General features: G+C 44.9%; 4 protein-coding genes and 1 long non-coding RNA gene across 6 annotated transcripts; 2 read left to right on the plus strand and 3 right to left on the minus strand.

Annotated features, from left to right (window-relative positions):
* Positions 1–610: 610 nt before the first annotated feature.
* On the plus strand, positions 611–7,010 carry CHADL (chondroadherin like). Its single transcript, XM_026100618.2, has 6 exons — positions 611–779; positions 1,010–1,175; positions 1,723–1,899; positions 2,369–4,042; positions 4,822–4,988; positions 5,561–7,010. Exons 3-6 carry the CDS (start codon positions 1,732–1,734, stop codon positions 5,784–5,786), a joined length of 2,235 nt encoding a protein of 744 aa, XP_025956403.1. The 5' UTR covers positions 611–779; positions 1,010–1,175; positions 1,723–1,731; the 3' UTR covers positions 5,787–7,010.
* Positions 7,011–8,142: 1,132 nt separating this feature from the next.
* Positions 8,143–26,829, minus strand: L3MBTL2 (L3MBTL histone methyl-lysine binding protein 2). 2 transcript variants are annotated; one of them, XM_026101564.2, is made up of 17 exons: positions 26,735–26,829; positions 24,815–25,085; positions 24,423–24,556; positions 23,962–24,085; positions 22,889–22,968; positions 21,861–21,978; positions 21,363–21,497; positions 20,593–20,681; positions 18,679–18,910; positions 17,855–17,934; positions 17,160–17,264; positions 15,793–15,940; positions 14,836–14,918; positions 13,859–14,093; positions 13,016–13,081; positions 11,963–12,085; positions 8,143–11,076 (listed from the first exon to the last, which is right to left on the minus strand). In XM_026101564.2, exons 1-17 carry the CDS (start codon positions 26,753–26,755, stop codon positions 10,967–10,969), a joined length of 2,154 nt encoding a protein of 717 aa, XP_025957349.2. In that variant the 5' UTR covers positions 26,756–26,829; the 3' UTR covers positions 8,143–10,966. The 2 variants fall into 2 exon arrangements, with proteins under 2 accessions (XP_025957349.2, XP_025957365.2); XM_026101580.2 differs by lacking the exon at positions 13,016–13,081.
* Positions 26,830–29,938: 3,109 nt separating this feature from the next.
* LOC112984459 (histone acetyltransferase p300-like) lies at positions 29,939–35,480 on the minus strand. The gene is made up of 4 exons (XM_026102347.2): positions 35,195–35,480; positions 34,584–34,701; positions 33,797–33,971; positions 29,939–30,729 (listed from the first exon to the last, which is right to left on the minus strand). The coding sequence occupies exons 1-4, from the start codon at positions 35,347–35,349 to the stop codon at positions 30,686–30,688; spliced, it is 492 nt and encodes a 163-aa protein (XP_025958132.2). The 5' UTR covers positions 35,350–35,480; the 3' UTR covers positions 29,939–30,685.
* A 73-nt stretch (positions 35,481–35,553) lies between these two features.
* On the plus strand, positions 35,554–43,374 carry LOC135328445 (uncharacterized). The gene is made up of 2 exons (XR_010389304.1): positions 35,554–35,734; positions 37,221–43,374. It is a non-coding gene; the product is annotated as an uncharacterized LOC135328445 (long non-coding RNA).
* A 2,256-nt stretch (positions 43,375–45,630) lies between these two features.
* On the minus strand, positions 45,631–112,838 carry EP300 (E1A binding protein p300). The gene is made up of 31 exons (XM_026101594.2): positions 110,865–112,838; positions 95,132–95,790; positions 85,992–86,168; positions 83,564–83,825; positions 82,662–82,775; positions 81,499–81,735; positions 78,831–78,924; positions 77,940–78,074; positions 77,303–77,420; positions 76,516–76,690; positions 74,112–74,189; positions 73,271–73,380; positions 72,596–72,751; positions 71,040–71,480; positions 70,337–70,525; positions 69,461–69,617; positions 68,774–68,892; positions 67,338–67,577; positions 66,653–66,741; positions 64,120–64,200; positions 61,523–61,579; positions 59,851–59,928; positions 58,778–58,845; positions 57,185–57,335; positions 56,677–56,823; positions 56,150–56,263; positions 54,241–54,406; positions 53,393–53,557; positions 51,173–51,334; positions 50,410–50,691; positions 45,631–49,032 (listed from the first exon to the last, which is right to left on the minus strand). The coding sequence occupies exons 1-31, from the start codon at positions 110,956–110,958 to the stop codon at positions 46,789–46,791; spliced, it is 7,359 nt and encodes a 2,452-aa protein (XP_025957379.1). The 5' UTR covers positions 110,959–112,838; the 3' UTR covers positions 45,631–46,788.
* Positions 112,839–139,622: the final 26,784 nt, after the last annotated feature.

Raw genomic sequence — 139,622 nt, forward strand, 5'->3', positions numbered from 1 at the left:
GGCTTGGGAGACGCGGCGCTCCTTTTGCTCAGCCTTCCTGCAGCAGTTGCGATGTCGGATGGATGTTGACTTTCTGCACTGGGCAGTGATATTTCCTGAGAATTATGCAGGAAAGAAAAGGCAGGGCGCAGAAAACGGTGGGCTTAAATCTGCTCCCTGGCCTGGCTGCTCTGGGGGCGCAGGTCCCCTCCGCCAGCGCAGCAGGACGTACCCGCGGGGTCGCTGCCCTCGCCCCAAGGGGCTCGTCCCTTCCTCCCCCCACCCCCGGCCTCCTCCTCCCTCTTTTGCTGGCTCCGTCTGCAAAAGCGGCACAACAGCCCATTCAGCTCTCACTTCTGCACGGAAAAGTAAATAGCAGCGCAGGCACGGGGGCGGTCGCGGGAGCCAGGCGGCTGCCGGACAGCGGGGCACCTCTCTGCTCTCCCTTTGCCGCCTCCTGGGGACGAGGTACCCCCAGCCCCAGGTGAGCGGGAGGGGGCGGCGGGTCCGTGGCGGCTGGCAGCGGCGGCCAGGACACGGGTCAAACCGTGGGGACCAGGCCAGCAGCAGTCACTGCTGCTGTGTCCCATACCTGGGGGGGGCCTGGGCTGCATCCACGGTTCCCAGCGTCACCTCCAGCCTCGCACTGCTGCAGCCTCAGCATCTCCTCCCTGCGGCCTCGCCGCCACCTCCAATTCAGCCTGGCCAAACCCAACCTCGTCCTTCCTGCGTAGGCTCGATTTGCTTTAGGCAGTTTAACGGTGGATATCGTCAGTCCAAAACACTCCAAACAGCTTAAGGTAAGTAAGTTTGGCATCAGCTTAGCACAGTCTGCGGGCAGCGTATGCCCAGCTTGGCTGGCAGCCAGCGCTGAGGGAGCGAGGTGAGCGGGGTTGTGGGAGAGGGGAGATTTACCATTAAGAGAAGGGCTGAAGCTCAGAAAGCCAGCTTGATTACAAATCATGAACCTGCTTGCCTTACAAAGAACGAGCTAGGGTTGTGTTAATAATATTGCTATCATCTCGTACAGCTCGAGAGGATTTTTATGCTAGTGACAAGGAAGAAAGAGGGGCTCTGCTCCAAGCCCCTGCCCCACCACTGACCCTGGACTCCTGCTGAGCCCCTCTTTAAGTGAATCTAGACAACCCAGGCAAAATCTCTTTCCGAAAGGGGACCGGCTATCAGCGATCTTCAAGGTAAAGCTTAAATTTTGACACTAAATATTTATTTTCTCTTTCTTCTGCTTTCTTTCTCATTTACACCCAGTTCTAGAACAAGAGGCTATCAGAGCTGCCCCATGGCTCTGAGTAATGATCCACATGTCCCAGCACTCGGTGGCCCACAGTGGCAGTAGCTGATGCTGTTTTGGGAGAGCGTGGGAGCCTGGCCCCACTCTGCAGTCCCTGCCCGGTGCCCCCACCAGCACCCACAGGGCTAGGGATGGTGGGGACATCCCTGCCTCTTCCCTTTAATAGCATGGCCCTTTGCCACTTTATCCGGTCCCTCTTGACCCTACTGACACCGGCTGCCTCCACCGCCTCCTGGGCCAGCAAAGTCCAGGAGTTCCCAGTTCCCAGCAGCGTAAAAAGTACTTTCTTTTGTCTGGTTGAAACTGTGTCCTGCTAGTGCCCCCTAGGCCTGCTGCTGTAGGATTTGGTGAATAACAGACCTGCACAGATTTCACTGCTGTCAGGAGGGATCCTTCCCTCTCCTCTGTCCTGCCTCACAGCATGTCTCCTCCAGCTGTAGGTGATGTCCACGATGGGGCTTTCCCCAGGCCCCCTCCTGCTCGCTGCTGTGCTTGTGCTCCAGGAAGCAGCTGCCAACCGCTGCCCTCCAGCCTGCATCTGTGACAACATCAGGACCCACGTCCTGTGCCTGAACAGGAACCTCACGGGGATACCTGGCACCATCCCGCAGGTGAAGGTGGGGGGGACGGGGGGGGGGGGGACGGAGGCACATGCAACCTCTGGGCAATCACACCACATGCCACCGTGGTCCTTGTCCTGGCGTATCGGGGTACCTAGCGAGCCTCTTCACCTCGTCCTCTGCATTTGGCACATGGAGGGCTAGGGGGACGGAGGGCGTGAGGCCAGCCAAGTTCGGCCAGGACCGGGCTCATAAAGTGCTGGCAACGGGCACATAATTCAGCTGAACCAAAAAGACAGCTCACCACTTTCCATGCCATGGGTCATCATGGCCCCAGCTTAACCCTGCTGTTATGAGATGGGTGATAAAATAAGCCTAGGACAGGAGGGTGTAGGGACCACACTGATACTACCATAATGAGCCCAGCTCCAACATGTTCGGTCACTTTTGGGCAGGAGATGAAGTGGGGGAAGGTTGGGAGTTTAGCTCTGGAATAAATCCACGCTTGTGTTATCTACAGATCACCAAAAAGCTGGATCTCTGGGGCAACAGCTTCAAGGTCATCCCTGCAGGAGCTTTCCTCAATATCCCATACCTCACACACTTAAATCTACAGCACTGCAAGGTGGAGAGCATCGAGGAAGGAGCTTTCCGGGGACTGGGAAGACTGGTCTACCTCAACCTGGCCTCCAACAGTATAGCCTCCATCTACCAGGAGTCTCTGGATGGGCTGTCTTCCCTCCAGCAGCTCATCCTGGAGAAAAATCGGATTGAGGAGATCCAGCTGGGTGCTTTCAGCCAGTTGGGGTTCCTCAACTTCCTCAACCTTGGCGAGAATGCCCTGGTCTACCTCCCAGATATGGTCTTCCAGGGCCTGCAGGTGATCAGATGGCTCCGCCTGTCCCATAATGCCCTTCATGTCTTGGGCAACGAGGCCTTCGCTGGCTTGCCCACCCTGAGGAGGCTGAGCCTCGACCACAACGAACTGCAGGCGCTACCCAGTGAGGCTCTGTCAAGGCTCTCTGGGACGACACGGCTCGATCTGGGCCACAACCCCATCACCTACATCACCGAGGAGGCCATCGACATGGCCTCATTGAAGCACCTTCTCTTGGACAACGCAGCCCTCCAGGACATTTCGCACAAAGCCTTCGTGAAGAGCCCCCAGCTGCGCACGCTGGACCTCCGCAACAACCAGCTGCAGGGGCTCCAGCCACTGGCTGGACCAGCGAGCGTAGCAAAAATCAACTTGGCTGGGAACCCCCTGCTCTGCTCCTGCCACCTGCGCCCCTTTCGGGAGTGGATGGGGAGGATGCGGGTGCACGTGGAGGCGGCATGCGCTGGCCCCCCTGCACTCCAGGGACAGCAGCTGGAGTTGCTCAGGCCCCTCGAAATGAGGTGTGGAGACCACCTAATAGGGGCCCGGCTGTCCCCCAGCCCCACTTCTCCTGCTGGGCGGCCGAAGGAGGCTGCAAGAAGAAAGTGCCCAGGGGACTGCACCTGCTCCCCAGATTTCCAGCACAGCAACTGTGAGAACAGAAACCTCCGGGAGATCCCCCAGGGCTTCCCCAGCAACACCCAGCTCCTTGACCTGCGCCAAAATGACTTCCAGGCCGTGCCCCGGGACTCCTTCCCCGGCTTGAAGGGCCTGGTCTCGCTCCACCTGCAGAGCTGCAAAATTGCCGTGCTGCACCCCGGTGCACTCCAGGGCCTGGAGAAGTTGGTCTACCTCTACCTCTCCGACAACAACCTCTCTGCCTTGGAGGCCGCTGCCTTTGATGGTGTTCCACAGCTTGCCTATCTGTACCTGGACCACAACAGCTTCACCCGGGTACCCCAGGGTGCCTTCAGGCTCCTTCCCAACCTCTTCTCCCTCCACCTGCAGCACAATGCCATCGGGCAACTGTCCGAGGGTGACTTAGCAGGGGTGGAGAAGCTACGCTGGCTCTACCTGACGGGCAACACCATCAGCAACATATCCCCTGCAGCCCTGCGTCCCACCAAGATGTTGGAGAAATTGCACCTGGATGAAAACCGCCTGGAGGAAGTGCCCACAGGGTCTCTCCGGGGCCTGCCTGCCCTCAGCGAGCTGAAGCTGTCCAAGAACCCCATCAAGTCCATGGGGGTTGGCGCCTTCCTGCCAGTGGCCAGCACCCTGCAGCACCTCTTCCTGGACAACATGGGCCTGGAGCGGGTGTGCACAAGAGGGGGGACCCCTAGAGAAAGGGGCCAGGTTGGCCCCATAAAGCTGATGCACTTAGAAATTGCCACGGGGTCCCATTTCATCCCTCCCTGCAGGGCCAGGCTCCTCTAGGAGCTTCTGCCCTGTGGACATCCCCAAAATGCCACTCGCCACTTTGGGAGAAGTTCCACAGTCCAGCCAAGAGGAGATGCTTCCTCGGGTTTGGCCTGAACGTTGTCTTGGTCCAGCGCTCAGCTCTCCAGGGACGATCTCTTCCTCCGCCTGGCCATGTGGGCAGTCATGGGTCCTCCCACATCCTTCTCCACTCTGTCCACAGTTCCTTAATGAAAACAAACAAATGTACTTGAGATCATTCCCACAGCCCCGCTTCCCCAAAGAATCCCCTTCCCATTTGCCTGGATGTATGTCTCCTTCTCTTGTCACCTATTCTCCAGGACTCTTCACTGCTATTATCCTGAATTTCTCCTTCCTCTCAAGAAACTGATATTATTACTATCCTCTTAAGGACTAGACTCCTTTTACATCACCAAGGGATCACTGCAGTGATTCCCAAAATGTGACCGAAACCGGTCAAGTTAATTAAACTATCCCTTCCTTTCAGTGTATTAAACCTGTGTACTGCTATTTAAAACAGCTTTTTCACGGGACCCCCAGACCCAGCACAGACTTTCACAGCCGCCCCAGGCTGTAGGGATTAGCAGTGCGTGAGCACAGATTTGCTCACCTACTCCCACAGGCACTACCTTTGACTCACCCTTGCTTCATTGCAGATTTCCTCGGGTGCTTTTGCTGGCCTTGGGCCCAAGATCAAAAGTCTCTACTTGGAGAACAACAAAATGAGCCGTATCCCTGACATGCGCAGCTTCACGGGGCTGGAAATCCTCAACCTGCGAGACGTCCCTTTCCGCTGCGACTGCCAGCTCCTTCCCCTGCGCAGGTGAGCTCTGTGAGGTGGCAGGGCCCATGGGGCCCACGGGAAATAGGGAAGGATAAGGAAATAAGGAAGAAACCTTCCCTGGGAGGGTGGTCAGACACTGGTTCAGCAGCCCAGAGCAGCTGTGGGATCTGCATCCTTGGAGATACTCAAAACTCACCTGGCCAAAGCCTTGAGCAACCTCATCTGGCTTTGAAGTGAGCCCTGCTCTGAGCAGGGGTTGGACCAGAGACCCCCACCATCGGTCCCGGCTGACCAAAACCTCTCGGTGGTTTTAAATGGGAGGTATATCAGCTCAGGAAGGACAACGGCTCTGTGCCCTTGTGTTCGCTCTGGGCCATGCCCAGCCATGAGAGCCTTCTGGTGGTCCACACGCGGGGCAGATCTCCCCAAGCCCTGCACGGGCCACCCACTCCTTTGTCAGGCCCAGGGCTGCGGGTCCAGCACTGACACCCCTCAACACTGGTGAGAGGCAGCTGGATCTGGCCCCAGCCTGCACCAGGTCACAGGCACAGAGCTCACCTCTGCCTTCACGCCTTCCCGTTCCTTTCTCTGATTTCCTGCCACCTTTGCAGGTGGATCGACAAACTCAATCTCCGTGTTGGGGCCACCTGCGGGTCCCCTGCTGAAGCTCGGGGCCGGAAGGTGAAGTTTTCCACCATCTTCCAAACCTGCCCTGGCTGGGGCCAGGACAAGGCCACAAGAGCCAGTCCTGACAAGGCCACAACTGTGAGCAAGCCCAGCAAACAAAAGAGATTGGGAAAACCGCCAGCCAAGGGCCCCAAGAAGAGCAAGGCTTAGGAAAAGAGTGCAGGATGCAACGGGGCCTTCCCTACCAGGAAGCAGCTTAGTGGGAGCAATTTTCCTGGACTTGTCTCCGCTGCAGCCACCCAGATATTGTACAGGGTGCAAAGGAGAGAGCTTGGCGCAACTGGACCGATGCTGATTTGTCCTGACCAAGGATCTGGGACCTAGGTCTTGTTTGTGCAGGACAAGACAGAGGCACAATAAGCTGGAAAGAAGTAGGGCAGAAGCTTTGGTAGTGTTTGCAACACGCTTCATCTAGTGACTCAAACTGAGTCAGACAAAACAGGATAATTATTTTCACAAGGCTTCTTCATCGACACAGGACAGGTGCAATCACCAACTGTTTTTTGTTTTTTTTTTTCCTTCACCTTGTAGGACAGGTGTAATCTACAGCAGGTTTTTCTTTATATTGTTTTTAGGGATATTGATGTTTGTGATTTAGCAGCTTCAGAAAACACTGAAGAGCCCTGAGGAGGACAGCAAAAAGCACTGACATAATATCCTGCACTGGCTCAAAACTTAAAAATAAACACCAGAGAAAACATTTCCTGAATTCCCAGAAGCTATTAAGAATTAAAACAAAAGCAGATATAAAACTTTCTATCTTTCTGCAAGATTCGATTAGTTGTTCCCACATCCTTTTCCTAAGTGATGTGCCCGACCTATTCTCCAGAGCATCCCAGGGCTTCCAGGTTTGCATTTCCCCTCTCTCAGGGGAAACACAAGAGGATTCCTTTTTTATTAAGTCAGAAAATCAGCATTTTGTTCAAATCGGGAACACTTTGAAGGCAAACACTTACAGCCATTAAATGAGCACGAGGGGTGTGGAACAGATGTAGCAAAGAACAGCAGAAGAAAGGCTCAAGTCCTTTGGAAGATAACGTGCCGTGGAGACAGCTGGCCTTATCACAAACATGGGGAAAGGTGAAATCACAGAGGGAAGGAAAGAGAGAAATGCCCTAAGGCATCTATTGCAGGCTTGTTACTCAGACCACAGAGCTGGCGAGCGGGCACAGGCAGGCATGCAGCAAGCCTTACTACATGCCTCGGGCAAAACCAGACATAAATGCCACATGCAGGTATTTTTGGAAGGAGAGACACTGCTCTCCATCTGCTGGGGGGAAAGGGAATAAGAGAGTTTATATAAATTTATATAAAATTCATTTATACAGTTTACTTTTTACTAATGTAACAGAATATAAAAGTGCATATAAAAGAATATATACAAAATTCTATATGGAAGTATTTTTCTTTCCCTTTTTCTATTCACTTCTTTTCTACACTAACTTCCAGAAGAAGTTTCAACCAGAAAAGATGTGTCCTTTGGGACCGGTGCTGTTATTTATTATTTAGCTTCAGGAATTTATCGTCACTCCTATTGGAGAAGCCACTTCCCTGCACTGACTGCTCCTCGGCTGTCTGCTACCTCTGACCTCGTGTCCCAAGCCCACCAGCCCTGCCAGGCCCCTTTTGGGGCATCTCCCAGGCCTGGGGCAGTGCAGCGATGAGCCCTTGGCTGGTGGTTCCTCTAGAGCTGGCTTGACAAAATTGTCCCCATTCTTCAACTACTGTTTCGTTGTTGTTTGGCCTATTTTTACACCACAGGCTCTCCCTCAGTTGCTGTACTTTAGTAACACCCCCAGGAGGACAGCGGGAACCAACCTCCTGAGTCTTTACCCCAGGACCCTCCTTGGCCAACAGGGCTGAAAGGCAAGTCTTTCACTCTGCCAGAAATCACTTCGGCTGCTTTAAGCTCTTAACTCTCTGGCTCCTCTTTTTCATTACCACCACACAGTTCAATCTGTGCATTAGGGACCAGGAGGTTTCTTTTTCCACTTGGCCATACCTTCTCCCAGGCACCCCAGTTCTTGCAAACCCCATTCCCATTCTGCTTCAAACACTCTTTCCCTGGCAAATCATCCAGCACAGACAACCACCCCTCCATTTTCCTATGGGAAGATGCCATGCTGCAGGATCACGATGTCCCCCTTGTCCTCGCCCCCCCCCCCCCCCCAGCCCACGTGCTGGTTTGCTTTGCCCTTTCTGAACAGCTTTCCTGACTGCCTTTCCTCCACAGAGAATTTCTCCAGCCCTTCCAGACTCTCTCTTAATCCTAAACAGCAGCGAGCAGCGCTGGCACACACCCACATCTGCCCTCCCTGTCTCTCCTGTCCGCAGCCGATGGCCATGATGAGACTTTCCCTGAGCTTCCTCCTGCTCTCAGCCATGCTCTCACTCGGGGAAAGAGCTGCAGGATGCTGTCCGCTGTTATGGAAATTAGGCTTGTCGGCCACCAGAACAGGGCCCGACCCTAGGTTCCCGCAGAAAAGTTGAGCCAAATCAAAAGAAATTAAATAATTAAATTTTAATGACGCACGTGCAGTAATTACAGCTCGAGCTGGGTGCCTCCAAAGAAGGACCCCGAACAAAGAAAGCCCTGGGCAATTATAGCTTTTTCAAATTAAGTTTCCCACCCCTCACACGGTAGTTCAGACCAATAGTAATTTTTAGGTCTGGGGGTCTCCTGCTCCTTATTGGGTCTCATCGTTGTTCCTAGGCAGGCTGTTTTTCTCCCTTATCTTTACTGTTGCGGTCTCTGCTGACGGTTGTACCTTCGTTTCTTGTTGGGTCTTACTGTTGTCTCTCAAGGTCCTGAGGAGGAGGAGGTGATTCTAAATCATAACAATTAACACTGCCCCAGCAGTGAGCTGAGGCTTTGTCCCTCAAGGTCCTAATGCCCTAATGCCCTGCACTGGTCTTATTTCAAAGCCTTGACACCCTCCCTTTCGGAGTGTGAGACGCAGGAATGCAGACTGCTTGTAACCTCCTTATCTTCCCAGCTGGAACCAGCTCTGAGGCCCTTTCCTTACTGGACTAAGTAAAAGTTCATTATTTTATCTAAGTGCAGCCTAAGGCTTCAGCAAATTTAGCTACTCATGCTAAGCAAGTTTTATATAAGTTGTGCTAAGCAGCTACCTCTAGACAGTTTCAGTTCGCTATTCCTTAACACCCGCCACCCTGCGCCTGCAGTTGCTTCTTCTGCAGAGTGAGGTGTGTGAAAAGGGGCCTGGTGCCTCACAACGTCCCTCAGGTCAGGAGGTGGCAGGGGAGGGATGTTTTGAGATAGGTGGGGGCTGAGTATTTAGCAGAGCCCCTGCCTCACCTTGCACAACATATTTGTGCTACAGGGAAATGGGCTGGAGGAGGCCTGGGAGGCTCCCAGCAGAGAGAGGCTAGAGAAAGCTCAGCTGCCAGCTGGAGGCAGCTTGAGACCCAGCTCCAAATGCCAAAGGGGTCAGCACAGACACAGCATGTGCAGACCCACCTGTGCTCAGGGCTGCAAAGCTGCAGGTGCTGAGGACCCTCGACCCTCCCAGCTGCTGAGAGCTCAGGGAAGGTGCTAACCAGACAGCCTGAGAGTAGCTCACCCCAGTGCCATGTCAGTGATATGACCCTGCTCTCCTTCTCCTGGGAGGGCTGGGGGGAAAGAATAAAAAAGTTGAGTAAGAAGTAAACTGTGTAAATGAATTGTATATGAATGCAGATAATATAATAGAAGGTCTGAGTGCATATAGAAGAATATATACAAAATTCTATATGGAAGTATTTTTCTTTCCCTTTTTCTTTTCTTACCCTACACTAACTTCCAGATATTTCAACCAGAAATGTGTGTCCTTCGGGCACTGGTGCTATTTTTTATTGATAGCTTCAGGAATTTATCATGATTTCCCCTTGGAGAAGCCACTTGCCTGATTTGTATGTCTGTGCACACATTTCCAATAAATATCCCTTCTTTTCTTTATGACTGACTTGGCTTTTTTCTTTCTCTTCCATCTCCCCTTAGAAAACACACAGGGACTGATTATGTCTTGGTTTCAGTAGTGGGGGTAGTTACGCATGACCCTTTTTTATGGCAACCATACAACCAGCTTCTACCTCCAGTCTCCCCCACTCCAGGGCCAAAACAGTTTAAACCGGTTTCCTGCAGGAAGCAGCAAGCTCAGTCTTTGCCAGCAATTGCCAGGACCTGAGTTTCCTGGGCCAGCTGTGATTCTTGCCTGGAAATTTGTGGGAGTATGGCCAAAGGCAGACACTTTGGGGCAAACCCCCTGCTTGGAGATGCTGTTTTCCTGGGGGCTTCCAAGAGACACTCCTACAACAGCCAGCCAGCACCCAGCCTTGGCTCGGGCAGGTACAGCGCTTTCTCACCTATGCGGCAGGAGGAAACAAATATGGAGGTAGAGGATGGTAACCCAAAGAAGCTGAGCCAGGATTAGAAATGGGTTTGAGGGAGGTTCAGGAAACATGACGTTCTTCGACCACCTGGACAGCTCCAAACTGAGACTTGTGCCCTGTGCTGCCATCCTGTGCCTGAGTTCAGTGGCACTTTGACACTCACGCTGTAATGTCTTCACTTTCAGCCCTCTTCCCCCCCACCTTTGCTAATCCTCGTATTTTGCTGACCCAGCAGGCAATATACAAGCCTTTGGCCTCTTCCTCAGTTTAATCCACAGGGCTTTAGGGTACAGATCATTGGTCAAATCTACAGAGGGCCTGCTAAAAAAGAAAAAATTCAAACTGTGCATCATGTGCTCTGCAGTTCTGGGGTCAACAGCAAGAAATTAAGTTAATCAAAAAAGTCTCTCATTCCCCCAAGAGGCATCATCCTTCCTTTTCCTTTGTTTTTCAGCCCCTTTTGCTCTTCCTATCCCAGCCCTCTCAGGGGTTGCATGGCCTAGAGCAGGGGGCACAGCACAGATGTCCTTTGATGACAGCAGCTGATTTCCTGACTCACAGGACATGCACACAGCTCCTCAGATTGCAGCTCACCACCTCCAGCCACAGCTGATATCCCAAACTGCCCCTCCACGCTGTGGCAGCCCCACTGGGGTCTCCTGCTCAGAAACATGCCTTCGGGGCCAGGCATGCACCACCTCAGCAGTCACTCCGGTCACGTTTGTCAGTAAGCCTGTTGCTTTTCTGGAGTCCGTTTCCCAGGGCTTAAAATTACAAGTCTAGGGGAAATCCTCTTGCACGCCAAGAAAGCAGAGCTGCGATGTTGCAAGGTGATCCGCCTTGACAAGACAGGGCCCTTTTGGTCTCCTGCTCCGCTTTGTCAGGGCCTTCCCCAAAAGAGCCACAAGGTGAAGCACAGGCTGGGGGATGCTCCAGGTTCAGTCTGTGACCTCCTGCTTTATGCTGCTGACAGGAATGGGAAGCTCTGAGGCTCCAAACTCAGCCATGGAGGGGTCGATGGTTTCCTCTTTCACCTGCACAGCAATGACTAGCAAAAGATGGAAAGAGAGATAAATCAACCCATGCTGCCGTGCTCTATCTGCAGCACCCCAGCACCAGCCCTGTTCATACAGACACTCAAATGCCTCTAGTTTCCAGCCCATTTCTTGCAGATCCCTTACAGAAAGCAGTCCCATCCTGTTGGAACAAACCAATTGTTCACAGCAGCAATCAGGATGGGACTGAACCCTGGCAGCATTCGGCTGTCTGCTCCCCAAAACAACCTCTCCCAGGGCTGAGGGAGGAAATGCCAGGGTGGTCCTTTCCATACCTGCATGGGTCCACACAGGGGAAGTTATACCTGTGAGCAACTCAGACCCTCATGAGGCTCTGTCCACATGCATGCGAAGCACCTCACTCCTCCCCACTGCCTGCCAGGTTTGGTGAGTGATCCAGCTGCCAAATGCTTTTCTGGTCACTGCATCCCTGAGCGCTCAGCGTTGTGGACCATGCTCACATGCTGTGACAGCCCCTATAGGAACTGGAATGGGACAGCACATCTTCTGACACCTCTGTTGTCTCTCCTCCCTAATTGATCTTGCACAGGCACAGACTGCTCAATAGGGCAGCCAGGCCCTAAGCAGGCATCAGCAGTGCCAAGGCATCTAGCTATACTGGTGCCATTGAACCTCCTAGGAGGCAAACCACCCCAGGGAGAGCAGGTGGAGGCTTTCATCCACTCTCTCCTCAGCCAAGGCAGCAAAGAGTCCCTGCCTTTGGAAAAGTGGGGAAGGACATGGCATAGCTGGCAGCGTGCTGCCTTTCCCTGCCTGGGGGCACCCATGACTTAGCTGCTAAGAGGCAGCACAGGCCTCAAGATGGCTGGTGGCGTGCAGGCACATGTGCTTGCAGGGTAGAGTCGCTTGCTCCCTTACTCTCATCGGGGGCTGGCTCCGGCAAAGCCTTGCTGGCAGCTTTCGCTTCTCGTTTTGTCTTCGGGCCGGGAGGCTTCTTGACAGTCTGCTTGATGGTGCGGGTTTTGGCAGGTATCTTTTTTCCTTAACAAAGAGATAACAAAGTGTGGGGAAAAGTGTGTTTCTTTTCCCTAGAAAAATCAGCAACCCTGCTCCACTGAGAAACCAGAGGCCAGCATGACTGACCAGCCAACTGCATGGTCATTAGCTGCCAACTCGTTACTCAAAAAAACAGTCTAATGAAAGAAAACCTCTACATTCATCATCTCAAAATTCGCTCCTTCATCTTCTCCCTCATTAAAGGCAAGGTACTTCAGCATGTGCTTAATTTCCAAGGAACAGGTCCTGCTGGAATCTGTTAATAGCTTTGCTTACCTGTCTGGCCTAGCCCTAGGAAATGGGCATGGTGGCTCCAAGGCATGGATACTGTAAGCATTATTATTTTCATTTTTAGATAACAAGCTTTATTTTGGTTGAATGTCTTTAGATGTCTTTTCCTCTCTAACCCCTGGCAAGGAATTTCTTGCCTGTCTACACATGATTTGCCACAGCTAACCCCAAATATGACAGCAACAACAACAACAAATGGAACAATAACATCATCCAGCCCCACCACCGGCATCTTCAGTTGTCTTAAGACCTTCTTTCCCTCAGCACAAAGCAGCCGAGGCTGTTCTCTAGCTACCCGGCAGCTGTGGCAAAGAATCTCCCTCTGACCATGGACACGGTGGGGAAAGCAGCACACCTCATGCCTAGAAGCAAGCTCCACCTACACCAGGGCTGACAGAAAACAGACTACAAAACAGATCCTTCCCACACAAACAGCTCTCAGCTCTCCTAGGCAATGGGGGAAACTAAGAAGGATGAAGCTGTGTTATCAAACCCACAGCTGGCTGAGGGCATCCACAGCAAGACAAGGCCTCTCTCTCCTGCTCTGACAGGACATGGACAGGGTTCCTCTAACTGGGCCCAGCCTGCGAGCGAGCGGGAGGGCGCTAATCAAACATCACTCACTCTTCTTTCCATAGGGTTTCTTCTTCTTCTTGGGCACCTCCTTGGCCTTCACTGGAGTTGTGGGCTCTGTCATGGAGACGAGAGGGAAACGAAAGCCAAGTCCCATAACCAGTAGGTAACTGGGATGAAGTGACATAAGCGAGAGACAAGATATACCCGTTCCCCCCGAGCCAACGCCCTCTCCCCAAGACAACCAGCTGAGGGGATGGCAGGGCCCTAGTGCTGTGGCTGTGCTCTGCTTCCAGGCGAGGGCCCAGGGCAGCAGGCTGGGGCAGCATAGGGGAGAGAGGCCCAATAGAGATTTGGCAGGGGCAGCAGAGAGACAAGTTTTGTAATTTGGAACAAGAAGAAAAACATCTGCAAAGGTGAGGCAGTGTCCCCCTCCATGACAAGGGAAGAAATAAACTCTTGAGAGGGATGCTCTTACCTTTACAGACTTAGTCAGAGATTTGATGGGCAGAGAAAAGGGAGTGGGGACAGAGCTGGCCCTGCTAGCTGGCTGAGGTTGTAGGTATGCTCAGTAAGAGGGAGGCTGTGCAGGGATAGAACCACCTGGAACTCCTACCCAACTTCAGCAGGAGCAATTCTCTGTTGGTGTGCAGGTGGGAAAACAGAGGGAAACCAAAGCCTTAGGCTGTCTTCTCCCCACCATAGAGTCTTCTCTGCCAGCTGCTAGGCTGTGTGGCATCAGAGAAGGACTTGCAGTAGCCAGCACAGATAAAAGAGGTGAGCTTCTCCTCTCCACAAGGCCCAAAAAAGCAGGAGCAACTCACAGAGCAGGAGGAAGGAAACCTTTGCCTCTAGGCTTGAGGTGTAAGAAACCATAGTGAAGCTTTCACTCACCTGCAGAAACAGGTGGTTGAAGCTGGTAACCCGTCAGCTCACACCACCCCACAGGATAAATGTCTGGAGACTCGCAGTCCACCCACTGGTCATACTCGCTGTCCCAGCCATCAAAATGAATGCTGAGGAGACGGTGGACCACACGCTTCACTGTGGCCACACAGATGAGCCGGGGCTCCATCAGGTCCACTGCTTCCACTTTCATGCCTGCCTTGAAGCCATGGTTTGGGCAGTCCTGGATGCAGGGGGAAAAAAAAAAAAAAAAAAAAAGAAAAAAAAACAAACCCAAGGCAATCGCATCCAGTCCAAGCCCCCATCTAGACACCAATGCCCTAGAACAGCTACAGACTTGCCTCCAGTCTAAAGCAAGCAGAGAAAGAACAAGCCCACATCTAAGCAATGCTAGGGACTTCAATTCCCCCATCCAATTTTATAGTAGAAGTGGGCACATGAACAGATCCAAGGCCAGCTGTGTCCTTAGGGAACCTCAGTGCAGCATTAAGAAATGAGAGTCTAAACTAGGAGGAACAGCACGCAGCAGTTAAAGGACATCTGATCAAACCCATAACCTGAGACAGAGCTGGGAAATCAGAAAAAGAGGCATGGGCCTGAGTGCCGCAGCACAGTTTTGCTGATGCCAAGCAGACCTCCTCTACCCAAGTGCCAGCTGCATTTCCACAGGCAACAAGTAGTGCAGAACCCACCAGTAGCCTAGAGCTCTTAGAAACACTATAGAATGGCAGGTCACCCTCAGAGCAACCAACACACTCTTACACCCATGAAGGGATGACCCTGCTCATCACAACCAGCCAAACAAGGACTTTATTAAAGACAGTACACACCTCTGTGACTTGGACTCTCCTCAGAAGTGCTGACTGCTGGCACAGAGGAGCCCAGGAGAAACACCCAGACCTCCTGGGCTTCTCCTTGCTGACTGCAGGCATCCCTGAATATCTCTTCCCTCAGGCACCACTCACCGTGTTGAAGAGCCGTGCTGGAACAGGTCTTGACTTTGTCCTTTCCAGGTAACTTTCCCAGTTGAAGGTCTTTGCATCTTGCCCTGTAGCAGGAAGAAATGGTCAGAGGGAAAAATGCAGTCGCTGGGCAGACAAGTGGGAGAAAAGACAGAATGGGCAGGAAGAAAACACAGCAACCACTTGCGAAGCATTTCATTAATCAGCACATACAGCCTGATGTTGAACATAAATCTATTGCAGACTCCATGGAAGTCCAGCACCCCCACCCAGTGGGGAAACTGAGAAAAGCACAAGCTGCAAACACTGAATACCCACATCCATCATATATCCAGGCCACAGAGAAAGGGAAGGAAGAGACAGAGAAGTAGTATGTTAAAAACACACCACTAAGACCACTCTTTCTCCCACCAGCAGAAACATCAAAAGAAAGGCAGAAGAGCAGGAGAATACTGGACTGAAAATGCTGCCACACAGAAATTCAGAGCAGGCCTTTTGGGGTATGGCCAGATAAGACAGTAAAAAAGCTCCTAAACTGACTGTAACTCCAGATTTTTCAGAAATAAATCAGTCTCACACTTATTCACACAAGAAGAACAGAGGCAGCTCCTGCCATTTGTAAAATGGAGTCATGCAGCAATGGCTCTGCTTAACCCTTCTCACCTTCTTTGTCCTTAAATCTGGAGACAGTACATCTGTCCTGCTCATCCTCCAGGAGCTAGCCCATGGGTCATTAATGCCCTTTGGAGATGTTACTTCCTTCCACTGAGTGCCAAGATTTGGTATATAGGCCAAGCTGAAGTGGACTGGCCTTATGAACCAGCTCCATCTTCCAAAAAAACAGGCAGTTTGGGACATCGTGGTTCTGGTTCATCTGAACCTGACACCTCTCAGAAAAGCACAGCCCAGTGGCTTCTGTGTGCAGGTTTATTCCTGAGGGCAGACGGGTCCAAACCTCACCTTTTGGAGGAGTCAGGTCGATGCTGTTCTTCTGGCAGAAGTTGACAGGGAAGATGGCGTGCGAAGAGGCATGGTAGCAGAACCAGTCAGAGCCATCTGCAGATGTGGCTCCATCAATGCTGATCATAAGATACCCATCCAGGAGGACCTGTGACAGAAGTGAAAGGGCATGAGTAGAGAGCTTAGCTTGCTCTAAAGCCTCTCTTCTCAAAGGATCCCCCAAGAGTCCCCATAGCTGGATCACAATCGCCACTAGGTAGTGCAAAGCAGTATTATATGCTCCAGGATGCGTAGCAGCTTCTCATGATATGTTAGTCAGCACAAGCTAATCCCCAAAGCACCTGTTTCCGCAGGACTGGGACTAACACCAATGTCTTGTAAAAAGAACAGGGATATAGATGATCAGGAGCTCTGTCCTCTCTCAGAAACAGACTTTACTGGCAGCCCAGAGCCCCTCTACACCAGCCAGGTGATGGGTTTGTTAGAGGGCTGAAGGGAAGGGCACCACTTCCAACAGCGTCAGGGCTCATCCCACCCTGTCACTCACTGGTAATTGTTGCCTAGCAAATTTGATAGGCATGACCACCCTAACATCTTCACATTTCAGAGCAGCAGCTGAAGGGAACGTTTTCTGGACACAAAGGACTTTCCTAGCATCCCCTTGCCAAACCCTGTGCATCAAAGTCCTCTGCTGTGGCCTCTACAAGAGTAGACAGCTTCTTGAGGGAGCAGAAAAAGCTCACAGCAATACTACATTTCAAGACATGCAAAGCATCACATTGAGAAAAGCTGGCTGAACCATTTACTCCCTACACTAGCACAGGACCAGAGGTCACTGCCACCTCATGAGCAAATACAGGAGGAGAGGCACCCATCCTTAGCTTCCCACACTGAGGAATGCCGCCCATGAATTTATACACCACTCCCCACACAAAGCTTACTTCACAACCCTTCCCTCAGCCCTTTCTCTCCTCAAGGCAGAATGGCAGAGGCCTCTCTTTAGGCCCTCCAGGAATTGCCAAGAGTCTCCTGTGAGAGCAGATCTTTCCTATTGAGCGTCCGAGGATGAGGGAGAGGTGGTTGCCGACCACACGCTGGACAGTTAGCTTGCAGGCCAAACACACTCATCTTCATGTTGTCCTCCGAGGCGTGCATGGACAACATCAGCCTGTCACACTACTGAGCTAACACCCCAGTCCCCTCCACACACCTGCTGCCTACCTCTGTCTGATAGCCCCTCTTTACGGCCTTCTCCTCTCTCAGAGGAACTCCTACCCAGTCTTGTCTGTTTGCAAAGGTCTGAGGAGAGGCTGGGATGTCTCAGGTAAACACAGCAGAGCCCCTTCCCTGCCCCCAATCAACCTTACCTTACAAACAGTGGCCACACAAATGTTGCCCAGATTGAGGGGGTCAATGGCCTCCAGTTTCATGCCTTCCTCAAACCATCCGCCTTCAGCATAGACAGCCCGTACCTTAGGGAGACCACAGGCATATCATGCGCTATGGGAAAGTACCATCCTGACACCAACCACCCCAAGCGTAAACAGGATTAGAGCTTCTTTAGTTGGCTCAGCCCAAGCTGGAAAGGGAGACAAAGAACAAAAAACCCCAAGAAGTACAAAGAGGGAACCAGCCCAATACTGTCTCTGTGCCAGTCAGCTCCTGCCAAGGCCTTGGCCAGTCACAGAGCCAGGCCCAGTTCTGCTTCACAGCAAAGTAAACCTCCTCCCAGTCTTCATCCTTACTAATATGATCCAACCCCTTTTCCAAACTGGTATCTCCCATGCAATCATCTTCCCTCACCCACTCAGAGCTCCAAACAACTGCTCACCCTTCAACAGAGTCCCTCAATCTGATATTGTCTTTTGGCTCTTTCATCCTTCTGTTTTCACTTACCCTGCCAAATCTCAGCCTTCACACCCCAATTACCTCACTGCCCCATTGCTGTAAGGGGGACAAGCGAGTCACCCTCAACAACCCACAGAGCATCATATACCCAAGGACGAAGTGGTATCATTGCTTTCTTTGCTGTGGCCACCACAGAAAGTGAGGGCTGTCCTACCTTCTTGAAGAGATAGGGGACAGCATCACAGTAAATCTTCCGGAAAGTGGGATGGTTCGCCATGTCACTGCGCTTTTCTTCTGTGAGGAACAAAAGAAAGAGGTGAGAAATGTGAAGCAACTGCAATAACAAAATATCCTGACTATCATCTGGTGAGAGCTCAGCAGCTATAAGAGAGCTAGATCAGAGACCATGATAAGAGTAATAGAAAGAACAAACAGGTCAATCCATCTACACCTTCCCATAACATGGGCTGGGAGGCAGAGCTTGCTCAAAAGCAGATGGCAGCTGGTCTTCCTGAGCACCAGTGATAACACCACTACATGCAGCTGTAATCACCAGGAAGAGACAGCAAGGAAGCGTGGGAGAAAAAACAAAAAGGATCAACAAGGTGAGCAGCTCCAGAGCTCAAGTTTTGCCTTTTCTGGCAGACTAAGCTAAGCAAGAATTCTTCTGTTAAGTCCAGAAAAAAGTCTCAGAAAAACACAACCTGGTGGTATCGTCTTACGGAAACCAGCACGAATTTTCTTAAAAAGACCATAAACATCTTTGATATTGCAGACTATGCACTCTCACACTGCAGGGACAGACTACCTACTTCAGGTGAGAAACCCTACAATCTCTGCGTCTGGACCTGTGACAACAAACTGCTCAGCTTTTGTCTGTCCAGGGGAAAAGGTGGCAGACGTGTGGCTGTGCAGAGGCCTTATCCACCCGGTCTCAAAATAACTGCCTGGCTCCCAGCATGTTGAGACTGGTGCCAATAGCAGGGACCAGGCAGTTCATAGCAAACCAGGAGATGGCTGTGGTGGCCTGATCCCTACCCGTCTTCTTCATGCTGTGGCCCACTCTCCGTGACCAGCCCACAGGATGGATGAGAGGGCTCCACATGTGGCACCAGAAGTCGTCATCGCTGTCACCGTCCTCGTAGAGAAGCCTCAGTCGGCCCCCGATCACTGTGTCCACCACCGCCATGCGTGTCCGGGACACGTGGTTCTTGTCCACCACCTCCACTCGCATGCCTTGCCGGAAAGAGTACTTCATGCTCTCTGCCATCTGGCAACAATCAACAGAGGAGGTGAGATCAATCACCTCTGGTGTCTTCTTCCTCCAAACACCTCAGAGAGCGGCTTTCCCCACAGACATCCTGACTGACTCCCTGCACTGCCCAAAGCTGACTGGCAGACACTTCTGGGAAGGGATGCATGGAAGCAGACTCGTCGAGGGGATGGGAAACTGCTAGCCCCATGCACAGCGGCACGGCTGGCCATTTGCACCCCAAGTCTCCCCTGCCCTATGGCTTCCTAACAACTCCCCCCATCCTTGTGTGGCAGCCATGCTCAGCCAATGCCCTGTGTAAATGTTCTGGAAGGTGAGCAGCAATGAATAGTTCATCTGAAAAGTCGTAAGCATCACTTCTGTTTAGCAGGAACCGGGTGTGGAATTAGGTGCCTTTTTCAGTCATGAAAGCAGCCATAAGAGTTTTAACGCTTGCAGCAGTCAGAGAGGTCTAGCTTCCCAAAGGGCAACGGGATTTTCAGTTGTCTTTTAAAGAGGTCAGGACCTTGCTTTCAACTTTTCACTGTGATCAAGTGTTGAACCAGAAGATAATCCTATCAGCCACCCCACCTCCAATGCCAAAGCTGCTCTACAGACTGACCTAAAGGCCCAAGCGCATGAAGTCACCGGCTGCCTTCTGACAGATTTTTGCAGACCTCTGATTTATTGATACAGCATAGTCCTACCAATCCATAAATACTCAAAGGCATTTATAGAACACCTGACATTTTGGCACTGGAGATCCCAGAATGCTGTGGGGGTGCTGAGAACCACAGCTCAAAATGAATTCAATGGACACATGAACAGGCCCACATTTGAGTCCAGAAAAGTCTGGAAACGAAGGTTCCCCTCTCCCATCTACTGTTCTTCATCAGGTGGGAGTGGGGAAGCTGGGAGGAGAAACATACTGACAGCATTGGTCTCCCTCTAGCACTTCCCTGACATGAGGGGAGCTCTCAGGTACGCAACGCAGCTCAGGAACAAGCAGCTCCAAAAACCTCTCAGCTTCCTGAGAAGCGACAAAGGAAGCACAAACTACACCAAGCTCAGTGTTACCAGTTACCTTGCACAGAGACAAATCCCATCACCTGCTTTCTTGCCTGCTGTCTCTGGGACCATCTTCCTTATTTGCAGTTTCCCAAAGCTGCCAGCCAGGGGAGAATCGCTCCTCTCACTTCTGCCTGGAGAACGTCTAAACTCAGTGTAGACTACACGAAACAACCACAAGAGCCACAAAGCTCACAGGGCCACTCGCACAGCTGTTTCTGTGCACTTTGAGGGAGCCTGTGCCCCTCATTCCCCAGCAGGCTGCTTTTTGGAAAGGTTTTTTGACTTGCATAGCACTGAAACAGGGCAGAATAACTCCAGGTGGAGCTCCATTGGCCTCTCCTTTCAGCAAAAGAAAATTTATGCCCAGTATTTTGCAGCAACTATGTGACAACAGCTTCTACACCCTTCTATGACCCAAAGGAGAAACTGGTGTGCTAACAGGGCCAGGGGACTGTGCCATTACCCACTGCATTGTGACAGATGTATTCTGAGCATAGCCAAGCACTCACTGTCCCCCATCCTCCCCTGAAACTGCTCTCCTGTCCAGGAGTTGCACAGATCAGAATCAGGAGAGATGTTCCACACGTCTCCTGGCTTTGTTTCTACACAAAACAGTCTTCTGCACTTACCTTGATGTGGAAATCCACGGGGATGGTCCTTGCTCCCACCAACTTTTTCATGAGGTAACCCCTCCAGTCAGTGTATTTGGCATGGATACCTATACAGGCACAGGATAAAAAGCGCATCTTTATGACAATCAGAGTTACAGCACTGCACTAGACATTTCCTCCTCTCTGAGGAGAGTCCATCTGCATTAAAAGGCCTTCTTCACACGCAGACCCTGTACCTGCTCTCAGGCAGAGAGATTCCATGCGCTTGCCCCCACACAGGCTCTAAGGAACCATTGTTACAGAACCAAGTGCACCAAGCAGACATCCAACTCCACTGATCGAGATGTGGAAGTGGTATTACAGCAAAAGATAGGAGTTATACCTAACAAATTTCAGTGTTGCCAGAATCCTGCTAAATTAGCATCCCTCTCCTGCTCACTGAGCAGGGACTGTGGCCAGTGTACTCCCAGAGACAACTGCCCAGGATGTAGGGCCACGGAGTTCCCCCAAAGGCTAAGTCTGGCCGCTGTGTGGGTCAGGAGGAACCTGCATTAGTCTCTGTCCACAGGCCTGACACCAGCTCTGCATCCAGCACCCTTTGAGGCAGCCACAGGGAGATGCAGGGGAAGTCCTCCTGCTTCCCAGAAGACTAAATGCTGCTTATAACTCAGAGCACACATGGAGCTGCAGTCCCAGATACAATGGGAATGTCTGTCCCAGTGCGCTAGAGATAAACCAAGGCTTCTCCACACCGAGATAGGCGCTGACCTCTCTCATCCCACACTCACTCTGTGGCGGCACCAGGATTTTGCTGTTGATGGCACACCAGCCAATGGGATGAATATCCACTGTGCCCAAATTGCACCAGAAATCGTGGCCGGCATCGTTCTCAAAGCCTTCATATCGCAGAAGGGCCCTGTACCCTGCCAGGACAGAGCAGACAGCCAGAGAAAGGCATTAAACATCAGGCATTTCTCCTCTCCCCACTGGGTCCGCAGGCTTATTACCTACAACATGGCTTTCAGAACTTTACATAGGTTATCAGGGCTTCTCCAACCCTTCTCCCAGAGGCAAAGCCACCCCCACAAAGAACCCAGAAACCAGAAGAACATCCAGATGCTGGTTTCCTCCCACCCCAAACCATGACATTTCCAGTTCCAAGACTTCTCAACAGTTACAGAGCTCCAAAGAGCTAATATTTTGCCTGACCAGCTATACTCAGCTCTCTAAAGCTTCTCTTTGAAGTTAGCAGTTCCTGGCCACTGGGAGCTATTTTGGAGGCATACCTGCAGTCTGGATGACGGAAGCAATCCAGTATACCCGGCTGGGGAGCACAGCATCACTGTTCAGCACTTCTACTTTCATACCTTTCACCACATCGTCCCACTGATCAAAAAGTGGCACCTGAAGAATTGAGGCAGCCATGAAGGGAGGGAGGCATTTACAGTCAAAGCGGGGCTCAGACCCTCGTTCTAGCTTTCAAAGCCATGTTTTAGGCAGCTATGCTTTCACCAAGTTTGTATGCCTTACTCTTCCCAAATCTGCAGACAGTCTGAAACACAACTGAACTGTCCCAGGCACCTCAGTGGAATGTTAGTGCAGGATCCCAAAAGGCAGAAAACTGTGTAACACCACTTCACTGCCAACTGTCCTATTATCCCAAAGCAGCTGTTGCCATTCCTCTACGGTATCCAAGTCCTTAATCATCAGGAAAACTGCCATGTTTTCCTGACATATCCTCAAGATGCACACAATTTTGTCAATACTACCACAGACTGCAACTCAAAAGGAGTGGAAGAAGTGAGTTTTAATATGCAGAGAGGACAAGGCTGCTGTAACACCTAAGAATTGCCATTCTTTCATTGAATTGCCTTGGCTACTTGGCCCACAAAGACTGCAAATCAATGTGACAGAAAATGGACATACTGGAAGGGCAGCTGCTGCCAGGCCCAGATGAGCAGAGTTCCTCCCTGCATACCACCCTGGGGTGCCTCCATCCACACAACAGGCAAAGGCAGCTGGGAGCTTTCTGCTACCTGACCCCCCCAGGCACCAGAACTGGTTCCGTCCCAGCCAGCACTGACCCATCACCACTGGCAGCGCTTCTGTCAAGTCCCTGTCTGCTTCCTCTCCAGAACTCATGACCCCTCTGTGGGACCCCCATCCTCAGCTGGGAGGAGCCACCAGCTTCCTTCCTTGCATCAGCTGGGGCCCAGTAACTAGCTTCCCCAGTCTCTCCCCACCACTTGTCACAGGAGGAGGACAGGAGAGCCCCGTGCATACATGTCTCAAGACATGGTGAGGAAGGACTCACATGTTTGAAGCAGCTGACAGGAGCTGCCTTGAAGCCGTGCTCCTGCAGGTACTTTCCCCAGTCAAAGCCCAGGACAAGCGCTGTGAGCAGACATGAGAGAAGAATATCAGGTGAGGGGGCTGTAGGAGAGGCACTGAGCACACAGCTACCCCTAGGCTGCAGCTTGCGACCGCACTGGGAGCTGCTCTGGGAGCAGAGTGCTCTGCCCCAGCACACAGGGACTCTGGATTCCAGTGTATTTTCTCTGGAGGGGAACTAGATCCCACAAACCCCTGGGAACCAGCCCCCACAGAGGTCCAAGTAATTATTAATCCCTGCCATCTCTTGCTCTTCTGGGAGGGCAAGAAAAGGGGTCAGAATTCAGCCCAGGGCTGAAGCACTCTGGAGAGAGCAGGGACCACATCCTGCCTGCTCTAAACCACTCTGCAGCTTTGCTTCTCAGTGCCTCCACTGCAGAGCCACATTAGCAGTGCTTGCCCCCCCAGAGGGTGCTGGGGCAGCGAAGCACTCAGATACTATCCCCACAGGCATTCCTGACCCAAGGCCACAGCTTTGCTCCAGCTGCAAAGTCAGCTCAGGAAGCAGTCCCTCCTGCCACTCCAGGGACTCACTTTTGCCAACGTGGCGGTTTGCTACTCTTTGAGCTGTAGTGACGCATCATCTATAGAGCTGACCAGTGAGCTGACTTGAGTTAATAACAACTCCCCCACAGGCAACGGGGCAGTGAACTGTGCAGTGGGACACCTTTAAATCAGCTTTGCCAGCAGGAGCCAGCACCTCGTGGGACTGTGACTACAGAGCTAACACACCAGGACAAGCTCTGGTTAAGGAAACGCGCAACAAGCAAGAAAGGGGCTGCAACAGTGAATGGGCAGCAACCCACTAGTGCTCTGTTAGCACAGGCAGGGAGAGGGAACAGGGACATGCCCTGCATCAGAGTGATCCACACACACAGTTTGGTATAAGGCAGCACACAGAGGGGAGAGAGAGGACTGCAGAATTTACAGCCCTCAAGGAGTTCCCATTTTTGTGGCTTTCACAGCTGCGTCTCCTCTTATATTGCCTACACTCACCATCCTGGCCTGTCAGCGTCCCATCTGCCAGCTGCCCTGTGCCCTGAGAATGGAGGAACGCCCCAATCTTGGCAGACCAGGCTGCCTTGTGCAGGACTTTAGCTTTCTTTGTCGGTGGCTTCCCCTACAAAAGAAGGAAAGTTAGAACCGAGGGGCAGAGGAGGGGAAAGGAAGCCAGACCCTGCAGCTGGCCAGCAGGGGATAAACCTCTATCTTGGAATGATTTTAAAATCACTACAATCTTTACTAATGCTCAAAGAAACAAGAAGAAACAGCAGGTAAAACATAAGTCTGCCCTTCCTTCTAGGAAGGGCCACTTTTCAGCTGTGGTTGGAACCACAGGCCAGCATAATAAGCCACTGGTAATGGCTGTCAGCTATCTTGCTAGAGAGCAAGCACCTCTCCTGTACAGAGGCACATCCTGTTCCATCCCCAGGAAAAAAGGAAAGGTTTTGACTAACCTGCAGCCTGGCCAGGATGCTGGCCTTCTTGGAGTTTGAGGAGTAGCTTCTGGAGCAGGAGACGCTGCAGAAGCGTTTGGTCTTGGAGAAGAAAGCCTCCCTGGTGCCCACGATCCCACACATCTCACATACAGCTGGCAGAAGAGAAGGCGGCACAAGAAAAATGTGAGTAGCTGGCTGGGTTGATGAACCACAAAGACAAAGCTAAGCCCAGGTAACCTTCTTTGCACTTAGTAGTTCCCCCAGGTAACCCAGAAAATGCAGTTTCAATCTAGTTCTGCTCCCAAACCATAGTCAAGATGCAGTCACACGCCCTTTGGCTTCCCCCAACAAGAATTCCAGCCCTTGTCCTATCACAAACACGCTTTAGGAACGGGAAGGCAGCACAGTACCTGGCTCAGAGCCACTGTCCTCTGTTAGCCGGCCTGTGGATGGCGGGTGCTGGTGCAGAGGGGAGGTTGGAAGCTCTCCTGCTTCCCGGTCCACCACCTCATCATCACTAGACTCATCCAGGCATGAACTGCTGTCGCTGCCCATGCTGCTGTTGTAGCCCCGAAAGCTGTCGTAACCTCCAAAGATGTCCAAGTCATCATCCTCATCATCATCATCTTCCTCCTCCATCCGCTCCAAAGATGAAGTCTTGTGGCGGAAGGGAGACACCAACTAGCAAAAGAACCAGTCTGCTTTAAAACAGGTATTTTACACCACACCCCACAACAAGCCAGCCTTCACTGCCAGAACCCCCTGGATCAGGGAGAGGCCTTGGTGAGAGGGGAGTCCATATAACAAACCCAGATGCAAGAGTCTGAATTCACAGCAGGGAAGTTATTCCCCCTCACACAGGTTCCTTTATTGGTATTTCACATGGTGTAGTCTGCTTTCACAGGGAAAACAAATACAGCTGCAGCTACACAGAAAAAGGCTTGAGGAACAGATGAGACTATGCCCTCCCAGGCACTGTCTCTCCCAACAGCAATACAGCAGCGCAGACACCATCAACAATAACAGCTAAGGTCACCACAAGCTTCCAGCACAGAGGACAAAGCTTCAAACTCCGGTGACCATAGCCTACAAAACCACTTCAGCTTGGCTGTCAACAGAACAAACTTGACTTTGGAGAAAGTTCATGTTCTATGGAAATGACTTAGTCCAGAGCTGGCCTAAGTTTAGAAGCTGTATCAGCAGGAAGAAAGAACAACTTTTGTTAACAGTCTTTCCCTATAACCAGATCTGTCTGCATCTACAGATCTTCTAAGGACAGGTCCCAGAGGCAGCAATTGACAAAAAGGCTCAGAAGTGAGTCCAGTGACTATTTTTCAGACTAGAAGAATCCTGAACTGGGCTCCAAATAAGGGCAAAAGAAGCTGGGAAAAGGTGTTAGCAGTTCAGGAAAGAGCAGCAAGAAGTCAGCATCAGCACAGGGAGTGAGGGAAGAGAAAGATGGATTAGAGCAGCAAGATGAGGCACCAGGAGACAGTTGTTCGTCCAAGAAGGCAGCAACTAAGGATCAGCAGCAAATCCATCCCTTTCCAGTGCTAAATTCCCACCAGTTCCTGGCTCCTGGGTAGCATTACAGAGACATAAACAGGAAGATAACAGACTTCGCTCACTGCTGTCTCCCCACATCCTCCTTTGCTTTCACAAAAAGCAAACACAAACTGCCTAGGTTGTTCCTTGAATGTCGGGGCTGCTTTCCTGCAGGTGCACATCCTCAGGTGGTGTTCCTGATGTCTAAAAGGGACTGGACTCTCTCAAAAAGCACATTTCTCTCCATCTCACCCTTTTCCGGGCACTCACCTTCATTCAGTTCATAAGAAACAAATATCTTTGGATCGTTACTCTTCCACCAAACATGACTGAGAACTTGCAGACGCCTTACAAACTCCCAGGGCTGACAAGCGAGGACAGCACCACCCGTAACCCCATCTCAGAGAGGCGAAGCGAGCACAGAGGCCCAGGGCCGGGCAGGCCCCACTCCCCGCACACAGCAGCAGCCCGGCCCCAGGCAGCGCGAAGGCGGAGACGGGGCGAAGAGCCACGCCGGTTACCACAACAATAGGGCGGCCACGAGGAGGAGGAGGAGGAGGAGGAGGAAAAGGAGGCCTGCTCCCCCGGCTCCAGGCAGCCGTTACCCCGCCACCACAGCCCAGGCCTCGCCCCCTCCCTCAGGGCACCGCGTGGCCCAGGCCCCACCGCCCGCTGCTCCAGGGCTTCCCCCAGCACCCGGCAGGCTGCACCGCAGCCGCGGGACCGGCGGCCTTTCCTTGGCCCGGCTCCGGCCCCGGAGGCACCCCCGGCCCGGGGCCTCTCACCTCCCCCCGCTCCTGCTCCATGGCTCCCGCGACGCCGCTAGCCCGCTTCACGCGCGGGGAGCACCTCCCCCGTCCAGCGGCGCAGCTGACTGGCGGGAGGGAGGAGCCAATCAGCGCAGAGGTTGTTCCCGCCGCGCTCCCCGCGAGGCACGACGGGAGTTGTAGTTCAGCAGCTCTCCTTCGCCGGTGCGGGGAAGGGCGGCCATGGCGTCTCACACGGCCCCTCCACCGGGATGTGCCGGCTGCCCCCCCCTGCTGCCGCGCTGTGGGGCCGGGCCGGCGGTGTGGCTGGGGCGCTGACAGCCGGGAGGGGAGGTCCAGGCCCTGCTTTGGAGCTGTCCTAAAGTTATGACTAAATTTTTAACAAGAATGGCTAGGAAGCATCTCTTGAGCCACAGTTCCTCCAGTAGGGCAGGTCTAGGCCACCAGGAGATCTGGGGGGAGAGGGTGAGACTACTCTTACTTAATCCCTTTAAGTTGTATTTAACCTAATTTTCCACTGATACGCGGTACCCAGCCAAACACCCTGCCCACTTTGCCTGGCAAACTGAAGCAAGTAAATATTTCTAAAAGTGCCCCGGAAGGAGACAGCTTCAGCCATGCACACTGGGAAGAGGCTTTGGTGCCAGCGGGGCACCTCTTCCCTTCAAAAAGGATCCCTAAAGAAGCTTTCAGATCTCGCTGGCTCCGTAGCGAAGGTCAGACACCCCTCAACCAGCCAACAGATACTTCTGTACATGTGAACTATATGACCCACAAAAAAATGCATGGCTGTTAAATCCTTTTTTTCATCTGTTCTCATAGTTGTGGAATAGGTATCTCCGGATCCTGCTGACGTTTTTTAGTTTTGACCTGGTTTTCATTACAAAAGTCTCTGGATTAGAGACCACAGTACGTCAGGTTGTGGCTATTCACATCTTGCCTCACCTAAGGTCTTTGCTCCCACAAAGGCAGGAGCACTGTGTCAGTGAAAGCAGTGGCTGAAAAATATATTTCTGCTACGTGCCTGATGCTAAAGCAAGGATAGAGGAAGAATTCCAGAGCTGATGATAGTAGTACAGCTACAGTACAGTACAGACAGTACTAGTACTTGCCTAGCAGTCATACACAGTAACCAGAAATAAACACAGAAGCCTTTTCTCAGATTTACTCATTGATCTACAGATTTTACAGAATATGCTAATGGCAAACTGAGTCTCCAGGAGACAATCTGACAGTGGCTTGTGCTCACGGCACAGGGAGCCAGCAATATGACATTTAGATGAAGATTACCGCACATGCTATGGAGGAAAGCTGGGGTTAAACGAAGGCTGATGAAGTACCTGGGAAGCCACAAGCACCCAGTGAATCTGTCAAGGGCCTGTGCCCAGTTGACTTGGATCAACTGCATTCTTTTAACTGTGGAAAGAAGGACTATTTAGGTGAAGGAAATTAAGGTATTTACTGTATGTATAGAACAGAGTGATAGATAGTGACAGTGATAGATTTATGTGACTAAATGACATAGTGTAATGACTTGAGACATTATATTGTATAGTCTCTGTCTAAATGAAGTCATGCAGCAAGCTCAACGTCTTTTCACACAAAACCACAATGTATTTGTCGCTGTCAGCCAGTCCCAGAAGCTTTTGCAAAAAAAGGAAAAACCCCAATCCACAAAACACTCAAAACCTAGAACTTCATCCCCACAAACATATTTAATGCCCAGTAAGCATCATAATATGGATGCAAATGTAACATTCTTGAAACAAAGTGAGCTCCAGCAGCAGGGCGTATCTAAGCAGATGGCTAGCTAGAGTTCAGTGCCTTAAACACAACTGAGGATGCACAAGATTTCCTAGAAATCTTGATAACTGGGCAAGGGTTTATTTACATATGGGGGGAATGGAGCTGCACAGCACAAGGCAAGATGGGGAAAGAACTAAATGTTACATCGGGTCCAAGTTTAAAATTGTCACAAATTTTCTGGTAGACTGACAGAGGGATGGGAGTGAAAGGAAATGAGAAAAAAAGAAAGGCTATATGGATCAATGGCAGGAGGAGAAAGGAAAAATCAGAAGGGCGGATACCATTGTCCTTTTTCAATCATTGGTGAGCTGGGGAAAACAGGAGGGTTTCAAGTGCAAATTCAGTAGGGAGTTTGGTCGGTCTGTGCTTTAGTCTTTACATATTTTCTTGAGCTTGAATCTGCAACTATGCTAGACTTGTATTAAAGTATCAGAAACCTAAAAGCAATCTTCTGAGGTTACTGTGTTGTATTAAAGTATCAGAAACCAAAAGGCAATCTTCTGAGGTCACTGCTATGGCACTCCACATCCCCTGGGCAGAGTGACTGTGCTTTACATTTAAAATGACCCTTCCTTTGCTAAAAATAAACAATCCTCAACCAAGCCCTGAAAACAAATGCAACATGCTATCCCCCTTGCGAGGAGCAGGTGGTTCCTTGGCCCAAGCACTTGGAGATACCACACAGTGCATCCTGCTGCACAGTCCCTAGGGAGCATGGCTGGGGCTCGTCCTCGAGCAGCGCACGCTGCCGAGCGCAGCCTGACTGCGTCCCCACGGCCTGCTCAGCAGAGGATTAAAGGGGTTCCAGCAGCCGCAAGCCCCTCCGCTGTTCCACTGCTCTTTGCCTGTTTCCTCTGTAGGCACATGTGGAGCCTCTGCCATAGCACATACTTAATGCCACATTAGCAACTCCTTTGTCCCTGTCCCCCACACACTAGGGCTGCAATGAACATGTCACTCAGACTGGGGAGCTGTCAGGGGATCCTGGTAAAACCTGACAGCCAAGTTGAGTGCAGAGGGCAGATACCTCACCTCATTTGCTCCTATCTGGCTCTGCCCCACACCATCAGAAAATACAAATTAAAATCTCCCTAGAATTGGACCTGCCATGCTTTAGGAGTGAGCCAAGTATGGATGTCATTTGGGTTGCACAGGTTATGCCTTCTTTGATACTTCATAAAACACTGTTAGCTCTTCCTAGCAGGCAGCTGGGCTTGCATCGTCTTCTTCCCTTTGGTAGGTCTGCATGTTTAATGACTGTGTGGTGGTACCCACATTAGGGGAATGCATTAGGAAATGAAAGTCCAGAACAATGCCAAAGCTGTTGTGTTAAAGCACCACGTGGTAAATGATCTGCATGTGTTAATTATGCTGCTCCCCATGTCCTCAAATGATCAATTTCACAGATTTCATACATAAATAGATACAGACATTTTATTTGGCAAAAAAGCATCCCCTATGCAGCAGAGCTCTGGAAGTGCTCACTGTACTATGCAACAGGTTTTAAAATTTGTATGCATTTATATCATAGCTTCTTTATAGTACAATGGCTTCTGTCCCTCTTGGGATTTTTTTTTTCCTCCACAGGAAACTACTGTGGTCTTAGCCTTGTTGCTAGCAACATCCCTCATCCCAGCTCACTGTCAAGAACAGCCAAGAAGTAAGTGTCTCTCGGTATGTTTCTGGCAATCATTCTCTTTTAAGAAGAAGGTATGTTCCCTGGAGTTGGTTCTACTTCCCATTCTACTCCTTTTTTTGTTATTGTTATCACCTTCATTCTGCTCACACTGTAAAAAGTAAGTAAATAAATGCCTGCATTGATTTTGTAGTGAGTAGCTGAACAAATGTGTGAAACATGCACAGTTCCTATCTTGCGCATATAATAAAGTGTTAGCTGCGGCCTGAGGTCAAGTAGCAAGAAAAAGCTTAGTTCAAAGTCTTATGTATGTTACAGAGCTATATGGATTGCTGTTTCAGACAATCCAAAGGCTCTAAAACAAGGCTACAGCCTGTCATTCTGTTAGCAAAGGAGAGTTACTATCAGTGCTAATCACATGGAGTATTCTGAGCAGTGATTGGGGCAATATCCTAATTACAGTTTGAGGGTGGCAGTGATCTCTTAAATCCTGCTGCATGCACCTTGATTGGCAGATTTCAGCAGTGTCAGTGATCCTCCAGGCTCAGGTCTCTCAAACAATCCTCCAGAGCTGTTAAGAAACAGAATATTGCTTTTAAAATACTTAATACATTGATACGGAAGTAGATTATAAAGAAAGCTATTCTCTTGCAAATACTGCTACAGACAGTACACTGCATGGACAGGCAACAAAGATGTTTCCAGTTAAGACACAGATACCAAATTAAAGGTTCATTAAATCTTTCTGTTGCAATAATCTTTCATGCAACAAATTATGTGCTATTGCTAATGTGTATCCCCTGCTTCCCAGAGGTGAAAAAACAGGACTGTTCCCTCAGGTCACAGACAGGCTGGCTCAAGGCTTCCTGAAAGCTTAAGCAAAAATCAGTATTATGTTAACACAGCATAGCCTAAAGCAATCCCCACCTCGTGGCTGTTCATATGTTGTTGTTGCTTTTAATAAACCTTTTCAATAAATAAAATTATTTAAGTAATTTCATTGTAATAAGATGAAAATTGGATTAAGGAATGTATTTTCTTTAATGAGAAAAACTTTATTATGTAACATTTATTTGTAATGTTTCTTGCTGGTAGTTGCCACCCATCCAGCAATTCTGTCCAAATATCCACATCTCTGCAGAATAAGTTTGACGCCTCTGTCCTCACCTCTCTCCACCACTCCAAAGCCCTCCCAGTGGTGCAGTACATTCCTGGCACTCCTCTCCGGCCTCCCCAGATCTTGGACTTGGCCCCAATGCCAGCTCCAATGTGGCAATATCAATGGAAAGCTATGGGTGCAACTCTGGCATTGCACCAGTTCTCCTTGTACAAAGCCTTGGCCCAGAAGCTCCTCAGACTTCTCTTAATCAGAATGCATTGATCTGCTCCATAAAGCTAAATTTCTGTTTCTTGAACCAGCCCTGCATCTACTGTCATATAATGAAACCATGACTGTAAAGTCAGATGGTACAAAACCACTCTCCCTAGTGCGTGGTGCTACCAGGAGGTCTGGTTTTGCATCTCACTGTCTTAGCAACACTGTATATTTGTAAAGCCAGCACCTTTCTTTTCACCCTCAAGAAACCAAAACCCAGGACTTAGATTAGACTTCCATTTCTCTGTCTTCTTCCCTACTGCTGTTCTGTACCTGTTCTCTTCTGCTTTGGTGCCATCTAGATGGAGTAGAAGTTTTAGAAAGACCATTATAAAAGGCTGCTGTGGGGTCCAAAGCACAGGAGTACATGGTAAAATGATTATTCCTGCAGACCAGAGGCCAGACTGCTTTCTCAGAGCTGGACACAGATGCTCAGCTCAAAGTTGTAAAGCTGGAGAAGCTTTCTGTACCTCGGCACCTGCTCTGTCCCCAAGCACAACAACTTCCTGCAGGAGCACTGGGACACTGGCTCTTTGTGCTTTTCCACTGCAGCTGCCCCAGTAGCTCACACTCCAGGTTTCCGGACTTTCAAAATTCACCCACTGCCCCTCTGCAGTCTCCTCTCTTAGTTCCCCATTATCCGTCATTTCAAAGAGCCCGTAAGACTCCTGACAGTCCACGGGCCGAGATTCACTCCCAGCACCAAGGAGTAGCAGCTACTCTGGCCACCAGGCAGGCTTCCCTGTTCTTGAGTGCAGTGGGAAGTGGTACACAGTTTTAGTAATGTATTTTTTTCTCACTTCCTATGCATATTTGGTAAGAAAACAACAACCATCACATAGGCTTCACTCCAGTCATCAGCACTGGGGAAGGCAGCCACTTTGTGTGCATTCATTTTTAAGAAAGAAACTATCTCAGTATCCAGAGCTCTCAATCCAGACTCTGAGACACAAAGTTCATTCTAAAGTAGATTTTGATTCAAATAAATGGGGAGAAAAAAAATATTAGTGCTCTTGCAGTTAAACCACAGAGCACAAGGATGCCATTTTACTTAGAGGAATGTATAGATTAAAATCCTGTATTTCAATTAAAGGACTTCATCAACTGGAAAAGTGAGATTACAATGTCAAAGGATGTCCCTCTGATTTTTTAACTAGAAATATCACCTGCAATAATTAGTGTTCTGTTCTACCTCTTACCCAGATAAAACATACCAAATACCTGAGATAGCCTACAGTGCCTCATCGCTTTCTAACGTGTGCAGGGTGCCTGTAAAGAGACACTACAATCTTTAGCAGCATTAGTTTTGATCATTAGGTTCTCGCCATCAAAATCAATTTTATTCTAATGTACTAATGCCTGGTTAGAAGGGAGCCTAATAATAAGCTAGCAGTAAGAGGGTGAATTCAAAGAACAGAACTACTGTGAAAGAGAACACTGTTACATAGAAAAAAGCTGAAAGGTGTTTTTTACTACATGCTGTAAAGGTCATTTGTCCAAAAAACAAATGTGGCATGCAACAACCACTACCTGAACTTTGAAAGGCACGAACACCTAAGCACTCCAACTCATGGTACTCTTTGCTTAGCAACAACATTAAGAGCTGTGATAATTTCAAACACTGCACAACCAAGCATTACAAAAATTCATTTCTTTTGTATTAAATAAAGTTACCTTTAATTGAATTAATTCTAGAGGTACATTAACAAGACTGAAGTTCTACAGTGTTAAGGATGCAACTTAAACTCCATTCTCCCTACCCCCAAAGCAAGTGCAAAGGTCTATGACATTTCAATTAGCTCTTAAGACTGAACTCTTTCACATCTTACACTGTCACTAGCTAACACAAAAGCAAGGCAAAGATTTTGCAGGTACTTCTGAACAAAAAGTATAAACAAGTTCTGCTTAACTCTGAACAACCCAGGTATGCATATTTGGTAAGAAAACAACAACCATCATAGGCTTCACTCCGGTCATCAGCACTGGGGAAGGCAGCCACTTTGAAGAAAAAAATATTTACAGACTTGTAACTCTTGATCATATTTTCATGAGACTGTCCTTTGAAAAGGGAATAGGGGTAAAACAGCTGAGCAAACCAAAAAGCAAACAGAAGAAATTAGAAAACACAACTTCTGTTTAACTTTTGGCAGACTGTAATTTTACAAAGGTACCTGTGAAATAAGGGGGAAACAGTCACCAGCCTACCAAAATGACAGCACGCAATTACCCTGCATCAAGTAGTAAGTAACCCAACCCTTCTTACTTGCAGACATCCCTGGCTGGGGCTGTCCCATGCTGGGCCCTTGATTCATGGGAGCCTGCGGCATGCCCGGTGCATTTGGTATCATGTTTTGCTTCTGCAGCCTGGTCCTTCGTTTTTCTTCTAATTCCTTCTGAATCTTATAGATCTTCTCAGCTAGCAAGTGGTAGTACTCTGCCTGTTGGGCAGGAACACAAGTCAGGAGAGCAGACAAGACATAAAACAAGCAAAGGCAACCAGCACAGTGATCAAAGCCTGGGCCGCGAAACATCCTTCCACGCACACTTTTTAAGTGGGGTGGGGGTGGCTCTCCCTTGCCAGGGGCTGCCGGGGAGATCGGGGGGTGAAAACGGGCACTGTTCAGGGCATTTCTAGAACAACCATTAGGGCACCTCTGGAAGTTTTGCTTCTTGTGTCCAACACTCCTTAGAGAGAACCACAGTGAAGAGCTTCACGCTGCCTTCAGGACACCCTGAGGAGTCTCGGGCACAGCACACCAGCACAGACACCGTCCCCACTCCTGGCACGCCCATGCACAAGCCTGCAGCTGCCTGCCTTCTGGGCCCGAACCAGCAACCCCTTTTACAACACCCCTGAACATGCTCTTCCTCAGCCTGCCACTCTCAGCTACACTTTTCTCTTCTCCTCCTCCCCAACCACAGCATCATTCCCACAGAAACCCTTCAGTTTATATTTCTGCACTCCTCCCACAAAGCCCCACACAAACTCTTCTCAAGGGAAGCAAAGCAGAAGCCCAGGGGAGGGGAGGGGACAGGTGATGGCCTCTCACCCTGCTATTTGCCGATTCATACATATCTCCTTCCACTTTCCGAGCATATGCCACCAGGTTCTCCATACGCCGATCCTTCAGTGCTGCAGGGTCAGGAGTAGGAAATATGGCTTGCACTCTGAAGACAAAAGCAGGCAAGCGGTTAGGACGGCTCCAAACCACGACATGGGCACGAGCACAAGTGTTTCAAAAACAAAGCAGGGAGCAAGTCTTCTGGCAGAGCAAGAGGCTGCTCCTCTTCCCCGGAGACACACTCCCCACAGGGATGGCCTCAACGTAAAGCGGGACACTTCCCGATAGGACAGCCCCAAACCAGCACAGGCCCAGCCCCAAGCCAGCACAGGTGGCTCCATTAAAGACAAGGAAAGGAAGAACATATCGTCTTTCATGCTTCTGCCTTCCCTTCTCAATAACTCTCGTAAAACTCACACCATGGCCCCTTGGTTTTGGTAGATGGACTTCCTTGGGCAACAGAGGCGGACACACACACACACACACACACACACACACACACACACACACACACACACACACACACACACACACACACACACAGAGGCGGACACAGGCAGCAAGTCATCTAACAGGAGGTTTTGGTATTAGCTACTCACAATTTATGAACAAGATGATTTCGGAGATCCTGAGTGATATCTCCATGCCACTGCTTTTGGCCACCTCCGGGTGGGAGCAAGGCTCCCGGCTGGACATGACTGGGCTCAAAGCAATCCGGAAGCACACCGCTGCCGTTAGCCGACAGAGACACCATATTCCCAGCTTGACGGGAAGACGTCGAGAAACTTCCGCAGCAGCCGCCGCTCCAGCCGGAGGGCGGGGGCGGGGGACCGGACGTGGCTCCCCTCAGCAGCTCAGGGGGCGCGCGGCGCCGCCCAACGGTCAGTGGCCAACGGTCGCCGCCTCTGAGGCGAGGGCAGGGGGTAGCCGCGGTCGCGCCCCCCCTCGCCGCCGCCCGGAGCTGCTGTTACCGGCAGGGAGCGTCTAGCGGCTGCCGCCCCTCGGCAGGAGAGACGAATGCCGGGGGCTAGAGGCCAGGCTGGAGGGCGAGCGTGCCAGACCGACCCCCAGCCCACGCCGGCGCTCGGGCTCCTGCTGCCAGTGCCCAGGCCTGGGGCAGCTCACGCCGATGATAGCCGGTGAGGGCCAAGCCGCTCGTTTTTCCCTTTCTGAACCAGCCAACCAAACGCCCCCCTCATTCCCTGGCTGCCACCAGCTTAGAGCCCACAGCAGGGCAGATGGCATCAGTCCTCAGATAGAGGGATGCGATAGTATTTTAATGAATAGTTTTTCACGTGTGACCATTATGCATGCCTGCAAATAATTGAATTCTTGGAAAGCTTTCATGTTTCACAGCAGGTCCCTAAATATACACAAGTCTAAAAAAAAAAAAAAAGAAAAGAAAAACACCCCCAAAAATCTGACATGGGAACAGCAGGTGTCTCCCTCATTCATTCAGGATCCTCAGGCAGAATCTTACTTCTCAAGTGCCATGCAGGCAGCTTGGTGCTTGTGTTTTCTTAAGTGAAGGCACATCCTGCAAAAACACGTAGCAGCCTACTTGGACAGAGGGGAAGATTTAAGCCACTGCTATTTTCAAGTCCTCTCTTACAGACTGCAGAACATACAGAAAACCCTTGTTAGATCATCCTTAATGTTATATTTAAGTTCCTATATATTTACAGTAACTTATCATTAAATCACACTATGTAATAAATACAGCTATTAAACAATTTGTGTGATAAGCAAGTAAAGGTGGAGTCCAACATGAGGGCCAACAAGCAACCCAACTAAGGGCACGGATACTAAGTTACCCTGTCCTTTCATGATATTTTCCTACCATGCTAAGTCTGTCAGTATGTGTCAACAGGGTTCAACATACAAAGAATAAAAACAATTAAAAAAAATGTCAAAATTTTAAAAATATTCTATGCCCAGTTTTTAGGCTGGAATGTATTACTGAATATGTATTTATTTCTCCAAGATGTGCCAACAGTTCTAAGCTTTTTGTTTCTGCAGTTAATACGTTATGTCCTGAGTTTCCTTCCTCGCTAGGAAGCTGTCTTTTAACTACTGTGTCCGTAATACTGTAATTTTCACAGTATTATAATCAAACCATTTTTTTCTCTCAAACTTTTTTTAAGACGGTAAAGAGAATATTTGTGCATAGGCTAAGTTTCCAACCCCTGCACTGTTTGAATCATTGTCCCTTGTTTCTAAACTCCTATCTCCATTGTATGCAAAGGATATATTAAACACCAACCATCTTTACATTTTTAGCCTGAAGAGGAATTTTTTCAGCCACTGCTATTGCCTTTCAAAGTTTTGAAAAATTGTTCTACTTCATGAGAAAAGCTGATTTCATCCATTACAGAGTGGGCAGTGCACTGCAGCAAAGTCTGAGCTCTGCCCTATACCTAGAGTCATATCAATTACAGAGCCTTGCAGTAATAATGAAAGAGAAGGATATGCCCATCTCCTCCTGGGTCCTTTGCTTATAGAAGGAGCCACTTCAGGCTCAGCATACCCCAGGGCTCACCACTGCAGGCTGTCCTGAGAAGGGGAGAAAAGACTGAATTGTCTGGAAGATGAACTTCTTAATTTTAAGTACTTACTCTATTCCAGTGTGGAACAAAAGCTGTCTTTCGAGTGCTGAGCTATGCTCCCTGTTTGACTCTTCTGCAAGCCTGGAAAGTTGTGGGGTGCTGCTATGTCCTGCCAGGCTCCTTCCCCAGCAGAAACAGCATCAGGGAGGACCAGGAAGACCAATTATCAGCAGAAAATGAGAAGTCATGATGTCCATCTGGCCTGGCACGTTATATGCGGTTTACCAGGGTGGAAACCCCTTTCAGATATACTTTCCCAAGTCACAGGTAAGGACCCTCTCTCACTGTGGTCACACTGGAGAGATAGATGATAGAAAAGAGGTTTGAAATCCTGCAGTACAAGCTTGGACTGGGAAAACAGCAAGTAAATGGAAGAACACCTGAGGTCTGTCATTTTCAAACTCATGATTTTGGGGTTCTAACTTCCCCTGACAGCTCTAACCCAGCTGGTGATTCCAGTTACAAGCCATGGCAGCACCTGTGTCCTTAGACCCATGCCCTTCCTCAGCCCTTAGGCTACTCTGGCTTTCAATCAACAGGCCTGGTGAGATATCACTGAATGGCTCCCAAAGCTTCGCTTACCAGGGAGACACTGTATTGTGAGCTCCTTTCAGTGCCACACTCTAGTCTTCACATCTTATTTGACAGAAAAAAGGGGGACCCCCCTCCACAAAATCACTCTGGAAATAAGCCTCCCAATTTTAACTACCCATCCTATTGCAGTGCTGAGCAAAGATTTGCTTCAGAAGAAAAATCTTGTTCTCTGCTATCAAGCCTACCAAATTGCAGAAAACCAGCTATGAGCTTCTGTAATAAGAAACTGGCTGAGCCTAACAGGGAAGTGAAATGCATTAGTCACACCCTCCTGCCACCCCTCACACACTAAGCCCAGAGCTGCAGCAGTACAAACGCACTAAAAACCTCTGTAAGGCTATACAGGTCCCTGCTGGACTACATTCAACTGCACAGGGTGTGATGTACCCCAATGCAGTTGGAAATGAAGGCAGAGGAGGGCACATCTGCTGAAGCCAAGCAGAGACCATAGCGTGAGCAATAAGGAGACATTTTCTTAGGTGGATCACACACATCTCACACTCCACAATGTGGTCTTTGCAGCAAAAGAACCAGCGCCTCCCCAGCATGTACTTGATCCTTTAAACTTACTTCAGCCACTTACATATGGCTGGGGAACACTGAGCTGCATAAAACACATTTCCACTTATCTGCAGAACTTGGGGATGGGTCAAAGTGTCCTGTCACAGGGTGGCCGTGATTTGACCACATGCATCAGTCAAACTCTCCAGCCAGCCCACCTCCCAGGACAGTGACATTTCAAATCAGAAGATGGTAAGTGTCTCTTCCCAAGTTAATTCTCTCTCCTCACTACTGAGGAAAAGCTTAAAATAAAACCAACTCACAAAATAACTAAGAGAATTGTACCACTGTTCTGGAGAGCAGGAGCTGTGCTCTCTCAGCCAGAGGAGCTGGGGCTGGCAAAGCGCATTCATCTTGTAATGCCACTGTCACTCCCTGTCCATTCCTCATTTTGCCCTGGGGACAGCAGGTGCATAGGGAGAGGCAAAACACCTACTGACAGAGCTCATGGTTGTGGCCCTCACGGCTCTGCACTCCCAAGATGCACCAGAGCCTAGCAGAACTCTGCACACTGGGGAAAAATAACAGTTTGAGCCATGCCAGCTTTACCAAGAGCTATGAAGAGCTTCAAAGATGGCTACAGAAGACAGTGCCAACTATAATACCTCCACCTTCTCTAAATCCACTGCACTCCCTAGAACAGGGAGCAACAACAGGAGATGTGGCTCATTGCCCATGAGCTACCCACAGCACCGGTTACAGAACAGGTTTCCCTTTCAAACATCCATGGTGTGCATGATCGCTGCTGGGGAGTTACAACCAAGACCCTATTTTAAAGGAGTGCAACTAAGGCAACTTAAGCAAATCATCAAACTCCCATTTTTCTAAACAAAGTTCCAGATTGAAGTCGGGTCAGGCACATGCCAATGTACGCAATGTGCCTGTCAAGGCTGATGGAGCAGCTCAGTGGCTTTTCAACAGTGACTCAGAAATAGCTGCTGCTGAAGCCACTGAGCCCGTTGTGCTCTCCCACTTTCAGAGCTTGTCTAGCCTCTGTCTCGGTCATGATCTATAGCACATGATCTGTTTTGACAAGCACAGAGAGGAAATGTCTCCTTGTGCAAACTGAGAGTTACCCAAGGGTTGTGTTGTACAAAAGCAGCAGCTAAGAGGATCCTTCACTGCCTTCATCTGTAGAAACAAACATTCCCCAGCCAGGCCAATATATTGCTGTTCTTCAAAGAAAAGCTTATTTTAGGTTAGAAGGCCACTTCATACGCTTAGGCAGAATCAGTCATTAGGAATAGACCCTTTTGACCACTGCTGTCTTCCAACATGAGACCTGCTGCAGGACAGATCGCTCTCTAAAGAGGCTGTGAGAGAGACCTTGAGTTTAATCAGAATTGGGAGCAGCACAAGCAATGACATGGGCTGTGCAAGTATAAAAAGACTGTCTTGGAAACGGAAGGTCAAGCTTCTTGCAGAAGAACTAAGCGTGTGTCAAAGAAGGATCAGAAGAGGCATTGGAAAAGGAACCAGCAACTGGAATGCCTCTCACTGTCGTATCACATCCCCCAGCCTTGTTGTGGTGCTGCCACTGCTTGCATTACGTGAACAACACAAGTCTTGAGCTCCAGGTTTTGCCTGGACTTGCCTTGGTCTGTCTGCAGCTACATTTTAGCTGTAACAGTTATCTAATGACCAGGTGAATATTACCTGCATTGTTTTAGTTTATGTACAATTGTGTGGTGCAACACTTACTGTTATGTATTTTTTTATAACTAATAGATAGCAGGTGCTAGGGAGAGGCCTATATAATTTGCAGGCCGAGAACAGAGCTCCCAGAGCAAAGCTAATAGAAGCAGCCCACAGACCCAGCAGTTTGTGCAGAAAGGCACGCAGAAGGGGGCTAGCATACACGTCCTCAGCAACAGTGGTGACATGCTGCAGGGCACAGTCTCCAAGCCCCCTCCAGAGCAAATGGCCCTGGCACATCAGAGGCCTTGACCCAGGCCAAGCTCCTGAGGAAGGATGCAGCTGTGCAGGCCTGGGGCTGCGGAGCTGCCTGGGGCCTCTGCTGCAGCTGTTGCTGGCAGGGATGTGCTCCTGGCTCACAGGAGGTGTGCGCTGGGGAAGGTCTAGGTCACCAAGGAAAGGAGCTGTGAGGGGAGGTCAGCAGACTGTGCAGTATCAGGAATGACAAAAAAGAGATTGACTGGGTGTTCTCCAAGACCCTGCAACTTCAAGAACCTGAACCCCTGCCTGCACCAAAGGAGGCACAGGCAGCATCTGAGCTTATCCAGGTGGGAAATGAAGACTCCCATGATGAGGAAGGCTGGAAGCTTGTGACTTCTAGCAACAGGAGGGAGCCTTCTGCTCTGCCTACACCTCTGCAACTACAGCATAGGTTCAGTGCCCTTGCAGAAGATGTAGACCTGGGAGTCATATCCAATGAAACGTCCAAACAGGCTGAGCCTGAGCTACACAGCAGCACTGGGAGGAAGCGGAGTGATACTAATAGGAGACTCACTGCTGCAGGGGACCGAGGCCCCCATTTGCCAGCCTGACCTCACTGTTTGCCAGGGGCTCACATCCGGGATGCTGGAGAGGCTGCCTAGGCTTGTCCAGCCCTCAAACCGTTACCCGCTGCTGCTCTTCCTTGTGGGCACTTACAATTACAAAGGGAAAACCTGGAGCATATCAAGCATGACTACATGGCTCTGGAGGCAACAGCCAATGGTGGTTTTCTCATTGATCCCGCTGGTAAGGGGGAAGGGCTTGAGGGTGAACAGATGGGTCCTGCTGGTTGACAACTGGTTACACAGCTGGTGTCAATGAAGGCATTCAGCTTTTATGACCATGGGATGCTCTTTGAGGATCAAGGATTACAAGGAAGAAGTGGGATCCACCTGACCAAATTGGGTAAAAGCATCTTTGTCAAGCTGGCAAAGGCTGGCCAACCTTTGGTGGAAGAGGATCAAGTTAGGGAACACTTAAGCAAACTGAACATAAACAAGTTCACTGGCCTTAAGGGGATGTGCTCGCGAGTGCTGAGGGAGCTGGCCAGTGTCATTGCAAGGCCACTTTTGATCATCTTTGAAAGACTGCAATTGGGGGAAGGCTCCTGAGGCCTGGAAGAAAGCAAATGCCACTCCTATCTTCAAGAGAGCCAAGAAGAAAGAACTGGGGAACTAGAAGCTGGTCACCCTGCCCTCACTGCCTGGGAAGGTGATAGAGCAAATCCTCCTGAAAACCATTTCCAAGTATATTAAGGACAAGAAGGTGATCAGGAGTAGTCAGCCTGAATTTATGAAGTGGAAATCATGCCTGACCAAGCTAAGAGCTTTCTACAGTGAAACAACTGTCTCAGTAGATGGAGGAAGAGCAGCAGATGTTGTTTATCTTGACTTCAGCAAGGTATTTGACTCCATTTCCCATAACATCCTCATAGACGAACTGATGAAGTATGGGCTGAAGAAGTGGACAGTAAGATGGATTGAAAGCCAGCTGACCTACCAGGCTCAAAGGGTTGTGATCAGCAGCACAATGTCCAGCTGGAGGCCAGTCACCAGCAGTATGCCCCATGTGTCAAAACTGGGGCCAATACTGTTTAACATCTTCATTAATGACCTGAATGGTGGGAGAGAGTGCACCCTCAGCAATGTGCAGATGACAAAACTGAGGAGTGCCTGATAGACCAGATTGTAGTGCTGCCATTCAGAAGGACCTGGACAGGCTGAAGAAATGGGCAGAGAGGAACCTCATGAAGTTTAACACAGGGAATTGCAAAGTCCTGCACCTGGGGAGGAATAACCCTGCGCACCAGTACAGGTTGCAGGCTGACCTGCTGGAAAGCTGCTTGGCAGTAAAGGACCTGGGGCTCCTGGTGGACAAGTTGGACATGAGCCAGGAATGTGCCCTCATGGAAAGAAGGCCAACAGCATCCTGGGCTGCATTAGGCAGAGTACTGCCAGCAGGTTAAGGGAGGTGATCCTTTCCCTCTACTCAGCACTAGTGAGGCCACATCTGGAGGGCTGGGTCCAGTTCTGAGCTCCCCAGTACAAGAGAGACACAAGTCCAGCAAAGAATCATGAAGATGATTAAGGGGTTGGAGCATCTGTCGCAGGGGGGAGACACAGAGCTGGGACTGTTCAGCCTGGAGAAGACTCGGGGGGAATCTTATCAATGTGTATAAATAACTGATAGGGGGAGTACCAGAGACAGAACCAGACTCTTCCTAGTGGTATCCAGTGAAAGGACAAGAGGCAATGGGCACAAACTGAAATACAGGAAATTCAATTGAAACATAAGAAAAAAACTTTTTTTTACTGGGAGGGTGGTCAAACACTGGAGCAGGTTGCCCAGAGAAACTGTAGAGTCTCCATCCTTGGAGATGCTCAAAACCCAATCGGACACAGCCCTGAGCAACCAGCCGTAGGTGACTCTGCTCAAAGCAGGTTGGACTAGACAGTCTCCAGAGGTGCCTTCCAACTTCAATGATTCAGTGATTCTATAAATAACAAGTAGTTCTGCAAAGAATGGACTATCTATGAGATGCCAGAATGGAGGAAAAAAAGGGGAAGGGGGTAGAGGCATATGGTCACAGGATGATACTGCAGGCCCTATGCTGTAAGCAACTCACCAGCAGTCAATTGCTGGCTAGAGTAACCGGGAATTGGATAAAACCAGTTTTAGGGATAACGAAGAACAAGTATCCAACATATGTAAAACACTTCATAAACAGTAAGTTTGGATGGGATGTGGAATGGCAAATCAATGAACCCAAGACTGAAGAGAAATAAAGCCATGAACATTGTACTTCCCATGAAGGAGACTGTAAACTCCCTACCTCCAGCTGAAGCTATAGACCTTAGGACCTAAGGGGGCAGTGGAAGGGTGAGCATAACACCAAGGAAAGGAGTAAATACTAGAAAGTTTGCATGTATCATTTAACTGTATAATGATACTAATGCTTATAGTCAAATTATATAACTAGATTAATAATAATTCTTATTAATAATTCTTTGATTAGACTGAAAACTTTAACTAGACCAACAATAAATTCTTAGCTTTGTATATACAGCGAGTTCTTTTCATCTGTAACAAGAGTCTGAGTGTAATAAATAGGTGGGAAGCCAACCGACCTACCCTTAACCCGGATGCAACAAATTAGTAACAGTACATGCTGCACTGATGCAGGTGACATGCCTTTACTTTTGTTACTGTCCTGAAGTCCTACCACTTTCCCAGTCAGCTGCAGCGTTCTCCCAACTGGCAGTTTCTGGTTCTGCACTGGAATCAGGGAGATTTGGGGAAGGAGCGGCAGGGGGAAGGGAACCCCATGCAAACCCAAGACTAATCATCATCCACACCAACTCAAAAAAACATTGGAACTTGGCTCAGTAAGAGCATTTACAAAGAGGAAAGTGGCAGCTGCACTAGCATATAAAATCCCTCAGGGGATTTTTTTTTTTTTTTTTTTTAAGCAAGTCTCCTATTCTGGGGTCCAAATGTGAAAGATCTGTAGCTGTTTGACTCGGAGCTGCTCTTCAAGGGCTTGAGGCTTCTCCGCCTTAGTATGGCCCTGGGCCCAGGTGTTCCCATCCAGGACAGTGCAAATTCAAAATACATTTTTTGTGCTAACACACCAAACAGCTTTCATTGATGTCTGTAAGTTGGCACGTACAAGATGATGACATAAGTCAGAAAGCTGGATACACCTAAAATTTCATGGACCAACAGGCAGTCAAAAATCCTTCCTTTATTTGTGCTCAGGCCTGAGAATCTCCAAGGCTGAAAGTGAAACTAGCCCTTGCTTGGGTGGGAGGAAGAGGAAGGCTTAATTCTGATTGAGGTGGAGAACAACAAAACTGTGCCAAACTGCTGCCCTGGCAATCAACAGATGGCTTTTTGCTTTCCACTCTCCTTTCGAGCAGACCAACAGCAGTCCCTCCTGAGCCAGAAGAAGGAATCCCGAGCTTGGCGCAGAGCTGGTCTGTGCTATGCGGGGGTGAGCAGTACCAGCACTACCAAAGGGAGGATGCCAAAGCACCAAGCTGCTTTCCTTAGGCCTCCCTGGGACTTTCTCCCATCTTGTTAAGGGCTCTTTACTACCAAATATGCTTTTCTATTCCCAGTTTATACTGCTGCACAAGAATCACTTTTCTGTGTTTACATCCAAATATCATCAAGTATCTTACTCCCATCTGACAGCTTTGAACATCCACCCACATCGTGATACATTTGGCACTTGGGTAGGGCCATCATCATCCAGTTTTTTTCCACACACACCAGCCATTTCCTGAGGGCAGCTTGCTCACGTTCTGCAGTTTCCTGGGATTTGTGGACATACACTGACGCTCACAACACAGCTGGTGTTACTACACATTGTGCTCTGGTTACACCCAGGACTTCCTGCTGTAGAGCAGCCCAGCACAAGTTACTCCCTACGCACCCAGCCCTCATACATACACTCCCCCCCCCCCCCCGTAAGGCTGTATTTTGGGAAGCCCTAGATGGACCTACTGCACACGCAGTGCCTGGCCAGAGCACAACACAGGCAACATGCTCTGAAGTGACTGGATTAACTCCATGTGCACATAGCTACCAGCAGCACACACAACTGGGCTTACTACGCACACACTCCACAATTACAGTGAGGTATTTGTTCAGGAAATCCCAAATAGATAGTTTGCATTTGAGACAGCTACCTGCACACCTTACAGCAGGGTTAGACTTACGACACTTCAGTCTTTCTGTGGTAACTTGCTGCACACATCAGGCAGATCACCCTGCCTAAAAGGGGGGGGGGGGGGAGGGGATTACCAAATTCAGCACAATACCACAGGACACCCATGAGCTGCCTCAGCGCAGCACCTACGGGACATCCACACAAGCTTACCTCCCAGGAACATGCTCACGCTTTGGTGCCAAAAGTTGTACAATGTATTCCAAGTGAAATAGGATCTTTTAATATCACATATCCAAACAATAGTTCTCATTTCAAAATGCAAAACAGGTCCTTTGAACATCAGCTGCTCCCAGCCTGTTGGAGCAGGGTGTGGTACAGCTGATTGGCACAATTGCTGAGGCCAGACCTCATTTCTTTGGTAAGATACATGCCATGAACAGATGCAAATGCAGAGTTGTACCAAAAGTATCCATTCATGAAACTAATTATTACTCCACACCCCTTATTATAGATTTGCATTTTAAAAGTCATATACATTAAATAGCTCTCCAACTGCTAAATAGCAAACATTAAAGTAGCATATGGTCTGCTATCCCCCCCTTTTAAGAGCATGTGGGAGAGAAGGGAAACATTAAAAACAGGCTGTCTGTCTCACACAGTTTATTTAACAATAGGTAATAAGAAATCAATTTTTAACAGTCTATACAGTGATCGAAAGTTCATATTTATAAGTAATCAACTTTAATTGCATGATTTACAACATTTGAGGGTTTTTTGCTTTCTATTTTCAAGTTTTACAGAAAGTGGAAGAGGGTGGGAAAGGGGCATGGGAGAGAAAGCAAGCATAAAGAAGAAACCCCAGGAACTTTTTCTCAGGTTAAAATCATCCCCTTGGAATTGTTTCTTACCCTCTTTTTTATTTTTTTCCTGTTAGATGTAAAAATAACAAAAAAAATTCTTTCAAGAAAACAGAAACCACAATATATATACTACATCCATTTGGCAGCTGCCCCTGTGTATTTGCAAAAATGTTGTCTTCTCTCTACATGTACAAATTATTTTAATACTTGAAGTTTTTTTTTAAGCTCAGACTCTTGTATAGAAAATTCTTGGAGGACAAAAGTAGACTTCAGGAGGGGGCTGAGTTATTTAATATTTTTACATTTTTCAAAGAATTGACATATTCCCAACCATAAAGGAAAAGATTGGTATTTATTTTAATATATATATATTTATATATGTAATGTATTTTTAAAGCAACATTAACCCCTTTTGTCCTCCGGTTTTAAGAAAACGTTCTCCTGTAGGTTTTTTTTTCTGTTTTTTTTTTTTGCAGTGACTTGAAGAAAAACCAGAATAGGGAAAATGTTTACCATCTGCCTCAGTAAATAATAACTATCAATATTACATATTTTCATTAATTTAAAAAAAAATAAAACCTATTGGAGGCATGAGTAGGGTGTCATTTGGTGAACAGCCAAAAGACAGCCCTCCTTCCCCGACCTCCCCAACGCACACACGCGAGGAAGAAAAAAAAAAAAAAACAAGAAAAAGGCCTGGTTATGATTCCAGCCATAACAAAAATATATTCTTTGTACTCTACTGTCCCTCAGGTTCATTATTGGTTTGTTTTTAAAACCACAAACTACTACTGCAGAGTTCAGATGTGTTCCAGGGAAAAATGTTGTTTTAGCTAAGAAAGATTCAAAAAAATTTGTCTTCAGTACAAAAAGTCTTGAGAAAATAAGTTTTTTTTTCTTTTTCTTTTTTTTTTTTTTGCTCCCAAAATGCTACAATGTGTCTAGTGTATGTCTAGTGTACTCTGTGAAAGGTTTGAATTCAAGTCTGAGTTCTCGGAGCTGAGCCCCAGTTCCGTGGCGCTTGTACCATGGAGGCCTGCCATGCCGGGATTGCTAGCAAGCTGAGAAAGCATTGCACTCTGGTCCGGGCTGGCAAAGTGCCCTTGATCCATGGGGTTAGCCTGGGCAGCTACCAGTCCTGGATGTGGGGAGCTGGTCTGCGGGGAGACGTGGTGTGGAGAAGGCTGAGGTTGCATCCGGGGGGATGGGCTGGAATGGGGGGGCTGAGACTGGGGCCGTGGTGAGGGTACAGGCTGCGGAGAACGCACTTGATTGGTGAGCGATGAAGGGATCTGCTGGCCCTGTAAGTGTGGGGACTGTGCCTGATTGGGGAGCATGTGCTGCTGGGGGCTCATAGGATTAGGCTGAGCTGGGGACCCCATCTGCTGTTGAAGTAGCCTCTGCTGGAAAGCCTGCTGCAAACTGGCTCCTGTCTCTGCACTCATCGCCTGCGGGAGCTGGCTTATTTGTCCCATGTTTCCTTGCTGCATCTGCTGCATGTGATGCTGCATTCGCTGCTGCTGCTGTTGCTGCTGCTGCTGCTGGGGATACCCAACGCCCTGGGGCTGCTGAAACTGGTTGTGGTTGGCCATCCCGGGCCCCAGGGCCGGGCCTGCTCCTTGCTGCTGCTGTTGCTGCTGGTGGCGCTGCTGCTCAATCATCTGGTGCCGCCTCATGAGGAGGTCTCGGAACTGGGGAGCCATCCCAGAGTGATTCATGTTCATCTGCTGTGCCTGAGGATTCATTCCAGCCATGGCCTGCTGCGGTTGCTGCTGCGGCTGCTGCTGCGGCATGCTGGGCCTCTGCACTCCTGCTTGCATGGGGTTCATGTTCTGCATGGCTGGGTTGGGGTGCACCCCTCCTTGCTGCCCTTGCATGGCCTGCTGTGGCTGGAGCCCCGGCTGACCCTGGGGGATCCCAGCCTGACCTGGCATCCCTTGGGGGTTCTGGGACCCCGCGTACTTGGCAGCTCGCTGCTTGATGAAAGCTGCCAGCAGCTGAGGATTGGAGTGAAGGATGTTAAGCACCTGCTGCTGCTGCATGGGTGAGCTGGGAGACCTGAGAGTCCGCAGTAGGTTTTGTAAGGCCGCCTGGGGCAGAGGTGGTTGCTTGGGTTGAGCCGCGCCAGGTACCTGACCCATCCCTGGCTGAGGTGCCATATTCATGGGCTGCCCTGGCTGGGTTACTGACATCATGGATGGCCTCTGCATTCCTGGCTGCAGCTGCTGTGGTTGGGGTAATCCTCCCTGCACCCACGGTGGCTGCTGCTGGATGCCTGCTGGCCCCATTCCTTGTTCTATATGACTAGGACCTCTGGCCAGCTGTGGAGGGTTCATTCCCATAGGCGGCATCTGGGGCATCTGGTGCTGAATTGGCCTTTGGAAAATCTGAACTTGTGCCATCTGACGCTGGGTCTCTGCTGCCCGCTGGATCTGCATGGCCATTTCCACTGCTGCTGGAGGAGGACCCTGAACTGGTGGTTGAGGTGGCTGAGGTGGAGTTGGAGGAGTCACCTGGCCACCTGCCTTGCCCTGGGACACAGCACTGGGGGGCTGAGTTCTTGGCATGGTGTAGGGTGGCATATTGTTGGGAGGTGCAGGTTGAGGCTGTGAGGCAGGCTGAGGTGGAGGCTGGGGTTGTGGGGTTTGCGGCGTTGGGGGCTGCTGGCCTGTTGGAGTTGTTGGGGTGGCTGGCGTCGGCGAGGGTAATCCTTGCTGCTGGCCTACTACGCCGGTCCTCTGCATACTCGCCATCCGCCTTCGGAGCATCTGTGCCTGTTGCAGACGGTGCTGAAGCTGCTGCTGACGGAGCTTGTGTTTGATGTTGAGGCAAAAGGGCACCGGGCACTTGTTCTCCTGGCAGTGCTTCGCATGGTAGCAGCAAAGAGCAATGAGCTGCTTGCAGATAGGGCACCCTCCGTTGGTTTTGCGCTTGCAGCCTTTGGTGTGCTGGACAACCCGCTTCATCTTCTGACAGGACGGCAGCGAGCAGTTGGCATTGCGACACTGGCAGGCATGGACCAGAGACTGGATACAGCGCTGGATACTCAGGCGGCGGGAATCACCAGGGCTCTGGGTGGTTGCGGTCTGCTGGTTGTTGCTCTCGTCATCTAGACCAAGGCCTAATTTCTCCATCTTGTGGTCATGGTTCTTAGTGTTATAGCAGGTGATGCACAAGTCATAATCCTGGAAAGATAATAAAGGAGCAAGTCAACACTTGCTGCAACTCCATAATAAATACATAAATGGTGTCCCGTCACTTCAAGTTACACCCAGACTTTTCCACACCAATTGTTACAAGAAGGAAAAATCCAACTTTTCAGGCTATGTTGAGGTGGTGGAGAAGGAATAAATCCAAACTATATAGACAGGGCAAGTACGTGAGTGGAAAAATGTCTGAAATTTACACAAATGTATACAGCTTGAAAAACAAGTCTGCTTTGAGCTAATAGGTCACACATGATTCAGCTGGGCCAGAAAATCACTTACTTTCTTGATAGGGAAGGGGGAAAAGAAAGGCAAGGAACAAAATAGCTGCCCATCTGCTGCTGCTTCAATAGAAGGAGGTAAAAATGGCAGGACAGGTACAAATTTTCAAAGATGGAAGGAAAATGCAAGCTGCTTTTTCAGTTTTCAGGTGAGCTAATAAGCAGCAGTGTCCTGACAGAACAACCTGAACAACACTTACATTCAGTGAAAACAGCAGCACAAGACTTAGGGCTCAATACCTGATTTTAAGAAAAAGATGCATGTCCTTAGGATTCATTAATCCTTTGGAAATTTAGTATTCATCTTCTGATACATATGAGGAAATGGGACTGTCACATTTTAATCAGAGGCTTTCAGAACTGAATCTGATGCAGAGTCATTTACTACTAGCAGGCTGAAAATTTAAGTTATAAGTCAGGTTCAAGGCAACTCCAGCTTTGGGAAGGCACAGCACTGACCCAGACCGCTGGACTTGATCTTTAAACACACAGGCATCAGAACAGTTCTGGAGTCAAGAATGTTCTTTGCAACTAGAGAGTAACTGGGAGAATTATCCAAGTATTTATCAGTAATTTAGAAAAGTGCTAAGAACACTGTATTGTTTGCTTTAGTTAGGAGTCTGATTCCTAGCATGGCAAAACCTCCATACCAGTAAACCAGTGGAGAGGCCTAGTTACCAAAGTACCATAGCTCCGCACTTCTGACCGTGTAAGAAGAAATGAGGTATTGCTCTTTAGGAGGAAAAAAAAAAAAATCCCACTAATCCTACCATTAGGGCTTAAGTACTTGCTACACTTCCCAACTGCTTAAGCAGCAGCACCTTAATGAACTACAGCAAATTGAATTCTGCAGCTTCAGTTCTCCACAGCTCAGAAGTAGGAGACATAAACCACCCTGATGACTACTAGTATTGCCTGTTATGTTAAATGTTTCCTCTCCTTTCTTTCCGGACTGCCAAGTGCTGAGTTGTACAGATGTTTTTAATCAGTTTATACTCAGAAATTACTTCAGGTAAAGAACACTCTGGGCACAGAAATGAGGGGACACAAGTAAGGAAAGCTTGACCAAGCATACCTCACAAACAGTGCAGTGCCATCTGGTCTCCACATGATGTTTGCACTCATTGCAGGTATAAACGAAGCGGTCTTGGCTCTGGGTATGCAGTTCCACCAGCATGCACATGGTTGACCACTGAGCCCTTCGTAGTGAGGAGAACTCCAAGTGTTTGTCTCTAGCAAGGGTTAGGAAAGCATCACGCCCATCCATCAGGTCACACGGAATGAGTGGGTCAGGCTCAACGATGGGAGGCAGGGAATTGGCTGCAGGGCCAGCAATGAGACGGATTACAAAGAAGACCTGAAAAGTGAAGTAAAAATAGTTAATGCCAGCACTGATCAAGAGGTCTTAGTCACCAGACTTTGTTATGCAGACTATACAATTCCAGGACTAACCGATACTTGAATGATGTGCTGACAGGGGTGGTGATTTGGAAAATGTGTATGCTCGCAAGACGGGGAAAATTTCAGACCGCTGGATGCATTACAGGTTCACCTTCTTCAGGACTGTTTGGGAAAGAGCACTGGACTGAAGAGTCTAGTTTGCCATGAAAGTTTTACTATTTGGAAGTTCTGTACAGGCACAATTGTATTTACCCCAATGCCCTCACAGCACAGAACACCCAGATGTACAGCTACCCTTGTCCAGTGTGCCACTCTATACAGGTTTGGGCTGAGGATTTTAATTACAGCACATGATTTTGCTGGAAGGCTTTGTATCAAGGCTTTGTACACCTGTCTACTTCAGTAGAATACATATTTCTCACTCTATCAATTCTTACCTCTTTGTGCTTCTCCATAGTTGCATATAGCTTTTGGGATAGATCATTGGACACATTCGGCATGCCAGGCTTCTTCTTATTGCCACGACTCAAGCTACTCTTGTTCTTACTTGTCTTCTTATTGTTCTTCTTTTTGGCATTTTTGCTGTCTCCCTTGCTCACCTATTAATTTTAAAAGCATTTTTTTTTTAACTTGTCAGGTATCTGAGTTACACCACATCAGCATTTTACTGCTTTCACACCTTCTATAATTGAAGGAGTAAACATATTCACAATGATATTTACACTGAAGACAATTACCACAGTCCCCCGAAAGACTAAATTAATTCAACTGGAATCACTCCAGAAGATAACAAGATGAGCAATACATAGTTCTAAAAATACCAAGAGCATAAAGGCTCAGGAGGTGTAAGGGACAAGGGAAGCTAAACAATATTCACCAAAACCTGTTCGTTTACTACAGTTCAATACCGAAGAATGTCTCAGATAATCCCAAAGGGCTTCAGCAGATGGCTTCTCAATGCAATTCAAACTAAAAATAACTGAAAAGCCCAACTGATTCTCCATTAACCAGAGGTAAAAGACTTAATAATTCACCTAGATCTAGTTTCTTAACATTACAGCCATCTGACCCTTGTCATAGACTTTTTATAGACTGCATTGAACTGAACATTATATGAAGCTGTTCTCAGTCCGAAAGGCATTACTAATGCAAATTCTAGTACGCAAGATACAACAGAAAGGTGCAACAGTCAAAACAGGTCAACTTCACTTCTATTATAATCAATTAGCAACGAACAATTTATTCCCCTCTGTATTTCTTAAAGGGGCCCCTTGAGGCTCTAGAGCATAGGATGATCAAGATCCACAGCAATTCTTATTCAAATAAGCTTTTTCCTAAGCTTAAAATAACTTTGATGGGATGGAAGTTTCCAGCAAACATGAATGACTATTTTGTCACTTCATTTAAGAATACGGATCATTACTGCCTGATTTTCAAGTGAGGCATTGGGTAAAGTCTTAAACCTTTGCTATTTAACCATCATTATTAAAAATAATGTGCAGCAAGCTTCCCCCTCCATGGGATTTTGGGCTAAACTGCTGTGAAGAATCAACGTAAGTGTTGACAAATCTCTTATACATGCAGCTAAGTCAAATGCCTCAAGACTGGTTTCTGGTATATTTGAGAGATAGGAAGCTGTAGCTATGCCAAATAAAAAACTTTAAACAGGCCCTTCCTAAGTAAGACACTAGCTAAATTGCAAATTTGATAGACTTGCCTAACTCCTAGGTTGGTCTTGCACTTAAGTCTATTTAAAAGCCTTAAAAGGAGGTATTGCAAAGCAATAAGCCTAACTTTTTTGCTATAGTAATCATGTGAGAAAATAATTCTAAACTCCACAAATCTCTAATATGTAACAAGGTGACAAAACAGCAGTGTTTAAACAGGACTAACAAATGAGAAGTACTGTAAGCAAAACTAACTTCATCCTAGATTCACCTCCTTCTCCATAAAAGCCCAGAAGATCAAAGACTGCCAAATGCATAGAGTTTAGCATCTTTTCCTATTTTCTCTTGAATTAAAGAGTGTATTTTTTTTGTTCCTTTAATGCGGAGTGAGAAAGCACAATTGTTGCATACTCTCCAGAAAATGTGCACAAACAAGATACCGGCAAGAAATTTCTCTACTTTAAGTAGCATAACAACAAATTCTCCACAGTATTTTGTGGGTCAGATCCTCAATGCCTTAAGACTTTCTACTACAAAAATACCCTACACAGACCGAACTACTAAATCAGGGCTGTTACTTTCTCAGAAGGTTCTTCTAAGATCTGTATTATAACATCTAAGTTAGAGGGAGAAGCGTCAGCCACTGTCCAGAAGCTAAAGAATAAGGAGAAAGCTTCAAAGTCAGGCTGAGGTTGCAACACGAACATTAGATAATAACTGGATTTCAGCAGGAAAATACTTAACTAGCAGCTGTTTCAATTTAATTGACTCTGGTAATTAGTTCGGTTTACAGCCAAAAGAACAGCCACTGCTAATAAGAATTAGCTTAGTGATTTTTTTAACAGCTCTAATATAAAATGTAAAATTGGTATTCATCTTGCAACAAAAGTGAAAGAGCCAGTTAACCAGAGAGCCTGGGCACTTCCTTTAATTAGCCACAGGTAGTCACAATTTTTACATTAGATCATGAAACAGCAGAAGCGTTCTTACATCTGTGCTTTCATTGCTAGTGTTTTCTTCTCTCTTCCGTTCTTCCTCCTCTTGCTCTAGTTCCTTAATACTCTCCTCTAGAACATTAGGCCAGAAATCCCCTTCAAAGTATGGTAGCTCTTTTGCACTTGTTAGACGATCTTCTGTTGCCTGCTTAAATATATCCTGAAAAGAACAAAACACTTGGTTAAGACTATTACAAATCAAGTGCGTTGAGGCAACCTTTTAAATAAGTGATAAAAAAAAGGCATAGGGACATCAAGTGCAAGAGATGACTTCATTTTACAATCCAGTTTGAGCACACCATCTAAGCGCAGATTTAACACTGCAAAAGTTACAGACAGTTCCTCAGTTTGCAGTGACGTTTCAAACATTCCCACTCCAAAGAAATAAATCATTAACCATCACTGTAGACTCCAAGTGCACACTTACCAAATGGGACAGTATAATCACTATACTGTCCACACTAGCTGAAGTCGTGATAATTTAGAAGATTTTAAATACTTCCGACTGTGTCAGCAGCCTAACCCTGCAATTTTATTTAACACAGGGAAACTAAAGATTCCAAAAATTGTATTTACATTGATAAAACAAGATTTTTCTCTTACCTAGAATTTCTCAAGAATGTAGTTTTCTTGTGGAAGGTGCATCACCATTTCAAATCTCTTGCTAAAATTATTTCAGAAGCGTATGCTTTAAATACAATGTTTTAACTCTAACCTTGTAGTGCTCATCTCACTAAACTAACACATACACTAAGAATCAAACACGCAATGCATAAGGCAAGGAAAGAACTAAGACTGGTCAACCCCCCCTTCCCCCCAAGTCCAAACATACACTTAACAAACCTTGTAATCATGTACGATGCGCTCCGACACAGATTTGTCCAGCATCTTTTTGTACCACTCTTGCAGTCGCTTGGGCTTCGGTATCTTTTGGTCAGGAGGATGGCAATGGAAGATATAGTCATCTCCTTCACTAGGTGGGCATGCCCAGATATGTCCAGTAGTATACCTAGCACAGTTAAAACAAAAAAGTACATGTGGGCTCTGGCGACTGTTAATTAAGCTTGCTTGCCTCTCTGCCACAAGATGGAGCCACCACAAAATTGGCTGGTGTTACCAGATGGACAATAATTATAGCTCTCCAAGATTTTAATTCTAGTGTTCATTCTAGCTTCATTCATGCATAACATTAGTGTCTTTTCACCAACTTTTAGAAATTCAGAGCTTCATGCAGAGCAATTAATGTAAAGTGTGTATGTTTTCCAGTCTAGAGGTAAAAATCAAAGCCTGATGTACACTTGCAATTACCATCTGCCAATTGGCTAATAATTACATAAGAGAAAGGTGGAGACTAGATATTTTAATAGGAAAATACTGAATTCTTCTTCTTTGAAACAGTGTAGTCACTCATTATCTAGTGGCATTTTAAGAACACATTTACCTAAACATACATTTCACTTTATTGTAACTTGTTTCACAATTAGATTTGGGAATAAAGCAAACCAGTCACTGTCAACTCATGCTACTGGGTACACAATCATAAGTACTGCCAAGACAGAAGGCATCCAAATAGCAGCAGCTGCAGAGAACATAATGCTGCAAAGCTCACTACTACCTCCTCAGTTATTCTCCATCACTTTTGAAACAACTCTAGTAGGAAGAATAACCAGAACTCAAGTTAGAGAAAAATAACCATCCTTGCCCATTCGAGAAACACATCTGTACAGCCCTGCCCAGTCCCTGGAAACTGTAGCCAGCTGTCATTCTTTCTGCCTGAGAAGGGAGAGATGATATTGCACGACCAATATTGTTTTCCCAAAATGAGAACCTGATGTTACCCATTACCACAGAGAACAGCATTAAGTAAAACTGATGCCTGAGCACTATGCAGCAATTTTACAGACTTTCAGGTTAAAAATATATAATTTAAAAAAGCAGAACAAGATGTCTGACACCTGCCTTCAAAGTACTAAGGAAGATATCATCTCACTTGAGTAACTGAAGAGAGTACCACCTCCAATCTGACCCTTAATTTGTCTTTCCTGTGCAGCTAGTCTAAACATAGTCCCTAACTCTTCACCAAGCTATACCAGACACCTTTGGCCATAGATTGATGTTTATTTCACTGCCATTTCTACTTCAGTAACCACGGGTCATCTAGTTTCCAACTTTCTCATTTCTTCAGTTGTTCTATGTTCTCTTTTGGGCTGTCCCTTGCATACTCTCCTCTTGAGCTTCTAACTTTCAAGCTGCTCACAATTTCAACTACTCTTTCCGCAAGAGATTTCTTAGTAGCCTTGCACAACTGTTACATAGTTAATCAGTACAGACAGAATACACTTACCTTTCTCCTCATAAACATGGGACCTTACTTGCAAGCCCCAAGGCATGACCTGTGAAATGCTCCTGCTTTGGTCAAGGATTGTATTATCAACAAGGTCAGCCAAATTTTATGGTCCAGGTAAGCAGGTTCACTTTTTCTACTTGGACTTAAGAAAGTTTTAGATCAGTTCTGAAACTCTTTATACATCTAAAAGATCTGAAGCACAAGCCCACCCTGAAAAACCTACAACCCATTTTTATCTCCTCTTCTCCTTCTCAATTATACGTGGGTATACAAGGCCAATTTATTCTAACACTTGTTGATACTTAGACACTATGTTCTGCACAATAGGGCTCAGTAACTTCGTTTGCACTAGAAATTACTTATCACAAATGATGCACAGAAAAACAACATTAAAAAAAGACTTACCCTAGCTTCTTTACATATTCTAGGTATCCAATTAGTATTTCATGATAGACAGCAGTCCTCAAGCATTTAGGGCGGAAGAAGTGAACACTGTCAAGGTAAGATATATACACTCGCCTGGAAAAAAAAAAAAAAAAGACATACATTATATTATACATTACATATTAATACATTATTTATATATTTGAAGCATCCAGTGCAATACCAATCTTCAAAGACTCTGGTCCTAACTCACTTCTAGAATTTCAGCTTTCTTTTAATAGTCCAGCCTCATCTCTCTGGAACTATCCAATTGCTTCCTTTAGAATACTGACCTCATCTTAAAGTCAACATGTATGCCAGTCAGCCTCTCCAATAAGAAGCGATTCTTACTAAAAAAAATTCCCATTACAGACACTACTGTGTTACTAGAAACTAAGAGAAATTAAAGTCTTTCAATACGCAATACTCAAGATCTTTATAGAACTTCAGAAAGTTCACCCAGCTGAGACAGTACTAAAAATAAAATCAACTTGCATGCAGCTCCTCACCTTTGATTGGGTGGGGGACAATCTGAGCCATACTCCTGTACATGCATCCCAAAGAAGCACAAGTCTACACCATCAATCTCTTCAAAGGCAAAAAGCGCTTTTGTTCGGTAAGGGAAAGATTCAGCCATCTCTCCACTATCTACAAACCTGCAGATTACAGAAAGTAAAGGGGAATACCAAATATGTTCACATATTAAAGAAGACGAGGCAGTAAGTAAAAACAACAATGATGAATGAGGGCTACCGCAAGTATAATTTTAAGCTAATTTTAAAAAACATGCTTAAAGACTACTCAAATACAAGGCACCATCCACTTTTTACTTTGAAAAAAATGACACTGATCACAGCTATCTAATATGCTGTTGCTGTAATATGTTTGCCACGAGCTGGTCAGCAGTGAGGTTTTGAATACAATACAGTCTTTACTTTTTCCAAGTAGTAGCACATAAGAAAATTCAAATAACTTTTTGCTTAGAAAAAAGCAAAATTAGAAGTTGAAAGGACATACCTTGCCTTCATTCCTGGTTTTACTTCTACAGTTTTGTCAGATGCATGTACCACCCTAACCGTAACCTCTCCTGCCTCAGGATGATTCTGTCGCCTTAGGAAATCATTGACTCTGTTCTCCAAGAAGGTACCAAGTCTTGTAGCAGGTAACCCTACAGAAACAATACAACTCTGAATATATACAAAACTGAACAGTTCAAATGGGATCACTCTACTCCAATGTTAAAAGTGTTTTCTAATGCAGCCAGTCATAATTAAGGCTCCTCCTGAACAGAAGCTTTTAATTACTCAAAAAAATTGTGGATTACAAACACTGCTTCCAGATTTAGCTCCAAGAGTTGATGTTGCATTTGGAAATGCATTCTTCCTATAATGTCAGACTAGACAAGTCAGTAACTTTCCTTACCAAAAGAAAATGTAAATATACTTTGTTTAAAAAAGACTACTAAATACTACTGTATCTGTAAGTATATAGTTTGTTGTGATGTTTCTCCTTTCAAACAAAATTCAGACAAAAGAAGTACAAGCAGAAAGTTAGCTGACAGAAGACCTAAAGCTGAAAGGGAATTTAAGACTCTTGGTGTAACAGGGACCGTCTCATCGTCTGCAGCTTCTAGTACAGTTAGAAATCCATCAACTTTTCAATTATTCAATTTGATACCTTTCTGCAAAGCAACACTATACTATGTTGAATATGCAATGCAAATAGGTGGCTAGAAACATCAACTGAGCAAAAAAGAACCCTTGTATTCCGCTAGCATTCTCAGTGAATCCAGAAAGTTTGGATTTTGGAAAGAGACAAAGATGTTGAAACCATCCATTGACTGGTTTGCTTTTGATTTCACAACAACAGTTAAAAAGAACACTTTTATGTCTAAGCCCATCAATCCATCCCCTAAATTTCAAGGCAGCCTTGGCTATCCTCCTTTCTTTTTGTCAAAGCAGCACCTTAGAAAGCAGTCACATACCACTATGTTAACACTTATGTTTAAATCATGTTTAAAACTTGATGCTATTGGTTTTCTTTTTTTAAGCAGAAATGCAACTACCCACTATTTTAAAGAAGTGCACCAAGTTAAAAAAAGCTTTTGAGAGACTTTTGTTTATAGAACAGATGGACAACTGCATAAATTTCCTCCCATAAGGCTTTCAAAACAGCTGCCTTAATCAAGAGGAAACATCTGTAGAGATATTTGTTACCAGCTGATGCAACCTTTGTCTCCAACAAAGCTTTTTAAGAGCAGCAGTGGTCGTAGTGACTTGAACATGTTATCATAAACTTAAGTTAGACTGCAATCACACAGTAACTATTTCCCAATGCTATTAATACTGCAATTGAGATAAAAGGCCATGTATCTTGCATTACCAGGACTCTAAAACAGAACATTAACCCTCTGCAACAGACTATTAACCTGAAAGCACCTGTGAACACAAGTATTCTGAGCATCACAGTATTGAATCTGGTCAAAACCATCCTCCCACTTCTAACTTGAAGAAAATAAGATTAAATAAATGCAAAATAAGCATAAAAGCCACTTCTTCCCCATTCTTAACAAATTATTCAAGATTTGTGGTGTGAGAATCAGAAGCTTACTTTTAGCAGAAAATTTGTTCTCTTTCCTGGTTCGCCCTGTTTTCTTTAGGCAGCCATCACAGACAAAGCTGAAGCAGAAATACAAGAAAGTGAAAGACCATTCCAAATCAAACCATAAGTTCCATAGCATCTGATCATTAGGAGCAAAACCTTTTAACAGAGAAAGTATGGAAAATACCTTAACTGAATTTTGAAGTAAAAACAAAAGACAAAGAACACTGCCAGCAAAAATGGCCCAACTGTTTCAGGGCTGCAAGTAGAGGCTGGGAGCTCAGAGGCTGCATACCCCTTCAGATCCTCCTGCCACCACCTGCCAGCGTGAGCCCAGAAAACACAGTCTTCACTAGGATGCCTAACAACATTGGCTTAAAGTATTCCTTCTCAAACCACTGTATCAGCTGAAGATGAGATAATGAATTATATAACACTGATCATTTTCTTTAAACACCCGAATACACTGTAGCATGTAAATGATGGGCAGATTCATCTGAACTATTCAGAGAGCTTTATTTACTTATGATTTATCTGCCTTTTTAAAGGTTATTAAAGCAATCAGAAAAAACCAGTATTTTAGATGATCCGTAGCTCTTGATCAAGGGGAGTAGAACTTGGTTTTCAGATTTAATCTGATCATTGAGGTAAAAAAAAGCAAATTTATCTGTTAAATTCTTTAGCGGTTACTAAACTTTTATTTGAAGAGGACAAAATCTGAATAGTACAGAAAGCAGATCAGTATGAAACCATTACAAGAACTAAAAGCAGAACTCCTTTTCACAAAGGACTAACAACTTTAAATACAGAATAAGCTTGAAAGGCCCTCTTCCAATTATAGGAATGTTAGAAATATCCAAAAATAAGAACAACTTCACATATGATATGGTAAGATATGATTATTTACATTAGAGTTTACCATATATATGTTCGGCAGAACTTTCAAGTGGCAATGCAACTTTTCCAATTAGATAGGAGGTTTTTTTGGCACGGTTTTACAGGTAATCAAGATAATGAAGTTTAGACAAAAATATTAGTCAATCTATCATATACTGTCTGGTTAAGAAGGAGAAATTCCTCACCCAGAAGGCCAGATTATCTCATTATGAAGAACACAGATCTGATGCATTTTTCTTCCACACTCTATACATTCAACAAATCTGTAGGGGAAAAAAGGAAGGCAGGGAAGTGAGGTTAGCAGCAACATTATTTGGTAGTATATTTTGTAACATCTTAACAGAGGTGCTCTAGCACTTATGCTCTTGAGCCTATTTAACATAAAGACATGTCCATACTGAGAGCAGCCTGCAGACTGATTTAAGGACCAGTCAGATCAAGTCAGGTAGACTGCAGGGACACATTACTACCATTTGCCTGCCTTACTGTCATCTACCTCACTTTATACATAGATATGTACGTACATAAATGTGTGTGTGTGTGTGTGTGTGTGTGTGTGTGTGTGTGTGTGTGTGTGTGTGTGTGTAAAATAGATTATATATATAAAACAAAGCCCTTGTAATGATCAAATCTGTGAACAGCTTGTAACTACATAGATTATATATATATATAAAACAAAGCCCTTGTAATGATCAAATCTGTGAACAGCTTGTAACTACAATGGACAGGAAAATGGATTCACAGGTGGCAGAAGTGAAGAACCAGAAGAAATAGGTTGAGTCTAGTTGCCCCATCACATTTAAAGCCTAGGATACATTGCAGCCTAGGATACATTGCAGGAAGGTGTGTGGGGGGAAAACAGTAGCAAAGTCAAAGTCACATTCAGAAGGCCAGCAGAGGTTTAAGGACAGAGGAACTAAGTTATATGGTCTCCTTCACAGGTGTTAGTTAATATAATTTTCTGAAATACCTAAGGTTGCTTCATGTATCAGGACAGTGACTCCTTTTGAACACATCTATTTATAAGGGTCTAAGACTCAATGAATGACTGTCATTTATGTAGGGCACATTGCATCACACTAAGTTAGGCTTGTATTCTAGTGTTAGACTGCTTCTTCACTATAACAAAAGCAAAGACAAGTTATGAATCAAGTTACTATTCTCTCCCTCCCACAGCCCTTGTGAAATGGAAGAACAAACTGGCTGACCCTTAGAAAGATAGTGTGGGAAGAATACACCTCCCTTCTGCTCATTCATTTGAGAGCAAAGATAACATTTTAGGAGCAGCAGCACAGGTAGATAATGGAGTGCATGAAGTGGCTTCAAAAAAACCTCAGGAATATAGAGTAAAAATCAATCAGGTCACCAACATCTAAACTTTACTGAATGTCTACAGTTCTGCTTCCAGAACAGTGCAGAAGAATCAGCTGATTCAAATTTAACAGATCTTTTCCTTCTAGTACAGCTGCCTGTAAAATATGACAACTAGAAAAGCCAATGGCATCAAAAAAGCTACTGCCAAGTGACACAAACAGTTCTGAGACTTCATGCACTTGCCACAACAAGGTTTCAAAAACGCTGAGTTATATGCATTCATCCTTCTGTTGAACCTACATTCAAATGCACTAATTCAAGCCCACACATTCAGATTTATATTTTTCTCAAAAGCAGATACAGTAATTTGGAATCTCAGGACAGAATGCCAGATATGCTGCTTACAGAGCGGCACCTGCCAGTTAACAAACAGAGCTACACTAAATCACTTGAAAAACAAAGATGGTGATGAATGAATAGCATGCCTTTTCAAAACAGTTATGATGAAGTGAGGATCATTCAAAATGTGACAGCATTACTTACAGTTCAGGGTCCAGTGTATCATTTTTCCTTTTTGAAAACTGTTCTTTGTTTATTGTGCTATGGAGAAACAGGTGATAAAACTCAGTTTTAACACAAAATGACGTATGTTCATGCCATACCACATTCATCTCCACACACCAAGACAAGACCTGCAATCAGGTTTCTTAAACACTCACTAGCACTGTAAGTAAGGGAGTTGGATTTTACAAAGGGGGAGATAACTGAAGTATATGGCACCCTTGACACTCTGCTTGTGGCAAAGATGCTTTTTTATGGGACAATAACTTGCAGAGAAACATTTCTCCCTTATTCAGTTTTACTATAAGATAAATGGGTAGCTTGCTGACATTCAAGTTTTGGACCAGTTTGATCAGTCTTTCATAGTGAAATGACTGTTTGATATGCCTACTTGACATTTCGAAGGCAGAGAATTCCAGTTATCTTTGGCTATAAAGAAAGGTCGATTATCTTATTTTGGATTCCTCTAGCCCTCCCTTCTAGATTAGATTTGAAAGAGAAATTTCAAACTTGCAAGCCTAGCCCAGCCATTACTTTGTACTTGAGCTTGACTTTCCTTTCATCCTTGACAGAGCCAGCAATTCCATCTGTTTGACAGTGAATTCCAGGTATCTTTTACACCAATCTGGTACAAAGTAGTCCAGAACAATTATACAAGCAACATCCAGATCTTTGAGAATCTTCTTTTAGGAGGGAGCTGTATAATCTGAGTTGATCAGTGCATGCTTCCTTCAGAAGTGGTGACAGAGACTCAGTCCAACTTGAATGAGATGCATTTACCTTCCTACCCTTTTATTTAGGTATTTATCCCAAATACAGCCAGCTGCAGAAATCTTCAAGCTTGTTATCCGATGAATCAAGAGGGTTCAATCTCCCAAGTACTTCAAATTGCAGTTTTACGCACTATATTAATAAACAGGACCTTACATGTATGTTCCTGAGCTTTTTTGCTTTTATTCATTTTTAACTATGCGTTGTGGAGACAGAATAAGGGAGTAGGATTTCTCTGCTGCCATAAAATGAGTTCCTGGGACAAAGGCTGTAAGCGGGTGAGGCAACACATTCAAAATATACTTGCTCCTCGTGTGTAGCCTATAGTCTCCATCTTCACCAAGTAACAACCAAGTATTTAAACCAGCTAAGAAAAGGAACTACACCAGGAGCTGGAAGTACTTTCTTACCACTTCATGTGGTAACCAATTATTTATATATTTTTAATATATACATATATATACACACACATACACATAAAAGTATATGTACATATAAGAGAAAAATTTGTATCTAGTATCTGTATTGCCAAATTTAGTGCAAAAATTCAAAAGCACTCTATACCTTCTGACTCAAAGGTTTGTGGCAAACTGCTAATTTATACATAAGACAGATCACACCATATGAGTGGCTAAGGAAAAAATTATATATTAAGTGATTATATTTTGAGATTTTTATAGAGATTTTATTTATACAGATAGTGGCTTCTCTCACATAAGTACTTCATATTCCAGATCTCTCATTAATAAAACTGGACAACATGAATTAAACTCTGGTCCTTGCCTCTAGTAGAGTAGCAATCCATACTATCCCCAGGGACATTGCCCAAAACCCTGACCAGCATACAAATGTCATTTCTTCCTTTCCTCCCAAAGGATAAATGTGCTCCTGTATCTACCTCAGCCCCCATGAATTCTTTCACAACTGTTCTAAACAGACACATCTCTCAGCATGACCAAGATTCGGTTGAGTGCTGCTAAAGATAGCTTCTACTTCCAATGAAAATTAATTCAATCTATCCAATTATTGAACTTCGACAACTCTTCCCTTGGCTTCAGGCTAAGTCCCTTACTTCCTTCTATCTACAGAGTTCTTGCAGCATCCTTCCCACAAAAAGCTTTAACAGCTCAAAGTCTCCAGAGTAACTGCTTGGTACTCAGCTGTCCCTCAAGGGCTTCCTTAGTCACTGAAAATGTTTCAACGCTTTTCAAGAAAGTGTGAGGATAGTACAGTGGAATGAAACACTGTCCAAACAACTTGCTGTTACCACTTGCTGGAAAAGGCAACTAAATCCATGCATGGCTCCGGTGGCATTCCAACAGTAAAGTATCTGAATGGCAAAAGGGGGTCATCTGCTTCCAAGTTACACGAAAATCATAATTTGGAGTTGAATACAAGTTTGATAGTATGTCCAGTCTATAAACAGGACGTTAAGTTTGACTTACTTCGGAAGACGTCTGTCACCTACCTGCCTACAGGCATTGGTTGTTTTTCCCCCCAATAAAATACTTCCACATTTTTTCAGGAGGAAAAAAAAGATTCTCATCTTTTCCCTCTAGTGATATAGTTATGGTTTTAAGTATCAAGTGCTTATTTATTTCTCTTCACTACAGTTCAGTCAATCCAGATTTTAAAGAAAAAAGTTACAGTACAAATGCAAGCTTTTAAAGAAAAGTCTTCTGATCCTCTCTATACCGGCCTAGTGACAGAGGGGGTTGCTTCAAACTAAACTCCTTCCCTTTGAGAAAGCATTTCAGACCACGTTACAGCTTGCACACGCATATCACCAAGCAAACACAACTACTCACGTCTGAGGTTGTGATGGGTCATCCCCCAGAGAAACGCTCTCTCCTTGGATTTCGTTGAAGCACTTCTCACAGAAATGATACCTGTCAGCAAGAAGGCCATATTTGGGTGAACTGCTCCGTCCACACAACACAGCCCAAGTCAAGCAACGGAGCCACCAATCACAGCAGGCCAAGGAAGGGACAGGAGCAGAGAGCCGGGTCATCAACGGCGACAGGGATATTCAATGATGCAGATTTATGGGCCCCACATTGTGTTTGGTTGGTTTGTTTTTTTGGTTTGTTTTGGTTTGGTTTTTTTGCAATCAAAGCCAAGTGCAGACAACGACAAGCATGAAGGAGAAATAAAAAAATAACACACACACAAACAAACAAAGAAATGGGGGTTTGCAGAACAAAAAACAAGAACATAGAAGCAGGACAAGACAACACAAAGCAGAAAGCCAAGGCAAAGCACAGATTAGCATTAAATCTCTCAAATGGGTTCACAAACAGCAAATGATTATAGCAAATTAAACCACCAAAGAGTATTTCATTTTAGCATACCCATACCCTCATTTTAATAATCCATGCCATGTACAGCAAAGAATTAAAATGAGAAAGGGGAAAGAGCAGAAGGAAGGAGAACTACTACTCTGACTTGCATATCAGTGTAGCAATTCTGTTGGCAGGAAAACGTTCAGGAAGGGAAGAGGGGGAGTTTTCCATCTTAAATGTACAAATGCTGAAAGGCCACAGGATTCTCCCCCAGTTGAAAGGGAAAGCTAAACATCAGAATCTTAAAGAACAATAAAATCTTTCCTCAAAAACTTTCATCCGTTAATTTCAAACTGTAAAACTGCATGTTAAGTAAATGCCTAACATTAACTGCACACACAGCACTCTACATTGATATGATTCTGTCATAGTGCAGTTCATGAGCATAGAACAGTCCAGGTATCAATACAGCAAACACTACAGAGAAAGATGTCATTTACACTTGAATGAAATAATGAGTCATTCCAGATTCTACCATAGCCCTCAAAAGTGTATTGAAATTATGACCTCTCCATTACTACAGCACATTAATTGTGTGCAGAAAACATTTAAGAAAAGAAAATTCAAACAAGTTGCAACAGTTTATTATAAAGCAACACGAACTGACACTATAGCAGCTGCTAAGCTAGGAAGACAGGTCAGCTAAGCCTCTCTCCCAGTCTTCATCTAATAACATATGGAACAGTGGTACTTCAGTAATTTTATAAATCCATCTACAGATATGTATGCGCATGTAAACATAATATAATTTACAGATCACATGCATGCACTTTTCTTTTTTCTCCACAAACATTACCAGCGAATGTTTGAAAACATGGAAGCCTGTCAGGTTTTGGAATAATATTCTTTCAATCCATCTGGTGCTGACCAATGGATAAATGTGAGTGGAAAATACTGACTCATGATGTAAAGTGCTCTAAGTTATGCAAGCCCAAATTTACAATAATTTTTATGGGATACAACAAACTTATTTTCCACTTCTTCACTTCTGAATGCTTCCACTCACTACTATAAACCTTCATGAAGCCTAAAAAAGTTAAGATACAACTCCTGTAGTTCTTCAGTGCTTTCACCTGACCAGGTGCTTAATGAACTGCCAGTTTTGCAAAATCTTCTTGATTTCAGGTAAAAGCCTTTTTTTTCCTTTTTGAAAGATGCTGGATAAAACACAAAGCAGGAACTAAATCGATGAAGGTGACATAGCTTGGAGGTAACTAGCTCTCTGCTTTAACAGATGCATTCTGGTGACAAGCCAGGGGACATGGGAGTGTTAAAGCATGTATTTCCTTGTTTCTCTCCCTTTCCACCAACTCCCACTCCCAATAGTAAAAAGGTGCCTTCTCTCAGAAGTCAAATAGGTTTAAATCCTTTAATAAACCACAGGTCAAAAAGATTAGTCAAAAGAGCTGTAGAAGTGTCAACACTTTACGCAGCTACTGACAGCCACTGTAAGACAACTCCCTTAAGGGAACTTAGGGAGAAAAAGAAAGAATCAATCTACACAAGATCTGAACATACAAATCCCCAGTGAAGATTTGCACCACAAAAAGAAAAAATTGGCATGTTCTTCAGTGTAAACATTAGAAAAACAGAAAGACTTGCCGAGTATAATATATATTATGAGCTTAATGTACTCGCTGTATAGCTAAGTCAGAAATGTTCTCCATGAAAAATACAGCTGTATGGTACGGAGCAAAGACAACAGGCTTTTGTATATATGACACCTAGATAACTGAAGATTTATTCAACTGCAGGATAAAAATCTAGTAAACAGCACACATTTCTGCAAACAAAACAGGAAGAGCAAAGACTGCAGCGAGCTTTTGTAGAAAGAACTTATTAACGCACAAGGTAAGCTATTCGAGGGCACTTCCAGCAAGTTTTTGTCTTGTGACCTAGAGGAGTGCACATATAAAGAGGGTGTACATCTGTATACATGCATGCCTTTAACAGATTGATTGCAGCATGCACAAAACTGCACCAAGCGAGTTTTCCTTACCTGTTTTGGTAACTGTAATAAGTGGCATCTCGAGGGATTGTGCATAGCTGTTTGCCATAGCAACACAAAGTCTGTGGCGAGAACTCCAACTGCAAAGAGGAACAGGTCATCTTAGTACTCATACACGTTTTTACTCACTCTCTAAAGAAAGAGAGTGTGACCCAGACAGTGATCATTAGCATCTCATTCTGTGCACAGATCTCACAATACAGCACGAGCATGAAGTGCTAGAGTCATAAAAAACCCCCACACAACACCCTTCAGTGGGCTGTTATTTTCAAGCTAGCTTTTCTCCAAAGAGGAAAAGCATGTCAAAAAAGGACAATGGAAACACAGATAGTTTCAACACACACAGAAATTGAGAGCACTTTTTCTGCAATTAACAGAAACATATCTGTCTTATTTCCAACAAAAAACTGGTTTACCCTAATCGAAAGCAAAGCAAGACTTCAAGATACTGAAGTTTCTATTCCAGGACTTACAAATAGATGATTTAAGCAACAGATAGAATTAAAGGATAAAGACAACAAAAAAACACAGAAAACCCCACATTAGAACAGAATACTTGAGATTCCTAAATCCTAGGTACACTTTCAGAATTTGACACAAAAGTTACGAACTGCAACATTCCCTCCCCCCCCCGTATCAGGAAGCAAGCTGCAGACTAAAAGTGTTTTCTCCTTACCTTTCTTCCACAGCAATAACCAAGGCTCTGCATAACCGGGTCAATCTCTTGCTCAAACACCTCTGCCAGTTTGGAACAGTATTTGTACACCCTGGACGTTTTGCGGTTATAGAGCCAGGCATTATTGAACATGAGCCAGATGTCATCTACATATTGCCATGGTTCCTGATACTGTCCTGTGTCTAGCTTCCTCTTGATAGTAGAAAGGTCCATGGGGTTCTTCACTATGTCAAAATAATCCTGCAAGAATAAGCAGTGTATCAAGACGCTAATACAGAACTATGTTGTGACACAACAGCAAAACAGCATTCTGCAATACATCAAGAAAAACAGGTTCTTCCATGACTCGATTGTCAAACTCCTTGTGACATGCAATGAAACCTTTAAGCGATACCACATCACTTCCTAATACTTCCTTTTAATTATTCCTTTATTTTTCAGGCTCTGTTGCTCTTCTACTGTTGAGGAAATGAAGCCACTCTAACACTAGTCAACAGAAGTTTCACAGAAAGGAGGAAATGAGAGTATTGTAGCTGATTTGAGGATATATGCAAGAATGTTAGAGAGACTCTTAAGCAGATCAGCCAAACTAATAATAAAAAACAATATACTTCATTAAACTGATAAAAGATGTCATGTCTTCTCCTACAAACTTTTTATCTAAAGAATGCCTCTTTTCAGTCCCCCTTGCCCTCCTCAGGACCTCTTCTCTTCCTCCTAAGAAAGCCCTCCAAATCTGATAACCAGTTGTGAGCTTGCTTAAGAGTATTAGAAATACATATGCCTGCTTAGAACAATACAGCAGGCTTTAAATTCTTGCAGTTTTTACCCTAAAAAATTTCAGGCAAAAATTGTTGCTGAAAACATCTAAGTAGGATATCTATGCATACATATGATGTATACATAGTATCCTTGTACATTCAATCCAGATTGTTTAAAACACAGATCTTTGAAGGATAGCAACTTCTGAAGACTATTTTAAAACAAGCAGAAAACAAAAACTAGAAGCTGAGCAGTCTCTTTGCTAACAGCTTAATCATTAAATGATTTTTTTTTTTTTTAATGATCCAATTTCCCAGTGAAGTTAGTTCAATGAAGTTTTATATATGACAAGAAACACCTACGGAATTCAGCAACAGAAGCATCACAACATGAAGCAACATCCATAAAAAAACCCACACAGCACTAGGATCTGTTGGCAATCACTTCATCGTATGGTATGCCTGCTCATTTTTCAAAAGAAACCCAGAATCAACCAACCTTAGAAAATAAACTTCTGACTCAGATACTGTATGCGCCATTGCCTAAGTTAACCTCTTCAAATGCATTAATATAAAAATGGGAATAAGACAGACTTAAGCTGTCTTCAAACAGATATGTCAGAAAGGTAGCAGTTCTGAGTGAAAGCCAGGAAAGTATCTTGCTAAGACACTCACAGGAATTCCTAGCAGTTGGGGATCCACAGGCTGTCGAAATGGAAGAGACTCCGGATCCTGACGATAAAGTGCCTCCAGTGTTGGCATAAGCGCCTGCCGCAACTCTTCTGGCTTGAAAACTTTTGAAAAAACAATCAACATAAGTAAGGCAGCAGAAACACCTATAAGGAAGAAATCCCTTGAAAAAGGTGAGTTCTATAAAAAAAGACTACTTCTATGAAAAAGACTACAATGGATTTAAGATACTTAGCACGGCTTGCTTACACCCTGCAACGTTTTGTGTCCAGATGATCCTTTTAATATCCTCCACAAGGAGAGTGTCAACATATTGAAAAGGATCTTGTTTCAGCACAGAATGATACCAGTAAATTTAACAGAGTCAATTTACATTTTGAATGCATCCCCTCTGATGTCAAGAGAATGAACTTGTCTAGAAAATTAACTGAAAAGTATCTCCAATCTCTATTTTATTGACAGTTGTACTAATGCTTACTGTCTAATACGAAGGCCTTAAAGAACTTACCAGGGTCAGTTAAGAGCATATGTATTATTAGACAATTTTGTCCAAGAGCCACAAAGAAGAACCCATATAAGCCTACTGAGTAACAATGAAAAAAGCTCATTTTTCTCCACAGTTTTCTCTGTGGAGATACAGTGAATTTTAGTCAGAATAGCATTCCTGCTTACTTTTTTTCTTAGACTGCCCAGCTGCTGGAGAGGACTGAGTAGCTGGAGTAGTCGGTCTCTCTTCCCCCTCTGGTATTTCAGTCTTCACTTCTGACTTCTTCTCTTCTTGTTCCATTGGGTCTGGTTTACATTCCTCCACCACCGGTTCCACTTTAACCTGGAAAGTGGATTAGAGCTTGTCACTTACTAGTCTCCTACAGAGTCACCCATCTACATTTCTGTCCTTTACACCTATCTGCTGTCCTGCCTACCACTCTTCCCTAGGACTAAGGATATCTACTCTGTAATCAAAACTGCATCTACAACTTGAACAGATGTGCTAAAACCTATCTTTAAACACCAGCTAGATTGCACAGTAGTAGCAGTGAAGGGCTGCTAATCAGTGCTGAGCTGCAAGTAGACACATAGGTACCCATCCAGCTCTTCAGTCAGATCTGACCATCTCTCCTGTGCTGGGGCTGCCAGCATGACGGGGCAGCCACACTTCTGGCTATCATCAGTGACAAGATGTCAGAGTCCAGTGGAGCAGCCAGTCATGTATACGCCCATGATAACAGCTGCCAGTAACATTCAAAGGACTGATCTAAGCATTCTCTTACATTAGCAAACATTTATCAAAAAGCCTCACAGCTGCAGCCACATTATCACGGTCCTTATTATGGCCAACCCAGGAAACCAGTACAGTCAGTCTACTGGCTGCAACCCACCATTTCACAAGACAGATAACTTCTTTGGGAAGAGGTAGGGGAGATGATAGATCCAAACAGCAGCAGCAGGTATCATCTACAGCTCTCCTTGAGCTGCTCGCACAGAGCAGAGAGTATCTAGCAGCACTGGATACAAAAGATATTCCACCTAACAACTGGCCAATCTCACCTCAGATTTCTCCTCCATCTGCAACTCTGCCTGTTCTGGTTCCCCTTCATCTGTTTTAATATCCATTTTCACTTCCTGCAAAGGTGGCTGCTGCTGCTCTGGAGCAGTCTGCTGAGAGTTCACCTCTGTGCTGCTGGTGGATGGGGGGTTGGACACCTGCCCATCAATGCTTACGGCTGGTTGTGAAAGCTGAGAAAAAAATCCACACTCATTACAAACGGGCTTTTAATGAACCTATTATGTTTCTCCATTCTGAGCTACGTTTTATCTATTCCATACTTCCCCCAAGTTTAAGTGCACTCCAGTCCTCCCACTTGCTTCACCTGAAGAATGCACTGCTTCACAACTCCAATCACAGAGAGAACATGCAACAGAAACATGCACTGAAAGGCCTAGTATATAGATAACTACATATTCTCTATTGTACACCACTGTTCTGCGTATGCAAACATAACTGAATTACTGAGGGCCTCATTCATGTTTCACAGTGAATGTCAAAACATGTGCTACAATTCTGCAAAGTAATTCCTGCATGGAAATGCCAGATGATCTACAGACAAAAAGGTCCCTTCCCAGAAGTTATTTTGATATTAAACATCCTGGGAGCTATCTTCAGACTTGCACAAAAATAAAGACTCTTATGGAAAATTAAACCTTACACCTAGTGATTTGCAGGGAAAGCACAATTAAACTATTTTCTTACAGGTGTTGTGGGGTGCTGAGGCTGCAGTGGTGCTGTTGGTGTCGGAACAGATGCAGTCGTGCTCTGCTGTGACAGGGGCTGCTGCTGTTGCTCTGCAGAAGGGGTAACTGGAACTGGAGGCTGGACTTGTGGAGGCAGCTGTGCCTGTGGAGGTGTTGGAGTCTGCCTTTGAGGGGGGTGCATAGTTTGAGACTGCGGTCCCGGTGGCATTGCCTGAGGAGTAGGGGTGGGGGCAGTGGTGGCAGCTGCCACCGCCTGCTGTTGTTGTGATCCCAAGCTAGGGGGTGTTTGGTGAGGTGTCGGGGTTCGACTTGGTACAGGCGAAGGAGAATTTCTGTGCATGGGAGGCTGTGGAAGAGGTGGGCAGTGAATATGGCTCCCTTGAGAACCTGGAGCCATTGCAGGAGAATTCACAGGACAGGAAGAGCTGGTCATTTGTGCCTGTGGGAAAACAAGTAGACATTTGCAATGACTTGAAATAGAAAAGAGGAAAAATTATTGCTAAATTGCTGCTTTTCCACAATTACTGGCATACTTCTAAAAAGTGCAACACAAACTACTATTTTTTTTTTAAACTCCATTTCAAAAGGAGAAATGGGCTATTCAATTTAGGCTTGTTCGACATGAACATAAAGCCGCTTTACAGCTTTTTCAGATCTAAAAGAGAATCTTCAACACAATAACTAATATTCTAGAGTGCTACGTCTGCTACACCTATACTTACAGTTTGCAAAAAAATTTCTTTCAGAAACTGTAAATTTGTACATCATGAACATAGGGCAAAGCCCCACAGTGAAAAAAGCATTCAAAGGCACTGAGAAACGAACCGTTCCCTTGCTCCCCACCCCAAAACTAGAAACTGAATTTCTCATCATCAAAAATAAGTACAGCTGCAACTGTACTATTATGAGATCACAGAAGATTTGGGATTGATCAGGAAGAAAGCTGTCACTGCAATAATCTCTCCTGCAAACTAACAGGGAGCATCAACAAGAATCAAACTGATGTTCCCTACTTCTTCCTGGCATGAAAAGTTCTAAGGTGGAAGGACAGAAAGAAAATTACCAGAAGATAACCTCCGATCTTCACTAGTGATGATAACCTCCGATCTTCACTAGTGATGATAACCTCCACCTTTCCAAACAGTAAGTTAGCAACACACATTTGATGGTCCTAACTGGACATGCCTTTTTATGACTTATTCTCCCATCATCTCTTAAATTCCCACACACTGCTGCTTCACTGTTCAATAAAAAATACTGAATTGCTGTATGCTGAGTAACAAATTCTTCTTTCCTCCAAGAAAACAAACTCCAAAACAAAAATCCTGTGTCACACTGAAGAAAACTAAGCCTGAGAACAAGCTAGCAGTGTTTCCACTCTTGCCATTCCCAAAGCTACCTCCAGTAAAATGTGGGAGCTCAATAAATGAATTCGTATGACTAAAGTTCTACCAGCATCTTGAGAAAACAAGTTCTCCATCATTACAAACTGAACAACGAAACCTGTGTATGACAGAGCCCAGTGATACCACTTTCCATAAATAAGAAACCTACTTGAGAAACTGGTGTCTGATTGCCAGGCTGGGTCATAGGCATGCTTGCTGTGTTCATTCCTGGGGAAGAAGCAGGGAACTGGTTTTGTTGTAGAAACTGATTCTGACCAGAAGGCTGGCCAACTCCTGGCTGTTGCATACGTGAAGAAAATCCCATCTGTCGAAGAGGAAAAAGAAAAAAGAAAAAAGGAACTCATTTCACACCATGTATGTACACCTCCATAACATTTTACAAGAAGTATTTCTCTTGTTGCAGAAACTGATGCCTGCCACTTTTCTGTACGACACAATATGGAAAGCCTCTTAAAGTTCCTCTCAAAAGAGAGAAATTATGATTCTGATTAGTCAACTAAGAAAAATAATACTACTTTCAGATTGCAACTATGGCTCAAGGTTTATCTTTGTTTCTTGTTTTAAGGATGTGACAGCATAAAAACCCCACAGTCTTAATTTTTTAGACAAGGCAGTCATTCCCTACCACAGAGTTCTAAAGGCTGACCATACACCAGACAAATCTCCCAATGGTGATGCAAAAGGATTGGCCAAAAGGTTTACAGAATGAAGAATGAATGTTTTTCCCCCCCCCCCCTTTTCCTTCCCCCCACCCACAAGGCAATCACAGGCAATGGGAGCAAACCTGTGAGCTGGCACCGGCCGAAAGGCAACGCACACTGACCTGGTTCATGGCCCCAGCCTGGCTTAGCTGTCCAGGGTGCTGAAGAGGAGGGGTTTGCCGGGGTCCCATTGATGACAGCTGCATATTCATCTGGCCAAACTGATTCATTCCTGCACGTTTACACCAAAAAAAGACTTATAAACAAAGGCCTGAATTCTCCTTTGGGTACCATTCAATGTTTGGAGAAGAAATGCTGTCAGTTCCTTCTCAATTTCATTTTCTATCAACCAATTTTTGAGCATGCAATATTGTAATGGAAATACCCTTTACAATCAGTTACATGGAACAATTATAGCGTCCAGGCTACCACGCTCCTTCAGAACACATGCTAGTCTTTTTTCCTGAAAAACGTGCTTCTGCCTACAGTTTTAGGTGGCTTGCATTATCTCAGCTACATATTAGAAGTTCACTTATTGAATTCCAGGCTGTAAATCTTCACAGACTTCCCTAAAGCACCTTGTACTTTAGCCAAAATATTTCTTGAATATGTGAAGGTTCTCAGCATATTTCAACTGCCACAGAGGTGTCCCTCCTCTAAGATGACTAGGCCCACCATATTTATTTGATTGACTCCACCATTCTACGCTCACATGAACAGCACTTTCAAAAGCATCAACCTCTTCATCTAACAAAGCAAGTTCCCTAACAAAAAGCTCTTAAATTCCCAAGAGCAGCATGAAATGCTAATAAAATATATACACTTGTGCATATATTATACAATATAGATATAATCTATTTTCTTAATCGAATGGGAAAACAGCAGGTGAAACTCAGGCTACAACACTTCAGCAAGAGTTGCCCAATTCCTTCACAGAATAGCACATTTTCTTCAGATGATTACCTGGCTGTGTCTGCATGCGATTCATCATCTGGTTTGGCACACTGGCACGTATCAGGGTTGGGTCAGGAAGAGGACCATCTAGAAAAAGGACATTGGAATAAGGTTATGGCATTTAGAAGACTGCCAGGTTTTATCCACTAAGCATTTTAACATCTTTTTTATAATGTTTTATTACAATGCAGTAACTTTAAACACTTAAATATCAGAATCCTTGAAGCATGAAGCAAAAAAAACCAACCAAACAAAAACCCCACCAAACTTCCATGAAAATATGAGCATGCCCCGTTGACAAAAAAAATCCGCCAACTGAGAGACAGCTTTCAGAAGTTGAGGTCAACTATGAACTATGTTATCAAGCTACAACAACAAACTCAGCATTTCACAAACATTCCAAACCATCAAAAATGACTACAGACCACCCTACACTTATCACACTTCCAGTCTGAAAACACTATGAAAACTATATGGTTCAACTGAAGGTTTATCAAGGGTCTGAAGTTTGAGAACTACTGGAATACCTCATAGATAACCAAAGCGTCACACTTACTACTGAAGATCAACTTTCTACAGAGGTTACAGCAAATAAATTCAAAGCACCAATCTTAAAAGCTTTTACTTCTGGGTCTTTTCATGCTTGAAATTAGAACTGGATTTACCAAGATGCATTCATATTTAAAAGGAAGAAAAAACCCTAAGATTAAGCTTCTTTAAATGTAATTCTGGAGTTAGTGGACGGTTCTGGGTTTTTAGAAAAAAAAAAAAACAGGAAAGTTTTGCCTCTCAGTTGACTAATGACAATCATGACCATCTTTTTACATGACCCATTACAATGTCATCAATAGCTATTCATCTGTTCACATGGGATGTCTTAACTCAGTTCTTGACTGTAAAGAATCTCAGAATATCCAGGACTGAAAAAACCAAGGAGAAAATCCTTTTCTTCCGAGAGGAAGGCTCTCAGGACAGTCAGTCACATGGGGGAGGGGGAGGGAAAGGCACTGCTCTGGAAAAACATTCATAGAGCTGTTGCATTCATTTTTAAGAAAGAAACTATCTCAGTATCCAGAGCTCTCAATCCAGACTCTGAGACACAAAGTTCATTCTAAAGTAGATTTTGATTCAAATAAATGGGGAGAAAAAAAATATTAGTGCTCTTGCAGTTAAACCACAGAGCACAAGGATGCCATTTTACTTAGAGGAATGTATAGATTAAAATCCTGTATTTCAATTAAAGGACTTCATCAACTGGAAAAGTGAGATTACAATGTCAAAGGATGTCCCTCTGATTTTTTAACTAGAAATATCACCTGCAATAATTAGTGTTCTGTTCTACCTCTTACCCAGATAAAACATACCAAATACCTGAGATAGCCTACAGTGCCTCATCGCTTTCTAACGTGTGCAGGGTGCCTGTAAAGAGACACTACAATCTTTAGCAGCATTAGTTTTGATCATTAGGTTCTCGCCATCAAAATCAATTTTATTCTAATGTACTAATGCCTGGTTAGAAGGGAGCCTAATAATAAGCTAGCAGTAAGAGGGTGAATTCAAAGAACAGAACTACTGTGAAAGAGAACACTGTTACATAGAAAAAAGCTGAAAGGTGTTTTTTACTACATGCTGTAAAGGTCATTTGTCCAAAAAACAAATGTGGCATGCAACAACCACTACCTGAACTTTGAAAGGCACGAACACCTAAGCACTCCAACTCATGGTACTCTTTGCTTAGCAACAACATTAAGAGCTGTGATAATTTCAAACACTGCACAACCAAGCATTACAAAAATTCATTTCTTTTGTATTAAATAAAGTTACCTTTAATTGAATTAATTCTAGAGGTACATTAACAAGACTGAAGTTCTACAGTGTTAAGGATGCAACTTAAACTCCATTCTCCCTACCCCCAAAGCAAGTGCAAAGGTCTATGACATTTCAATTAGCTCTTAAGACTGAACTCTTTCACATCTTACACTGTCACTAGCTAACACAAAAGCAAGGCAAAGATTTTGCAGGTACTTCTGAACAAAAAGTATAAACAAGTTCTGCTTAACTCTGAACAACCCAGGTATGCATATTTGGTAAGAAAACAACAACCATCATAGGCTTCACTCCGGTCATCAGCACTGGGGAAGGCAGCCACTTTGAAGAAAAAAATATTTACAGACTTGTAACTCTTGATCATATTTTCATGAGACTGTCCTTTGAAAAGGGAATAGGGGTAAAACAGCTGAGCAAACCAAAAAGCAAACAGAAGAAATTAGAAAACACAACTTCTGTTTAACTTTTGGCAGACTGTAATTTTACAAAGGTACCTGTGAAATAAGGGGGAAACAGTCACCAGCCTACCAAAATGACAGCACGCAATTACCCTGCATCAAGTAGTAAGTAACCCAACCCTTCTTACTTGCAGACATCCCTGGCTGGGGCTGTCCCATGCTGGGCCCTTGATTCATGGGAGCCTGCGGCATGCCCGGTGCATTTGGTATCATGTTTTGCTTCTGCAGCCTGGTCCTTCGTTTTTCTTCTAATTCCTTCTGAATCTTATAGATCTTCTCAGCTAGCAAGTGGTAGTACTCTGCCTGTTGGGCAGGAACACAAGTCAGGAGAGCAGACAAGACATAAAACAAGCAAAGGCAACCAGCACAGTGATCAAAGCCTGGGCCGCGAAACATCCTTCCACGCACACTTTTTAAGTGGGGTGGGGGTGGCTCTCCCTTGCCAGGGGCTGCCGGGGAGATCGGGGGGTGAAAACGGGCACTGTTCAGGGCATTTCTAGAACAACCATTAGGGCACCTCTGGAAGTTTTGCTTCTTGTGTCCAACACTCCTTAGAGAGAACCACAGTGAAGAGCTTCACGCTGCCTTCAGGACACCCTGAGGAGTCTCGGGCACAGCACACCAGCACAGACACCGTCCCCACTCCTGGCACGCCCATGCACAAGCCTGCAGCTGCCTGCCTTCTGGGCCCGAACCAGCAACCCCTTTTACAACACCCCTGAACATGCTCTTCCTCAGCCTGCCACTCTCAGCTACACTTTTCTCTTCTCCTCCTCCCCAACCACAGCATCATTCCCACAGAAACCCTTCAGTTTATATTTCTGCACTCCTCCCACAAAGCCCCACACAAACTCTTCTCAAGGGAAGCAAAGCAGAAGCCCAGGGGAGGGGAGGGGACAGGTGATGGCCTCTCACCCTGCTATTTGCCGATTCATACATATCTCCTTCCACTTTCCGAGCATATGCCACCAGGTTCTCCATACGCCGATCCTTCAGTGCTGCAGGGTCAGGAGTAGGAAATATGGCTTGCACTCTGAAGACAAAAGCAGGCAAGCGGTTAGGACGGCTCCAAACCACGACATGGGCACGAGCACAAGTGTTTCAAAAACAAAGCAGGGAGCAAGTCTTCTGGCAGAGCAAGAGGCTGCTCCTCTTCCCCGGAGACACACTCCCCACAGGGATGGCCTCAACGTAAAGCGGGACACTTCCCGATAGGACAGCCCCAAACCAGCACAGGCCCAGCCCCAAGCCAGCACAGGTGGCTCCATTAAAGACAAGGAAAGGAAGAACATATCGTCTTTCATGCTTCTGCCTTCCCTTCTCAATAACTCTCGTAAAACTCACACCATGGCCCCTTGGTTTTGGTAGATGGACTTCCTTGGGCAACAGAGGCGGACACACACACAGAGGCGGACACACACACAGAGGCGGACACACACACAGAGGCGGACACACACACAGAGGCGGACACACACACAGAGGCGGACACACACACAGAGGCGGACACAGGCTGCAAGTCATCTAACAGGAGGTTTTGGTATTAGCTACTCACAATTTATGAACAAGATGATTTCGGAGATCCTGAGTAATGTCTTCGTGCCACTGCTTTCGAATTCCAGTATTGGATGGTTGAGCTGTTGGCATGGCCCCCAAACTGGCAACACTGGCACTTTCACTCATCATAGCACTTCAAAAAGAGTAAGAATACGAGGAGTGAAAGTCCAGCCCAAGGTCACTCATCTTACAGTTACATCTCCCAGTCACAGCCTCTTTTAGAATAACATCAGGCCAAGGCACTATCTCAGCCAGTCCCTAATCAATGGATGAACTCTGCAGAAAAAGCTGCACAAAGACCAAAACAACATATCCACCTCAGAATGAGACACGGCTGTGAAATACTACATGCTGACCTACCCAAGGATTCGGAAAACTGGCACAAAAGCTACAAAATCTGAAGGGAGAGATAGGAATCAAATTTATTCCCCTGTTCATGCAGAAAGTGCCACGATCCTGTTAAGCACAAGGACTGCTCTCACATCTCGCTGAATAACCTGCCCCTCAGTCCCACAGCAGAGTAATGGCAGGCTTGTGGTATGACATCATGATTAGTAAACACAGTGGGGCTTCAGATCTGCACAGATACTGAATCAGCTAGTGTTTGTAACCTTTATGGCCTAAGAAAATCTGTTTGCAAGCACTGAGATACAAAATTAAAATGGACACCAAAACCTGTGAAATGGATAAGAACAAAGATACTCCAGTAGTGAGGCTTCTCTTCCAACTGCCCTTAGCAGCAAGCCTCAGTTAAATCCCTCCCAAGATGAGAATGAGAATACGCTTAACATACATCCTCCTCCCCTCCAGCATGATCATTCATCGATGACAATGATCGGCACTTGCCGCTCAATAAAATCACTTGGGTGCAAAGAATGCATGAACTTACTTTTGGGAATTCATGGTTGAATGTAACATTGAGTCAGGCAGCAGATTAGGGGTTTGAACCCCTACTCCTCCATTCACTCCCATTGGATTTACACCTAGAAAACAAAAGGATAAGTGTTTTAAAGAGAACCAAACTAGTACACAAAATCAGTAATTGTTCAGAAATAACAAGGGTCTAGACTTTGCAGTACCTTACTTCTGTAGAGGGAATTTAATTACCCTTTGCTCTCTTTACCCTCTTCGTTTTACCAACTGAGAAGTTGATGAGGCACAACACTGGCGATCTTCAAGTGAAGCATCACAGCACATTACTCTTCTAAGCATCTTCCTGAACTTCTGAACACACAAGCAATTTCCGTTTGCTGCCAATATTACGTACCAGAATCCTCTTCTGTGACTCTCTAAAGATTCAGTGTTACAAACCACTTCTGCCTTTAAGTTTAGAAGTTTATTTTGTGATTCGGAGGCTTAGGATATATGCTCAAAAAGTCTTCACAACTTTCAAAACAGCAGGTCTTTCAGCTATCACCTACATTTGACAAGGTCCTCTCTCACTCCTTCCATACTTAGAGCCTTCAACTAACTTCCATGTTTATGTTAAAAGGGGGAAAAATCTGACAATCTTTTGGAGGGAAATATACTCCAGTAATTTGTTATGTACCAGAATCCCCTTTTCTGAATCACAGCAGATCTCAATGACCATAGAAATCGCCTGTTTTAACTCACACACTACAGTAAGACTCAATCCGTGAAGAAATATGCAACATACTTCTGCCTGGAACTCCTAAACAGACCACTCTGTGAAGAAGGGAAAGTAGCATGAAACCCATTATGAAGCTTTATATGTACTTAGGACATTTGAATCCTACAAAATCTGTATTTCCTACAAAATTAGGCACTGCATACAAGAAAAATCCACTGAAACCAAGTTTAGCAAGCCTAATATACACCTCTGAAATCACACCCAAATGCTTAAGTCTGTTCATAAAGCCGCCTGTACCCCCCTTCCTTTAGTCACTTTTTCTCCCTTCCAAAGTCACCTTGCCATGTGAGAGCAAACTGATCTAGAAGACATAACTGCTACCTTTACCTTACCTCTCCCTTTTCAACTGCCAGAACCTTGACCGTTCGGTTTGACCTGTTTAGGATGGCATCTCTTCAGTTCTCAAACTCTGCTATTCCTTCTCATCTAGCCCTGTTGTCATGCAGCCCATGAGTTGATGATTCCTAGCTCAGCCGTTTCAATCCCCTCCTTAGCCACCCACTCCTAATAACGGAACCACAGTCAAAAATTTACCCTCTCATGTCCTTTCTACATAAAGCTTCGCAGCCTTTTACTCTCCAAGAACTTTTTAACGCCATCTCTTCAGCTCATTTTGTCTCTGCTTATCACTATTACAGTGAGAGTTGCCCAGTAAGAAGGTACAGGCTAAATCCCTTGTCTCTGCAAATAAAGAGGAAAAAGAAGAGATGCATTTCTCTTCAAAAAAAGATAGCAGATTCCTTTCAACCTTCCAAGGTCCTCACTGTAACATTTCTGAGCTTTTGAAAATCATCTACTCTGTAAAGTACACTAATGCACAGTAGAAAGCCATGCTATTTTATCTACTTGTTTTAGGACTAAGCTCTCAGGAACTTTTTTTTTTAAACCACATTTCATACACTGGAAGGCAAGATGTTAGCAATATACAAGTTGCATGCAACCTATGAGGATCAGTCATCTCACTAACAGGTCTATTCCAGACAGAAGTCTTTTCCTAAGCAACTCAGAAGTAGGATGTAGTTTGGTGCAGAACAGCACAACCTGCAGCCTGCAACCAACTGCTGCTTTCCTCAGCAACCTCTCAAGCCCTCCCTCAGCATCCCTGTCTGTACACACTACGCGTTCTGCACACAGGCTTGTCGCTGGACATAATGCACCACCGCAATCCAATAACAAGCCTGCGATAAATCTCTACCAGCCCATTTTCCTCTCCTCAGTTTTAAAAAAACACCTCTGCTTAAGCAACTCAAGCTAAGAGCTGGGGATGAGAAACAAATTCCTGTAATGTAAGCGCAAGCTATCAAAATTAGATTTGATGGTTAAAGGTTACTTCATTTGACACCAGAAGTGACAGCTAGGGCAGAATTAAATGCGCTTCACATTAAAATTCTTCCGCAGTCTTTTGTGGTTTTGCAATAAGCCACACAAATTACAGTTATATGAGTCCACATGACAGGATTCAGAGAAAGAGTCAGTATTCTCTACCTTACGTTTTTTTGAAAACAAGCATTACGCAACCAAGATACAACTGTAAAATGCTGCAATCTGACTGACAAGGAAGCACACTTGAATGCAGGTGTCTTGTCATTTTCAATTAAAAGCTTCTAAAAAACCTGAAACTTGCATTATAAAGCCACAAAACATCAAATCAAATGTTGTGGAAAAATTATTTTTCCAAAGAAATTACCTTCCACAGAAAGGCTTGTTGATTTTCAAGGGAAAATATTTGGGCACTCTTAGGCCCCTCATTCCACTGAGTAGCTTGTCATCTCAAGACAAAAATACTGGAAAGTCATAGCTTTTGCTAATTAGCTAGCTGTATTCAGCTAGTAGCTTAAGAAAGTTTACATTAGATATAGCACAAGTTGTCTGTAGTTTGTATTTTACCACCAGCAGATCAACTTACTCATGGGATTCATAGGGCGCAGACCTTGGGGTGACTGTCCTTGCTGCTGATTCTTCACTTGAGCCTGGGATTGTGTCTGCATCTGGTTCCCTTGATAGGTCAGTCCGAGGGCTGCATAGGCTCTCTCGATGGAGCTGGGGTCTATCTGACTGGTAGTGTTTATGCTGGGCGTTGTCTGCTGCCCCACGCCCACGGAGCCAGTATTTGCAAGTCCTACTGCAGTTCCACCCAGCAGCGCTAGAAGAGAGATACCAAGTTGATAAAAGACAGCAGGAGGTAGCCAAAGAAGTCCAAGAGAACAGGGAAAGCATGCAAGACTACTGGCTGATCAGAACCAAAACGTCTCCCGGTAGCGCACAGGTAAGAATCCAGGTGTGGAAAACCTGTCATGAAACAACAGAATGACAAGTTCTGGCCTAACGAGCCATTCCAACAACACGCTCTTTTCCCTCTGAGCTCCTGAGAACAAATCCCACTTCAGTATTCAGGACAGCTGTTTGCTTAAAACTGAAAGCAGAAGCATATCATGTCACAGAGGTTAAAGGCAGAGGGTCACAGCCCTTCGACACCCATTCTGATGCCTCTCCCTGTCCCTCCCCCCAAGAAATACTCCAGCTCAGGACAGTCATGAGAATATCACAAAGTAGCATGAAGAAAGGAGTAAGGGCATACAGGCAATACAATGACAGAAATCTCAGAAAAGATTCTGGCAGGAGGACCAAGGGGACAAGAGGAGGAGGAAAGAGAGCCATCTGATGCAAACATACAGGATGAAGACAGAAGAGCATTGGCCAAGACCATTAGGGCTGAAATGACACAGCTGTGTGCGCGCACACGCATGCACACACATGTGTGCGCCTCTCTCCAGAACCTTGTCAGCTGGAAGGGGTGATAGAGAAGCACAAATCAGCTGGGTAAGAGACAAATATCACTCTTGTTCACCCTTACCACTCTCCTGCTGGAAAAACTTAAAGTGAGAAAGCTTTCAGAAAAACTGGCTATCAGAGGGAGAAATATATTCTGCAACTCCAAAGCAAGAGGAAAACCATATTACATGTTCCCAGGTTCCAACAGCACCACTATCCTCAACTGGGTCAGGCAAATTAACTTAAAACATGCATTTTATGGTTTATCAAATACCCAGAACTCCCTAGAAGACTTACATTGTTGATTTCTTTTGTCCCCAGCATTTTTGAGAGGCAGACATACAGGACAATCATGTCTTGTACAGTTCTTCCAGTGCGAGATGATTTGTCGGGAAGACGCGCAATGTGCCACTGAGAAAGGGAGGGGATGGAAAGTCTTTAGAAACTACTGCTAACATCTCCACATAGTCAACACAAACTCAACAGGGAGCAGCTCTTTCTCTCAGAGCACACCTCTACATCAACAACAGTTCAGTAAAGTATTATGTGAAGCAGTTCAGCCCTATATAGCCCTGCAAACGCAGCTAGACCGCTGCAAGTACTTATGCTGGCTCAATTAAAGCTTTCTTGGCAGCTCTATGTTAAACATCTAAGACTACATCTCTATAGCTCCATGGATAATACCCTACATATCAGAGATGAGGCAGACAGTATCAGCAGTTGTCACCACCCAGAAAAGTCTAGGCTACCACAGAGATAGTCCACAGACTTTCCTTGGCTATGGGAACGGACTAAACGTTCATCAGTTCCAGTAACGTAAATTCCTGGATAGCTATTGCTTAAGATTTGTCTCTTCCCTTTAAGGAAAACAGGCAGATTCCTCCTTGCAGATTCCTACTTTCTGTCTGCACTTATCAGAGGATAGTACTTAAAAGGCAAGTTTCACACTTGAGCACAAGATCTTCATTCATCTTTGTGCCATCTTGCCTTCTCTAACTTGCCTAAACTTTAAAATCTCAGAAGAGGTTTATGATTTCTGTTCCTAAGGGGGCAGATAGGATAAGAAAAAAAATCTACTTCCCAAGCCATCCCTAGATCCCCATGTCCTTTAATGACATTTCTTCACTATCTCTTGCTAGGAGGTCTTCTGGTCCTGCAAGTGTTGATCACATCTATACAACCACTCCTCCTCCACTTACCCTGGCAAGATTTGCCAGCCTGACAATGTGTCATGTGGTTCAGGACGTTCTTCATGGTTCGGCAATGAGGGAGGTTGCACTGTCGCACCTCACCGTTGGCCTGCTCTCGCCGCTGACACTTGTGAGCATGTAAGAGGAGAACTAGTTGCTGCTGAATGAGCTTGCGTTTTTCTGGATCCGCTGTCGGTGCTCCAGACCCCATTCCTTGTGAAGCTGCTGGCCCCATCCCAGCTTGCTGAACTTGGGGAGCCTGCTGCTGGCCCTGTAGGAGGCAAAAAGGAGACACCCAGAAATAAGTCCATTTCAGAACAGTGCATTTAATAAGTAAACAAAGTACACAAGGATCAGCAAAGAAAAAACTGTTACATGTGTGATTAAGGAAATATCCCACCTCTCTGTATTTCTGGGTGGCCCATATTAAATACTTATTTACAACAGTGCCAACAAGACTCCTGTTGCCAACTACTTACTTCTCCATGTCACTCCCTCCTATTTCTAGCTCCTGCCTGATCAACAAAAATAACTCATTCAATTTTGTATATGCTATTATTAATAGGACTTAGACCTCAAATCTCCTTTTAAGTGGCCTTATTTGGGAGGCTAGAAAGAGTTGCATCCACAATTCCTGCATTAAAGGAAGAAAGCACCTACTAATTTTTCCTCAATTTTGGTATATGATACCTCAATTTGACTGTTCCTAGAAAAGGAGAATGAAGAGGAAGCGATAGGACCTTTTCTATCAAAGATTGCACAGAGGCATTATCAAAAAAGCGTTTGTGCTCCATCTCTGCCAGAGACAAAGCACAACTTCAGAATAATTCATGGTAGAAAACTAATACCAAGCATAGCAATGTCTAGCACTTCTTCTAAACTTCTGTGTATTTCTCCAGACTTTGTATTGCTTCCAGGTGATATCTGAGGAGCACTTTGGGAAAGAAGACAGGCTTATGAACCTTATTTGTTTCACTTCAGTTCTGTAAGCCTTCAGTTTCTAATAGACTCTTCACTTCCAGAGGGTTTTAGAGGTTGTTTCTAGAGCTCTGAAAAGACTCCACAGTTTTTCAGAACTCAATTACCTGCACTCCTAAACCTCAGTTCTCCTGTAGCTCTTCAAAACTAGTATGAACCTTTCATTCTGCAAAAATCTGCGAGTTACTTAGTCCCCTCACAGCTTTTAGACGCTCCAGCGTGACCTTAGTTGCCTTGTTTGCAGCCTGTCATTCTAAACATCAGCTGAAACAGCAGCAACCTTTTCATTCCTAGGTCCACCTGTGTAACAACTCAACACCCCAGAAGTTATAAACTCCGCACTGAACACAAGCTTGACATTTGGGGTCCTGAACAACAAGCTTCTGCTGTTTCTTCATTAGTTCGTATGACTGCCTAGCTCTGCTAGACTCCCAGGTGTTTCATGCTCGATTTCAAAAAACATTAAATAAAAGTCATGGGACTGAACTCTTTAATTCAATGGTATAAACAGTTGCCTGGAATGGTTTTTCATTCACCAATAATTACTAAGATCAAGACACTGACTTCCAAGGAGGTGGACAAAAATTTAAGATTTGAAGCTGCAGGAAACATCAGCTCTGTTCACAAATGAGAATGTTTGACGAGTGAGGAAAAAAATAGCGAAAAGTGGAGGACATGCCACCTATGTATCCCTAACCAGTTTAAGCTTCTGCAATAACAAACGCATTAAGCATCTACAAACACATTCAGCCCCTTTGCTCTCCTAGACCATCAGATGCCAGGGATAAGCTCAAGCAAGGGAAGTTAATGCTTCTGTCATTTGTAAGTTTGGGCCATCCACTTTTCCCACCACTCTCACTTCCCCTTTCCTTGAGCCCTGCTGCAGGAACAGTAGGGGCAGGGCTACTATGGCAACAACTGCCAGGGAACCTCTGGAATCAAGACCATTGCGCACATTCATGTAAGGCCTAACAACAGGAGTGAACACGATGAGAGCTGCTAGGTACTACCACAGCACAGATAACACGTTTGAGAAGAGACATTTCTTTCTCCCAAAAGAATCAATGACAGCAAGCCAAGAAAACAACCCTCAAGACAAAACTACACGGAGAGGAAGGGACCCAGAGGACCAAACACAGGAGAAAGGATGGGAGTGACAAGAGGTGTCCAAGCAGGTAGAAAAACTTACTTCTCATTTTCTGTTAGCAGGGTTTGAAGGGTAAAGAGTGAAGATGGCAGCTTATCAGTAGAGAAAGCACAAATCAGCCCCTCCTCCAGACCAGCCCTTTTAGGATTTGGAGCAAGTGCCTTATGCGAGGATTCAGAGCATGCATTCACATTGGATATGACAGCTGCAAAATTTCACCACGCCTCCTAACACGGCAACTTTAAAGCACTGCATATTGCTCCATTTTGGTCTGCTACCACATTTGCTGGAGACACCTTTCATTCTACTTACCATATTAGGTATTCCTGCCCCAGGAACTGGCTTCTTATCCATTGGAAACTGTGGTAAGCTATTCTGCAGCCCAGCTTTATTCTGCATCTGAGGCCCAAGTCCACTGGCTCCAATCTGTTGCCCAGTATTCTGACTATACGGCTGGCCATAAGGACTGGGATTGCTCATCATTCCCATCTAGGAATTAAAATGGTAAGAAGTTCAGGTGAGACAGCATAGTTCACAATAAAAGGCAAATGAAAACTTAAGAGAAGCAAGACCGGACACAGCTATGAACCCAGTGTAAGGCAATACTGATCCACATGCTTCCTTTGCTCCCACATTTGCGTGTATTTACACCAACCATGTAACATTCAACTCCTCAACCATATGGTTCCTTTAAACAGCGAGGCCAACACAACAACCTTTGAGGACAGTGGTTAGAGCTGGTCCGACACCTCTCTCTCAGAACATTTTATTCAACAGATTCTCATTGCACCTTTCCCAATCAAATATGTATCATGGACTATACAACTCAGTCTGGAACAATTTTTCTGCTCTCTGCATCTGTGCAGACTCCAAATGAAGACAAATACCACCTTCATTCATATCAGCAGGGTTTATCCTAAATGCCTCCCACCCAACTGTCAGCACTCCCACAGCTCCTCTCCAGACAGCCATAACAATGCAAGTCCACATTTTCAGTATACCACAGTTTTCAATTTAAGAGTGCATCATAGGCATAGGTAACACCACACTGAATCACACCAGCACATCTGTTGGCCATTGCAAGTAGCAGAGGTCAAAGGAGATGGTCACGGGGAACTCTGCAAACAAAACAAAGCTACTGAACCCTTCGCCCATAGGGAAAGCAGATTCTTATTTCATACAAGAGCTATATATCCCCTTCTGGAGTATGCATCACCTATTGCATATTCAACAGTCTTAGCACACCAGAATATGCTGCCTGTTGCCCTGGAGCACTCCAGAATCTAAGGCACAGTTAAGGTCAATCTTGCCAACGAAAGCAACATTTTTTTTTTCCACTCTTTGCGTTCCCATCTATTTTTTACAGAAAGTTTGGCCTTCCAACACTAACTTCTAACTTCTTACTAAGTTACTGCCATTACTTAGGCAGGATCCTAGAAGAGCTGTAACTCCATAATAAAGGCATGAAATTAAAGAGCTATACCATTTCAGCTCACATTAGTCTCAGACTAGACAGCAGTCTACTTGAAGTGTTTTTGTTCGACACTTGGCATTATTTTCCTGCATCCAAAGTGCGTGTAAGCTCCTGTGGTAGGTTTCTTTCCCATCAATCCTACATAATGCCTCTTTCCCTTGTAGAAGCACCTTGTTTCTGTTCCTCACCAAGCTTCTCCAACTTGCAGAGAAAAGTGACCTACCTCCCCAAAGTATTATCTGTGATTAGCCAAAAACTTTCCTTCCTCCTCAGGTGTGCCAATCCACTGTGACAGCCTTCAGCTTACATTTACACAATGCAGCAGGATCAAACAAATTACTGGGAAAGCAGCACAAACCTCACTAAGAGCCTGCCACTTTAGATGCCTTATGTGTACAAAGTGAACTCCCCCTCCACAGAAACAATAACCATAATCTCACAGCACAGTGGAAATTTATTAGGGAGCCATGAAAGAATCTCTACACATGGTAGATGAACAAGCTGTGCAATGAGCAGGCAGAACCAAAAGCTTCACTACTTCTCTCCTTTGGTACTGCCACGTCTTGACTGCAATGAATATGCATGTGGTGACTGACTAGGCAGCTGCAGCCAAAAATGGAACAGGTAAGGTCAAGGCCTTTCTGCCTCTCCCTCGGGAAGACACCTAATAGGTCCTTCCTGCCTTGAGCAGGAAAGGGGAGGGGAGAGGGGCAGGGAGAAGGGAAAAAAAAAAAAAAAAAAAAAAAAAAAACCCAGGAGCCAGCAAATACACTGGTATCTTTGAGGACACTTCTCTGTCATCACTGCTGCCTCAAACTGACAAACAGGTTCAAGAGCTAACAGAGGACTGACAATGAGAATTACTTCCTTATGAAAACATGATAAAGTGTTTTCCTGTAGGACAGTCTGATCCCTTTGGCTCCAGAAAGGATAAAATCAGGTACGTACCCTAAGGGATGGATGTTTCTAGGCAGACAAAGTTTTCAAGTTCATTAAATTAATATTCACTGCTCAAAGTTAGCTGTCAGCTAGGAATGGAGTGCATTGTTTACAGGGTTTGCTTAAGTGCAGACTAAGTTGGCCATCACAAACACTGTATGCACCCGGACAACTTCTGTGATTTATGCTGCTATCAGTCTTAAAGCCTAACCAACTGTAATTCGGATCTGAAGGCTGAACAGTACACATTTTCACACCCTGGTGTCACAGGAAGAACTCAAGATGCACAGAGACAAGACCACTGGGGACTTCAGACATTGTGCCAAAGGATACAGAACAACCACAGCCTGATGGGCCAGTTCTGTCCTGACTGCAGGGGGGAAAGAGACCTAGACTTACAAAAGCACCTTTGCTACCTAACCAGAAACTGAAGCTTTCTGATGAAACTTGGGGATGAGGTTTGGCCTTGTCAGCCAGCCTTTGTATCTGCATTATGGCTGAAGCCTCATGTAAGCTTTACAGGAAGCATCTGGCTTTCTAACGAACACTCATAAAGCTGGCATAGCACAACATCTCTGATGCTTTCTCAAGCATAAGCCAGTGGTACTGTCTGAGGTGCAAAAACAGCCCCTCAAAGATAGATGTTTCCATGGCAAAAAGGCAGCATGCCACTCTCCCTCGGGCTGAGAACTGTCGCCCACCCTGCCAGTGGGTCTCCCCTCTGCCCCGCTGTACTTGGGGACCAGGAGGCAGAAGGCAGCATGCCCAGCTCAGCTGCGCAGGCTCCTGACAAGGGTAATCCTCAGTTCCCCCTCTCAGGCCACAGAAGAGGCAAATGCCAGGGGAGCGGATACCAGGCTAGAGGGCAAGCATGCTGGACTACCCTGAAGACCATGCACTCGAGCGCCACCTGAACAGGCTGCAAAAACCAAATGCCTCAAGGTCTCCTGGAACAAGTCTGCAGCCATACCTTTGTCCAGGTGAGACTGAGACCTCCAGGTTCACAGCTGAACCTCGCAGCAACACCCTCCTGGTCCAGCCATCACAGACCCCCTAACCTAACATCCGCAACGTGGACCCAACTCTAGACTGAGTCAACAGAAAGGTCACTGGGGAGATTCCTCACAGCAATGTCATAGGGCCAAAGCTTTTCATTAGTGATCCTGGCACAAAAAACAAGAGCATGCCAATATCATTTGCTGTGACATGTTGGGAAACATCAATAAAAGCAAGATGAAAGTATCCCACAGGAAGAAATGGATGACCTAATAACTAGAACTACAGAAGCAAAAAAAAAAAAGTTCTCCTAGAAATTTGAAGTTCATCAGTTGTAAACAACCAGAAAGACTTTGCCATATACTTCACTATCATGTAACCGATCTATTTGGAGATGGGTGGGGAAGGGAGAGATGTGGTCAAGTGAATAGCAGCCAAAGTAAGGCAGTGCTGGTTCCACTGCATGAGACAAGTACAGGGCATCTGCAACATTGCACAAAAACACACACGGCTGAATCACTGCCCTCACTGACTGTGAACTATCTCTGCACTCCTTCCTGGCCTACATCCTCTCTTCCTTATTCATCCCATTTGTTGTTCCTCTCCCTCTCTTCACTTCACAGCCTCAACTCTCATCACATAAAGACAGACTCTGCACACACACAGAAGAGCACAGAAATGCACATCACAGTAAAGCAAGAGTAGTCCTGGGGGATAAAAGAGGAAACAGACAAAGAAAAGGAGGAGAGCAAGAGAGGATGATGCATGGCTAATAGATGGTAATCTCAAATGGTTATTCCCTCTACACACACACGCTCCAAAAATAAACCACACACACAAGGCTTGACTTTCTTCTCTCCAGCTGAAGCAAGCAGTGGCTATCAACACCAGAACGGTGGAAGATGTGCATCTCTCTCAACATGTAAGTGATGTGGATGACATAAAAAGTTCAAAAAACGCGCCAGTTCACAGGCAAGAACAGCAGCAGACAGGGCTGTTCAGAAGCTTTCCCCTACCTCACAAGGGCAACTTTGGAAGTGGAGGAAGTTCCCAAAAGTTTTGTTCTGATACCGTGAAACAAATGCATCGTTACTTACCTGACCTTCTTCTGAACCAACAGCCCAGTACTTCTACTTACACTGTTAGTACAAGCCCTATTTGAGGGGGAATACCCGGTTACAGTAGTACACAGCAGAAAATCTGTAACGTCTATGTAAAAACAACTGCTTCAATGAAGATGATATTTGAAAGACAGAACTGGACACCAGCAATAGTATAGCAATACTTTGGTATTTGTTGTTCAAAGATGTTCATAACCATGAAGTAGGAAAGAAATAGAATCGAGTTTGGTAACATTCTTCCACATAATCCAACATTTGCAGCATCAGCTGTGTATCTCTATCAGGGTAACTGTAGGGCACATGCTAGTTAAAGACCACACTGATGTACCAAGCATCTTTCAGTATCCACATGTTCAAAAGCAATGAAACAGGAAAGCTGATCAAATTCCAGCTTGCTTAAAAAAAACACCACACACACACACACACACACACCCTCATAACTATTGTGTTGTATATCACTTTCTAGTACCATTCTACTGACTGACTGGACCCAGATACAGCCTAAAAACAAAATTTTGTTGGTTTCTCCCGCACTCTTTCCAAGGGCTGTTATTGTTATTTACTGTGTTTTGTTTTCAGATACCTTTTGCAAGAGGCTAGCACTATTTCACTACCATTTGTGCAAGAAACTCTCCTACCCCAAGAACTTACAGCTAACAAATGCAAGTCTTTACTGCTCCATTTCTCCCTTATGAACAAACACATTCCTCTACTACGGCAGGATAAAATGAGCAATTATCCACTTTTCACCTCGCTTCACCAAAGGAGAAAAAGCAAAGGATCAGAACACCCAATTACACTTTTAATGGATTAGTACTTGATCATATAGTACACTTGGCCTCAAAGTCTAAACACTATGCATATATTTACCTCTGGAATCAAATGGCTATTAAAAATAAAGCAAACCAAGGACACAGCCCTTCAGCCTAAAGGGACACTGAACACTATGTTGAATATGGTAACACTAAGAAACATAAACTTCTCTTTTATTTGTATCTAATTTCACAAATTGACATCAACTCCTTCGACCTCTCTGCAACTTTGAGCAGCAGAATTGTAGCTGAAGTACTCAGACTTTTTCATTAAGAAAGTTACGGAGTTTCTAAAGAATCATGTGTGTTACAGTAAAACATTACAATCAATTCTTCTTCAGGTGTTAAATGCTGATAAAGCAGAAAAGTGTCTCCACTGCAATAGGCCAGAATCCTATACCTACTCAAATTCAGCAGCAAACCAAACAAGAAAGAACTTCAGCAAGCGTACAGTTCTTGAATTAGTGGGACATAAAAGGTAAAGTGTCTAAATTCACCTGACCTTCAGATCATTTAGGACAGAGCATGACCACCACAAACACACATACCAACTCATACGCAAAACACCCTCTTCTAATAAGAGGCTGGACAAGAAGATAGTAACTAGGAAATCCTTGCAAGACCCAGTAGAACAATTAAAGAGTCAGAGTAAGGTTTTAACTACATATTTTTCCAAATGAAGAATGGCTCAAAACAGGAAACATGAATTTGCACTTAAGTCATGAAGCTTGAATTTGCTATCTGTATACTTTTGAATGAATCAAAGCTCTCCCAGTGAAATAAAAAGCTTGAAAAATTCTTTAACAGTGAAAGAATCAAAGGACTTTAAAACAGAGCATCGAAAACTCCATTTTAAGAGTAAAAGGTAAGACCATCCTTGTAACTTGCCAACAATCAAGCACACTGAAAACAAAAAGCTCACTCAAGAAAGCAAAACTTGTTATTCCTTCCCCCTCTAAACTTATAACAGTTCCTCTTAAGCTAAATTTTCAGAGGTATTTTAAGCTGGCACTGTTGCCAAAACAGGGCTCATACCCTCCTCTGACTGGCAATACACACTCCTTTAACATGTCCCCTCCCAAGTATCAGTACTCTCTCTCCTGCTGCTGAGCATGAATTCAGTCAGGAAATGAATCCACATTAAAAACTTTTTTTAAAATTATTTTTTTAATTAAATGAGCAGGTTAGTTTCCAGCCTGGATTAGTTCAACACAATTTGTCATGCAATTGGCATATGGAAGGAGATGGTGTGCAGGCAGAATTGCTTCTTTGTATGTCAGTGATTGCTTATATTACACATAAAACTTTGGCATCGCATGACAGGACATAAGTGGTAGGTTATGGCAATGCAAGTTAATGTCTAGCTGATGATCCCAAATGAATTATTTGTGTTGACATTTGGGATTTCAAGTCCTAAAAAAGGAATACTCACAATTGGAGAAGTTGGGAACTATACGCCTCCCTCTGAAAAGCAAGCGTTTCACTCTACGGCTAGCCGATCATTTGGGAGGAGAGGAAGAACATGCCTCACTAACTCCAAAAGACAACAACAACAACAAAAAAAAGCAGAAACGTAACCAATTTTGCTCCCTGAATTGAATAGTCACTTGGAGTTCATCTTTACTATTAAAAAACCGTAACAACCTCCTCCTCTCGACTGGTTAACATCACAGGAAACACAAGCTACTCCTCTGTAAAAATCACCGCGGACAAGACACCTCAGTTTTACCAAAAGACAATTCACAGAGGTGACTGTTATCACCTAAAGGGACTGACCTTGGCAAGCTAACATGATAAAAGTAAAGTGTCTGGTCTTCTGGTTTTTCTCCTCCCAAAGGATAGCTCCTGGATAATGCACATTTTCACTACGAGGAAGGCAACCCACGGAAGTTATTACATAGACTCCCACATTAGCAGCAACACATTATTAAAATTTATCAATTAAAAAACTGGTTTTTAAAAACAACTGCTCTAGGGTCCTCCGTTTTCATCTACTTTTTGAAGATTTGTAGGTGGGAACAATGAAAGCAGATTTGTGGAGAGATAAAATGGGCAGACATTACTGTTGTCAGATTTTGCTAACTGCACTGCATGAAGTGAAACACAGGCTCCCTGCCAACAACCAAACCAATTGAAGACATTCTGGAATTTCAGCCTCCATTTCAGACTGTTCTTTCTCATCAGGCAGTTTAAACTGCTTTATGAAGACTGCATCCACCACACGTACACTAAAGCTATTTTTTTCCCAAAAGTTAAGAAGTCTGCTCTAAGTATTTTCTACCACTCTGGGAAAATGAATAAAAAAGCAGAATTTATAATGTATTTGGTATGAAGATTCCCAAAGCACAAAATGCTGCTTAGTTTAGATGTTCAGCACATTTCAGAATTTAAGAATGCTGGGAAGACAATTTAGTTTTGGATCGTGTCAGTTGAAAGCTTGATTTTGTGGCCTTACATTTTATTTTTCCTAGATAAATTAGCTTGTTATAGTTCATAACCCTACTTTAGCTCTGTTAAATAAAGATTAAGATGTTGCATTTCACCAAAATACCCAATAGGTCAATTTTTGACCTCTGAACACAGTTCTCTGAAGATCAAAGAAAAATAACTTTACAGCCAAGGAACAGTGACACTTTATGTAACTCCAGTGCAAAAGTACTTTCAAGCAGTTACACATTTCTTTTCATTCTAAACTGTACACAAATACATTTTCTACTGTAGCAATCAAGCTTTGTAAGAAGTTTACAACAACTTACTTATCAGGCAAAAATATCTAAAGTGAATAGACTACAGAATCAACTCACCATTGGATGTGTATGTAGGAACCACAGTTAACTGAGCTTACGCAAACAGCTAAAACCATGGAGTTTATAATCACTAACATTCATAAGACATTAAAACCATTTTACTTAAAAAAAAAAAAAAGCATAGCAAAACTATTAATCTACAACATGTTTTTCACTTCGGTTTCAGATAAATTTATGGACTATGTCAGTTATAGCGTCAAGCCCCCCAAGTGGATTCATTCTGAGGATTCAAAGGTGGATCTATCCAGGTATTGTAAAGCACCCTAGAAAAACTTTCCCCTCATTAACCAAGAAATACAAAATACCCACCTAAAGTGAATTAAGATATTTAGGTATTGTCTAGACTGTTGATCAAAACACTAAAAACTTGAGAAGAAACACTTGGCCTGTTCCCTACTCTTCCAAAGATATTTGTGCATGACAAGAAACAGTGTAAACATCTCCTTGTAATTTAAAGCACTAGACCACATCTTGCCTTTTCTAACAGCCTTCTTCCAATTTTCTAAAGTGTAAAAACTCATCTATCTCTCCCTCCAACATGTAAAAGGTTTTTCTGCAGATTTACCCTCCTATAGACAAAAACCTTCTAAATTATAAAACTAGAACCAATTAAGTATTTAAGAACCACTCAGCATTTGTCTTCAGGTGTTTATGCAAGCAAGTTCTTACTTCACCAATAACTCAAATGATGCATTTATTAACAAGGCCAATATATATCTTATCACATACAGCATCAGTTCATTCAAACACGTATGGGCCTTTTCTCATTTGCTACAGCATAAACTAATACCCAACAGATCTCAGACGACATATATTCTTGTTAAGTTTCACCCAGAAGAGCACCACAATAGCTAAAAGACAAAAGAGACTTCCTGGTGTTTCTGAAAGTATACGACCCCAAAACTAACAGCAGCAGTGCTAGCTTATATTCCCATCACACTCGTAACACCAGCATCACATTAGATGGGAAAACACCCCCATCAAAAACCATGGGCAAAAACATAAACCAGAATAGAATACAATTAAATTAGTTTTCAGTGTTATTGATAAACTATACCACCACAAGATTTAAAAAAAAAAAATAGGCCTCCTACCCAGCAATAACCATGCTTGCACAAGACCCGATTTTTGCCTCACATCACTGCTATGAATACCACTTAAGCAGCATATGAACTATTTACCACATGATCCAGAGGTCTTAAAGAAAGAGAAAAACATTCTATACAACCCCTAGCACAGAGGAATACTTCTTACAAAGAGGCTGACATCAAGAAGGAAGGTTATAAGGTCAAGGCAGTCTTACCTTGTTCATGGCTCCAGGCTGTGGCCCTCTCAGTCCAGCCTGTCCTCCCATCTGTGGAGAGCCTTGTTGCAGTGTCTCAGCCAACAAGTTACCAGCATTACTCATTCCTGGGTTTGGGTACGGCATATTAGGTCGCCCTCTGCCTGCTCCAATCGAACCGTTCATGACTTGCCCCTGCATTATTCCCTGTCCGTTGCCTGCTGCCAACATCCCAGGATTCATGCCAGCATTCATCCCTGTGTTCATTCCCATGCCAGGCTGATTAACTGGACTGTTTACTGTTGGCATCATTCCTGCTGTGGATTGGGCTGAAGGACCCTGGTTTGGTCCACTTGCACCCATTGCCATATTGGGAGAAGTCAACCCAGCCTGTGCCATGGGGCTTTTCACCATGCTGTTTAACATTCCCATTCCAGGACTGTTTTGTTGGGTTTGACTAGCCATGCCCTGGCCAGGGCCACCAACCCCCATATTGAGATTTGGGGAACTGCCAGCCCGTAAAAGTTCAGACAGCTGCTTGTGTTTAGATGCAGCATCTTGTGCCATGCCAAGGCTGGTCTGCAGCTGATTAATGTCACCACCATTGGTGAGTCCCAGTTCCGTGGAGCTGATTAGTTCATCTGGTAAGTCGTGTTCCAGATCAAAGAGCGATCCAAAATCTAAAAAGCAAAACAAATTTTGTATGAGTTCAGAGCAATCAGTAATACCTCGAAGACAAATCTTGTTTTGTTTAGATTCCAGTTTTCATTTCATGCAAGTACCAAAACTTCATTTAGTTATGTTCCAGTGAAATTCCCATATCAGTTATTATGGAACAATATACAATTTGTCCTGATAAAAGTCATCTCTAAACATTACAAAGTCTAAATCAGACAAGACCACATTACTTCACTCTTCTACAGTTTGTGTTGAACAATCCACTGGGTATCTCAGAACGTGAGCTCTCAACTTGTGAAATTTGAGGAGGAAAGGAAGAAAAAAAATGAATTAAGAAGTCCTATGGAATTAGCCACTGGAATTAAACAAGTCTTATAAAAAAAGTTAAAGTTGATGAGAAGGCACTGTCCTTAACTTCCAGCTTTCACTAAAAACTTTTGGACAGTCATAACTAGCACAGTAATGTAACTTTTTTGGAAAATATTCACCATCTATTTATAAAACCATAAAAACGATAAAAACGAGCGTATTGGTTTATCTTCCACATCCAGTCATTCTCAGTACAGAACTGCAAAATTCTACTGAACTTCACTGGATGGTCAGTATTTTCCCTACACAGGGCATAGCCAGAAACCAATCTAAAGTAACCTTCCTGCCTGTGAAGCTGTGCAAAAAAGTGTGTGTGTGTGTGGGGGGGAAATCACATCACCAGTACCCTTGCAAAGTCATCCCCAAGATAACAAAGTCAGGAAAGATCACTGTTTGGGATATGTAGATATGAGAATACTGCACAGTACCCAAGATCAATTTGCTCAAGAAAGCAAGGAGTTCTTATTAGGCCCACAGACCTAGCATGTACCTTGATCTTTATGTTTAAGCTACGGCAAATGAAACAAAAATTATCTAAAAAAGCCAAGTTATTGTATGATGCAGTCACTTACAATAAATAGGTTGTAAAACTTACTATTTGGAATCTGAGAATACATAGCAGTGAATCATTTTTTTAATCTTAACTCTTCTAATAGTTTACCAACACTTTTACCAGAAAGGTCGTTTTATGGATGCTCAGTAGGAGGTATCGCACTGCATTTTCAGAGACTGTAGATCTAGACAATGATCTAAAACACTCATTATTTCAGCTACTGCAACAGCATTTAAAGTAACATGTCAATTACGGTGATTTCTAGAGAAAATGGCAAGACCAGCTGTTCGAAATGTTAATGGGAAAGACTAAACAGCATGCAAGTCAGAAAAGCTGACCTGCAAAAGAAACCAGTGAAAGTTTTGCATGATACCATGACCAAACTTCCAAACTCCAGGACTAACAGAATATTTACAACTTCACAACTGTTAGCACAGCTAAGATCGTAACTTTTAAGAATTCTGAAAACATCACACTAGGCTGGCAAGAAGCTGCGTATACCAAAACAGAGGTTTCATAACTCCATTTATGTATTCATCATCGCAGGAAAGCACCAGAGACCAAATGAAAAGTCTACTGAAGAACTGTTTTGAACTACTAAAATCAGTTATCCCATTCTAGTATCTTCAGTAGGGGAAACCTTGTGCAAAAAGTCACATTCTGCACTATGTATTAAGGTCTCATCTTTCAGTTGCCTCTCTAGTTTTTTTCAGCATGATTATTTTAGAAGATTCAGCAGTGCAGGAAGCAGCAGAAGTATACAGTTATACCATAGTTCTGATTGTAAAATAATGAAATTGGTACATGGACCTCAAAACACACACACACACAAACTTACAATGCTCAGTTCGCTCAAGAATTGAGTATTGATGAGCAGGGAAAAGTTACAGCAAAGAAGGCCTTCAAATTAGAGGGGAGATCAAGAAAATGAAGAAAGCATTAAAAAGAATAATATGTGGCAATTTAAAATGGCTAAAAACAGGCAGATGTTGAATGACTATAACCTAGAAAACACTCTAGCTAAATAACCTGACGAAACACCTCAGTGAGTGAGAAAGGAGGGTAAAAATACATCAGTAATTCACAAGTCTGCTGTCCAGCAAAATTTATCCTAGGTGATGATCAAACAAAATTTAAGAATGAAGTACAGCGTCTGGGAACAATGTAAACTGGCACAAGCCCTGTACCTATGGCATAACCATACTTAGCAGCACACAGCAACACTGCACCGCAAATTCTGTGCAAACTCATGAACAGGAAGTAAAATGGCAAATTTTAATTTTTTAATTCTCTTTTTATCTTCTCAGAAGACAATAAATCAAAAGCTATGTACAGAAAAAATATTAACTAAGCAATGATTCCATTAGCATTAGCTCTGTATATACAAAGATTTAAACCAAAAAGATAAGTATATCTCTTCTTTCCATAAGAGATAAAAATGCTATTTTTTTTTAACCCTGCAGAATATATAATAGATTTTCCTAAAAGAATACTAGCAGCTACAACCCAAAAACTTAAGAAATAAATACCAACAAAAAAATGTGCTGGGGTTAGCTTGCCCTTTTCATAAGTCTCTTCCAAAAGACAAACTTGAAAGTCTTCAGCCAGTTGGGGGGAAGGGGCTGGCTTTCAGTTGTCTGGTCAACTATGAAAACACATTTTTACTCAACTGCCAGAAGGCAGAAGATTTTAGGTACAAGACTGAAACATGAACAGTCTCAGAAGACCATACAGAACAATAACACTTTGTGTGCATACAGCAAGATTTCCAAGGCATTTCACATTCTTTTACATATAATGCACATCCTACAGCACACTATAGAGTTTTATCTACAGCCAACCCCCAAACTGACCAGACTAAGCCAGACAGTTCATAGACTGTATCAAGATAATGGCAAATACAGTCTCATAAAAGCCAGTGGCGCAGCTTAAGACAATAGCGATAAATATCCAGAGAACTGATTGACTTTCCAGTACACTGAATCCATTGCTAGCCTTGCAATCTTTTTCATTAAGGAGATGCATGAAGATTTCTAACTAAAATACAAAGCAGGGGCAGGAGGAAGGAGTCAGATTTGTCCTGCAAAGGTTTGTCCACCTGATTTCATATCCCAGGATCTCCAGGGATAACACAGACATAGCAAAGTTGGGATGTAACACAGCAGGCACAACCTGGCCTTAGATCTCCCTTAAAAAAAATTTAAAAATTAAAAAAAAATGCAGTAACATCCATTCAGCAAGTGCTAGAGAAATCTTGATCCCATGAGAGTGGTACAGTGCAATTCTACAGTAAGTTATTAATAATATATTTCTTTTCATAGGTAACAAGACGATGTAGAATAGATTACTATTACCATCTACGATTACAAGGAAAGAGAAGGTACCTCCATAAAACAACAACCAAGTAGGTAATCAAAGTGTTACGCTGAGGTAGTCTCAGCATGCAAAGACATACAGTTATCCCTTTCAGAAACTGTTCACTAGTGGTACATTTAAGCAAGTCTTTCTGCAGAGCCAAGAAAATGGCCCAATTTGCCCTGGCAAGTTGAGAGAAAGCTGGTCAGAAAAGCCAGTAGACAGAGCAAGTCTACTTCTTCCAATGACAGTCCAGATAGACTAGAATAAGTGATATGAGCTGCACTCTAAAACATAAGGATGCAACCTAGGGGAGGAAAAAAAAAAATCAGTGTGTTAACTTACATGTTGCTTATGTGTTGCATACTATGGATTATTTTATTAGTTTTGGTCCCTACAAATATCTGACTTCTGACAAATTTGCCTTTGGCAGCATGTGGCTGGCAAGAGCCAAGGAAACCGACAGGTCTGGGTTGGAAACCCACCCGACATCAAAATGGGCTTAAAATTAGTACAGATTTAGACTGAGCAATCAAAGTCCTTAAATCATTAGGAAATCTGTGCCCTACAAAGGGATCACCTTTCAACTGAGTTGCAAAATACTTATTTCAAGCCATTTTTATTGCAATAGTACCTAGCAAAATGGTTATCAAAGCATGGTAGAGATTAAACAAAAATCATTTTTGACCAAGACGTTTATAATCCAAGGAAAATACATCCATACTAATTATTTAGCAGAGAATTCTACAAGTGGGTTCAAGCAACATGTCAGCTTCTCTTGTACGCTTTCTAGCCTACTGTCATGATTCAGTAGTTCTTTCTCATTTCTGGGTTAAGATAATGGTCTTCTATTCACCTTTGAGAATCAAATAGCCATTTCTATCGATACGGAGATTATCTGGCTCTAGCAATAGGCTGGAGTGAATAATCTTACTTTTCCTAAGAAAAATAGCTCATGTGCTACAAGACAGCCCACAATACTTTACACTCATGTATCGCATCCTCAGACTCAAGATATTTAAGCATTCAGCCTCAAAGGAGAGTTGGCACATCTGAAGGACCAGCATCATGTGCTAACAGCGATGCCTGAAGAACCCTGCATGCCAGTCACGTAAGATGACAACTTACTCCAATGCTTACCATGCTACTGCTCTTACAGCAGGTTAAGACACAGTTACAGTTCCTGTCTCCAAATCTCATTTATTATATTATATTCTGAACACACACATACCAAATTAAAAAGTCGCTAAAGAGTCACCATTTTGCAAAACATTTCTCAGCTCCAGAAACGTATCAGTAGATCAAGCTACATCACAGGTAAGTTCACAATGAAACAAGTGGACAAGGCTTAGCACAAGACACTGAACAGGAAGCATGCATGTGTCAGTGTTGACAGGAACCACAGATGATACTGGACTACATATAAAGCATGATACTTTTGCTGTGCTTCCAGACAAAGAGTAACAGTGAGGTGCTGAGCTCCACATCTTCCCTGCATGTTGACATGGAAGCTATCCAGGAATTGAACAGGGCCTAGATGTAACAGAAAATGCCCAGAGGATACAACCAGTACCCCAGAGTAACAAGCTATTCAAGCTTGCAGTCGAGCACCAACACTACAGACCTGAAAGTTAAGGCGTATTGACTGAAGTGCCCTTTATTTATTGAGTTCTGGCCTTTTTTTTTTTTTTTTTTTTTCTCTCTTCCTTAAAAGACAGCAGAACTCAAGACAAGGAATCACTTCTTCACAAGACAATACTCAGGTATCCATGAAAACACAGGAGCAAAGCCAAAGGTGGAAGTTAAAACATTTAATAAATTTGAAGCACAGATCTAAAACAAAGTGCTACCCAGAAACATATTTGAAATGGTTTAGGAGTCAAAGAACCCCTTACAAGGTGATCAAGTTGTAAATAGCGATGCATTTCACAAAGGAACTCTGTGCCCAACTAGAAGAAAAGTGACAAGTAAAAAGGATACACAGCAATAATGTATTGAAGCCCCAGATCTATTCACTGACAAGACCAACAGATCATCTAACCTAACTTTAATTCAAAGCTGACAGAGGTAAGCTTTTTTCCCTAGTCCAGAGATTAACTAGAAGAGATGTTCAACTTTTTTAAAAATTGGAAGTAAAATCATAAGGTTGGAAGGGATTCAAGATGTCATCTACATCTTCCTGCAGAACAGCAATGTATATACTTCATTCCCTACAGATAGTAATGTTCACTTCATCTTCCTAGTATCTCTTCAGACTTAAAAACTGTAATTCCTTCAATCTTTCCTTATACAGTTAGACTTTTAGTCCTCTCTCATCTTATTTTCCTGCAATCTTCCAGCTGGTCTGTATCTGCCTTGAGATGCAATAGTAAACTGGACATGGTATTCCACCGAAACCTGAGCCAATGCCAAATAAAGAGGGAGAGTACTTGCTATTTACTCTTCGCTACACTGCTCTTTAGATATCCCAGTAAGATGTGTGGATTTTTTGCTTTTCAGAACTGCACAACTTGTGCTCAAGCCAGCAATCAACAACTTGTGGGGTTTTTTTAACTATCACTATTAAAGTAAAACAGCCAATTTGCTCATTGCTCCCTAGTCTGTATCAGCACACCTCTCATTCCTACCCAGGTATACCACTTTGGATGTGTCCCTGCTAAACTCACATTATTTCTTTCAGAACATAATTCCACTCTGCCAGTCTCATCCTGAATTCTGTGCCTGTCTGCCAGCACACAAGCAGTCAACTCTTATTTCGACGGACAAGTAGAGGTTAGGGTGGGGAACACACCTATTTTTCCACCATTCCTAATTTTCTGCTTAAGATAGACATGTTCAGACAGGTGTTTTTTGGTTTTGTTTGGGTTTTTTTTTTGGGGGGGGGGGGCGGGGGGAGGGAAACATATACAGTCTAAGAAAGAGGCAAAAACCCTAAGGATTCCTCCCAGGTGGATGCAAAAGAATCTTGCTGTACAGTATTCTGGAGAGCAGATCTTTTTATTCTCATTAAAGCCTATTACCAAGGCAGCTTTGCATGTAGACCCTCTACAAAGCCACATTTGCCTAAAGATAACAAGGACCTTGCCAAACTATCTTTCCTACCTTAAGCCGTAGAGTTAACTTCAATTAATCTACTAATGTGATGCAAGACAAAAGGGGGAAAAATGAAAAAAACTGAATTGAGATTTAAAATATTAATCTAGGTAAAACATAACAACTACTACTTCCAAAATTCTAGGTTATCGGTCTCTATATAACCCTAACCATCACTTGCTCCCTGAAATAGAAGTCTGATGCAGAACTCTTCATTGCTGCTTCTGCCACATCAGCTGAGATTTTTTATTCTGTATTACAGTATTTAGGTAACAAGATCTTCAGCGTTAGAAGTCTGCTATTAATTTCGTTCTCTGTAAGAAACTGGTGAAGTATTGCCTCCTTGTTTCTTGGCTGATCCAGAAAAGACCTGATTTTTTTCCACCATATCAAGGAACTTGAATATAGCTGCTGATAAATTTGAAACACAACTGCAAAAAATAAAGGCAAACAAATACATCTAAAAAAGATATATGCGACCATTCTGAGAGAGAGCTCAGAACCACTGGACGGCAACAAATGCAACAGCACAAGTCATACTAAAACAACTTCAGGTACAGTTTTTAGAAACAAAGCTTGTTGGTCAAAAAGTCCAATTAAGTAGCTATGGAAAGCACACGATTTCATTATTAGTTGCAACAGAATTATTTTGCAAGCTTTTGAAAGAAAAAAAATCATTCTAAAGAAGCAACAACTTGTTGCTCCATATCTATCTCAGCCTGTTCTTGGACCTCATTCTTTCTTCCAGCTTTTTTTTTAATCTATCCTAATCAGATGCACCAACTTTTTGAGTCAATTTTGTTCAGGACAATAATCCAGAAGTTTAATTAATGCTTGGCCCAAACTAATATCAACAGAAAGGTCAACTTTAGACTCTGGATGGGGGCTGGTTTTGTAACTTCAGATAAGCTCTGCCACTTTATATAAAACCATATTTATGACAAACTGTTTTCATTTCCATAAATGCATTCAAAGTACTTTTCAAAGCAGTATTTAGAAGTACAGATGATCAAAGGTGCTTTCCAGCACTGAAAACCATAGAGAGAAATTGATGATTATGATTCTAGAATGCTTTTTGTAGCTGTTCTAGAGAAATGGAATTGGTATAATCATACAAGAAAGACCGGTGCAAGAATCAAGACAGAGTGCATTTAATGTCCTAGCATTTACCTAAGGGGTAAGTTCAGAGACACTACTACTGTATCTCTGAAAAAAACAGTGCATCTACATTTTTATGTAATACAATGAAAAGGTACTAGTCTTGCAGTGACCAATGACCCAAATGAGGTGAAATTTTTGAAATTTTAATTTGAAAATACTAAAGTAAATTTGGCTTAACACAGTCAATCATTTATTTGTGAATATGTTTGCTATTTCATTGTGTTAGTTTTAATTGTATTGAAAAGCCCCTATACTAGTAATCTTATTCCCAAGACTATCCTGTGTATACCACTGAAATTACCAAAAGACCACATTAAGTTACTTACTACTGGTCTGTGGTATTGTTAGATAGTAATGCTTGCATTTCAATTAGGAGTCTGATAAGTGGTGGACCATCATGAAAACGAGTCTGGAAAGTTAGTAACAGCTTGTTGGTCTGCTACACTGCTGGACAAAGAATGGACACTTGCATATAGGAAATGAACACATGCACATCTACAAACATACTGAATCGGTTTCATTTTAGAAGATATTGCAAATTAGTTTCAAGAAAAGAATAAAGTTCATTTCATTGTAAAGTTAATACCAACTCCAAAATGATGCAGTCTGCATTTACAGTTACCAGAAAGTCAAGCTTTTTTTTTTTTTTTTTTTTTTTTTTTTTTGAGTGTGACTAACTTGAATTCATTGAACATTACCCCTATGGAAAAGCAGAAAAGCAATGCTGGATTTATAAACAGGCTGGATTTATAAACAGGCAAATGTACACACACACACTTATATAAATTAAATAAAAAACAGAAGTCAGCAGATCAAACTTCTTTATGTTGAACCACTAATTCCCAGAAGCAAGTGAAATGATATCCAGGAATACAGAAAAGGCAGCTTAGCTTTAGCAGAACTTGTATTGAACAAACCAAATACCAGCATTATGCCAGATTTTTATTTTTGATTAGAATTCTAAACAAACTGAGAATTAGACTATTTCAGCTCATTAACACAGTACGAGAAATTATCTGTTCACTTGTGTTTGGGAGTTCTTCAAAGCAAGAAACAGTAGATCATTTGTTTCAGGAATGCCTCTGTAGAAGAATTATGATGCCTCTCCAGTCCATCATGATTCTTTGCAACACCTACAAACAAAAAACTGATGCAGTTGTTCAAAGCTCTACTTCTGACAATTCAGGAATAAATGCAGTATAGAGGTGACTGATTTGCACCACCAACGGAAAAGCAAGTTTGTTCCATTTCATCTCACCATTACCAATAACAGAAAATAATCTCCACAGTTTTTGAAGAACCTGTACTTAGTAATTTCCCCTTTGTGTGACAATCCTAGTTCAGACCAGAATTTCATATCTTTGCTGTTTCTGTAAACACAGCTAACATAACCAACTAAATCATGAGTTACTATGAGGGGAGCCCAGAACTCAACTCTAATTTCCTTGAAAAAGTTTTTCATGAAAAGGGTGCTTGAAGATGAATATAACATGTCAAGTTTTAAAATTTTAAATGCAATCATATGCCAATCCATCTTAAGGGAACATGTTGCTATTTAGGAAAATAAAATCATGTTCTCAAATGCGCCACTTAATGCTCAGGGAGAAGATTTCTGCAGATAAAATTGCCATAGTCAAGTTCTACTTGTTGGTTTCATGTAATCAAATTCTATGTAATCAAGGATGTTTTGTCAGTGCATACAACCATATGCAGAGACAGATGTATTTTACTTCAGCCTGCTGCTACAGTTTAAGACAAGACAGAAAAGCCAAATCCTTGGAGAAAGGTGTGCATTGTTTATCTGTCAGTGAAAGCTACACAACAAAGTTACTCCGTTTGTCAAAAACCAAATCTAAGTGACTTTTGTCCAAGTCCCCTCAGAGGGGGCACTGTGAAAGACTAAAGATCATTACATCACTGGAACAAGCACTGAAAGGCTGCTTCTGCCAAGGCAGCTAACAAGACACAGAGGTGATGCTGAAGATAACCAAACTGCCTAAGGAGAAGAGGCAAATAATACATACTAAATCACACAAAATTGAAGTGAAGTAACAAAGTAGGTTTTTTCAAGTTGTAGAGTTACAAGAAACCAGAATTCCTGCAGTAAAAGCTTAGTGTTTATCGCCAGTACTTCATGAAACCCACGTCCCCCCAAAAGTGTCCAAACTCTAGAATTCACTGGACTTTGTAGAAAGACAAACTTTATCTGCAAAAATACAAAACTAGTCAATAGCCTGAACTAGAGACTCTTTCCTAACCCTGGCTCTGGGAGCATGAGGGACAAAATGCAAGAAGGTAAGTATTTTTTTCTTGAATCTAAGATTTAACTTCCTAACAGCAACAGGCTTTTCCCTGCAATACCAAATTTGTGAATCGGTATTTTTAAATTACAAATGTAAACCGGCTTTCTAGTATCAAAGTTTTTTCTTCGTAACTGTTCGAGACTCGGTTTTACATCAGAACATGTATGGTCTTTAAAGTGCAGTGGCTATTTCTTAGAAAAATTAAATACCTTTCTAACACTGCTCAGAAAGAGTACATGTCTATGTCAAACACACAATCCGCGCAGTGAGAGGGTCAAAATAAGCAGAGGTGTAGGAGTTCAGATGTGTGAAAGGTTCAAAAGCCCTCAAAACAATTTTTTTTTAAATGTTACTAAGCATCATAACAATGATCCATTTACCAGGTATCTCAAAAATCTTATTCTTAATGTAGTTACTTGGATAACCTACGTAACTACACAGCAGATATACTTATTTCCTACACAAGCATCCACCACTAGCTTGGAAGTTAATCTACTGATATACTCAATTTACAGCACATGCCATGCCACAAACCCTGATTTAAGGCATCTCTCCTCTCATAACAATTAACACTTGGAAAAAAACAGTGGAAAAAAGTGTCACTCAACAGGGGATAAAAAGTTTCTGACAGTCATAAATTAAATGCAGCTAATGACTTGGTCTTAGTATTAGAAGAATACTTTAATCAACCTTTCATCAGAAATAGAGATGTGCAAGAAGTAATTTAAAAAGAAGAAAAGTGCACGTGAGCAGTAAGAAAAAAATCCATAGCAATCTGCAAATATAGTGGAATACCTAGCAAAATGCCTCTGGATAAGACAATGAAACAATAATTAATATGATTCATTTCTAGCAAAGAAACAGCCTGATACATTTGGAACAAATAAAAGACAAGGCTCAGTCAAAATTACAGTAGTTCAGATGAGAAGTTTCATTAAGATCTATACACTTTTGCAGTAAGTGAGAGCAAAGTTTTGAAGGTCAGATGTAGCTCCTGAAAAAAGGGACGTGCAAATTTCATACAAGATGGTCACTGACATGGAGGGAGACTGAAGATATTCTATTACTCAGAAGAATGTGACTTTTGGATACAGCAAACTGAAGAAAGTTAAGGCACATATCACAAATATGCAGTGATCTCTGATTCAACTCACGTGACAGCTGATTAATTGTAGAAAACTGACTTCAATGCTATGGATCGCCAGAAACACTTAGCACTCAAAATCCTGTTTTTGAGTCAAGCAACCAAAAGACATGATACCACACAAACATGCTGCAACACAAAGTATATTCAATTTTTACTCCTTGATGAAACACAGCAGGTTCAGAACCCACAGCTCAAACAACATTCCTGATCCACAGAAGTTTATTTCTAAGGGAATCTACACAAGATGACTAAACTCACTCTGCTTAAATATACTACAGAAACCTGTGTATTTCAGTGCACTTTCAGGCAATTTCAGTGCACCTGCATTTCCACAGGAAAAAAGAATCAAGGGTTTATTAATAAAAATGTTGAAGAATCACTGATTTGAAGTATGCAGTTACAAATGCATGTTTATAAAAGACTTCCACTCTTTCTCAAGCAACTAGTTTAAGGACGTGCTGAAATTTTGTTATAGACAGCAAGTATTGTGAAAACAGACTGGAGCACCCAAGCAGTCTGCTAATACAATGTGTAAGAAGGTCTTGTTAGACTAGATGCAACGTATCAAAACAGTGTTTCTGCCAGTAAAGCAAGGTAAGCAAAATAAGCTACACTGGCAAATCACCTATGTCAATGTAACCCTGTCTACAGATGACCTGTGCTGGCATAGAAGTGTCACAAAAACTCATCCCATAGTAAGGATACTGTACCAACAAAAGGTGACCCCACTGCGGAGTTGTAATGGTCTTCAGAAGACTTGGTATCTGAACAAAATATATGTGTAATTGTCATTCTTCTTTTCAAGAAATCTAATATTTAAATATAAAAGAGGTTGTAGAAATCTCTGGCAGGTTAAAAGAGACCACGTAGCCCTGTCCCTGAAGCTAAGAACTGGACAGAATACAATGAAAATAAGAAACGAAGAGATGAGATTCAAAAATTCACTACTAATACACTAGAAGATAGTGACAATACCAAGACTTTCTAAATTACTTTAAAATGTTTATTACAAAATATCTGCTAAAATCATTTCAGTCTCCCAGTAAGTCTATTAACACTACTTTATTCTTACCTCCCAAACAAGAAATTGGCAGTAATGGAGTTATTTAAAACTATACTAATAAAGTATGTTCCATGGCAAAGCAAATTCTGCTTCGGGGCAGGGAACACACGAAGCATTTAAGACTTTTAAGACAGAAGGAGATGCAGCACTGCAACAGTGGGAAAAGCAGCTATATTTGGTTGCTGCCAATAAATCAAGCTTACTGGGACAACCTTTGCTGACCTCTTTTTAGAAGAAAACCAGCATCATACAAGCTTTTTGGTACATTCCGAGCCCAAAATATCAGCATCATTCAGGTCTACAATAAAAAACACAGATGAATTAGAGACTAAGTTTTAGTCTCCGACATGCTAATACACTTAACATCTGCAAGTTTGGGAACAAAACCTAACCAGATTCAGACATTATTTTTAGATATCTAAACATGCTAGATCAGTATTTCAGGTTAAGAAATGAGTCAAAAAAATGAACAGCAGAAGAAACATACTAAAAAGGCCCACCATGCACATGTGCTGGAAAAAGTTTCACCAACAGTGCAAGTTACTGACCACTCTGGATAATGATGTTGCAAATCTAACGCTATGTTTAAAAAGAGCGCTTGAGTAAGTACATAAGCGCCATGTTTCTGATTTTCTATAATTAACTCAGGAGTGAGGACAATACACCAGCTTCTATAAGTGGAATTTACTACATAAAAGTTTCTTGTACTATTTTCAAAGCAATTTTAAGGAGCAGATAGGTTAAAAAAGTAAACTTCAATGCTGCTGCCCACAAAAATGAGACAAAAATACTCAGTCACTCAAGCAGTAAGTGAAAAATATAAACCTCAAAGCATGCTTATTAGTTAAGCAAGTTAGCTTTATTTTTTAATTAGAGAAACAGATATAATACGATATTAAAAACAGAAAGTGGCACTGTCCTAAACTGAGGTAATAAATTGCCAACAACAAAATCCAAAAGAATGAGAATCCTTCAATAGTTTTTTGTAGCATATATGAAATATTTGCACCACTATAAGCCTCTGGATAGCTATCAGGTGATGACAATCTCAACTTCAAAAAAATTTATCCCATTTTGCACACTACAATGTCACATCGGAATTCCTCTGAATTTGTCCAATAAACCCTAGTGTTTCACAAGAACTATAAACAGATCACTGATTAAACTGCCCAGTAGACTAACAATCAAAAGAAATCAAATATTCTGTGAAAATCTGCACCTCTTACACCGAAATAAATTCACTTTATGCAAATCTTATTTGATCACAAACGCCTTAACTTTGATACTTGCATTCATCTGAATAAGCCTTCAACTTTCCTACTTTCAAGCAACAGGACTTCTCTCACAAAATCCATTTTTTATTTAACCTCCTACACAAAGCAAGACCAACACTGTCAAGAGAAAGAATGAAAACAATTACTACTGAATTAAGCACTGCTTTCCAAGTCTAGTGTAAAAAAAGCCTCCACAACTAGCTGTAGCTAAAGAGGAGCTCCTCCAACCCTCTCCCACTCTCTTACTAGAGACCTGTTGATATTAAGACAGTCATCTGCTCGTTACAACATAATACTGCCTATATCCAAAATGGTCTAAAAGTTGCATATAAACTTTTTTTAAAAACTAATACATCATTCACCAGGAATAAAGAGAAGGCAAAAAACGAAATTTTGAAGATTATTCAAAGTGGAATCACATCCAGTGCTCAGCCAAAAACTGGCTATTTAAGCCTCCTGTTTACTGTCAAATGACCAGCCATTTTTTTTGTACTCTTCCTTTTCTTGGCAGCTCTAACTGCAGTGAACAAGACTGGTGGCAGCAGGAACACCACCACTCACCAGGCTCTGGCAGAAGCAGGTCTCCTCCAACTCCTAAAGCCTAAGAAGATCTAAAGTGAGTTTAAAGAAACTCCTGTGGGACAGGTAACCAAGTACTTTCAGAGCAAAATGACACCAAATGCTCATGTGCTTCACAAGAAGCATTAAAAAGCAGAACAGCCCTTTGTTACTCTCTCCCCTCCCAGTACAACCAGTTCATGTTTGCCAGGGATAGGGACACCTGAGACTTCCAACCTCTAGTTTGACTTCACAGCAACTCTGGAGTTTTCACAAAGTAGATTATTCCTCCCTACTAAAACATCACCAAAGACCTTTACAGGATTGCAGAGAAGCCCCTTTATCTTCCCAACCCATAAGTCTACAGGGGAATTTCAGACATTTTGGTCTCGCAGCAAAGAAATGGGAGATGCAGAATGAATTGCACTCCATATTGATTCTTAATGCAAATAAGGTGAAATAATATTTTGTTTCTGCAATGTTAAGACTCTTGATAAGCCTTAAGCCCCAAACTTGCGATCTGGATTTTGTTTTTAGTTGTTTTTTCTAAAATTGATGGTCTATTTGAAACAAAAAGAATCAGTTTTTAGAAATCCCTGCACAAAGAGTAAGAAGGATTGTAAAAAGTAAATCAAATAACCAGAGTGCATGTAAAGAGGGTAAAGGAAAAAGAATAGAGAAATATATCTGTTTCTAAACGAGTTTTAAAAACACCTTACATACAGGCAAAATAAAATAAGAAACAGACATGCATTTGTGTGTGTGTATATGCAAACATACACACAAAAATCGACAATAAAGTGTACAAAAGCATCATCGTAAGCACCATTTCATATTTCTGCAACTAGAATTAAAGGCATATGCTTAATGAGGAGCTCTGTAATAATTACTATTGTGAATGACAAGAAAATGACAAACTGTTAGTCTTATCTGTGATTGATCAAAAGCACAATAAACTGAACAGCTTTGCTTTCAATCACTTCCAAAAAATAAAAGGGCAGAAACAACCGAACACCCTCTTATGGCATTAACACAAATAAGTGCAGAAAGAACGAAAAAGGGAGAAAGCACAGGCAGACAGGAGGAAGGAAGGAACAAGTTAAAGAAGCAAAAGGGAGGAGGAGATTTAGACAAGAGAGGGGAGAAAAGGGCAATAATTGTGGCAGCAAGAGGTTGAGAGCCTGGGCCCCCGAGACTGACCTGTGCCGTCGCTGGCGGACACGGAGAGCGCCGGTGAGGAGAGTTTAGGCCGCTTGGCTGAAGGCGGGCCCGGCTCCACCACATTCTCGGCCATTTTTAATTCTTTTTTAGACAATCACTCAGAGTAGAGAGACGGGGAGGGGGGGCCCCAAAACCTTCACCTTCTTCCCAGGTCCCGAGTCAGCTGAAGAACAACAATAACAACGAGAGCGAGCGAGAAGGATCTGCCGGAGGAGGGGGCCAAGTTCCCCTTTTTCTGCCCCTCGGGCTCCGGGAGGGCGGCAGCGGAGAAGCGGGGAGAAGGTGGGCACAGTGAGTGGAAGAGGCCTCTTCCCCCAGGCGAAAGGGCAGAGCGAAGATGGGAAGAGCTGGTAAAGCCCTCGCCAAAAAAAAAGAAAAAAAAAAAAAAAAAAAAAAAGAGGAGACGCTGGTGGGTTTTTAGTAAAATTAATCCCGGCTGTTGTGCTGCTGTTGCTTCCGCGCCGCCGCCACCATCATCATCTTCATCCTTCGGGAGGTCTCCTCCTCCTGCTGCCTCCTCACCGCCGCCATCAGCCTCTTCCTCCTCGGCGCCGTCCTCCTCCTCCTCATCGCCACAAGGAGGCGGGCGAAGGAGGGGAGAGGAGGAGGAAAAAAGAAAAAAAGATCACCGTCCTCTAGCAGCAGCTCCTTCCCCCTCCACCACCACCCTGCAAAAAAATACCCACCGCCAGCGACAGGGCTGGGGGGGAGGAGGCGGCGAAAGAGGCAGAGCGTGCGCGGGGTCCCCAGCTCCCCTCGCTTCTTCCTCGCCAGTCACTAATGGCTGCAGAAAGGGGAGCTGTAAGGATGAGGAGGGTGAGGATAAGTCCCAGGAGTCTCCGCTTCACATCTTGTTGTGCAGGGAAGGAGGAGGGGTTGTTGTCCTGATGGAGGCAGCACCGATCGCGGGATGGGAAGGTGGGGGGCGGGTTTCAACACCCTCTCTGCCCCCCCCTTCTCCTCTTCTTTCCCCTTCCTCTTTCTCTCGCTCTCAGTAGCGGGGTGCCCCCCCCTCCAGCGCAGGCAGAGGGGCCGATCCCACAGCAGCGGCGGCGGCAGGAGGAGGAGGAGGAGGAGGAGGAAGAAGCAGCCGGCCCCTCCCCCCCTCTCTGCCTACCTTCCCCCCTCCCGGGTGGCTTGAGGATGGTGGCGAGCGCTGGCTTCGGGCAGGGAGAGGGTTGCTCGTCTCCGCGGCCGCCGAGGCACAGGGCGGCGGGCGGAAAAGCGAGGGGGGGAAAAGCCTCGGCCGCTGCCGGGGCGCGGCGGGGACTCTCCCTCCCGGCCGCTGCGAGGGTGGGGAAGGAAGCGAAGAGCTTGGTAGGTCGGGGGGGGGGGGGGCGCAAAGCCGGTCAGCGAGAGGGAGAGAGTAAAATCAAAATAATAGAGGGAGAACTGCGGCGGCGGGGGGCTCGCCGCGGGGTGGGTTAAATGGCCGGCGGGGGAGGGGGTCCTCGGCGCTCCCCGGCGGGGGGGGTGGGGCGGGACGGCGCTGCGAGCGCGGGGGCCGAGCGCAGGCTCCCTACTGCCCCTGCCTGGCGCTCGGCGGCGGCCGCCGCTGCTGTGGCGTGTGTAGCGGGGCGGGCAGAAGCGGGGGACGAAGAGGAGAAGGGGAGGCAGAGAGGAAGGGGGAAGAAGCCGAAAGATAAAATGAAAAGGGGAAAGGAGGAGAAAAAGACGGAGAGGAGGGGCAGGCTGGCGGGGGGAGGGGGGGCGGGCGTCTCAGCTTCTCTCTTCTCTCCCGTCCCCTGGCCGGGCCCCTGGGTCTCTCTGCGCTGCCCTCCCCCTGGCTCGCCCGGTCCGGCTCGGTCTCTCGCTCTCGCTCCCTCCCTCAGTCGCTCACACACAAACAAAATGGCGGCTGTTGTTTCTTCGCTCTCCCGAGTCCTCAGAGGGAAGCGAGCGGCGGCGGCGGCGGCCGGAAATGAGCCAAGAGAAAAAGGGGGTGGGGCCAGGCATGGGGGCGGGGCCCGGCGGCGCTGGCGCACACAATGGAACGTGGGGGGCTTGCGTGCCGCGGACGGGAGGGGGAACCCCGGAGCGGCGGACGGGGTGCGGGGAGAGCAGGGCGCCCCGCCGCCGTTGTCACGAGACCGCCGCCAGCCTATCAGCGCTCGCCGGGCTCTTCCGCAAACTCCCTTCGCTCCGCCCCTTAAAGGCGAAGCGTTAAGGAGGAAAAAAAGGCGGGGGGGAGCTGATCCTTCTTCCTCCCGTCACGCCCGGTTTTGAGTCGGCCGAAAAGTGCGCCGCGGCGGCGGCGGCTCGGGGCAGGCCCGATGGGCGGCGGGGCCAGGGCCGCGCAGAAAGGGCCTGGCAGGCTGCGAGTTTCCGAGATACCTCCTCTCCCTTTCCAAATACAGCTTCCCCCCATGACAGAGCTGCCGCGGGGCTACGTCAACACCAGAAAGCAGGAGTTTCTGCCAGGAACCTTATGTGTAGCTGAAATAAAGCATGTGCTGTGGAAGATGGTTAAATGTGTTAAGAAATAGCACCGCGAAAACGTGCCCGCTCTCCTGAGGCTGCGCCCGAGCCTGCTCTTAGGCCGTGCGCGGTGATGGGCAGCATTTATGTGGCCCTCGATAGCCCGTGCAGTCACTGAGCCATTTTAGAGCTTACTGAGGATTACGGGCCGGCCGGGAGTTTCTCAAACCTTTAAGCACTCATCAGCCATCCTTAGCAACAAAATACCCCTTCCCAGCTTTTCTCGCTTGCGTGCGTTTGACTTTTTTTTTTTTTTTTTTTTTTGGTTTTACACTCTTCTGTGATAAGGATGGAAAGTGAACGCAGGCCTGCGTGTGTTTTTAATGGGAAAAAATGCAATTTCGTTTAATCCACATGGGACAATTTGTAAAGATTGGGCGTCCTGCGCGTCAGCCTGTCGATGAAGTGGAGTCCCCAAAACCAATCCATGTTTACCTTCTGAATGCTGACTTTTTGCAATTTTTTTTTTGTTAAACACAAACTTGGGAGGAGGTTAGAGATTGTTTCAAACTCCTCGTCTTGCTCCTTACCCTGCAAGATTTGTGAGGCCTTTAAGGCAGGGAGTGCTCAATCCTCCCCCCCCCCCCTTTTTTTCCTCTACCACCCACACTCAAAATTGAGTTTTCTGCAATTCTGCCTATGAGACTTGTACCAGGTGTTTGGGAAAGAGCCTATTACAAGCAACAGCATAAATACCACAGGAGAGGAGAGAAAGAAGGAGTAGAGATTTGCAGCCATTTAACAGTTATCCAGGAGCTTCCCTCACATATTCACTCCCACACTTTAGCTTCCCTTGTTTGGGCTTTATTTCAGGCAAGATTGTTGTTGTCTCCCCCTGGCACAAAAGGGAAAATGCAAATCGGGTTATGCTCAAACTGTTCCAAAAGTGCTTAAAGATTGTGCATGTCTTCTCCTTTGTGAAAAGTCTTGAAGACATAGGCAGGGCGTAAATCTATACGTTTAAAAAGAGAGGTGGAGGGAGCCTTGCAAGAACAATTAAGTAACAGCATCACCTTAGAAACTACATACGATCTCAGGTTTTTTGCCTCTTATTGCTACTAACGTTCCCAGAAATATTTCCATTACAGAAGTCTTGTATTACCTCAATTCATTTTGTCAGATTGACTGTTTCCCTTGCTTGTGAAGCACTTTTTTTTACACAGCTGAGATTAATTTTAACTTTTTTAAAGTCTCCTTAGAATTAAAAGTTGACTCAAATAAGTCTATATAAGGTTTTCAGACTCTCTAGAGGCCCTTAATCCATACTTCAATACAGAATTAGTGCCAGCTTTATAAAGATACCAAGGTGCACATAAACACCTAAATACTTTTGAAAGTCTGGCCCTTACTAAACAACAAGCTTGGAGCAAAGCAGATGTTTCAAATAAAAGTTTTGTGACACTAGTTCCTATCTAGAGACTTGATCCTACCAATAGTTGCATGTGTGCTTAGTTTTATATAGCACATAGTTCCACTGAAATCTCACTGTACTACTCACCATAGTAAAACTAAGCACATGTGTGTTTGCTGGATTACAGCCTGCAAGATAGAAGTTAAAGGACTGGCTAGTTATTTGTTACTCCAGAGAGTATCATATGGATCAGTTAGTTGTTTAGCTAAGTAACAGAGAAAGCTGACAAAAAAACAAAATAAAACCTTTTTAATGCAGCTTTCTTTCTGCTCTGGCTATCTATTTATGTATAGTTAGAATGAGTTCAGTGAAGGCAGTGTCTATCCTATCTGAACCATCAAAAACATATATCCTTTGGTGAATGCTACCAAAACAGCATATATATCCTTAATACAAATTACAGATATAAGTAATTAACCCATGTATTAGTAAAACCATGCATCTGTCCTACAAGTTCCACAACCAGAAGAATTCCTTATATATTAGAAAGTCATATTCAGTTAGCTTTCCACATTAGAGATGTAAATGTAAGCTGAAATATGAGGAAAATAAATTAGAAAGAATCAGGATGAGATGCTACTTGCAGTTTCTGAGGAAGAAAGTCATTTTAAAATGAGAGGGAGAGAAAAAAAAATGAAAACCCAGGAAGATAGCATCAAGACAAACCAAGAAAAAACAGGAAAAAGATTTCAGCAGATTTTTAGCATTTTGCTAAAAACACTGAGGTCTTCTTAAATTAATCTCAATATGTATACACACAACCAACTGCTTCTAAATTCTACCTGCCAAAATAATAACATACATTATTACTGGAAAATCATAATAAAACATAAAGCATACTGAGAATACATACACCTATATGAACAAAACAAGGAAAGGATTAAACAATTAAAGAGAAAGCAAACCTAACAGCCCCTCCTTGCCTCAGTTTCTCCATCTTTACCCTAAGAGAAGTAGCATTTATCCCTTGAAAATAGCTCTGAGAATTAATTAGCTCATTATTGCCAGTAATTATAGTGGCTGTTATGTACTTTGAGATAACTGGATGAAAGCACCGTAAGTCTGATTAAAAGGAGAATCAGCTCAGGAAAGCAATAAGAGGAGGAATGCAAGGCCTTGAACTTTTATCATGGGATCTCATTTGGCCTTAGCTGGTAGTTACTGAGGATTGTGAGTGTGCCCAGCTGTTTTGAGGGCTATGAGGAACAAGGTAACATCCTCTCTCACTCTGAGACTCAATATAGCGACCAGCACTGCGTGTCCCAGCTCCAGCCAGGCTATGCGATCCAGCGATCATCTCCCTCAGCTTCGAGGACACCAGGACTGTGGCCTGGGTCCGGCTGAGGGCTGGATAAGCGTGATGGGATCTCGAAGACACCTGCTCTCCCCTCCCTAACACCCCTTTGCAAACCACTCAACACTAAGTGAAATTTTCTTGCATGAGTACCGGCATAGGAGCATCGCACGCCCCAACAAACCTATGACCCGGCACTCCTCTTTCTCCCTCACTCCTCAGCACTGTTTCTCCCTGCAGTTTCCAGCTGTATTTTCTTTTTCTTGAACTTTGCAAGGCTGGTGCCTGAGTCTGGCAGGTAACTCCTCGCGCTCCCAGGCTGGCTCCTGCCCCTGCAGATGTTTGCTCATGCAGCACCTTTGCTGGGGTGTGAAGGAGAAATGTCCCCCCTCTTCATATGAACGGGGAGATCATTGTGGAGGGTCCTCTTGGCATAGGTCAGAGGGGTGAGGAAATGATTTAAGGCTGCAATTTTTGCAAGTAATGCCAGGGCACAGTTATATTTCTGGAAAGCAAGAGCCAGCTGTGCCTGAGCAGAGAACATTGTTCAGTGCAGTGTCAACACCCAGCAGCATTTTGATACGGGACTAGTTTTATTAAAACCATAAGAAGTAACCATCCAATAACTGGTTCTTGCATCTAGCATATACATAAAAGAAAAGGCTGGCTTTCTGACAGCAACAAAAATGCTTTCAGTGCTCGGCCCCAGAAACGCAGGCTTCCTTAGTCACACAGTTTTCAATAGCTGCGGAGAGTTATGTTGCTAAATGTTAAGGGCTCAGCTGTTTACCAGAAAAATGTTTCCTCCCTGAAACACATGTTTTTGCTTAAAAGAAGTTCTCCAAAACACTTTATTTCATTAGCAAATGCAGCATTGTAGTCCTAACAAACATGCCATAGAATCTCCCCTTGCAAGAGCGAAAAGCAAAAGAAGGCTAAATTGGCCGCTGGGTTTAACAGAGAGTCAGAGGTACGCTGCATATAGGAAACACTGGAGTTTTGAAGTCTGCTGATTTAGAGCTGAACTCATGCTCTGCAATGTATCTATCTGTATACGTTTTTTTCATGTCCGAGTTCACATTTAAAGCACAAACGTGGAGTAGCACCAAGAGACTTATGTGCTGTCCCGGCTTCGCCAAGGACTAGCCAAATCACTTTCTTTCACTTCTGAGACTCAGTTTTCTCCTCCATAGCGGGGAGGTAATGCTACTCCCCTCTTACATAAAACACCTCAGAATCACTAAATGAAAATGTAGTCATCACTGTTACTCTGTGACCACTCTCACATCTTCTACATGAAATTACGCTGAAATTAATGCATTTACATCAGCAGTTAATTCATCCCACAGTATTACAGAGACCAAAGTGAGAGATTCTGAAGTGTCAATATGATATTTTTAACTGAGAGCTCTTGAGCTTTCCATGGGCTTTGAGATTGTGGAGGGTGAAATAACAGCAAATTTCTGGACAACTTGGTCAGCTCAGCACCATATTTACAATGATCTGCTAAATACGATCGTTGTGGACTGAAGCTCAAGCTAATATGGGAAATCTGTGCTGAAAGAATTATGGTTATAGTAACGACCCGGAGGAAGCACGCTGTTCACATTCCACTTACTTCTTTTGACTCTGGTATCCAATGGGAAAGTTCTTGATGAGCTTTATTGCACTGTGGAAGGTATAAACAATGTGTTTTGAAATCTGCTAACCTTAAGCCCAAAACTTCTTTTTTCATTTGTTCCCTGAATTCAGCCCCACATTTACAAATCCACAGTCCCCACATATGCTTATAGGGAAAAAAATACAATTATTTCTGTTATACCTTCCTTTTCTTCACTGTTTTTTCAAGCGCTTATTGTAGTATTCCATAATTCAGTAGTGTTTTTTAAATGTTCTACAATATTCTTCTATATGCTGAATTTTAATGTGTTGCTTGAGGTCTGCAATCAAAATGTAAAGAAGGAAAAGTAACGTTATCCTGATTTATTAGTTTTCATGCTTCAAGATACAAAGTGAGTCCTTCGATGATGTCACGAAGGAATTTGCTTTGCAGCACAGAAATGTCCTGAATAGAGAGGTTTTCAGTACAGAGGCTATTGGCCTTCTGATGGAGCTAATGGGACCCTGTTGTTCATGGGATAATACACTTAGCTAATCAACACAGTCTGAGCTGTTTTTATAGTTACCATGGAAGAAAAAATTTCCACAGGAAATATAGGTCTTTTTTTTTTTTTAACTTTTCTCTTAAGCCTTTCTTAGGCTTTTTTGCCTTGTTAGGAAAGGCAGTGCCTTCATGAGTGCTTTCCTTCTACACGCAGATAAAAGTCAATAATTAACCACAAACACGAAAAGCCAATTGATTTTAATGCAGCGACTCTGCATAAAACAATAGGGTTAATCATCAATTACTTACTTTCCTAATTTATTGGGGTTTATCACTTCTCTTCCCAGCAGTTCCATTGCTAACCCTCAGGTTTCAACATCCCTGAGGTTTTTTTCTCTTGTTCTCTCCTAGCAGTGGATGCCAGCATCAGGCAGCCTTGGACTTTCTAGTATCATCGAGGCAAATGGTGAGCATCCCCTGGCGACCCAATGCAAGAGACCTGTGAGCCCTGAAGACAGGGGCAGCAAAAACGCAGATGCTCTACTGGCCCACAGCAGCGTGCTTTTCCTCCTAGCGCTCTTTCATTGACTGAAGACCTCAAAAGATGGTTCTGCAGGGCAGGATCAGTTTAGGAGCTAATTTGTAATATTTACTCAACCCCCTTTTACCATCTCAGATACTTCCCCTCTAACCCAGAAAGGGCACCGAGAGGGATACTGCCAAAGTACAGTGAATTCAATATGTGCAGGCGACACAAACAGCCCCGAGGGCCTTATGTGGGATGCTAGGGGAGAGGTGGTTGCTTGGTCCCACACAGGCACTGCAATAAAGATGCTGCCACCTGGGATAAAGCTGAAAAGTTCTCAGAGGGCTGGATCTGCTGTGAAAAAAAATTTCACCCAGCAGCAGGCCTCATGGCCAGCGGAAGGCAGGGCTGGCCCGATACTTTGGCAGCAGGGACACAATATAATTTGAGTGCCTGAGAGTAAAGCTAATGAATGTGGCTTAGAGAAGGATAACGTTGTCCAGAAGGTCACAGAGGGAGTTCTCCAACCTTCCCACTTGTGAGAAAATACGTTAAATCCTGAGGTCTCTCTTCCATCAACATATGAGTCTGTGCCGTGGCGCTGGCCACAGGCTTTGAGAGTGGCGGGTGGCGGGGGAACGAAGGAAAGGGCACGCAAAGTCACATGAACTTCAGATGTGAGGAGATGCGGCAAACATCAGAGGGAGGAATTGCTAGTGCTTTTGGGACATGTCACCGTGAATCCTTGTCACACAGCAAGTCTCAGCAAATTTTTTCATGTGGCTTTCGATATTCAGAGGTAAAGGACTTAATTATCCTTTGTTATGGCTGAAGAAACATTTAGGTAGCTTTGGGGGGAAATGTAGAGGGCTTTGTCTAATGATCAAAAAAATAACAATTTCAAGGTCAATGTCACTATGCTTTTGTCAATATTTATATGACTGCAAATTTGTTGGTGTTTAAGGACAGGCTTTGAGAAAGCAAAATGCAAAGTGCAAGACTGCACGATTAACAACACGAAGGGCAGAAAGCTTGTTTTAGCCTCTCACCATTCTGTACCTTGGAAGTGCGGAGCAAGGATTTTCTGCAAGTCCTTGGGTCCCGTGCAGAGTAATTTGGGCATGGTTCTTCTGCATGATGCCACGGCCAAGCCAAGGGCCAAGTTCGGGGAAAAGCTTCCCGGGCCTGCGGGAGGCTCTGACCTCACGTGTACAGAGGAAAATTACTTCTCCCGTTCTGAGATTCACAAACCAGCACGCTGGGCAGGCAAGCGGTTGCCCCAGCTGATAGGAAAAGCTGTTGAGAGAGGCCTGTCACCTGGTATTTAGGTCATTCAGAGAAGGAGGTTGCAAATCTCCAGGTGAAGGGAGGAGCTGAGCGAAGATGCATGTTCCTGAGCGCGTGCTCCAAGCGTGAGGACCGAGCACCCGTATGCCTGCACCGGGCGGCAGCTCCCACTTGGGCCTGCTCTTCCCGCGATGGATCCCCCGACACTGGCAATTGCCTGCCTCCGCTGCCACTGCCGCGGGCAGCAAGCATGGGTGCTGTGTTTCTGGGTGAAGACAGGGAGCTGCGCCTGGCTGCCCTGCGGGTGCTCCGCAAACAAGCACAGGGATGACCGATGTGCGACTCCCAGACAGCCGCTCAGGCAAAAATGCCAGTGCTGCTGAGCATGCAGAGAAGAAAAACTTAAAACACCTGAGTAAGCGGTGTAGTGAAAAGCCTGGCGCCTATCTACGCTGGTTGTCTTAGCAGCTACACCGCGTTTTTTTCTGATTTGCTCTGTTAGACGTGAACACCTAAATTCCAACTGAAGAGAAACAGAGGCGTCTGCGGCTTTTTGTGATTCCTGCAGTTTGCTGGTTCAGGCGTCTTCCCAGTTATGGCACTGCACCTCGGGGGTGCAGCAATTAAATGCTTCACGCTTACAATATTCAAGCCATCCTGGCAAATTTAGCCACTGCAATAAAAAAACCTTTAAAATTACTTTCACTTGGGTGAACTCACTGTCCATTCGCGGAGGATCGTACCAGCTTGCAGAAGGTGAGACACATGCATCAGGAGATGCCCAGCGTTAAGCCTGGGACAGATTCCTTGTTACTACGTGAAGGAGGTGAGCTAAGGGCTCACCTCAGTGGGAAAAAGGCGTGTGGATTCGTAGGTCTCTTCTAGGTATTTTAATTAAAAGCCAGAGGAGGAAGTCCAAGAAAATGCCTAAAATGGCTTGAGTCCTTCCTCACGATCTGGAAATGGAATTTAGCAGTGACTAATTCCAGCCCAGCCACCAAACCCCTCCCTCCCAAAGGCTGCATCGCTCGCTTCTCTTCTCGCTCCCATTCTGTGTTTGCAAACAGTCCTTGGTGGAAACAGTGAAACGTGTAGGTTCAAATGCCAAAAATATGCAAGTGGTATGTGACTGAGGCAGTGACTGTCAGCTTCAGTGGCAATCCGTCATCCAGCCATCCTGGTGTCTAACCTAGGAAGAAGTGATTAAAATCTCACAGGGAGGAGTCCTGATTAGAAGCAGAGGAATGATTTTAAAAGAGGCTGCGGCAAGCCTGAAACAAAGCCCAATTAAATGCTGCCATTGACTTAAATTGGCTTCAAACCAGGCCTCTAACAGCTTCTCCAGTTAAAAAGAATGCTTGTTTATGATTTTTTAAGCCAGCACAAAGTTCAGGCGATATCTTCTGGCCTCCTCACAAAGCTAACAGATAGCAGTATCCGTAAAGAATAAGATTAACTAACTGAGTGGCCAGGAAAGCAGCATCCCATACTCATGACATGATGGTCTCTGTAATACATGCTCTTTTTACTGCTGATTCAGTTGCGGTTGTGCAGTTGACCTGGATTTGAAAGCATCAGCCCTGACCAAAGCGGAGCTGGTACCGAGGGCAGCAGCAGGAGCACATGTGCTGACCGTGGCCACTCCGTGTGTACCAGCCCGATTCCCCTCACTCCGTTTGCTCCCGTCCGGTGCCATGCATGGAGTTGCAGCCCTGTCGTTCGAAATTCGTAACCGTCTGCATGTGAACACCTAATGGGCAGCCTTTTCCTGGGATCTCCGCTGCCACTTTCCTTGCACTGCCCATCCCTCTCAAAGGAAAGTCCATCAAGACTTTCACTTTGTGTAGTACCTACCCCACGGGGATCATGGTCTGTGTTGGAGTCGAAGAGCTACGATAATACAAAAAATAAAGAACAGAATGGGATGCTTATGATCACAGTACTGCCTTGTTCTGAATTTTACGCTTCAAATCTCATCTTTTCTTTCAGTTTACTTCTTCCCCTAGGGACTTCAGAACAGTCAGAGTTCTGCATGCTTGTGTGTGAAGGCTGATGAAGGATGAAGCATATCTAAAAAGCAGTTGTTCTCAAATCTGGGGCCCAAGCTACCCTGTCCGCTCCGCCTCAGGAGTGTGGTATCCCAGAAAAGTTTGACAGCTACTGAGATGAAGCCCTCCACACCATTCATTCGACAGCACAACAGAGTGTCTTTGGGAGAGTCTGGAGACTGAACGTGGTCACAGATGGCCATAGGCACATGGTATGTGGGTATTGACTTCAGAGGTGCAGAGCTGAACTGCCTACATGTGTCTTACCCAAATTTACCACTGCACTCAGTTTGTGGCTTGTGACCTCAGTTACTATTTGGTAGGTGTATTCCTTACAGGTTTGATTAGAAAAGTGAGCAGATAAATGCAAACCTGAGCAAGCATATTGCTAAACTAATTTATTCTTTTTATTAAGCTAATTAAGAGTGGACCAGAGCAGTGATCACACTGTGATCATGATTAAGATCAAATCAATACATCAATAGATACAAATGATGTCATCAAATGACACGTCAGTCTATCAAAGTGAATTGTGAAGTTGCCGCTGAAGGAATTACTTAGATTTAATCTTGTCTAGGGAGATTTCAAGGAGGACCCAGTGTCTCTTCAGGCTAAAACCCCAGGGAGCTTTCCAGAGGATGCAGTGACCCCAGTGGTGGAGAGCATAGGTCTTTGGAGGATATAAGAATCAGTGAGATGTAGCTGTCTGTTCTTATTTGGATTTTTGCCAAGCTGCATGACCCAGGTCAGGCAGTAATCTTGTTTGAGCCCTGTTTTAGGAAGTAAAGTGATAGGTGCTTCCACAGTGACTTTCCTTTAACACATCTTCTGTCAACCTTAAGCTTATTTTTAATCTTGTTTAAATTTATTGTCCATATTCTCACCATTTCACAAATGACAGAGTTTTCCTCCACTGTTAAGGCAGAGATGGTGGTTAAAGCAGACCCAGCTACTTCTAAATAAACTTGTTTTCAACTCAGAAGACAGCCATCCTAATTCATTAACAACTTAGCAGTTAATTTTAGTAGTCCTTCAAGGGTACTTTTCCCACCCACATATACATTCTCCCATTCATGCTAACAGAAAATAAGAAAAACAGGAAGTGAAGGAATCCTTTCACTAAAACAAAGGTAAAAATAAATAATGTGATTTCATCTGCATCATTTCTTGGGGTTTATAATTCATGTCTGTAGTTCTTTCTTATGTCCAGCACAGCACCGAAGGCTTCCTCAAGGTGTACAGCAAGGAGGCTACACGCTCTCTGAGTAGGCTGCTGACCACTCAGCATGGTGAGAGCCTTGACTCAAGCCCTTTTTGTCTTCCTCTGCATGGGTTATCCAGTGCAAGACAGAGACATGATGCTGTTGTTTTTATTTTGGGGAATGGATGATACAAAAGAACCGTATTTTCTGCATAGTTATTGTTTCTATAGGTGTAATTTCTACTTTGGCCAATCTCAGGTTCAGCCTCTATGGCTGTTGGGCCCTTGGTGAACCCAGGTTTTCTGGGTGACTTCTGACATCCAATTCCCTCAAAGGCAATGGTAGAAGGTCCCATCAGTACGTGACCCTTAATTTTACCTGCTCATGCCTTCATCAGTTATATAAAATACAGACATATATGTGAGGAAGACAGATACCAGTCTTGCAGCTGAGATGAAGGAAGTACAACACACTGCCAGCAGAAATCAGTTTTCATAGCAGTAACTAGACTTCTGCTGGGCACACTCTCTCCCCAAACGCATTTTTCTCATTCCAGTTACCCCAGTGTCCTTAGTGGTTGTTGAAATACTGTGAACTTTCTAATGGAAAAGAATTGATGAACTAACATGGGTAACTTTGTGACTTATCCTGATGGTTTTTGACCTAAAACTACAAACTGATTTTATAGTAATCAGAATTGGACCCATTAGGGTTTTCTCAGGTTCAACTCTCATTTGGGCCTATTTGCTTCCCACAAACTCGAGTACAAGCAAGGTTCAAAATGTATTTGAATTCCCAATTTATGGAGGCTCCAGGCTTGCTGGTAATGCAATGAAGGCTTTTCACATTTCTGTGTCACTAATGTGAATTATAGTGCACCTGAGGCAAAATGGAAGCTTTAAAAATAAAAAATGAAAATGTAAAATAAAAGATGCTTTGGTTCTCCTTTTGCAGAGAAAGCACAAATCAGGAGGTGAGCTCTGCACAGTGCTCTGGTAGAAAGCAGTCTCCTGATTTAGGATAATATGTAGCTAAGGATTTTGACTGATCTCATTTATATGTATATTCAGTCTTTCCAACACATCATTACTAAGCGTGCCCCAAATCTGAATGTCGTCTTTTATTTTATCAAGCCTCCTTTATGTTTTTTTACGGACAGTTGTCTGTGTTCCTTGCAGCCTCACACAGCTTCAGGTCATTTGCAGATTTAACGCTCCTAATCTTTCTTCCATCAGCCGGATAATTTATATGAAAGGATTGAATGGGCTTGTACCCCCAGCAGATCCTGGCTGACCCTCCCTCAGTACAGCCTTTCATTTGACTGTGAACCACCGCTAATGACCAAAATAGTACAAGATTTTGCCACTCATCCTATACTGGTTTCATCTAGCAAGTTTCCCTATCCGGTTTACAGGAATATTGTGTGAGACTGTGTCCAAGCCTTGCTGAAGCTGAGCTGGGCAACATCTGGAGCTTCTCCTGTATCCGCAAAGCCTGCGATTTGGTTTGGGAGGGAAAGTAGGTGGGTTTGATATGGTTCGCTCTTCACAGATCCAAACTGGCTGCTGCACATCTTAGTGCTGTCTCCTGGGTGTTTGCAAATAGATGGAATATTTGCTCCAAATTTTTTCTGAGAGTTAAAGTTAAGCTGACTCATCCGTAATTTCCTTGGCTCCTATTTTCTTTCCTTTTTTACAGATAGGAACTCCTTTGCCCTTTTTTAATCTTCGGGTACCAAACATGTCCTCCACAAATTCCCACAGTTAACTACCTATGATTCTGAGGTAACGTCAGCCGGCTCTGGAAAACATTTAGCTCATCCAGGTACCCTCTAACCACTTCTTTACTTGAGGCTTATATCTCATTTCCCTTGTTTGCTGCTGGCTTAGAGGCAATATTTTTGATGAAGACTAATGAAAAAAAAACTGTTAAACACTTTGACTTCATTAATGTTATTTATCAATAGTATTTTCTCTTTATTAAGTAGCAGGGCAATACTTTTCTATAGTCATCCTATTATGACATGAGATGAAGATCTCTGTGAACTCTGTCCCACTCTTCTTCTTTTACTGGTGCACGATGGCGAAGATTGTGTCATGCCGTGCCGGGTTGCTCTCGTCTTTGTTGGTTTATTAATATAGTTTTCAAAGTTCTTCTGGGCTCACTCACAAACAGAAATAGGAGATGGCAGAGACCTATTATGGCACCTTGGTCACTTCTCTTCCCAGTGCTGGCCATAAGCAGAGATGACTCCGTGACTGCGTTCAGGCCACATTTCTGAAGACCCCTTTGCAAAAAGCTCCGTTGTTCCCACATCTGCCCAATTGCTCCTTAGGCGGCGGGACCAGGTTGGGAGGAGACTGGCTGTGTGATGCCACCTCCTGCAGAAGGATTCCCCCGTGGAGGCCGCTCGCCACCCCTATTTTGGGGCGCCCGCGCGGCTCATTGCGCTGCAGACCCCAGCGAGGCTCTTGGATGCTGCTCCTCTGGTGCATCGTTTTGGAAGTCCGGTCGCTATGGCGACCGCCTGCGGCTTTGCAAGCTGTTTGCTGTCCACCTCCTTCAGCCAGAAATTATTCTGGAGCTTTTGTATTTGTAATGATTTTGCTTCAGATCGTTAGTGGGTGGTTTTGAATTCAAGAGGGAAACGATACGCTGCAAAGAGAAACTTAAGAGACCTTCGTGCTCCACTATTGCATTGGTTTATTTTTTAATGATTAAAACAGACTTGCTGTCAATTTTTTATCAATTTTATGTCATCGTCACAATGCTCCTCAGAGCACATGGGAGAGCAGGAGAAAAATCTTTATGTAGCCTCCTGGGATATGTACAAAAAAACCCAGAATTGTTCATTCGCATCCAGGAAGGGTCACCTGCGCCGGCCTGGGGGCAGTGGGGCTGCTCGTGCGGTCCTGTGGCTGGTTCCCCAGGGCAGTGGCAGCAGCTGGGCAGGATGCATAGTGCCTGCCCACCCAGGCCAGGAGCACGTCAAGGCCTGTGACCCATGGCGATTTGGGCTTCGGGGCCGGGAGCCAACTCAATGGCATCCCTATGAGGATGCACCTCTTGGTACTCCCTGGCTGCCGAACAAAGCAGAAAGAAAAAATAAACAGGAAGCCTCAGAAGGTGCATATTATAACTTTACCCACCTTTATTTTGATTATTAGGATCATATCAGATGCTTCTTCATTACAGAGTGACATTTCGGACCAGACATTAGCTCCTCCTGGCAAAGGAGTTAATGGTCTTACCTGCCAAAAGCTAACACTGTAGTATTTCTGACTTCGCATTTTACCAAAGGATCACAACTTGCATCTGAATCCTTTCAGCGTGCTCTTTGCCTGTCCCCCATGTGTGTTTCTGCCTTTATTTTTCTCATGCCTTCTGCAGGTTGGCCAGCTCCTCGGCACCTCATGGCCAAGCAGACACCCCGACGCTTCCCTTTGCACACATCCCAAGTGTTTCCTTCTTCTTTTCAGCACAAGTTGAGAGAGAAAGAGTTGTTAAACTCTGACAAATCTTTGCATCTGTTACGCATTTGTGGCATCTAATATGTAATATTTTAAGAGAGGCGTTTTCTTTCAAAGGCATCCAAGTACCTATTTGTGCCCTTGTTGCATTCCAAACTTCTACATCCGGATGCTGACACAGGGGAAGTTTTTAGGCTGAAAACTCAGAGTTTGTTCCATAAGTTTGAAATTTTCAGAGAGGAAATCTTATTCTTCAACATATGGTAACATGTAATAGCAGCTACCAGGCAACAAATAACAAAAATGCAAAGACACAAAATCAGGAAAAAACTATTTGGGAGAAAAACTGAACTCTGCTCAGAATACTTTCAAATAAAGACAATAAGGATATTTCCAGCTTAGTTACTGGATTTCATTTGTTTGGGGCAGTAAAGCTAAGCTACTTTCTTTTTAGATTTCCTAATATTTTTGCTTCCAGAACATAGCATGATGCTCTTGGATTTAGTCTCCTAAAAACATAGTGGAATTTTAAAATAAAACTAATCAATGCCTTCCTAGGTACTTTAACAAGAGGTTTTTGATTAACCTTTCGGTTTTATTGACAAGCAGCCAAACGTTGGGACTCTGACCGAGTCCCCGTGGAAAGGATGGTCCTCTCTTTTTGTGCAAGCCTCAGTGCGGCTAGGGGAAGAGGACTTGTGCTGGGAGAGAAGGGACAGGTTTGCACCCTGGGATGGGAGAGCTCGCAGGTACCGCTGCTTTCCCGCGCTGCTCTTGCCTCCCGGGCGCCCTCCTGGCAACGCGCTGCCTGGGTTCGTGGCGGGAGCCGCCGCAACGCTTTTGGTCACAATTTGCCATCTGTTTGCAGGCGACTTCCCTCCATGCCACTCGGCTTGCTGGTGACGCAGCCTCCGCCAACCCCACTGGAAGCTCCAGTTACGATCGCGTAGGGCGATACTTAATTGCGACGTGGTGGCATGGCACGCTTTTCGTCAACCCTCAAATGAACGGAAAGCATTAAATTACTAGACAGCACAAATACAAATGTGCAGTTCCTGGCTGGATGCCTGAGATAGGTCCGGTCCAAGGTGCTTTGGCTGATCGCCCGCCGCACCCATCGGGAGCCCCGACTGGCATCGGCAAGTCCAAAGATAATGGTAGGTGCTTTGAAAAAGTGAAAACTAGGTCCAGCCCTTGGTCTGAGGCTTGCAGAGAGCAACCCGTGATATTTGACCTCTCTTCATAAGAAAGCTGGGTAGCCATGAAAAATCTCCTCCCTGTTTCGGCGGCACAGCTTCGACTTTTAGGAGGCTCTGCCTGGTCAGCCCAGACGCTGCTAAAAAGCTATTCCAAGCATGCTGGCTGACTGTACACATTAGTGACAAGATTATTAGCATCAGAGGAAATCCCAACTTTTGTTAGGAAGAATGTAAACAACTGCTGTTCACAAAAGAGCTGCTTCATTCAGCATCCAAAAAAAAAAAAAAAAAAAAACAAACCCTCGCAGGCTGTTGCTGCACAACTGGCTTCAGTTCAGCACAATCCTGCTCCTAAGCAGAGGGCCTGAAGGCTTTAGGGAACTAGCAGTAAGGCTCTCCAGGAAAAAGCCATAAGCTTAAACGTAGCATTTCACCTGAAAAAGGCATGTGTACAAATTTAGGTGTCAGCTTATCCCAAAGCCGGCCCCCGTTTCCGGTCAGTAGAGCATCATTTTTGTTTTTTCTCTTTTTAGCAAAGCTTTTGCGAGGAACAGACATTCTGCGTGGACATGGAGTTGTGTGAGCTTCTGGAGATTTGGGGAATTGGAAGGACCGTAAGAAAAAGAAGTCCTGAGCTTGCTGCAGTTTGGGCAGTGTCAGTCCAGGCTCCCATACTGCAATTACCCCCCATGCAAGACCTTGCAGCAGAGCACAGTACGCCGGCACCGTCCCTACCCTGCGTAGTTGTCAGTTTGCAAACTCCTATTTTTGCTTAATTTTTGTCTTAGGGAATTGCAAGAGCAGCAGCTGAATTCAGGACAAAGCAACGAATTACTAAAGCACTGATTTTTTTTCTTCTTTTTTTCCTTTCTGCTTGAAAATGACAATCTTTGAGAAGCCAGTTTCAAACTATTACCGGCCCATCTACCAGGCATGTAATCATGCCAAAATGCAGCCGCATCCCGCTGCAGCCCCTCGGATGCTTTTTTTCCCGGAGCGATGTGTAGACCCTGACCCGGTGTGAGCAGGAGAGTGGAGGGTGATGACTCTGGCTGGGGCAGGTGAAAAGGGGTGCTGGCAGTGCCAGCCCAGCTTGCGTCCCCACCATTTACGCGCAAAGCAGGGAAACAAGCTTGTCTGCAACAGGCCGCTGAGGGGAGACCTCAAGGGCGAGTGCGGTCGGCCCTGAGTGCCTCCGTCGTTTGGGGCATCACTTACGGGGTCGGGACGAAGTGGGCAGGAGCTGGGAGGCTGCAGCCCCATCGGCGGGCAGATATCGAGGCTCAGCTCCTCCGAGACGCACCGTGGATGTCACCCGGCTGCCGAACTTGCCAGGATCTCCAGCCTTCTCCCAGGCTCACCCCCATAGTAACCCCGTGATCTTGGTTTCAGTGCTTTTTTGCATGAGGGTTTTTCCTGGCTGCCCTTTTTCCTTCCAGCTTTCAACAGTGGCCAACACTGCTGTCATAAGATTGCAGGGAGTCAGAGCGACTGGGCTGCTGCCGCCGGCTGAGACATCGCCAGGGCGGCGGCAAAGGTGATGGAAGACGGCTGCAGAGCAGCTTGCGCCCGGCTCGGCGGCAGTGGCCGGAGGCTGCAGCGGCTCCGGGGCGCTGCAGCCCGGGCAGGGAGTAATTAGCGGTGCCTGCCGAGATGCAGCGCCTTGGATCTGCTTGGCCGCCTCCAGCGTTTCCCGCTGGGCGCCAGGCACGCTCGCCAGGGGCCCCACTTCGCCGTCGTGCTGCTGGCGAAACCCCTCATCGCCCCCCGGTCCCGACGCCGGCGTCTCTGTCCTGGGGAAGGAGTAGACAAAACAGACCTTGCAGGAACATGCAAATGACTTTCACTCGCTCAAGGAAAAAAAAAAAAATAATAAGAGGAAGTGAATAATTTAAAGCAGCAGGATCCAAAGCAGGTTCCTTTATTTCAGAAATGCCTGAGCCGTCTCCCATCACGGCATGGGGGTTGCAAAGGCACCAGCGACGGCCGGGAAATTCTTCCGTGCGAGCAGGCACATATACTGATGACAAAGCAAACAACCTGGACTTTGCAAACCTATTACTTTGTTTTTATCAGAAAAAGGGCCCCTTGCTCAGTACTGACATGACGGCTGCCGTTTGGCTGGCTTTCCCTGGCGCTCCTTTGGACAAATCCAGGCTCCAACACGCTCCAAGGCAAGGCGAATCCTATAGAGAAGACTGTCTGCTGAGAGCGTCCAGCTTTGGATGTTTGCAGGTTGCCTAAAATGCAGGTAGACTCTGGGATTTTGCACAGGGTTTTGCACCTGGAAATTCTTATCAGAGCATTTTAGCTGCCTATATAGCTATGAAAGCTGCACCCGCATCAGCATCTCAGTCACCGGCTGGGGAAAACGTGCTGCCAGAAATGAGCGGGTAGAGGATGCAGCCAGAGTGCCCGACGCAGGCAGTGCTGGAGGTAAGTGGTCCCTGGAGCAGCCGCCGCCACGGCCCCCATGCATGGTGCAGCGCGCTTGCTGGGGCTTGTGCCCCCCGTGCCGGCAGATGGCTGCCGTCCGCAATTTGCCGCAGCCTCAAAACCATCTTTGGAGGCGATCCAGAATAACACGGCTTGTGGCGCAACCGTGTGGGGCTCATGGTGGCCCCAGCATTATACCGAAACGCGCATTGAAGCGCCCACACCTCTGGGAGCAAATGAGGTCTCTCTCAAAACTCTTACCCCAGCAGACAGATTTACGCGCTCACGAAAGCCTGGGCCTGCCACTCTCTTCTCTGGCCGAAAACCAGGGAGCCCTTATAGGAACAGGCCTTGTAATTAAGTCCCTGCTGAGACACGGTGCAGCGCATGTCTTTTTCGAGCTACAGCTCCAGCATCTCCACAGATGCAAGCAAATGCCTTTTGAGTGAAGCTTTCAGATTTCCTCTCACAACAATGAAAGACTGGAAGTCCGATTTATTAAAAGACACGCTGAGATTTCGATTTCGTCACCTCGCTCCAGGAGCTGGGACCTTGGCGCAGATGGATAGTGCCTATCTGTTAATCCGGCACTGGGAGGAAGAAAAAACTCGTAGTTGCTTTAGCCAGCCAAAGACAGAAATTATTTCAGGGCCCTGCTCCTACCTGCGGCTCAAAGAGCACTGATGCATCGGTGCTTGCCAGGATTTTTTGCAAAGGTCAAATACACTTCCCCGGTATGGAATGACCAGAATAAAAACTGGCGTTAAATTCTGTGTGACTGAAACTTTGGTGCCAAGTTACCGTGCGTGAAAACCCCGGAGAACATGAAACACTGTTCGAGTTGTACTACAAGGCTTTGAATTTTTTCCTCTGCCCCTCTGGTGCCTGATATTCCTGCAATTCATTTAGTCTGTGCTTCCAGCATGGTGTGAGGAGAAGGAGGGGATGGGAACAGGGCGTAAAGCTGACTGGTTTGGGGGGTTTCTTTAAATCTGAGCAGTATGATTTGCTAAAAGCTTACGTTTTAGACCCAGTGTAAATCTTTCCTACATTCTGGATAATCCATGAAAAAAAAGAAGATAAGTACTTTTTTGGGGGGGGGCGGGGGGAAGACACACACACATGCACACACACACACGCATACACGGAAGGACCCGTTTACTGCGACCTGCAGAAAGCAGGTGGGGCCCTTGTGCTGTGTCCCGGGGATGCTAGATGCAGCTGCCTGAGGCGCCGGCTCCTCGGAGGCCACCCGGCCGGCCCGGAAGCGGCTGCTCGGGACAGACAACTGAGGACGGGAAGTCACCGATAAATTACTTTTGATGTCTCCATGACTCAGGGCAGAAACTTCCCTACCTTAGCGTAGGCTTGTCCTTTTAAGCCATCTTTGCTGCAGACTGATTTTTTTTTTTTTAAACCAAACTTAGAAAGCAACCCAAACACATTAACACAGAATAATTACCGTACGTGTTTACCACATAAATAATAAAAGTGTTTGTGCTGTACTTTTCCTGTCCGGAGACTCTTGGAGGCATCGTTTTGCGCAGGGTGCTACCGAGATCATTCGTGCTGCTTTCCCAGGTCTGCGAACAAGAGAGCTGAGGCTGAGGGCGAGGCACCGTACTGCAAAGACCACAGAGTCAAAACAGGAACACATGGGTGTTTGTGAGATTTTTTCGGCTGTCCTGGCTGTACACAACCTTTTCAAAATGGCAAAGAAAAGACTGCTTGCCTATATTTTCACTCCTGCTGTTCTTTTGACCATCATGTCCCCCAAGGTAGCGTTGGTGAAGCTCTAACAGGTTAAACACACAGGGACTGCTGGCCTGGGGGCACCTACGGAAGGACAAAGATGACAGAGGTGCGTGTTATTGTATGAAGATAAAATAAAAAAAAATAAAACAGGAAGAAGAAGGAGAAGGAGGAGGAGACATTTTCCTCGCCAAGGGAGCAACCGATGTTCCTCCTGATGTTCAACACATGCACATGGATGCCACCGTTGGAGAACACAGTCAGGACACAGCCTCTCAGCCCCAAGACCTGTGCTGTCAGGAGCGTCACCGTGCTGGTGGCGCTCGCAGCTTTCATGCTGCCGTGGTCAGAGCGATGGAGATGCTGCAGCACCTTCGCCAGGTTGTGTTCGCAGCATGCCAAAGCAGCAGGGCTGGAGAACCGGCCGTCACGTACGTACGTGGACTAAATAGCTCCAAGTGTGCCCATTCCAGTATACATAGGCAACCTGATTTTCCTCAAGTCATCACTTCCATATGTATTATACTGCAGCTGAATCCAAAGCAGTGGTTTAGGGAAAAACAATGATGGAAACAATCTAAGTAAAGAATGAAGCCAAAACAGCTCTGTCAGCTTTTATATCTCCTCCTAATGTTTGCACAAACATATATGGCTTTAAAGAAGTGTATACAACCGTATTACTCTCACAGCAATGTTAAATCAGGGCAGGACTTAATGTAGCTGTCAAGGTGGGAGAATCTCTTGAATGAATGAACAATTTTCCCAGATATGTTTTGGTGGCTGTGATATCCACCTGGATGCTCTCCATGCTGATACCTGACCCTCCTGGACATCTTTGGTGGATACCTCCGATAGCCACCTCCCAGCTCGCCGGGGCGCGAGGGTGCAGGGACTCCACTGCCAGTGCCAGTAAGGATGTTTAAAGCAGGGCTGAGGCAGAGCCACTGAAACGCAGAGACGTGGAAGAGGGCCCGCGGCCTCTCGTTTAAATGGGATATCCAGCAAATGGAGGGACGATCTAAATCCCACGAGGGGCTGGGTTCCTCACGTGGAAGGCTGGTTGAAGGGCTGCTTTAAAAAATTTTCCTAGTGGACGGAAGAAAAAAGAAGACATTTTAGAGGCTAGAGAAACAGCAAATACTGCATTTGGGTATGTTCAGGTATGTTTTGGGGAGGCTTAGGGATAGCTTGGTCTCCTTAAGGTTCCAAAGGTCAGTCCAAGAGAGACTGAAAATTTGAAACAAAACCAAGGGACATTATGCTGTTGTGGCCAGATAAACACTCTGTTCCTCTTTCAAAGATAAGCCGTTTTTACTGCAGATCTTTCTACTTTTTATGATAATGTTTTGTACTTCCTGATAAAATGTTCCTACCAGAGTAGGCAGCCCCTGGATGTCCACCTGGCTGGCAGGAGCCACTACAGATTCAGCTGGGGATTGAAATCTTTTATTTGAAAGAGGTTATCCATAATCAGTAAAATGTTTTCTCAAAATTTTATGGAGAGCCAGTAAAAAAAACTACCAGGGCTATATTAGTCCCATGACAAGGAATTCCTTCTATTCTTGCTTTACTTCACATGCAACTGTTCAGCTCTACTTTTACTATGGTTGTGAGTGAAAACACAAATTAAACTACAGTCCTAGTCCCAGATTTCTAGTCAGTTCAAAATGTAAACTCGCCTTGGTTAACAGTTTTAATTCCATCCTTGTTCAGTCTCCAACTTTTAAGCATTCACTTGCCAGTAAAGTGTCACTGTTCAGTCGTTCCCCTCCCTCCCCCGCCGCAACTTCAGTGATGTAGACTCTCATCTGAAGGTGTCTCTCCATGTCACAGGTACCGTTTTACCTGTTTGCACAGTCAGACACTACACAAAAAGATACTTTTCAAGAAGCCTCTCACAAACCACTGGTGATTTCTGAGACTATTATGTTCAAGAAAAATTCTTTTAAGTCCATAATAAGGAATTAATTCCAGTTCTTTTTCTATTTTGTATGCAATATTTTAGTTCTGATTCTACTCTTGCCAACATTACAGGTTGTTATTTTGTTGCCATTGCTGCTAATGAAGTAAATAGCTTTACATTCCAGCTCATGATAATAACACAGCTATTTTCTAAGTTTGTCTTGGCCGAGACAAGCTATTAAAATGAGTTTGTTTTGTCATGTTTCATTTGCTGAATCACCTTCAGGAGGAGGGGAGCTGGTAGAAATGCCTAAAACAGGCTGAGATTCAAAGGAAGGAAAAACATCTGAGCCTAACCCACAGTTCCCGGCTCAACAGGGACAAAAGCAATAACATCGCTTGTTCCCTAATGTGGTGAAAAGACCTGTGTATGGAAAGTCTCATTTTGGAGCGTTTGAAGTCCAGCCCTTTTTTTTTTTTCTCCATCAATGTTTTCACTGCGCTCCAGTGACCAGGAGCTTCCTAGTTACTGGATTCATTTTGCTCTGTCATGTTTGTTCTGATAAACCAAAAAAAAAAAAAAAAAGCCTGTTGGATTGCTTCACATGACTTGAACTGTGCAGCCCACGATACGATCATTGGAAAGCTTTGCCTGTGTTATAGATAACTTCCAATGCTAACGCAGCTGCACGCAGCAGCTGCTGCTGGATCCCATAGGACCTCGGGATGCAGCCGGCATAACTCACTGCACCGATGACTCTTTTTCGAAAGGGACCTACAGATTTCACCGCAGTCAAGAGCAAGGCCTTCTCCTCAGCAAAATAAGCCTCTGTGAGGTTGCCAACTAGCTGCGCAACAGGTTTTGATGCTGGGTCGTGTTTGAAACCCAGAGATCTGTAAGCCAGTGCCATATGCAGTCTATGGCAAATCAAATCTGGGATGAAAAAAACCCTGTAATAAAAAGATTCAACACAGGAAGTCTGATAAACTGTTCATTTTACTTAGGATAATTATAGTATTTACATCTAGGTAGTGGTGACAGTTCAGGGCTTTGATATACTCTAATGTGATTTATGAGCAGCACACAGGAGCTGGGCTGCAGTTAGTGATCCTCGCCCCGGGAGTCTCCATTCTCCATGCGAGGGTACAACGAACGTGTGCACCTCCCTGACAGGTATGACCGCCTACAGGTGCCCTCCAGCTAAAGCATGCTGGTCACAGACATCAGCAACAGCACTGGATGTTCATGGACTACCACTCAAAGACCCTACACCATGCTGACTAAACGTTGATGCAGATACATTTACAGACAACTCCAAGAGACCGAGCGACTAAAGAGCCCAAGGGAACAAGCCAAAAATTGTGTACTGACCTCAAAAGAGACAAGTGGGGAAAGAGAAAGGAAATGAGGCTGCGTGATCTTCCAGGAGCTGCTTTTGGTGCTTTAATAGTTCATTGACAGTGGCTGCAACCCCAGATACAAAAGAGGCTGCCATCACCACCAACCCAAGCGTACAGCATCAGGCTGAGGAAAGAGACACAAATGAAAATCAGTTGGGGCACAAAGATGATTCTTGGCACAAACGCTGCTGCTGCTTGTGGTTTTGAGGATTTGCTGTGTCCCTCTGTCCCAGGTGCCGTCCTCCCCCTTGGCACCGTGCTGGGTCTCCGGCTCTAACACGGGACAAGCCCTGTAGGTGAGGTGGTGGAGACAGTAGGAGCCCAGAACAGAAATGCTGCATGAGCACAGTGACCACAAGAAGAGCTGAGTACAAGCAGTTTTTGAGGGGAACTGTGTATGTCACTGGGGAACAGAATAAGGGTGGGCTCAGTTTCTCCACCAGCAGAAGAAGCACCTCTGGGTGTCCGTCTCAGGTTTTAAAGGCAGGTAGCATCTGGAGAAAGGAAGGAGGTTGTTGTTTGGGTTTTGGAGAGCTGGCGACTGTCTGAAAAAGAGGCTGATGTTCATGGGAGAGTGCAGGGGAGACAGGGACAAAGTCTCGGAAATAGGTAAAACTTCCTGAATCAGAGCAACACAGGCCTTTTCATACTTTTTATCTTCCTGACAGTCATGTCCAATAGTCCCGTTGGGACTCACATTTACCTTAGCACTGTCAAAATGATCTTGCTTGGATACAAAGAAATCTGCCATAAACCTCCTCTGTATTCCTGAATGCCTGAAAAGGATGTGGTATTTCATTCCTGCCTCCTACGTGGGAGCTACATCTCTTACTCCATCTCATCATCTTGTGGGAAAGGTACGCAATGGCACTGAGAGACACCCAAAATACCTGTCTGGGAGAACAAGTCTGTATTATTTTTCACGCTGACCCTTTAGAGGAGCATTTTATCTTGTTGAAAGATTTCTGGAGAAACCAGTGGCTCACAGGCAATCCTCACTGAGCTGTCATCTTTCCTCATAGACTTTCATCTATGAACAGTTTGGAGATCAGTGATTTATGAGTATTTTAAACCTTTGGTCTCCACTTAGCTGTCGGGCTGAGCGAGGAGATGGATGGCCGCTCACTCAACGTGGAGTAAAAACATGCCAGAGACTCAAGGGAACAGGAGGGACCAGGGAGCCCTCAGAGCTCCCACCAGCCCACGTGTGCTGCAGCAGTCACACCGTAGGCAGGAGCTGAAGGAGGCATTTGTTGGTAAATGCTCCTCAGCACACACAGCCTCTGACATTTCTCTCGCCTTACCCCCAAAGCTGAACACGAGAGACACTTTTGTGGCAAGTGTAATGGCTATAGATTAAAACTGTATGAAACTGAATTCATGTTTCACAAAAAAGGTTGCAGATTCAAGCTGAATTCTGGCAAACAAACAATATTCAAAAAATCTACAATACTGAAATTTGGGGGGGGGGGGGGATGAGGAGGGAAGTACCAAGAACACCAAAACATGTTTTAAAAATCATAATGTTTCATGTCTAAAATGTCAAAATGATTCATTTCAGTGTATTTGATGCAACTGGGACGAAAAAATGCTCAAATGAAATGCCACCTCTTTCAACCAGCAAATGGGAAACAAATGCCCATTTTGATCTGAATTGTCGTTCATGTCTTTTAGGATGTGGAAAAGGAAGGGGGATGGAGGGGACATTAAGCAGGCTATGTCTCCAGAGAACTCCTCCTTTACTCCCCGTCCCCAGCGCAACAGCACCAGCTGGAAGCCCAGCACAGGAAGACTAATGAAGAGAAGAAGAGAATGCCTGAGGATGAAGCAGCACAGCTGGAAGAAGAGGATGTGCTCTCAGAGGCACCACCAGTGCACTGTCACCTAGGAATGTCTACCTGGGGTGGCACTTCAACCAAAAATACCCACCTGCTGCTCCATAGGCACAAAGCCCCCATATGCCAGGGATATATAACTTCTCCATCTGAGTTGGTGATACCTGTAATGTTGGTACTTCTTCAGACACAACTGTCTTGCCCCTCTCCTGGCTCATGGGCTGGAGCATTGCGGCCAGGCCTCACTGTTCACACGAGGAACAAGAAAGTGGGTGACCGAGCTGATGTTGGCAGCAAATGCGGGCTAAGTCCAGGCTGCAGCAGGTCTGAGAGGAGGTAAATTCAGCAGGAAGGCAGGTGGTGATGTGTTTCCACGCCCAGACGCATACTTTCTGGAATCAGCTGCCACTAAATTTCAACAGATCTTTAAATTGAAACCTCAAATGAATTTTTTTCTTTTGCAGTCAAGACTGTTAGTGGGGGTGGTGCAACGTGTAAGGCCTGAGAGCTGGGCCATCGCACAGCTCAGCTTTGGGTAGCATCTCCTTCTGCATGGGACAGGGAACAGCTGGAAAGCAGCCTACAAAAAGTGAAACAACAGGCCAACGACCTACTGTCGCGAAAGAGTTAAGTGATGGAAACCTAAAATAGACCTTCCAGCAACTAGTAGACTGGCTTCTGGGATGGGTTACAATTACTGCCCAGGTGAGCCAAAAATCTTCCCACTAACCCCCTCCCTGAGGCTCCAGCTGAACACGGCACCCGTTTATTCCTCGGGATCTCCATGGGAACGGGATCAGAGGAGGAGAAAGGCGAAGATCAGACCCGATAACAGACCAGACCAGATAATAGACCAGATCAGAGAGAAATTGGTGGTGGTGGTGGGGAAGCGTGCCATTCTTCATGCGTCGCAGTAAACAGAACAGGCTTGCTGCAAAACCTGTTGCATTGGGGAAGAAAACAAAGTTACATAAAGCGCATGTGGGGAGGGGGGGAAGGCGTGTTTCCTCACAGCAAATTAAACACAGCAGCAATATCGGCAGAGTGAGCTGGTGGGGGAAAGCAAGAGCCGAAAAGAAAAGCTTGCTCTTTTCAGTTTTGGCAGGGAGGGAAATAATGCAGTTAGCAAAAGCAGGGAGAGAAGGCATGTTTCCTCGCACGCACTCTCCTCGCTTGCTCCCCCCCAGCCCCCTGGGGAACCCCATGCGGGAAAATACCCTCAGCGGTGTGGTGTCCTCCCCCTTCTCTCCAGCCATGGCCTGGGGGTCTTCCAGCAGGCTGCGGCCGGGGTCAGCTTTCAGACAGGCCTGGGTGAGGTCCGGGGACGCCGGGGTCTGCTGAGCTTATTGGAAGCCTCCTTCCCTCCCTGCCGAGAGGCACGTCGTTCACCGGGGGGCAAAGCAGCTGCTGCAGTGAGGACACACAGGCTTTTATAGTGGGATGGGGAAAGACTTGACGGCGGGCTGATAGAGTGGGACTGCACCACCCGCGCTGCCAGCCCATGGAAGATGTTTCCAAAAAGATGCCTGTGCTGCAGTCCCAGTCCCACCCGGGCCTTCGACAGAACGATATCTGAGCTCTAGCACACATACTGCGTATGCAGTCGCAAAACAGAGAAAACCCTGCAAGATGACATACATGTTTTGTAACTTTTTCTCTATTTCCATTCTGTGGTCTCTTGAGTGAGTGGGCATCAGCTTCGCGTCTTGAAAATGCTTCTGTATTGTCCTACACCAGCACATTTCTCCTACCCAGGACGACGTGAAGCAATACGAGCCATACCAATATCCTGCGCTGCCGAAGGCAAAGGCTTTTGCTCTCCATCCAGGCCTGCACTGGTATTCACTGCTTGACACAACATCTACTCACCTCTCTCCTGGTGGTACCAGTGTCTGGGACAAGCACAGGCAGCAATTTAGTCTTAGTCTCTGCCTCTGCCCATCTCTTCTTCACATTATCTTCTTGTCTGCTCTTTTTGTCTGCTTGCTTCTAACCAGAGGAATGAAAGCAAAGGTGGTGACTAGTCAGGGAAGTTGCCATCCACTGCCCTGATGTATTTGGAGGTGGAAGTTTTCCAGAAGACCAGGCAGCGCAAATCTGCTCAGGCTTCCCACTGAGGCTGCTCTGTTCCTGGAAGCTTGGATCTGCCCGTGCTGGCATGGCTCCGCTCTGTTCAACACTGATGCTGCTTGGGTGTTCTTCACATCATCTTTGCCGAACATTTTGTGGCTCCACAGTACTTCAGGATGCCAATTAGCTTCTCTACAAGGAGCTAGCACGAGAGGGACTGATCGACGCTGGCATCTTTGCTTGCCTGCACACACCACATGCAGAAGGCTACTGCTGCCCTCCTCACAAGGCTATACTTTAGCATGCCCAGGTGGGGTTTCAC

Source organism: Dromaius novaehollandiae, chromosome 1 (assembly GCF_036370855.1).
Source record: "Dromaius novaehollandiae isolate bDroNov1 chromosome 1, bDroNov1.hap1, whole genome shotgun sequence".
Lineage (NCBI taxonomy): Eukaryota > Metazoa > Chordata > Aves > Casuariiformes > Dromaiidae > Dromaius > Dromaius novaehollandiae.

Bases quoted from the DNA above. Each gene is read 5' to 3' on its own strand.
- CHADL (XM_026100618.2), top strand. From the start codon at position 1,732: ATGTCCACGATGGGGCTTTCCCCAGGCCCCCTCCTGCTCGCTGCTGTG. The intron at 1,900-2,368 runs GTGAAGGTGGGG...TGTTATCTACAG, and splicing joins TACCTGGCACCATCCCGCAG to ATCACCAAAAAGCTGGATCT. The intron at 4,043-4,821 runs GTGTGCACAAGA...GCTTCATTGCAG, and splicing joins ACAACATGGGCCTGGAGCGG to ATTTCCTCGGGTGCTTTTGC.
- L3MBTL2 (XM_026101564.2), bottom strand. From the start codon at position 26,755: ATGGAGCAGGAGCGGGGGGAG. The intron at 22,969-23,961 runs GTGAGTGTAGGC...GTCTGCTCACAG, and splicing joins GACGCTGACAGGCCAGGATG to CGCTTGTCCTGGGCTTTGAC. The intron at 13,082-13,858 runs GTGAGTGAAAGC...TCTCCATGACAG, and splicing joins TCAACCACCTGTTTCTGCAG to AGCCCACAACTCCAGTGAAG.
- LOC112984459 (XM_026102347.2), bottom strand. From the start codon at position 35,349: ATGGTGTCTCTGTCGGCTAACGGCAGCGGTGTGCTTCCGGATTGCTTT. The intron at 34,702-35,194 runs GTGAGTAGCTAA...TTTTGTCTTCAG, and splicing joins AATCATCTTGTTCATAAATT to AGTGCAAGCCATATTTCCTA. The intron at 30,730-33,796 runs GTAAGAAGGGTT...GTTTCTTAACAG, and splicing joins CCAGCCAGGGATGTCTGCAA to CTCTGGAGGATTGTTTGAGA.
- EP300 (XM_026101594.2), bottom strand. From the start codon at position 110,958: ATGGCCGAGAATGTGGTGGAGCCGGGCCCGCCTTCAGCCAAGCGGCCT. The intron at 72,752-73,270 runs GTCAGTGTGCGT...CCTCTTCGACAG, and splicing joins AGGCTGGGGCCATGAACCAG to ATGGGATTTTCTTCACGTAT. The intron at 56,264-56,676 runs GTGAGGAGCTGC...TTTTTTTTCCAG, and splicing joins TGTCCCCCACCCAATCAAAG to GCGAGTGTATATATCTTACC.